This window comes from Marmota flaviventris, chromosome 12 (assembly GCF_047511675.1).
Source record: "Marmota flaviventris isolate mMarFla1 chromosome 12, mMarFla1.hap1, whole genome shotgun sequence".
Taxonomy (NCBI): Eukaryota; Metazoa; Chordata; class Mammalia; order Rodentia; family Sciuridae; genus Marmota; species Marmota flaviventris.
The window spans coordinates 36,188,325-36,302,924 of record NC_092509.1 but is presented as its reverse complement, the minus strand read 5'-3'; the positions used below and the strand labels follow the sequence as shown (position 1 = coordinate 36,302,924).

Sequence of the window (114,600 nt, the reverse complement as noted above, 5' to 3'; positions counted from 1 at the left end):
CAAATTTTTTGTCGTGAAGTTTGTTTCCTTATGAAAGGATGACCTTTACTTAATCTTTAGCTTCCTGGCTGCCTGTATCTCATTTACCCTCTGGGCTTTTTAGTCCAAATGTGCAGTCCAGAGGTGGTAGACACACATATATCTGTGTATAGAGAGAGACAAAGAGAAACATTAAGAACTAAATCAATCTGTTAGAAGTGTTTCAAGACATTAATTCACAAGCTCAAAACCATACTTCTTGATATGGTTTGGATGTGAAGTGTCCCCCAAAATCTCATGTACGAGACAATGCAAGAAGGTTGAGAGGAGAAATGATTGGGCTATGAGAGCCTTAACCCAATCAGTGAATTAATCTCCAGATGGGATTAACCCAGTGGTAACTGAAGTTGGGTAGGATATGGTTGGAGGAGGTGGATCACTGAGGTCATGCCTGTGTATATACATTTTGTATCTGGCAAGTGGAGTCTCTTTCCACTTTCTGATTATTATATGAGCCACTTATCTCTGCCACACTCTTTTGCCATAATGCCACTCTTTTGATGCCTTACCTCAAGCCCCAAGGAATGGAGCTGGTTGTCCTTTAGACTGAGACCTCTGTCTATGGACTGAGCCCCCAAATAAACTTTTCCTTATCTACAATTGTTATTTATTTATTTATTTTTAGAGAGAGAGAGAATATATATATATATATATATATATATATATATATATATATATATATATATATAATATACATATATTAGTTTTCAATGGATACAACATCTTTATTTTTTATTTTTATATGGTGCTGAGGATTGAACTCAGCGCCCCATGCACGCCAGGCAAGTGCGCTACTGCTTGAGCCACATCCCCAGCCCCTACAATTGTTATTGTCAGATCTTTTGGTTGCAGCAATAAAAAAGCTGATTAAAACACTACCCTATGAATTTATCAAGACTGACATCTGTGATTGGACTACCATAGTCCAGGGAAGAGCGCCCCTTCTGGTTGAGCAGTGCATAAACTGTACATCCCTGGGAAATAAAAGCCAGAGTACCTGTGGTTAATAGTTTCAGTAACAGTAAAAAATTGTATACAGTTGACTATTTACAAGATATTTTACACATATTAACCCATTTATTCTGAAGATTGTTTTTTTGAACATTTCATTAACTCATTCATTCAACAAATCTGAGTACCTGTTATTGATGAGGTGTGGTTTTTATGAATCAGTAATCTACAGAAAAGTCCTAATAAAATGGTCAAAGTTACTTTAAAAAGTAGCTTAATCTTAAATGTATAAAATTTATCTTATATGAATTTGAGGACAATATTTACTACAGTGATACTTGTTGTAAAAGTTGACATTCCCACATATACAAATTTTAATTTTCCAGAATGTCTATTAAAATATTCAAAATTTTCCTTACATCGAAATTGGAATATTAATGGATTTTTCAGGAAACTTTCTCTTTCTGTAAAAATTTTTCTCCCCTCCCCCAAAGATTTAGAATAGGGAAATAAACACAAAGTTTGCATTCCAATTGTTGAAAACCATAGATAACATTAAACACTTGGTGTGGTTCTGAAGAGCAATTCTAGTATTCTTGTGTCTTGGTTTCTATCTGTGAAGTATAGGTCACTTTCAGATTATAAGTACATTTTTCATCTTATTTTTCATTTTCTCCCAAATATTAAATGGGAGTAATATTCCAATTAATTACTTTGTAAAATTAAATAAGATAATAAATATGTGCCATGTCAGATAATACAAAATAAAGCATTGGTTATAGAACTGTAAAATTTATGGATTCCTTCAAGTAATCTGGACACAAATGTTGCAGAGTACAGAAACCTAAACGTTCTCTCTGAAGATGATTGAGATTAAAATCAAATTTTAAATAAATAATCCAACATGAAGAAACATGATTAGTATAATTGTTCTCTATTAAACTGTGAATTTATTGTTGGTATTTTGCTTTATTTGGATAAGAATTGAAATATATGGAAGAAGAAGAAGAAGAAAAAAAAGGCAGACCTGGAATTCCAACTACTGAGAAAGTTGAGGCAGAAGGATCACAAGTTCAAGTTCTGCCTGGGCAACTTGCTGAGACCCTTTCAAAATAAAAATTTATAAGAGATATAGCTCAGTGATTGCCTAGCAGGCATGAGTTCCTGGGTTTGAGCCCCAGTACTGGGGAAAAAAATAGTGTCTATCTTCTAAATTTAAAGATTCATACTCAAGTACATTATTATATCTTCTTTTTTCTTTTGCTTGAGTAGAAATTACCTTGATACCATTTAAGCAAATTTGCCCATAAAAGATAAGCTTACTTATCTTTGCCTGGATCACCAGTTTCATCTATGGGAAATAATATACTTTTATTACCCTTCTCTTTATTATGCTTATTATGCTTAAAAGATATTGAGGTTTTTTATTTTTATTTTTTTACAAATTGGAGGTTGAGACAACCTTCCCTGCATTGAGGAAGTCTATTGGCACTATTTTCAAAAGATGTGCTCTTTTATATGCAAGGAGGGATCAATCCAGGAGGGAAAATTCAAAGCTGTGTTACTTTTCAAATTTCTGTGGTCACCCCAGTCTTCAGCAGCCACCCCCCTGACCAATCAGCAGCCATCACATCGAGGCAAAACTTTCCATTTGAATCACTGAAGGTTCATGTGAAGGTCAGCTTTTTTTTTTATAGCCATGAAACTTTTTATTTTTTCCTTTTGTTTTTTGCAGTACTGGGTACTGAACCCAGGGCCACAGGAATGCTAGGAAAGTACTTCATCACTGAACAATATCCCAGTCCTTCTTTTAAAATTTTATGACAGAGTTGCTGAGACTGGCCTTGCAGTTGTGATCCTCCTGTCTCAGCCTCCCACATAGCTGGAATTATAGGCATGCACCACCATGCCTGTCTTGCAGTAAAACTTTTTAAAATTAAGGTATGTACATATTATAGACAGAAAGTTATTACACATGTAATAACAGTAGATTGTCAATATAACTTCTATGGGCACTAGGGAATGAACTATTTTGTGGGACTTGGCTTTCTTATGATATTCACTCTTGCTGTGGTCTGGAACTGAGCCTCATATCTCCAATGTAAGCCTGTGACAGGTTACCACGGAATTTGTTGAGCTAATTTTCTTGGTACTATTTCAGAACAAAGCAGAACCTAAGTTCATCATCTATGGAACTGAAATGGTATGAGGTGACTGACGTTTGAGAAAGAGAAAGTTTGAGAGGAAATGAAATAGTTTAGCAATCGTCTTTCCAAAAAGAAATGAGAATTTCCTTTTATTTTGGCTTGAAGAAATGCCTAGGTAAAAAATCACCATTCACAGCTAACCAAAAACCAGAACCAAAACTTAGTTGAAGGGTATGAGGAGGAGGGCAAAGGTTGGATTTTTAAAAATTGAGGTAAAACATATAGCATAAAATTTACCATTGTAAACTTTTTGTTTTCTTTCTTTTTTTTTTTTGGTACCAGGTGTTGAACCCAGGGGCACTTAACCACAGAGCCACATCCTCAGGCCTCAGGCCTTTTTGATATTTTATTAGAGACAGGGTCTCACTGAGCTGCTTAGGGCCTTGCTAAGTTGCTGAGGCTGGCTTTGAACTCAAGATCCTCTTACCTCAGCTCCTCCTAGCCACTGTGATTACAGGCATGTGCTACTGCATCGACCTTAATTTCCTTTTCTAATTTTTCAATACACAGCTGCTTGAGGAATGAGGAATGAGGGATGGAGGATGTGAAAAGTTAAAGTTCACTGAAATTCACCAGCCTCTTTATTACTTTCTCCCTTGGATGCTCTAAATTTTTGAGATAAGGCTATAGAATTACAAGGTCCTTCAGACAGTTCCTGCCAGTCCTATGGTTATTTAGGTAGAGGGATTGATTCCTGAACTTCCTACTCTATCATCATCTGAAATATGATTCCTTTAAGAGTTGATTTATTCTTTTGCCTTGGTCTGATCATCTCTTGAAGCATGGCAAAAGTTTGTTTCAATAAGGTCAAGGTCATGGGCAAATATTTTTGTGTGACAGTTGGCTTTATTTTGCTTACTGATTGTGATTTTTAATTATACAAATGACACACTTGTTTAATTTTTAAAGACAGATGGTAAGTGTAGAGATGATTTACTTAAATTATCTTTCCTTCTGAAATCAACACGAATCTAAGTTAGGAAAAAATATTTGAAGGGTATATGAGTTATTTATGTTTAAAAGTCACAAATGATTCATTTAAAATATTTTAAATCCAAATCAGTGAAACAGTGTTTGAGAATGAAACATTGTTGTTTCATCTGTTCTATTTTGCAGGCTTTTTTTTTTTTTTTTTTCATCAGTCAAGTCATACATTGTCACCATCTTTTCCTGTCAGAATAATCTTAAATCTAGCATGCTAAAAACAAACAAACAAACAAACAAAAACAAAGAAAGCACTGTATCACAATTTTTATTAGGAAGTAAAGCTTATAATTTTATCACAAAGACAGTGAATCTTGGAGATAAACCATTTAAAAATTCAAAAAATACAATGTTTTCTGTAGCTTCCTTTTGAATTACTAACACACACACTTCAGTTACCAGTGGGCTATCTTGTCATTGCTATGTTTCAAAATGTTCTTAATTCTTGTTTTACTCCTGAAAAGTAACAAAATAGGTGTTTGGAGAGGGGGTTAATATTGTGCTGAATGAAAGATCTTTTGACCTTTGTATTTTAAGAAGAATTCCATTTGTTAAGAAACCAATCACATCTTCAGACCAAAAGACCAGATTTTCTTCCAGCAAGAGGACCCTTCTGAACAAGAAGAGGGCCATGATGTCTGAAACTGGGCAGCAAGGCTGTATGGTAAACCCTTTGCCACTGTTTTCTCTGGCTTTCTAGAAAAAGACTTCTAGAACTTTCTCCCTCTGGGCCTCCCTGGGGTCCCATCTTAGATTGAGCTTCTTTTTCACCTTTCTCCTGATTAGAGGAGGAAAACTCTACCTGAACTGTGTCTTTTGAAGCTTTCCAAGAAGAAGAAGAAATGAGGAGGAGCAGGAGGAAGAGGGAGGAGAAGGAGGAGGGGAAGGAAAGAAAAGAGACAGAGAGAGAAACTCTAAGCACGGGATATAGAGAATAAGGGGGGTCAGTGTCAACCCTTAGGTGCCAGTTTCCACCATGAAACCGTCCCCTTCAGAGCCTGCCATGTCTGTCTCCGGGGTGGAGGCTTGTGCCCAAGGCCCAGGTGATGGCCCGCAGCGTGGCCCAGCCAGCTCTGCCGCAGGAGGCCGAGGTCCGGGAGGTTTCACTTCTCCCCTCCGGCAGGCCAGGCCTGGCTGCTCACTTCTCACTCTGGCCTCCCTCCTCCCCCATGGTCACCCTTCTCCTACACGTGCGCCTTTGTCCCCTTCCCCCTGTGCCTGCTCTTCTCAGAAGTTAGCTTACGAAGCAAAGTTGTAACTTTGAATTCCTGTTTTTCTAGCCACCCTCATGTGACAGGATATCTCCTTATTGGAGGTTTTTCCTAAATTCAGGAGCCCTTTAAAAAGGGACGGCTTCCTCTGTCCTCCTTTTCGGCTGAGCATCTCTGAGAACCTGGACCAAGCAGGGGCCCTGGCTGTTTTATTTCTTTTCTTTCTTCTTCTTCTTTTTTCACGTCCTCTTCTCCATCAGTGGATGAAAGGATCAACTCTGGGCCATGAGTCTGTCCCTATTCCTGGTTTTTGTCTCTGTCATTCCCGTTGCTGTGCAGCTATTGGGTAAGTCTGCGCTGCGGTGGGGACCTTCCAATGTAGGGTTCTGTGACACAGCCTCCATCTGGGGTTAAATGAACACCTGAGTCCTGTCAATACCCGTGAGAGGAGGCACCCACAGCCCCAGGCAGCACCAGGTTCTGCTGCAACTTATGGCCTCCAGCCGGTAGCTGGAGGAAGGGGCTGCTTGGCGGGTGCTGTCTGGCCCGCAGCCCCCCACCCCCATCTAGCAGGTCCCTCTCTTTTGCAGGCATTCCTCTCTGTTTTATCCGTGCAAGGATTTCCTGTTCTGGGTTTGCTCCTTCTCTTTTTCCATGTATGCTCTTGACATCTCACTCCCAACAAATATCTTGGAAGTGTCTCTGGCTGAGAGGAAGAGGCAAAGGCTTCCCCTATCCCAGGCCTTAGGAGAGGACGAGGGAGCACCCCAAAGTAGATTCCATGTCACTTGTACTCATTTTTTTTTTTTCCTGTGAACCATTTGAATCATTCGTAGTTTTGATTGCCTTGAAGCGGGTTCTTGTCTGTATTCTACTTGTTCTAAGTGTCTCATAAGTGGATTTATTGGGGTTTTTACTTATTACTCTTTGTCTGAAGATGAATGACTACATCAGGGATGGATTCAGAGCTTATCAGATTCCCAAAGACATTGTTAAGTCTTTCTACTTCTCTAGACTCAGCCTGTTTAAGAAAATTCTCAGCCTGGGAGAATTTTCATTCCTTTCTGTTTTGAGATGATATACAAGGGATTTCAATTTTGATTTTTTTTTTTTTTGGTTCCTTATTCGCCTTTGTTCCTGTCAATCAACTAACACTGAGTGCAGTTTGTGTAGGTATCCTCTCCCTACCTGCTGGGACTGTGGGCAAGAAGCTCCCCAGGGAGAGAGAATCTGATAAAAGAAAATGCTAAATTCTAAAAAGCCTTAAGTGCAGGGATTATCAAAACACAAGCAAAGACAATATGCTTTGTGCCCTGCCTCTGCCACTTGCTAGCTGTGTGACCTTGGGCAAGTGATTTATGACTTGTGCTTTAGTTTGGACAATGATATTTCCTGCCCCATGAGTTGTGGTGATTCAATGAGTTAAAATATGTTTGTTTAGAAAGGAGTACAGTCCATAGTAAATGCTTCATGAGAGTCTGCTATTAAAAGCAGCAACACCCCCTCCCCCACAATAGTAATCAATTGTCCAATAAGTCCAAAGCAGTATATTAAGCATTTAAAGGAAAAGTTTCTCAAGAAAAAAAAAATTGCTGAAAAGAAATTCCTGGAGCTGAAGGAGCCAGGGCGACAAAACATTTCTCTCAATTAATCCTGGGTGCTGGAGAAGGGGCTGCTTAACCCAGCCATGAAAAGACTGCAGTGTAGGTGAGGACTTATCCCGTCTCTCCATCTCTTCCAAGATATCTGTCTTGGGCAAGGGGATTAAAATAGTCTTCAAGGTTAAAGGTAAAAACTCAAATAGTAAAAATCTTCTAAGGATTGTGCTCTCTCAAGCAGAGGAATTTGCTGAAGAATAGCATGTTCCTTGTCACTGAAGGTCTTTGGACAGATGCTGGATGAACAATTCACAGGCAGTTTATGAGATCTGGTCTCTGTAAGCTGACACAGTTCAATAGAAACATAATTTATTTCACGATGAAGCCACATTCCTAAAAAGAATAAGTGAAATTATTTTATGAATATATTCTATTTAAACCCAATATATCTAAAATATTATCACCTCAATTTAGCTAACACAAAAATCATGGGGATCATTGCACATCCATTTTCAAAATTAACTCTTTAAAATCTGACGTTTATCATCCACTACTTGCTGTATGTCTTGACTGGCACTATTGTCATTCAGAGTGTATGACAGTCACATGGAGCTGCTGCCGTGCATCTTGGGCAGCACAGATACAACCCCTAGTTTTCTTTGAAATGATTCAATGCTTTTGGAGCAAGCAGTGTTTCTCAATTTTCGTAGGAATGCTTCTCTTCTTGAGACAGCAGGATGACTTCCTCTGAGTAATATCTTCCTCTTTGCGGGCACAGATATTGGGAGACAGAGGGAGGTACTGAAATCTGTTTACTTAGAGAATTAAAACCTAATAAGCAATAAAAGGGGGGTACAGAAGCCCTTCCAGATTTTTGTTGTTGTTATTTTACTCAACAGCCTGTGATCCTTATTTTACCTTCCCTTGCTCCAAGTAGCACACAACCACAGGATTCTGATAAAAGCAGAGCACCTGCTTAGTTGGCAGCAGACTGAAGGATATGTGACTTCTCAGGACCCCTTTCCCTGGCTTCCTACCCATGGGAGGGTCTCCCTATTTCTGGTTGGTTTATTTCCTTTCAACCTCCAAGGCAGCTTTCCACTCCATTAGCCCCGTAAGGTCACAGTGGGCTGATGCCAATGGACAGGCCGGTTGTACCCTGAGGAGCCCAGGGAGGTGAGCAGAGGGTGCCCTGGTTACTCTTCTTGCCCTGTTATCTCCCAGACTTCATTGCTACTGTAGGCCTCAGTGGGTTATAACCCTAGGAGAGACGCTCTGAGAGTTGCTCAGACACTGAGGTTGGACCACAGCAGTGTTGAACTTGGAAATGGGAGGGTTTGGCTCCTGGAAGTGCTGTGCTGGTATACTTAACAACTGGTTTTCAGAAGAAAGAAAGCCTCAATTTGACTTGGGGTATTTACTGATTTTCATGGTGTATGCATTCTCATGATGGTTGATGTCAAATTACAACATGGTGACATATAAGGAAGAGTTGGGGAGAAATGACAGCCAGCTTTTGGGGATGGTGTTACAGGGCAACACGGAACCTTTCCAGGCTCTGAGGATGCAGCTGAAACAGGGAACCAAGTGGTATGAAGAAGCTTAGAACCAGGGTTAATCATGAAAATGAAAGGGAGTCTTGGTGTGAGAGAGAAGCCATGGCATTATGTCATTAAAGCAAGAAGCAACTTGGGAATGATGTTTTGAATCATCATTTTACAGACGAGGCAGCAGGTTTAGCAAGGCAAATGTCCAGAAGGTCACCATTTGGCAGGTAGAGGCAAACCTAGGACCTCACCCTCAGCTCCCTTTAGACTTGCTGTAATGTAAGACCAAACGAATGCAGATCAAATTACCCCTGTGGTACAGGCAGGGAGCTTGCAGTGGGTAGGAGTCAATCCAATTGTGATTTTGACATTGATACCTTGCTAATTTGTGTAATCCTCATATTCTTCTTACTTCAGATTCCTCATCTAAATGCTAAGGGAGATGATTACTGTCATAGCACCAATTCTCACAACCGCTCTTGGGAACCTGGGTTTCAGCATAGACATGTCTTGCAATATTAATCTTTAAGTGTATTTTATTTTTCATTATTCTCAATTAAGTAGAAGAAAAATACCTCCTCCTCACCCTGACTTGCACACCTTTTTCAGGGCTAGTATTTGGAAGTCTGTGCTAATATCCAGACCTGGGACAGCTAGCTAGATCTGATTTTGGATGGTTAAGTGTAATTTTGGGTTTAATGTAACTGTAGAATTAACTTAGGCCCCAGGGGCCCCTAAAAATCACATAAAGCAGATGGGAAGGTGGGAAGGTGCCACACTCTACCTTTTACTAGATGACAAAACAGAGGCTCAGAAGAGTAAATGGGTTGCTGAGGTCTACATGCCGGGAAGGACAAGAGAAACTCTTGATCTTGCTTTTTTGACTCAGGCTAAGAGGTAGAAGTAATTTATCAGCGGGAGTGTGTTACTTAGAGAAAATACAAATGTGGCTCAAAACAATAGCACCTTAAAAGAAAGACTTAGATCTCTGTGTTTGTTTCAGTTATTTTTTTAGCTTTTTATTTAAAAAAGGGGATAGGGAGGGAATTAATACTTATCAAGTGCTTACTGTGTACATCAGGAGCTTTATCCACTTTCTCTCATAGAAGTTCACTCATCTAGAAGACACTCTCAGAAGACCTTATTATGCCCATTTCACCGATTAGGAAATTGAGGCTAGAATGGTGAGTTTAACTAAGGCAGCACAGCTAAGAAAAGGTGGGACCAGAATTTGATTCCAAGTCTGCCGACTCTAAAGCTGGAAACCGGGGATCTCTGTTGCCTGCATTCTTCTCTTTCTCTTTCTGGGCTGCTGCATGAGCCCATTTGTTGTCTCAAATTTCATCTTGTTCAGAACCCATTTCACACTGTGTTCAAGACTGATTTCCCCAAAGTTAATGATAGTAATAATAAACAACACAGATGGAGCAATTTCTGTGTCAGGATCTGTCCTAGGCACTTTGTTTAGATTATCTCATTTAATCCTTTCAGCAATGAATAGGACCTGTTATCACCCCTGTATTGTACATATAGGAAAATGAAAGCACAGAGTTGTACTAAAACTTGACCAAGGTCTCACAGCCTGTGAGCAGAGGGATCTGGTTATCTGGTAAACAAACACTGAAGCTCCGATGGATCGTGTCCAGGTAGACAGGATACAGAACATTAGTTCATTAGCATGGCTGTGTGTGGAAGAAGATAGAGAAGAATAGAGCCAACTTCCTAACCTGCAAGGTTTGTCTGTCCTCAAGCTGGGGGTGAGGCTGGATTCTGAAGTTGATACAGGAGGAGAGGAGAGGAGAATGAGCAGGAGGGAGGAGGCGAGGTCAGCAGTGGGAGAGAGGCCTCTTCCAGTGAGATAGATGGAGTGCATGACCCAGGGAAATCCATATTTGGGGGGAAGTGGGAGTGACCTTGGAAAAGTCTCATCACCTCTATTTCCTCCCTGAGATCAGAATCTAGTTCATATTTGATCCTCCCCAAATGGCCAAAGGCAGTGACATGAATGAGTAGGTTCTGTGAATATCTGTGCATGAATGAATGAAAGATCAAGGTGAAAATCTGAGTCAATCTGCAGGTTTGATGTTGCTAACCCTGATACCATGACTATTCCACTTCTCCCCTTCCCCCAGCACCTGGCAAAGCCCTTCATATGGTGTATGAATTGCACTTTTCACTCAAATTGTTTTTTGGGGGGGAGTCATTGTAGATTTTACATTTGTTTAGTGAGGCTAATGGACAATGTAGATTCTTCTAGAAGATGACATCTGACAGCTGAACTGTGAGTTGAAGTCAATTAGTTTTGTAGGGAGGAGGCCCCAGGAAGCATTGTCAGGGAATGGGGAAGTGAGACAGGGAGGGAAAGTGTGTTGACAAGCCAGTGACCACTGTAGACCAGAGGAGCTCAGATGTGCTGGGGCGCTCTGGGTGACAGTGTGCAATATGTGCCTCTGTGTCATCCCATACGAGGTGCAGGGCATGGGGAGAGTTCATCAATTCCCATGAGCCACCAGCAAAGGAGGCTCATAAGGGGCCTTCGTTCTCTGACCCCTCTAGTCTGGTGTGTGTGCAGGCCTAGGGGGACCTAATGGACAAAAGCAGTCCCAGGCCGAAAGATGTGGTGCTGGCATTTTGGGAGAGAGGCCACCATGACTGAAATAGCAAGGCCAAGGAGAAGGAAGGGGGTTCTGATAGTTCCTGCTCCAGAATTCTTGCTTATCTTTTTCTTCTTCAGTTTTTCTTTCTTCCAGAAGTGATTTTCTCATGTTTTAACATCAGCATTTTATTTGTTTACAGTGAAGAAAGTCTAAAAGTACATTAGAAACTATATCAAATATCAGTTATATTCCTAAATACTCACCTCTTATTTTGTTTTATTTGGTACCAGGGATTGAATTCAGGGGCACTTAGCCACTAAGCCACAACTTCATCCCTTTTTCATATTTTATTTAGAGACAGGGTTTCACTGAGTTGCTTAGTGCCTTGCTAAGTTGCTGAGGGTGGCTTTAAACTTGCGATCCTCCTGCCTCAGCCTCCCAAATTGCTGGGATTACAGGTGTGTGCCACCGCGCTCGGCTCTCGCCTTTTATATCCTAAGTTTCTTTACTGGTAGATTTAGAAATGTAATTACTTGTTTTATGTTAATGGATATAATTTTAAATTATGTTAAAACTTGCCTAATAGAAAGTTTGTCTCCAATAATATTGGATATTTTAATCTTCATTTACTTTTTTAAAATTTATATATGACAGAATGCATTACAATTCTTGTTACACATATAGAGCACATCTTTTCATATCTCTGGTTTTATACACAGTATATTCACACCAATTTGTGTCTTCATACCTGTACTTTGGATAATAATGATCATCACATTCCACCATCATTAATAATCCCATGCCCCTCCCTTCCCCTCCTACCCCTCTGCCCTATCTAGAGTTCCTCTATTCCTCCCATGCTCCCGCTCCCTATCCCACTACAAATCAGCCTCCTTATATCAAAGAAAACATTTGGCATTTTTTTGGGGGGGGGGATTGGCTAACTTCATTTAACATTATATTCTCTAACTCCATCCATGGACCTGCAAATGCCATGATTTTATTCTCTTTTATTGCTGAGTAATATTCCATTGTGTATATATGCCACATTTTTTTAATCCATTCATCTGTAGAAGGGCATCTAGGTTGGCTCCACAATCTTCAGTTACTTTTAACCTGAGCTAATTGATTGGAATTTATCACATTGTTCTGGATATAGTTTTGCTCTTCCTGTTTCTGTCCTGGGAATAATCACCGTGGAGTGTGTGCTTGGTGTGGGCAGGGAACTTGTCTTTGGTTTGTCCTTGAATTGTCATTAGCACAGTGCCTGGCACACAGTAGTTGTTTGACAAATACTTGTTGAAAAGTAAATATGAGACTGTAAAGTGTAGTTAAGGCGGAGGGATAATCTAATTCCGTAAATTTTTAATGTGTAAATATTAAAAAAGGAAATTCATATATTAGGTCCCATAAATGAGATTGCTGAGAAATGAGTATAGCTATTCCACTGTCATTTGTTCCACTTTGCAGTATTTCTATTACAGAAGGATAATTAGGATGTTTATAACTGTTACATTGGTGTGGTGAGGAGTGACAAAAATGTGGCAAGTTGCTTTTGGGTCAAGGCCGGAAGTGTACTTTCAGAGGAAGAAGTATGGCATTTTACATCTGATACATTTCACAGAGACAATGATAAAAGTCAAACGACATGCTGATGATTTGGGGAGAATCATAATGCATGAAATGTATCACCGCGGTGTGATAATTTTACATTTCCTTGTATTGTCTGACAAAGGCAATATCGAACTTGCACTGCTTCCTAATGTCAAAAGATAAGCAAAGGAAACGAGTAGATAAGTGTGCACTGAAATAGAAATCTTTCATTTCAAGTACTCTTTTCATAAGTACAAATGTTCGTAAATTGCTCTACGAGAAAGAAATAAACTTTCAGGAAAAACCCTCGTTTTAAATAGACCCACAATCATGTATGCATTATTAAATAAAATAATTCACTAGAGTTACTAGTCAAGGTGCTTCAGATTTAATAAATATTGTTCCATTCATTTAATAAATATTTGTTAAGAGACAATCTGTGCTTTCCAAAGAGAGACTCCAGTACCAAACCAGAAAGATCAAGTTTCTCTTTCTCATGGCATTTACCTGGCAGGGGAGGGATACAGACAAAACATAGGTAAATAAATGAAAGAAAGAGAATATATCATAAGATACTTATGGATATTATAGAGAAAATAGAAGAGAGGAGGGAAAACTAGCTAGTAAGGTAATCTGCAGGAACTTTAAAAAGCATCTCCAAAAAAGGAACTCAAAATATGAAGTTACTAAAGTGGAAATGAGCCTGGAGTGTTTGAGGAAGAGAAAGGCAGTGTGGTTGGAAGGTGGTGAGTGAGAGTACGAGTGGTGAGAGGAGGTGAGGGCAGAGGGACCACAGGGCTGGAGCATGCCTTCTCTAGAAGGCTGTGATGTGGAAGTCAGATGGCTTCTTCCTGGGTGCATTGGTACCACTCTCAAGGAGTTTCTATTGTTGGAAAATGAACTTCAGTTAGGAGCAAAGTCTCCTCCCAGCCCCAAACCCTCTCCATAAAGGTGGAAGAGAAAGAAAACACTTTGATTATTGAGTAAGCATGCAGCCAAAGTGTGATGTGCAGTCACAGGCGATCCAATAAGGAGACTCAACAATTATGTCATTGGGATCTGCTTAACATTATGTTAAGCAAAATAAGCCAAACTCAGAAAGTCAAGGGTGGTGTTTTTTCTCCTACGTGGAAGCTAGAGAGGAAAAAGGAAAAGAAACATGGCAGGTGGCAGGAGGATGGAAATCTCTCGGAAATCAAAGGTAGATAGAGGAAGGAGACCAAGGGGAGGGAGGAGGGAAGGAAAAGGGAAATACTGGGGAATACCACTGGCCAAATCATATTGCATATTGTGCATATATGAATATATAACAGTTAATCTCACCATTATATATATATCTTTTATATGGTTCAGTGGATTCAACCATTTCATGGGGGTAGGTTTTGCAATATGGACTCAGGGACCAAGTCAGGCCCACATCCTTTAAGGAAACAGGGAGTTCAGGTGTTATCTTCCTTGATGATTCCATTCCAAAGAAATGGTAAGAGTGTAGCAAGACCATGGTAGCTTGGTGTAGGTTGGTGACCATGAAGTTGGAGAGAAGAGAATGGATGAAGGCTTATGTATTAGAGTCAGGGTTTGGCAGAGGAATAGCGTGTGTGTGTGTGTGTGTGTGTGTGTGTGTGTGTGTGTGTGTGAGAGAGAGAGAGAGAGAGAGAGAGAAGGGCATGCAGCAGGCTTATTTGAGGAAATGGCACATACAGTTTTGGATGCCAAAAAATCCAAAATCGACAGGCTAGAAACTCAGAAAAGAGCTTATATGTTTTAGTCAGCTTTCCATGACTAAAGCAAAGTACTTGAGATAATCAACTTATAAAGAGAAGGTTTATTTTAGCTCACAGTTTTGGAAGTTCCAACCTACAATTATTCATTGTTTTGGGCCTGTGTTGAGGCAGCACATCATGGTGGGAGTGCCCTGCAAAGCAAAAGCTCTCACTTCATGGCCAGGGAGCATAAAAGAGAGAGGGGAAGGGACCTTTAAGAGAACATTCCCAGTGACCTAAGGAGCACCCATAAGGCCCTACCTCCTAAAGCATTTGCTATCTCCCAGAAGTAACACCCTGCAGATCAAATCTTTAACTCATGGGCCTTTAGAGACCGTTCAAGATCCAAACTGTAGCAGACTCCAAAGGCAATATAGAGGTAGAAATCCCTCTTCCTCAAGGAATTTCTTTGGTTTGTTTTCTCTTAAGGTCTTCATTATCATTGGATGTAGTCCACCCACATTATGGAGGGTGATCTAATTTACTAAAAATCTCTTGATTAAAATGATGATCTTAGAAGAAGATCTCACAGCAAAATTCAGATTGGTGTTTGATCCAATATCTGATTACCATGACCCCACCAAGTTGATATAGACAATTAGCCGTCGAGCCGTATTTTGAGTTACCATTAATAGATTCAGTTATTGTCCTGGAACAAGAGGGAAAAGTGAAAATCTGGGTTGAACCCTAGGGTTTTTGGTTTATGAATCTGGGTGTCTAGTGGTGCTATTAAGAAAAGATATATTGGATTTTTATTCATTAAATACGACCATAGTTAAAATAGAATTAAGTTGAAGCTACAGATAAAAATTAAGCACCCAGCAGCTCAGAAGACTGAGGCAGGAGAATTGCAAGTTCAAAGCCAGTCTCAGCAATTTAGTGAGGCCCTAAGCAATTTAGCTAGACCCTGTGTCAAAATTAAAAAGAAAAAGGGCTGGGGATGTGGCTCAATGATTAAGCACCACTGGGTTCAATCCCTGATACCAAAATAAAATAAAATAAAAGTCAAATAAGTGTAAATCTCTTTCAGAAACACTAGTCATGCATTGACTTGTATGCACCTAACCTTATGTGGCTGTTTACCACTTGGATTGCTGACCAAGTGTGGCCAGTTTATTAGTGTTTGGATTGCTGACCAAATTTGTCCGGTTAATAAATGTTTGCAACAACATAATAAAAATGGCTGAACTATGAAATGGAAGATATATTTATTATTAACAATGAGATATTACTGAGCAAAGCCATCTGAGAAGTCAAAGACAAGTTCAGATAGGAAAATGGCAGAGGGACTAGTCAAAATGAATCAAAGTAAGTTTCAGAATTCATTACTGATTTATTCAGCTTTGCATTGCTGTGGCCCAAAGACCTGACAAGAGCAACTTAGAGGAAAAGTTTACTTTGGCTCTTGTTTCAGAGGTTCAGTCCATGGTCAGCTGACTTCATAACTCTGGGCCTGAGATGAAGGAGAACATCATGGGGAAGGGTGTGGCAGAGGAAAGCAGCTCAGGACATGGCAGCTAGGGAGCAGAGAGAGAGAGAGAGAGAGAGAGAGAGCCCTGTTCACCAAGAACAAAATATAAACATCAAACCCTAGTAACCTACTTCCTCCAGCCACAACCCACCTGCATACAGTTACCACCCAGTTAATCCATATCAGTGGACTAATCCAGTGATCAGGTTACAATTTGCATAATCTAATTATTTCACTTCTGAACAATCTTGCATCGTCTCACACATGAGCTTTGGGGGACACCTCATATCTAAACCATAACAATTACCTTTGTAGACTGGGAGAGACCAAATTTGCATTTGTGTGTGGTAAATGACCATAGTAACTTTTTCAAAAAGGAGGTTTATATTTTCCTATGTCCAATTTTTTTATTTTGAACAAGGCACCATGTTATTCAATTTTTAATTTTATGGCCAAGGCAGGAAGTCACATGAGGGCGTGGGCAGCAAGAAAATGAGATGAAGCATGGGCAGGAGTTCTGCTGGTCTGGAGGTTGTGGGGTGAGATTTGGTCAGATATGGCAGGTTCCGCTGATGCATGTCTCCACAGACACCAACAGAAGCAGGTATTCTAAAAAACCATGAGGAAGAGCTGAGGAACTCAGGCAGCAGTTCTAAGTAGCACAGAATTAGGATCCCAGGTCGTACACAGACAAGAGGTCTCCAGCAAGTGTGGGCAAGAGCAGATGGAGGAATGTGCCTGATCTCTTGAGACTGAGGTTCATCATAAGCTTTAAGTCCAAAGATCCAGATCCTTTGAAAGATTTTGGAGTGCAGGTGGTGCTTACCTCACTGGACAGTTGACCCTAGTCAATGTGGTGTGGCTTGTGAAAACAGAGGACGATCTAGTGGTACTAATCTTTGTTTTATTTCACTGGGATGATTAGATTAAAAACAGTGAGCTCCTTTATCCAGACTCTCAAAAATCTGCCCAAACTACCAGCTCATTTTGAAAGTACCATGCAAAAATCAATAGAAGCCATTTTGGAAGACTTCAAAGAAGTGTTTAATTTGTATTGATTTCTTTTCATTTGTACATTATTTAAAAAGAAAAATCTTGACATGAATTCAATTTTGATTTAAAAGAAAAAAATATGCTTACCAGATATTTTTTTCTTTCCTTTTTTTAACAAGAGGAAGTCCTGTTTTGCTAGCTAGCAGCTATGTGCTATAAGTAAAAGCTTTCTATACACATTTCTTTAAATCATCAGTTTCAAATTATCAGCACAAACTACATTGTTAAACTTACTGATGTAAAATATTGTCTCAAATGAATCTTTTATTGAAAAGGTCACAAATAATAATTAAATATATTTTTGTATCTTTTTGATATAAAAAGGTATAGACATTAAAATGTAAGTTAACAATACAGACGCTCTAGATACTAAATCTTTTAGTGACCTATCATGGGGAGAGAAAAAATAATAATAAAAACAAAATAAAACAAAAAAAAATTGTTGTGTTAGCGTGACCTGGACTACCAAGAAAAACACTTCAAAAATTTGGAGAACAAAATTATATATTTGATTTTATATGATTTGTAAAATAAAATATTTTTTAAAATTAAAAAGCTCCTAATGCTATCACTAGAAAATATATATATATATATATATATATATATATATATATATATATATATATATGCTTCAAAAATAGTTAGGATGTGTCACACTTAAAAATCCTGGTTTAGGTCATATATGTATCAATTTTAAAGCTTATCATATTTGATTATGCACATTTTCTTTTCTCAGATTTGTATTAATTTTTCTGTTGTCTGCCCTTCATGTTCCCTCCACTGCCATTCCTGAGCATTTAAGGAGAGCCTTTTCCTAAGGCCCCTGATAATGATCAGGCCATCTTGAGGACACCAGCTACAGGTGCTAACTCTGGGGGACCCTTCAGGCTCATCCGTCCCTCTGCCTTCCTGGAAGCCCAGGGAGAAAACAAGCTGGCTCAGGGTATGATGACCTTCAGGACTTTTCCTGTCATCATGAATCTTTATTGGGAGCTTTGGACCTAAAATATTGTCTTCTTTCTGTGGATTCACTCACAAATGCTTTCCTTCTTCTTGTTGACAGACACTAGGCAGTTTTTAATCTACAATGAGGATCACAAGCGCTGTGTGGAAGCAATAAATCCCAGTGCAGTCCAAACTGCAGTATGCAACCCGAATGCTGAATCACAGAAGTTCCGATGGGTATCCGAATCCCAGGTTATGAGTGTTGCTTTTAAATTATGCTTGGGGGTGCCATCCAAAACGGATTGGGTTCCTGTCACTCTATTTGCCTGTGACTCGAAAAGCCAACTTCAGAAATGGGAGTGCAAAAATGACACACTTTTTGGGATCAAGGATGAAGATTTGTTTTTCAACTACGGCAATAGACAAGAAAAGAATATTATGCTTTACAAGGGATCTGGTTTATGGAGCAGATGGAAGATCTATGGAACCCCAGATCATCTATGCTCTAGAGGTTATGAAGGTAAGAGACTTGGAATTTTTTAATCTTTGTGTTCAATTTCTTTCATCTTCTTAGTTGGAATCGAAGCAAATGAACCTGTTATTGTATGGTCTGTAGTAGAAATATTAATTGATCACTTTCTTTATGTTTTGAATTATTCTATGTTTTTGAAGAACATGATAGTGATTAAATGTGAAATAAATTCTCAGCTTTCCATTTTCTGTCCAGATAAAGAGGAGAGGAGAGTAATACTTACGCTATTTGTAATTAATCGGAAAGCATTTCTTTTGAATTTCTCTAAATTACATATATTTTAAAACAATGGGGTACGGTTTTTAGAAAACAATTTTCACTATAAGCTTTGATCCCAAACCTCCTATTCAATATTATAAGGCTGTAGTGATGAAAACTTCTAACCAAACTTTCCTTTTCCTTTTATGTAAGTTATTCCCAGAGATTCCTCAGAACAATGTTCTTCACAAATTTAGATTGCCTAAAATGAAATTTTGGTGAATTACTTGACAGTTTGGATTCCTAAATGTTTCCAATTCATTTTGTCATCCTTTGGTTATTTAGATACTATGATATACAGATTGAAAAAACTGAGGACTTACTTATAAATTAACAGGCAACACATTTAGTTAACTCAGAAAGTGGTAGCAGGAGTAAGGTGGGAACATTTTTTGTAGTTGGTTTCTTGAACTTTTGAAGAATAAGTAAGATCGGAGTATTTTGTCTTCCCTTATCTTGGCTAAATTTTATTCTCTGATAGTTGCACAGAAACAAAACAATACAAAGAACTTGAAACCTTTTGCAAAGGCTGGTTTCTTGAGTTAGTTGATGTTATAACCCCATTTCATTTAGATACTTGGTTACTGTGAAGAGTTATCTAGAACAACCTCAAGGTCAGAGAAGGAACATGTCCTTGGGAACAAGAGACAGTTATTTTCAAAATTACTTTGTTACTGGGATGGCTAAGATGAGTTGAATGTAACTTATCACAGCCAAGACAGAGCATAGAATAAATTCTGTTCTTTGTGAGAAGATAATTTCTCAGCTTTCCATTTTCTGTCCAGATAAAAAGGAGAGGAGAGTATAATTGAGGGATGGTGAAAGTAGAGCTCAGAGAAAAAGCTATTCCATAGCACTGATTGGCCATGATGTAGATTTAGAAATTTTAAGAGAGGCAACCTAAGCAACACAGCCCTCCAGGACAAACCCCATAGAAAATTAAAGGGCAGCACAAGGAAGAATCAAATTTAAGAGGGTCAAATTCCACAGAAGAGACTACTGTGTTAATTGAGGATTCAATTTGAAAATCAGTGCTAAGACATCATCAGACATTTTATTGTAAAATACAGTAGCATACTCCCCTCTCATCTTTTCTCCCTTTACTTCAAGAAAAATATCCATAGGGTTTAGGAGAGAGGTCCTCTTACATTAATATGTTTTAAGAAATTATTTGGGAAGTTGGTTAACAATGCAGATCCCAAGCTTCCTTTCCCAGTCAGATTCTGCATTAGTATATAAGGGCAAGGGCCCAGGAAACTTTTGAATTATTTCTATAAAGACCTGGGTGATTCTGATGCAAATGGTCCATTGATCACATACTCTCTAATGATCTATCAAAACAGTCATCCTGCTAGAGGGTCTAGCCCCTCAGAGTGACCTGGAAGTCCATTAACAAGACTATACATTAGAACTGAAGACAATTTATAGTTGGGGGGACTGGCTGAGACTAGGGATTATTTTAGAATAATAGAATCAGAATTGTAGACCCGGATGGACTTAGGTTATCTGGGAGTTTGGAGAATAATAAGAGCAATTTTAGGATTCTTTAATGAGGTGACTGGGGTGGAGCCTGGTTCTTGTGGCCTCATCAATGCCTGGTGTACAGAATGCCTCAGTAATTGTCCAATAAGCCAACTTAGTCTTGAAAGAGACATTTATTGTTGGCATCTATAAATCCAGCAAGGAAATTTTTCAACAAACTTAAAAAATAGTACACCTTGCCTTGAGGTGGTCTTAATGGATTTTCTTTATAGAATGGAACAGTGACTAAGAGTTGGCATGATTCTTTCTGAATCTAGGACATCCCTAGGTAATTTATGATTTGGAAGACTAGTCCTGTAACTTAGGAAAACTAAAGCTAGAATAGTGTTTTGAAATTATTAGCAACTAGCTAATTGATAAACAATTAATTTTGAGTTAATTAAAAATAGAACTTGCTGGAATAAGTATAAGTAAAAGAAAAGAAAAAAAGGGGGCCTGACATTTATTATACCCTTAATATGAGCCATATGCTTTATAAACTTTTTATTATCTAAATGCTCAAATGTCTTTGAAAACTTTTTCAAGTTATGGAATCTGTTAAGGAAAGTATTCTTACCTAAAATAAATTCTGAATGTCAACCAGTGGCAAAAGGTCAAATACTTCAATGTAGATGGTTGTTATCTCTCAAAGTGGGGATTCCTTCAAACACAGAGACCTTGGAGATCCTGATGAATTCAGCATTGAGTTGTTTGGTTGTGGGTGGAGATAGGTGTGAACTTTTCTAATCCGTTGTCTTAAGCCAAGCCATAATCAACCATGATTCTGCATTTGTTTCAATGTTCTTTTCTAGTTAAATCCTGAGCTTCCCACCTAATCTGTTTGAATTCAGAAAGTATCAGGTTCGATTATAGATACTGAATAGGTCTGAGTTTCTTTCTTGATGTGGATTAGAGAACTAGGTCCAGATTCTTATCCTTCCTCATAATCACTGTGGAGAGACTTAGTGGGGACTGGTCGGACAGGAAGTGATTGGAGGAGATTTAAGTGTTGCTTGTGTGTTTTGGGCTACACAGCTTTAAAGTTATTTCCTATCTAAAGATTCAATAATGTTGTGATTCCAACCAAGAGGAAGGATGGCCTCTCTTCTGTTTTGAGGAAATGCAGAAGTTAATGCTGGCATCAAAAGAACTGACCACTACTACCTTGTAAGGGGGAGGAGGAAAATGTGTTTCAAAAGGCAGTGGAAAAGACATGGTACTAAGTACAGACTGCTGTGGGTACCCAGCCAAAAACTGGGGAAGAAGGGAAAGTTGGAACCCTGCACCCACCAAAAAAAAAAAGATTACCCCCTGTGGATACGTCAAGTATGAAGAGAAGAGTAAGACGAATTCCTTCCTGTGCTTCTTACTGAAAAGTCAATATTAAGAAGTATCACTCACATTTTAAGTGCCAATCCATGTTTCCCTAGCTTTGTACACGCTGCTGGGCAATGCAAATGGCGCCACCTGTGCATTTCCATTCAAGTTTGAAAACAAGTGGTACGCAGATTGCACGAGTGCCGGGAGGTCAGATGGATGGCTCTGGTGTGGAACCACCACAGACTATGACACCGATAAGCTCTTTGGATTCTGTCCTTTGAAATGTAAGTAACTGTTTATTATCAAAGAAAGTTTGGCATAGTCAGTATTGCAACATAGGGATAAAACCTTTTGTTTCCCTACAGCATTTCCCCCCAAAGTTATTTCACATTTTTATCTCATTGCATTCTACCCAGACCCTTTCCACGCATCATTGCTCCTGTTTTGTAATGGAGAAAATGGTTCATATGGGCCGAAGACAAAAACAGATCTGACTCTCATCCTTGGGGCTTTTTATGTGTATTTAGATGTTGCTAAGGAAGATTCCACCATTGTCCCAACATACCCTGCATTAGATGACCCCTTAACTTTTACCAACTCTCAATTATTTCTAAGACTGTATACTTAACACTGGAGGTAGGCATACCCTTCCCCCAACCCACATATGCTTTACCTTCACCAAACCTTAGATCAAACACAGAATTTAAATGATGTGTTTTGTTGGAACTGGGAGGCGGGATTTCTGCATTTTGTGTCAGCGTAGTGAAAGGGGCTCCTCACAGAGAAAATGATCGCTTAACTTAAAGAGGGTATCATTTAATTTAACATAGCTATGCATCAATGGGAATGGGTAAATTATATGCTTGAAGATCTTTTTAAAATGAAAGATTAGTTGTCCTTGCGGTAATTGCAAAATAAGTGGCACTGTATTTTATTGGTGGCAAACTGCCAGAACATATGGATTCTTGGTGCTCTTTCCATGCTTGCAAATCTGTAAAGAAGCAGTGTAGCAGGTTTTAAGTAGGTGGAAAAGTGCATCAGCGTTGGGAGGGGAGCTGGGGCTGAGGAAAGGGAAGAGGATGGGTTCTTTGCTCTACTTTTCCCATCACATACATCCTTCCTGCTGCCAACTTCCTAAATTTCTGACCCCTGACCTCTCTTACCTCCTATTTTAGACTAGATCAGAGCAGCTGCAGTTTCCTGGCATGCCCCAGAACTTTCTCCTGCTGCCTTGTAAAGAGGTGGGGGTGAGGAAGAGCATCCAAGGTGGTTCAGGGTGGGAGTGCAGCCCCTGACTTGAAATAGCATCACTTACTACTAAACTTTTGTGACCATAAATCCACATGTAATTACTTTATGCCAAACGTTATTATAAAACATCACAGTTTTCAAAAATATCTTTATTTGTTAAATTAAAAGAGACATCTTAGAGTTTTCCTCACTTATTTGTTTGGATCTATAGCCCCTAATCATCCCATTAAAAGCAAATTTGAGCCAGGCATGCGGGCACACATCTTAGTGGCTTGGACACTCACAAGTTCAAGGCCAACCTCAGCAATTTAGCGAGGCCCTAAGCAATTTAGTGAGACTCTGTCTTTAAAAAAAAAAAAGACCATGAATATAGCTCAGGGCTTAAGTGCCCCTGGGTTTAATTCCTGGTATCAAAGAAAAAAAAAAGTAAATTTGATTTCTTAGCCTCATAGATTGTTATAATTGTCTCTATGTGTAGCTTTTCTGGGTGAATGTCCACAAGGGTAGCAACCTTCCATCTCATAGATAGAATTTGTCTCTTTTCTATCAGTGTTTAGAGATTTAATACCCATTAAAAGTTTATAGATGTCTAATACATGTCTGGAAAAAATTGAACTTTTTTTTTTTTTAAGAAAGCAGTACTCATTTTTCAGTGATTGAGGACTTAGTTGGAATGATATTTTCTAAATCTGTTATTGCACAGGTCTGACTATAGCATCCTTCACTTCTGTGGTGTTCAAAAAGGAGCTATTGTATCAACATGTGATTTAATGACTAGAATGTGGAGATAAATGATAATTCACTAATCACAAAGAAGACTTACAGCCTTAGCTATCCTTGGATATGTATTGGAGGGAGATCCTGAGTAAATTCATTAGAAAAAAAGTTTTAATCTTGTTTCTTCTAACTTATATCTTCAAGGTCAAATGATATATTTTCCCTGTTAAATGTGAAATAATGGTAGAAGATAAAAAATTGGGGACTGGGGTTCTGGCTCAGTGGTAGAGCGCCTGCCTAGCATGTGCGGGGCGCTGGGTTCGATCCTCAGCACTACATAAAAATAAAATAAAGGTATTGTGTGCAACTATAACTAAAAAAACAAAATGTTTTTTAAAAATTGGTTGATTTCAATATGTATTAAAAATTTAAAGCCCAATATATAAATTTCATGTCTTAAGGGGTTTTGTAATGTCAAACTCTATTTCACTTTATATTCCTTTCAGAACAGGACTTTATTTTATATTAGCCTAAAATAAGCAGGTTCAATACAGGAAAATGAGGTACCAGTTATTGACCTAGTGACACTAAATATATGTTTTTCATTGTCTTTTACATTGTTTATTGTAATGTCTCCCTCCATGAGAATAGGAAAAGGAAAAGACTCATTCTCTCAATTCTCTGTAGCTTTCTGTGGGAATTTGAACTCTTTGGGAATATCTGCCCAGCCAGCAAACCTAGACATCAATTGAGAGACAACATTTTAATTCCTTAATTTTAAAATGAAAAAATATACCTTCTTTAAATGAAGAGTCAATTGCGCTTCCTTTATTGGTCATTTATATCCATTTTCTTCAACTCTTACGCAAGAAAAAAATCCTTCTTGATTATCTATTTATTATTAGATTATAAACAACCCTCCCCAAATTTCTAAAAATATTTGTTTAAAACATCTTCATTTTCAAACAAACCCCGAATTGGTTTCATCTGGATGATCTCACTTATGTGGACATTAAACTTATAAGGCCTCAGATCATTGTAATTGAAGTTTAACATTATATAAACACATTACTTATTAACGGATTGTATAAATATATAATGTATCATATAAGCATATAATGTAAATACTAAATATTAATGTAAATACACAAGTATTAAATATTAATGTATTATAAAACACATAATGTATTATGTAAACATATGAACACTACAGTTATTTTATAGGGTGCATAGCTTAGTGGTAGAGTGCCCACTTAGCATGTGTGAGACCCTGGGTTTGGTCTGCAGCACCACATACACACAAAACCATAGAAATTTCTATGTTGTTGTCTGCATTAAATTAGAACATATTTTTCTTCCTCTTTGATGTGCCATGGGACTGCACATCTCACATCACAGGGTGTGGTGTGTGTATGACAGAAACGTCTGCAGTTTTTTTCCTCATCAGACACAAAAGCAAAACAGATTCAGAGTTAAGAATCAAGGTGGAGGCTCAGTGCCTAAGGAAAACAGCCTCGTATCTTAGCAAGCGGAGTACTTCTCAGAAAGTTTGAGAAGTCACATAATCCTTTACCTGTTCCTTACAAATAAATGAGATTATTATTTTACATGGCTTATAGGCAGAATTTTATATTATGGAAGAGAAAAGGGAAGTTTTCATAACATCAAACATACAAAAATATTCCGTTTGTTAACTAACTTCCCAAATATCTTATGTGCAAAAGGCTAAAATAATACTTATCTCATTGGCCTTTCATAGAGTATAGTACTTTGGGAATCATACAATAAGCAAAGAAAAAGATAAGCTAAAATAATATATGTATTTTTTACTCTGAGGGAAGAAAAGCTAATAATCAGTACCTACTACTGCTAAGAGCTTCACCTAGATGGAAAATATTCTAGCACTGAGAAAATGAGGCTCCAATAGCAATTTAACTGAGGTCAATCTACTAGAGACTGGCAGCCCTTGGGACACAGATGAATCGCCTGTGGGAGTCCATGATCTTCCCCTTGGAGGCTATTTATTCTGATAAGGACCAAACTGGAATGTGGCAAAGCACCTACTTGCAGAGAGAAGACATATATTTATTTCCCCTCCCCTACTTCAACCTTTTTGTAGATTGAGAAACTTGGGCTTGTGTCTGATCTTTTTATTTGCCCCACTTCTAGCTCATCTGATGACCCATGACCCAGCAGGAGAATACAGAAGGGATGCCTCCTTTTCTTTCTTTAGGCTCCTGGAAGGGATTGGATGTGATTGTTTCGTGAAATACCCACTCTTCATTTCAGAAGTGAAGAAAATCCAACTGGATTTATCAATAGGGGAAAGAAGATGAAATAAAAAGAAAGAAAAGAAATAAAAAGATAATGCTTCAGGCAATCCGGCGAATAGAACAGGCTAAAAAATATTGTTCGCTGGAAATGTTTCCATGTCCATTGCAGCAAATTCTGTCTGACTTCTTTTGCAGTTGAGGGCAGTGCAAACTTATGGACCAAAGATCCGTTGACCAACGTTCTTTACCAGATAAACTCCAAATCTGCTTTGACTTGGCACCAGGCAAGGAAGAGCTGTCAACAACAGAATGCTGAGCTCCTGAGTGTCACAGAGATTCATGAGCAAACATACCTGACAGGTAATGACATGAAAAGAAAACAAAGTTGTAAGTCAAGTCATAATTATTTTATTTCTACATAAACTGAACTTAAAAGTACTCAGCACATATGATCATAAACATCAGGATATGAGTGGTCCCTGGGCAGATAATTCAGAGGATATGACAAATTTACACTCTGATGACAAAGCCAGGAATGGCAAATAGGTCTTATTTCATAGGCCAACTTTGTTTTATTGGTTGTGACTCTAGAGAGTATGCTAAGAAAGATTCTGAGGATTAATCTGGCTCAGAGTCAAGGATGCCACAATCAATGGGTGATGTCATTCTTGGACACAAAGCCGTGGACCATTCTGGTTAAATAATCATTATTCAGGTCTAACCTGAAGTCAAAATAGAGAGACTAGGGCCACAAATAAGTATGGGAGCAAATCCACCTTCAATTGTCTGCCTCCAGAGTCCCTGCATGCCAGTTTGCTCTAATGCTGCTATTAGATTAATATATCTCCTATCCTGTGACTACCCTGTTTCAAACACCCTTAATAGCTTCTCATTTCCTATCAAATAGTTACTAAAGCAACCTTTGCCTGATTCATAGGCTATCATGTATCCATCTACTGCTCTTCCCCTTCATGCATTTTATCATCTTTTTTGCGGGGGTTACCAGGGATTGAACTCAGGGGCACTCGACCACTGAGCCAAATCTCCAGCCCTATATTGTATTTTATTTAGAGACAGGGTCTCACAGAGTTGTTTAGTGCCTGGCTTTTGCTGAGGCTGACTTTGAACTTGCCATCCTCCTGCCTCAGCCTCCAGAGCAGCTGGGATTGTAGGCTGCATAATCCACTGCACCCAGCCCATTTTGTCATCTTTACAAAAGAAAAGTCTTGTATTGCTTCTGGGTGACATACATGTCCCATACTTCTCACCTGTGCATTTTTTCCTATCCCATTTTTTTAAAACCTGGAATTTGCAAAATCTTATATAGTTGCAATGCAGTTCTGTCCATTTCCCTTTGCATTTCTCTTATCCATGTCCCACCTTATTAACAGTTATGTGCCCTACTTCCCCCAAGAGTATAAATACATTAATCTGTTATTGTTATTATTATTATTTTACTTATTTATTCATTTCATAAGATATCAGGTACCTCTGTGTCAGGCTTTGTGTTAGGTTCTGGGGACACTAAAGCCAACCCTGTCCTGTTGACATTAAGTCTAAGGGGTAAGACAGACATTAAAAAGAAAATGAATGAACAGGTTCAAATGCTAGCACAGGCCTTGGAGGAAGGGATCTGAAATCTGTGTGCAGACTGGATTAGGGGGGCAAATATCTGAAAAGAGGAACATCCTATGAAGATGTACACCCTGCCCCAAGCAAATTCACACAGAAACTTCCAGGGAGAGTTTCCATGAATGTTTGCTGATTCAGCAAAATAAAATAATTTTATTTTGAAATTCTACCTAATGTTTGGACAATGAGACAAGAAGACAGTAAGTGCAGTGATTCTTAAAAGTGAAGTTGGTTATTTATGATCTGGGAATTTTGCTAGAGTGAAGTTGTTAGTCAGACCTAGATCCCTGAGATTCCAGACCAGTATCTGGCCCAGGAATCTGCATTTAATCCACCACCCAGGTGATTCAGGAGCAGCTAGTTGAGGGATCACACCTGGTGAAATATTGTATCAGCACATGCTATATCCAGACAGCAAAGGGGAGGGACCAAGGGCACAGACTCTGCAATCAGACTTTCAGGCTTGCTTCATTTCCTAATGCTTTTCTTTTTCCAACTGTTTTTGGATGACATCTTTCATCAGCTGGAACCCATTTCTCCTCTAAGCTATTATTAAACAGAGTGTAGATAGAAAAGCAATATGACCTCACTGTGTGCATTCATGAACCTAGAGATAGGATTCCGCTTTGGTCTGCTCAATTGTTCTATTTTGTGTTGGTCTTTGGTGCCTTTCCAATATTGGGACAAAGGATCAGAGCAATTAATATTTACAACCATGAGTAAAGAAGGGAGAAAGAGAAGAAGGCATGGACAGAGATCAATGTAAATTCATGTAGATGATGAAGAAATAGAAAAAGGAGATTCAAGAGGATGCTGGAGTTACCTGCACGTTTGCATATGTTGGAGAAATGGGAGTCAGGATTGAAATGGTTTCATTTGGTGTGTATTCTATTTTTGGTATTTGCAGGTTGCGTTTTCTCGTCCTCTACAATTTTTACTTGTTTTCTGGCTTTCTGAAAGTCAAGGGATGGAGCATGGTTCACTTTTTATTCTTTTCACCAATTCCAGAGAAGGAAGGGATGATAGGAGTGGACAGCATCTCTGCCCAGCTAGACTCATATCCTGGTCCCTGGACTCTGCTATCAGACTGGAAAGACAGGAAATGCTTCCCTGGTCAATAAGCACCACCAGTGTGCCCACCAGCGGAGCCAACAAGCTCCAAGAGATCCAGGGCTGGGTTGACTTCAGATGCTTATTTGAATCTTTATCCAAGGGTATGGAATTTTAGTCAGCAGAACCTGAATAAGAGTGACTTTTCTAATGAGATTTGAGTACTTCATGCCTTTCTAAGTAACAAATATCAATCAATCAGAAAATAATGTCTAAGAGGAAATGTAAAAAATAGAGAGAGGTTGGGGTTGTGGCTCAGTGGTAGAGCACTTGCTTAGCATATGTGAGGCACTGGGTTTGATCCTCATTTAAAAAATAAGTAAAATTAAGGTATAAAAAATTTAATAAAATAGAGGGAAGGCATTCCTTTTTTTCTGAAAGAATGATATTCTCAGCAGTCAATATTAATTGGGATATATGAAGAAGAATCTAGGAAATAATGGTGTGCAGAGGTGTTTGTGATACTCTCTATTTGGAGAACTATGCCATAAAAATGAACCCACAAATTATTATACTTTTAAAATGAGGTTTATTTAAGTGAGGATTTTTGAGAAATAAATACTATTTTTAAAAATGAGTAAGCCAACGTGATAATTCTGACATTAAATTCGCTGTCACTTATTGATCAGCTGGTGTGAGCCAGAAATAAAGTCCACACCAACTTTATAAATAAACATTATTATCCCCACAAACAGCGTCACAAACAAGCAGAGAGACATTAGGAAATTTGCTTAATGCCCCTGGTTCAGAAAATAGTTGAACTGGAATTCATCTCAGTCTTCCATTTCACCCTTCCTGTGTATAACAGAATTGACAGGTTTCCGGTATTCCCCAGAGCTCTCCTAGAAACCCTTAATTTACACCTGACCTCTCCTTGCTCCAGCAAAGACATTGCAAACTGGAGATCTGATTTCATAGTCTTCAGGACCCAAAGTTTCTGCCCAGAAGCTCCTTGGCAACATCACCCTCAGCCACTTCACTATCTCACTTCTGTTTTTGCCCTGAAAAATGTTGGGACAACTCTATTAATCTTCAATTCCTGAATCAGATTTATAACTATGTCTGTGCAGGCTTAGGGTTTACAGAACTGAAATGAGATAGAGGAAGCGAAATTTGGTTTGTTGTTCTGAATGTTTTTACCAGTTTCCTTTGGGACTACCTAGAAAACAAAAATGGACCTATATATCGAAATGAAAAAAAAAAGTGTAGTACTGGATGTGAATACATGTTCTATCATAACTGAGTTCAAAAGCAGGGTTATCACCATTTCAGACAATACGTGCAGAAGAATTTATTTTAAAAATAAATTTAGCATGTGAAATTGGTGCTTTGTCTAGCAATACTAAAATATTTGGTCTGCTCCTCTATGAAATAACAAATGCACATTAGAAAAAAAAATGTGGATGATGCTTTCGTGCTTTAAGTGATTTTGTCTGTGTATATCTGCCTGGTGCTGGGGATTAAATTCAGGGCTCTGTGCATCCTTGGCAAGTGCTCTACCACTGGCTGTAATTCCAGGCCTTTAAGTGATCATTTAACCCAAGATTTGAATTTTGTTTCTAAATCACATCTTTTGCTTAGTTTAATTCAAAATGTAGCTATTAGTAGTAATAATAATGTTAATAGGAACCACATTTATTAAACACAATACATCAGGCTCTATTTTTAAAAGTATTAATTAATTATTCAAGACAAACTTAGAAATACCTACAACTAAAAAGGAAGGTCAAAGGATAGATACTTGCTGTAAACAGTTGTAGTCATTTCTCATCACACCAAAGAGGAATTTACATAAGGAATCTCAGACAAAATATACTTTCATGCTTCTTTAATTAATGAATTATTTACTCTTGAGAATTTAATTATGCTTCTTTTCTTAGCTGAAAAATTTGTAAAATCCCAGAGTAGTTGGTTTTGGGAATAGCTATGTAGTATTTCTTTTAGGGTTACCCTTCCGCCAGTATAGAGATGAATATTATTCAAATTAATACAACTTTAAATAATTTGTTAAAAATTATCCAATGTTCAACAGTAATTAGTAGAGTAATTATTAATATGAAGAATATTATCAATATTATACTGATCTCAGAATATTTCTAAGGTACAGTCTGGTAAACAGGTGTCTCTTCTTGGCACTTTATTCGTAATGAGGAGGGACAGTACTCCAGTTGATTTCTTTCTCCTAAAGGAACACAAATACCAATTTAGTACTCAAAATAATTGTCATATTATTAAGATAAAAGGAAGTGGGCTGATGTTGTGGTTAAATGGTAATAGAGCACTTGCCTGGAATGTGTGAGGCACTGGGTTTGATTCTCAGCACCACATATAAGTAAATAAATAAAATAAAGTTCTATCGACAACTAAAAAAATATTTAAAAATGATAAAAGGAAGTAATTGGTGACATGAATGATTATAAAATGATTTTAATATGGACTAATTCATTTTTTAAAAAATGAATATAGTCATTCTTAATAGTGTTTATCCCACAGATTTAAGACTAAACAAATATTTCCTTTTTTGATAATGTCATTTCCTTGGCAAAACTTTATAATACATATCTCCGGATTTCGTGGTACAATTCTAACCTTGAAAATCCAAGGCTGAGTCTTCACAGGTGACAGGAGTGAGTCCTGGCAGTGAGCTATTGTTTTGGAAGCTAAAACGTGTATTAGAAATATCTGCTTAGTTCATTCTTTGCTTAAAGGTGCTCTACAATTTAAAATTATCTCAAAAAGGTATTGTAATAATAACTTACAGGCAAATTTAATTTCAGTAAGGATTAAATCCACTGGGAAAATTAAATTGAACCTTGTGTTCCCATCCTGATCTGCTAATCCTCTGCATTACTCTCAAGTTGCTCAGACTCTCTCTTCTCATGCATAAAGCAAAAGAATTGAACTAGGTAACTTCCACATTAAATAACACTGTGCTAGTTCTTCAACTTTTTTTTCCTAGAATGCTTGATAAAAATAAGTGGATTTTAATTAATTCCCACTGATTTTGCATGTCAGTATTTAATTATATCCCATTTTTCTTTTATTGCTTTATTTAAAGTAATCATAGTAGGGTTTACTTTCCAGGACAAGCATCCAGTATTGAGGTCGGTTCAGTTTATTAAGCCTCAGCTTACTTCATCAGTTTCAACCTATCAGTATCCTCAAGTAGTTCTCTGTTTGCGCACTGCAGTCTTACAGAACTGGGGTGTTAAAGATGTGAGATGACTTTTGACATTGAGATCCAGTGCTCCTCACCCATGTCAACATATGACAGGACTGTGTGTCTCTACAAGCTCATGAAAAATTGGTAAAAATTTAATGACTTAGAATTATGGATTCTGAACTTTGGTGCCATGGTTCAAATTTCCAGTTCCAGTTCCAGGATGTAGTTCAGTGGCAAAGCTCTTGCCTTGCATATGTGAAGTTCTGGCTTTGATTCCCTGTTCCAAAAAACCAAACCAACCAACCAATCAACCAACCAACCAACCAACCAAACAAACAAACAAAAATTTTATGAGGATTAAATGAGCAAATACAGTCATTTAATTACTTTTAAAATTTTTTTATTCTAATTTGTTATATATGACAGCAGAATGCATTGCAGTTCATATTACACATATAAAGCACAATTTTTCATATCTCTGGTTGTATACAAAGTATATTTACACCATTCATGTCTTCATACATGTACTTAGGGTAATGATGTCCATCTCATTCCACCCTCTTTTCTACCCCCGTGCCCTTCCCTTCCCCTCCCACCCCTATGCCCTATCTAGAGTTCATCTAATCTTCCCATGCTCCACTTCCCAAACCCACTATGAATCATCCTCCTTATATCAGAGAAAACACTTGTCATTTGAGTTTTTGGGATTGGCTAACTTCACTTAGCATTATATTCTCCAACTCCATCCATTTACCTGCAAATACCATGATATTATTCTCTTTTATTGCTGAGTAATATTCCATTGTGTATATATATACCACATTTTCTTTATCCATTCATCTTCTGAAGGGCATCTAGTTTGGTTCCACAGTTTAGCTATTGTGAATTGTGCTGCTATAAACATTGATGTGGCGGTGTCACTGTAGTATGCTGTTTTTTTCTTTTAGTTGTAGATGAACACAATGACTTAATTTTATTTATTTATATGTGGTGCTGAGGATCTAACCCAGTGCCTTACAGATGCGAGGCATGCGCTCTATTACTGAGCTACAGTTCCAACTCAGTAGTATGCTGTTTTTAAGTCCTTTGGGTATAGACTGAGGAGTGGGATAGCTGGGTCAAATGGTGGTTCCATTCCCAGTTTTCCAAGGAATCTCCAAACTGCTTTCCAAATTGGCTGCACCATTTTGCAGTCCCACCAGCAATGAGTGTATCTTTTCCCCACATCCTCACCAACACTTATTGTTGTTTGTATTATTGATAGCTGCCATTCTGACTGGAGTGAGATGAAATCTTAGAGTAGTTTTGATTTGCATTTCTCTAATTGCTAGAGATGTTGAACATTTTTTCACATATTTGTTGACTGATTGTATATCACCTTCTGAGAAGTGTCTTTTCAGTTTCTTGGCCCATTTATTGATTGGGTTATTTGTTTTGTTTTTGTTCTTGGTGTTTAGCTTTTTGAGTTCTTTATATACCCTAGAGATTGTGCTCTGTCTGATGTGCAAATGGTAAAAATTTGCTCCTAAGCTGTAGACTTTCTATTCACCTCACCGATTGTTTATTTTGCTGAAAAGAAGCTTTTTAGTTTGAATCCATCCCATTTATTAATTCTTGATTTTAATTCTTGTGCTATAGAAGTCTTATTAAGGAAATTTGGGCCTAATCTGATTTAATTATTATAAGTGCTTCATAATTGGTAACTCTTAGCACTGAAAGACTGGGGAGTATATCCAAAAAACTTGCTCAGTTACATTTATATAAATATATATATATATATATATATATATATATATATATATATATACACACACACACACACACACACACACACACACCACATACATACACACACACATACACACATACACATACATATTTAGATTGGTATTTTTATTACCACAAAGTACAGTGTTTTTAAAAAATTTGTTTTTAATCAACTAAAAGAATTTAAAGAGAACTGGGAATTCGTATCTATGGTTCTTAAAAAGATAAAGGTAATAATGGTTAGTTTTTCACACTGGGAGAACCATGTTGCTTCTGTGTTTTGTCTTGTTTTTTAACTTCCACAGTAGGCTGAGGATTGAACAGAGTTTTAAACATTGTAATTATGATTTATTATCTGCCTAAGTAAAGAGTTTAGAGTAACAAACATTTAGTGCCTTGAATTGAATCCTTCATTTTAATAAAGAAGAAAAATTGACTTATAAAAATATAAAATTCTTAAAGTAAGTTCTGAAATGATAAGAACTTTCTGAGGTTGAGATAATGACTCATGAACATGGTAGCTTAAAATGTTCATTGAAATTTTTGAGTCATAGAGAATTTTGGCTTTTATATGAAACAATCTTACTTTTAATCTCAAATGGAGTAAAATGTCATTATTTGATGACAGTTAAAGACAGTTAAGTTATATCAAAGTAAGAAGCACATTCATAATATCCTTGAGGAAGCATGTAGTAGATAGGAGGATGGGTTTGTCATGGTCAGATCTGGGTTGAAACCTTAGCTAGAGTCTTACTAGCTCGCCTATGCTCCCTTGGCCTCAATTTCTTTCTCTTTCAGTGCAGTAGTAGTTCTACTTGCTTTTGATTACTAGTAGAAACAAAGGAGAAATGTCAGGCTTGATATTTATTATTTCTCTTACATTTTGATTCAAGCACTTACTTCTGAATTGAACTTCAGTGTTTTCTGAGTATCTGTTTTATTTTTGGTTTTGCTTCTTGTTGTACAGGACTAACCAGTTCCTTGACTTCAGGACTCTGGATTGGGCTTAACAGTCTGAGTTTCACCACTGGTTGGCAGTGGAGTGGTGGCAGTCCATTCCGATATTTGAACTGGTTACCAGGTAAGGCTAAGCCTGTCTGTGGTTGAATTAATCCAAGTTGAATTCACCAGGATGCTGTTAAGATCTTTTCATCTCACATGAAGATCTCAAAGAGAAGAACTGGGAGACTTCATTGATCATAGTCCATTTCTCACCCTGGTTGGCTATCTACCAGCTAGATTTGAATATCCTAGAACTGAAAGGTTATAGACTGCCAGCTTCCTGGGATAAGAACTTGTCTTCCAGGATTATTCCCAATTAATACATGTCTCTGTTTACAGTATGAATTCTTGGCATATTCTTGATTTGTTAAGGTATTATACTCAAAAGCAAATTTTATAGCTAGTCTGAACTATAATTTATTAAAGACAGTAACAGATATTATTACTCTACACACACACACACACACACACACATGTTCTTGCATCCACTTCTTCTCATCATCTCTGAAAGTGTTTCTCACCAAATATTTACAAAGTTTGGCAAGGTGGTTTCGATTGTTTGAACGTCTGACTTTTGAATCTTTGTCCTTTTGGAATTTTCTTTAACATTGCAGTTGAAAGTGCTTATCCATAAATTACCTGAAAGTGCTTAAACACAAATTATGTTTATAATATGTAACACATAATGTTACATACAATTGTCAAAGATTTATGGTTTTATTAATTGGGGATTTATTATTTTATTAATTGGGGATAATCCTGGAAGACAAGTTCTTATCCCAGGAAGCTGGCACCCTATAACCCTACAGTTTTTTACATATGCACACTATGAATTTAAATGAACTGAAATTATCCTGATGACAAATTAATTTCTCATTAATTCAGTTGTGCAATATTTACAATATTGCTGTTACTAATACAAAGACCTTAAAGTCTACATTGATATCATTTTCTGCTGTTTTTAGTGTAGTACAATTGGATTAAAGATATAACATCAGTCACAGCTCACAATATTCCATACTAGCATAAACGTTAATTAGCACTTCTCTTGACAATTTGTAGTTTGATTGCAGAAAACTAGAGTCAGGGAAAGACAAAAACTTCAATAGCTTTCTAATTTTCTAGAGGATATAAAATGGTATGAACTAATTATTTCTATATTGTCATAACATACAAGTAACAGATGAGGAGACTAATTCCTGAAGGTAAGTCGTATGTACAAAGCCACTGTTCATAGAAAACAAAAAAAGTAATGCTAAAAAGTTTTTGCATTATTCACTAACACCAACTGATGTTGTAACACAGTGTGGATGGATGGGTTCTTGATCTTATGAATTTGAGGAATAAAATCCACAGACACAAGGGTGAGAACAAAATAACCAGATTTATCATAAATAGAAAGAAAGCAGAGCTCGTGAAGTGGTGGTGGGGGGGGGGATGTCTCAAGAGAGGGTTGCTGACAGGTATCTGTTGTCTTGGGGTTTTTATGGGCTGGATCTGTTCCTATAGGTGATTGATGGGGTATAGGATTCAGAAAGGGGCCAATCAACTCTGTTTTGTCTTCTTCAACAAATCCGGGAAAAGTGATTTCTAAGCCTTTATTAGCACAAGGGTGGGGGTGAGCATTGGTTAGCACAAAAGGAAGTGCTTGAGGTAGGGGTAGATTTTGTGGTTGGCGGTTGTTTGAGCTAGGGGTAGGGGAAACTAAGGAAGAGCTATTGCGGTTGAAGCTTTCAGGGGCAGTGACAGGAGGTTCTCCAGGCCCGAAGTCTCCTTTCAGGTTGGCATGGTCTCATTCCCTCTGTCCCTTCTCTAAAGCCCTTATCCTATCTCCCTATCCTGGTCCACCTTTGTGTTTCAATGTTAGTAGCTGCTAGAGAACCTCTATGGAGTGTGATTTCAATCCCTTCAACCCCATTACAGTACCAATCCTGGCTCCTCAGGAAAGAGTGCAACTAACAATCAGTAATGTCTACCATAGGTGTGGAAAAGGAAAACAGTAGCATATTGGTCACATCTTTCTTTATCACTTCTACTATGAACAATATCAAGGCAGTGTGTTCTTCGATATGTTCAGACTTCATCTTTTAAAGCCACTGAAAAAAACTTTTTTTTCGTTTAGCTTAAAAAAACTAAACTTTTATTTTCTATATTGATTAGTATTTTTAAAAAGAGAGAAAAAAAGAAGAAATTTGGTAAAATAGTATTCCATTATATAGATGTTAAAACATGCTAGAAGTTTTAGAGTTTATGTTTTGGTTTAGATTGATTAGATTTTACTTTGAAATTCTATTTTGGATATATTCCTTCAGTGCATGATGGCTGCAGGGCTGTTGCTTTAATGTGTGTGTGTGTGTGTGTGTGTGTGTCTGTGTGTGTGTGCTGGGTATCAAATCTGGGGCCTGATGCATGCTAAGTGCATGCTCTATTGCTAAGCTATACGTCAGTCCTGTTGCTTTAAGCTTGACGTGGAAAATCACTTTTATTTTCTTCTGGAATACAGAAAGTAAATATTACTATAAGGGATGTATTTTTTATGAGTGAGGATTTCATTCATCTGCCTATTCATTCTGTCAAATTATGCTGGAGAATACTAGTTGGGCTCCAATAGATCATTAGACAATAATAATCATATGTTAGGGACTAGAATTTATTCTCCTCTTGGTGGCTAAATTATTGTACAATGTAAAAACAGGTCATTTTCTTTATTCAGTTTGGAAGTAAGGATTAAAATTTTTAAGCACTTGTATTCTAAGAGTTCAATTGAGAGAATTTGGGGGTTAACTTTGGTGAAGGTGAGGGTGTGAAAGGAGAATATTAATGGAAAACATTAGTCCCAATTCCTGAAAAGTAGGTACAGAACTACATCGCCTTCTGAAATAGCACAAGAGATTTCTCAAAGTAAAATTAGAAACTTCGTGGAATTCTATAAATTGCTTTTGTATAAATCATTCAGTCAAACATTTCAATTGAGCACTTAGCAAGTGGTCATTTGTTAAAATACATCTACTTTTTAAAAATTGTTTTACACAAAGGATGAATTAGTATGAATTCAAATATGTAATGACTATTAAAGCATTAAAGACCACTGTTTGATATCTTAAAGTTGGCAGTGGCATTGTTTTGGCAAATCAACGTATAATGTGATTTACTACTGAATACACAAATTACTAACCAAATAAGTGTATTATTGTTTCTTGAAAGTTTCTCTCTAGTACTGGCAACTTGCTTGTTAGTTTAGTTACCCTGGTATTTTAGTCAGAGTTTCAACAGACTTTTAAAAACATCTTTATATTTATAACTCACAGTTGTTTTTTCTTTGTGTAGTATTTGAAAATTTTCTGCTGAAACTTTATGGAGCAGGTAACATGATTTCCATCTTGCAGGAAGGGAAGGGAAATTCAGGAATACATAGGTTATATGTACATCCAAGGTCACAGAGTAAAATCACTAGCAGAGCGTCACTCCTTGGCCCTGACTTCAGGCGTGAAACGTAGCTAGTGTTTGAAGTCCTGGTTTAAAATTCAAACGGCAGAGGAACTCAGAGCAGAGAAATGCAGGTAGCAATACATGGAACCACTGCTCAGCAGTGTCGTCTCTCTGGATCTTTAATCAGTTCACAGTAAGAAGTGCATGAGGAGTTAACTCCTCAACTTATTCTTCAGGGGGCTGAGTGGAAGGAACTGAGACCTAATTCTGGGAGCTTAGTGTGTTGTCATTCCAGATCTCCCTCCCATTGCCTTTGTCCTTTCCACTATCTTTCTTTCCGGTCTCCTCCCTCTCATTGAGGAAAGTTTCCCTATGTGCACATTCTCTAGCCTGGTTCTCACAGTTACCCTGGTAACGTGACTTGGTTTTTCAGTAGGTATTGACAGTGTTTAATATACAGGTACCGCTTTGTGATACATGATGTGATCTAGTGTGATGACTATTTAAATTTAAGTCTGGCTTTATTAGTGGACGATAGAGAAAAAGTTATTTCAAGGAAGTATACTTTTATAATCAACATTTTTCGGGATTGGAATGATCCAACAACAAGGCAATGAATAGATACCCATCATGTCTTTTGCTTTGCAGTCAGTAAATATTTATTTGTGAATGTGTAGCAAAAGACAGAATGGGGATCCATTAAATCTCGAGGATGAAGATGTGGGACTGGGGAACTATCTACTTATAATATGTGTAACAGTGCCATTTAAACTTTCTCGTTTTTCTCAAAGGAAGCCCATCAACTGAACCTGGAAAAAGCTGTGTGTCACTAAATCCTGGAAAAAACGCTAAATGGGAAAACCTGGAATGTGTTCAGAAACTAGGCTACATATGTAAAAGGGGCAACAATACTTTGGATACTTTCATTATTCCTTCAGGTGAGTGATCAACTTGATCTGAAGTGTACAAAATATTAGAAGTTAAAGAGAAATAAAATTACAGCCTCATTATAATTGCATAGAATGACTCCAGAGGCCTTGTTCATAGTTGATGGGTATACAGTTTTGATGTTGGTTACAACCAGTGGTTGTAATGTTTCCTGAGTGTGCAAAATCTTTGATATAAATAAGAATATTCCCAAGCCTTTGGGTTGTTATTATTTTTCACATGTTAAAGAATTGGAACAAGATCCACATAGCACATGTACCACTTGCACTTAGGACAACATTGGAATCCGAGCTAGGAAATAAATACTAGAAGGGATGTTTTTATTATGTCCTCAGGGATCAATCTGGGCTCCAGTATTGTTAAATGCAGCATCTAAAATTGAAGTTTTCATAGAATGGAATAAAACATTCAAAAAGTAGTCACAGAATGTTTCATATATAGGCGAGGCCCCAGGAAAAACTTCAATGACTGTCTCCATTATAATCTTATCTAAGAGTTAAACTGCTAAGGTGAGGGATGAATTCTTTCTTCAAAGTGATGAAAAACAAACTCCATTTTTTACCATCAGCTGTTTGTGGAGGAATAACTAATGCTCCTCAGGGTTTTATTTAACTTTTTTTTTTTTTCCTGCTTGGGAACTGACATTGCTTCATTCTTGAGTTCTTTCTCCTTGACTTTTAGAAGCAATTTCATTTATTTTAAAACATGTTGACATACCTAAAAATTTAAAATATGCCAAAAGACAAATGATAATATCCTCCCTTATCTCTACCACATAGTTCCTTCTCTCTGGACAGTCAGTGTTTCTGCATATGTCTATCCTTATCTACGTATAAGCGAACATATTTATAATTATTTTTGTCTATTTTATTGACATGGCAGCATACTAGCCGTATAGTTCTTACCCTAAGTTTTTTTAATTTAATTATAATTTTGTTCACCATCCCATATATTACATAAATAGCCTCTGCACTCATTTTTATGGCTGAATGATAGCCCTTGCACAAACTATAGTTTTTGACTAGTCCTCTGTTAATGGATTTGTAGTTTACTTCCAAGCTTGCATTATTGTAAACAATCCTGAAGCATTTACATTTCCTTTCATGCTAATGATAATTCCTAGCAGTGCAGTTGCTGGATCGGAGAGTAGGTGTGCTTGTAACGTCAATAGCTGTAGAGATGGTCAAGACCTCTAACGGCTGTAAATGAGGGTACCAGTTCATGGGCTTGATTGTGCTTTATAGACACTTCAGAATGTCTGTGGACATGCCTCAGGGAGACTACAATCGCTTTTGCATTTCATATCCTCTTCCATAGAATAGTGTAATTCTTCTTTCTTGGAAGAACTCATATAATTCCCTTTCAAAGACTTGCAATTGCCATTTTGGGGAAGAGGAGAAAGGTTATTATATAATTTCTTTCACGTGGGAGGCAGAATTCTGTAACTTGACCTTGTTGCTTAACCCACCAGTTTCAGGTTCCTCGTCTCTAAAATATAAATATTAATAAATCTTCTTCCTGAAAAGTGTTGTGTGTATTGTCAAGCACTCACTCCATTCTTATTTCTCCACTGTTTCTCCCTTGCCTTACTTCCAACCATATAGCTATACTATCTGGATTATTCTGTTATCTACAAACCCTACTAAACCGATGCTTGATAAAGCATTCCAGAGATCAAATTTTTCAGTATTCATGATTGGTGAACCCTTTGGCAAGAACTCAACCCCATACCCTGTTGGTTCTTGCAACCGTACCTTGTTTGCCCCAAATTCCCAGGACAGTCTAGAACTGTACTGTCTAGTTCAGCAACCGCTAGCCACATGTGGCTTTTGTGAAAATAAAATGTGTTTAGTTCAAACTGCGATGTACTACAAATGTAAGAATACACTTGATTTCCAAAACTCAGCATGAAAAAAAGGCAAAAAAAAACCCCAATTTTATTGATTACATATTGAGATGATAAAGTTTTGGGTGTATTGAGTTAAATAAAATGTATTATTAAAGTGAAGTTGACCTATTTTATTTTACTTTTATTTCCTATGGATACTAGCAAATTAAAATGACATGTGTGGCTTACATTTGTGGTCTACATCATAGGCAATGCTGCTGTTGAGGAACAGAGATGTTTTATGGGATCCTGCCCCAGAGAACTCCTCTTCATTTTACTTGAGTTGGTTGTTTTCATGTTTGTTTATTTAGTGGTACTGGGGGTTTAACTCAAGGATGCTCTACCACTGAGATATCTCCCCAGTTCTTTTTATTTTATTTTTGAGACAGGGTCTTGCTATGTTGCTGAGGCTGACTTTGCACTTGCGATCCTCCTGCCTTAGCCTCCAGAGTTACAGACATGTACCACTGCCTAGCCCAGCTGTTTTCATGTTTTAAAATATATTTAAAGGTCATTTGTTTTGGTTTTAAAGTCCTCAGCATTGGCTGACATTATCTTCTGTTTCTTAGACAGCAAAATTAAAATATCCCACCAGAGGGCTCCAGAGCCATGCTAACAACAAAAACAAAAAAAATAAAAATAAAAATTTTTTTTTCTTTCCTTCTTTAAATTTTTTCCCCTGTTACTACTGGAAGTATACAGAATCTAAACTGCATTGAGGGAATAGATTTTTTAACATATGCATCTTCTATTACAATAATTCAGCATTAGGGCTTTGTATTATCTATTTTCTTAAATTGAGACTGCACAGAATCCTGGGCTTAACCAAAGATGTTTCCAAGACTATCTGCTTTTAGAGAAAATGGGATTGACTCTTTAAAAGAATGACCTACATACGTCTCCCGAATTGAACATTTGCTAAAGGTGCACGTTTGAGAACATTTAATATCAACCTTAAATATATAAATTGACCTTTATTTGATCATATAGTCCATTTCTAGCCAAGGTACATTGCAGTTTTAAAGAGTGTCTATAGAATGGTGAAAATATATCAAATACAACTTCAATTTTTCTCCTGTCCAACACTCGTGATAGCTACCATGCTCCAGGCCCTATGTCAGGTTCAAGGGCATACAAGGATGCGTGAAGTGAGTCTGCCATCAAGCTTCTTTACTTGCCCTGGCTCATTTCTATAAGAGTAAACATTTAAAATTATAAATTTGACCATAGCTATCCATAGCAATAATACAGTGCTGATTACTGATTTCTTAACTAGTAAGTGTATGTCATTTGTAAGAACATCATCTCTATTTCAAAAGAATCAGTAATTTAACATTAGTATGAGTAATACTGTTTAAAAATATTTACACGTGATTACTTTGGTTCATGTGTGTGTACTTGCTTAAGATCATGCAGCTATGGCAAATTCAGGTTCTGCCTGAAAGACTTCTGAATTTCTATTGTTCTCCTATCCCAACAACATACCATCTTTTGTGAGTGAGTAAATGGGGGGATGGGTTCAGAGGTGCAGGTGGCTGGCTCATGCTACTGTAGTTGCAGAGGCTCTTTGATGGGTCTGCCTCAATGCAAATCTTTTTCATGCCCACCTTATGAGCATTGCCCTCCTTGAAGAATCATTGGCTCCCTAAGGTCCATGAAGAAAAAGGTACATTGAAATATTCCAGAGGATGTATTATGTCAACACTTTCAGGCTTCCAGCATTTAAACTGTGCATAATAGATGCTTAGTACAGGTTTGCTGATGTTTTAAGATGTTGGTAAAATTAGTCTACTATATCTTACTGTGGTCCTGTGACAGGTACACATTTTAAAAGAGACTTCCCCTTTGACATTAAAGATGGATTCACTTTTTTTGTCTGAAAGTAAGGCAAATGGAACATGTCTAGCCTATCATTTATGAATCTATATGCCAAAGGTGAAAAATAAATATTACCTTTATTTGCCTACAACTATGAACTGTTACATATTTAGAATGCTGGAAAATATTATTATAATTTTAGACAAAATTTCTTTTAAGTGCCTTCCAAACCATCTTTTTTTTTTTTTTCTAGAAAGTGATGTGCCTACTAAGTGTCCTAGTCAGTGGTGGCCATATGCAGGCAACTGTTACAAGATTCACAGAGAACAGAAGAAAATCCAGAGGGATGCTTTGACTGCATGTCGGAAGGAAGGTGGTGACCTTGCAAGTATCCACAGCATTGAGGAGTTTGATTTCATTTTCTCCCAGCTGGGATATGGTGAGAAACCTTATACTGATAATAAGCTGAGCTACAACCCTTTCTCCTCTCCATCAGTGTCTGAAAAATTAATCAGAAATGTTACTTTTAAATTTAAATTTTAAATTTAAATTAATAACTAAATTAAAGGTATAGATTGAATAGTAAAGGCTAATCATGCCCACAGTGCAAAAACTATATAGTAATTTAAAGGATTTTTATCACTAAGTGGTAATTCAATTATTTTTCTCATAATATGTCATCAAATTATGGATAGTTTTTAAGTATTATTTTCCCACATAGAGGGTGGATTCAGAGATGTCTCCCTTAAAATTCTCAATGATGTCTAACTTTTGGAATTACTTGCATGTATGTATGTATTTTCTTTTTTAAGGCCCGTATTTTATCTCACAAGAGACATCTTTAAGTGCACCGTCTCTTACTTTGGATTTTCTTTTCTTTATTAATGCAGCTAAGGCTGCTAGGGTGTTGAATAGCAGGAGAAACGAACATTTTTTTTTTTTTTTTTTTGAGTGGTTAGGTGTTGGCCTGAGCCTTTTAAAGAAATTGATGTCTCAATCTAGGTGAATACTTTTAAAAGTGCTTAGAAAATGTATTAAGCAGAAATAAAAGATGGGTAAAATGAGTTGGGAATCCTGGTCTTGGAGAAGAGCCTGCTAAGAAACAACATACATACCAATCATGGGCCTTCTGCAGTTCTTGTTGATTAAGTGATTATCATTTTCATCTTCCACTGATGAGGCTGCTGAATAGCTGCAGCTGTTCTTCATTTCCACCCAGCAAAACAAGAGGAAGTGGATGGTGGTGACAGAGTTGCTGCTGCTGATGTATACAGCCTGGAAATGGATGGCAGTAGTAGGGGAGAAAAAGCAATTAACAAGTAGATAAGAAAAAACTCGAGTAGTTACAGGAAAAGATTTAAAACGTCCCCAAACCTTGTTATTTCTTCCAACTGTGTCCACTGGAAACCATTCTCCTTGCACGCCTCCTTGAGGGTGGTACTGAGAAAATTGCCTGCTGCTGCCAATAAACAATTTCTTAACTCTTCTATGTTTACCTCCCCTGGGAAATTTAGACTAAGTGATAATGAAATCACAAGGGATATATCTGAAAAACAGTTACTTATCATCATCAAGTCTGCAGACGAATCAGTGGGGGACAGGTAGGTTAGAATGCTCAGGGGCTGCAGTGTAGATCTTGTCTACTTTCTATAACGTGACTGAGCAATAAGAGAATCATGTTTTTATTGCCATAATTATTGTGGGAAGCTGGATGACCAGGGTTGCTTTTAAATTCAGCTTGAGAATTAGTAAGTGATTTAGAAATGTTTTTATTTTTAAAAAAGAATTATTAAAACCAGAAAATATATAATATTTATAATATTACAACATTGTAATACAATATATACTTATTTAAAACAAATGCCAAATGTCTTCTTTGATATAAGGAGAGTAACTAAGAACAGAGTAGGGACGAAGAGCATGAGAAGAAGATTAACATTAAACTGGGATGAGAGGTGGGAGGGAAAGGGAGAGAGAAGGGAAATTGCATGGAAATGGAAGGAGACCCTCAGGGTTATACAAAATTTCATACAAGAGGAAGTGAGAGGAAAGGGGAAAATAATACAAGGGGGAGAAATGAATGACAGTAGAGGGGGTAGAGAGAGAAGAGGGGAGGGGAGGGGAGGGGAGGGGGGATAGTAGAGGATAGGAAAGGCAGCAGAACACAACAGACACTAGTATGGCAATATGTAAATCAATGGATGTGTAACTGATGTGATTCTGCAATTTGTATACGGGGTAAAAATGGGAGTTCATAACCCACTTGAATCAAAGTGTGAAATATGATATATCAAGAACTATGTAATGTTTTGAACAACCAACAATAAAAAAATTAAAAAAAATAAAACAAAATCATCTTGATAAAGGTAAAGGAAAGTTACAAAATGAAGATTGCCACTTTTAAATCAAAAGTCTTCAGAATTCTTTTAATTTTATTTTAATTATGGAAGAATATTGCCTGTGGATACATTGGGACCTGCACCCATAAGCTATGCCTTTCCCAACTAACACAACTCCCTTAACTGATTTATAAAAATTAGCCTAATGACTTTCCACTCACGTGTTGTATATTTTTGTAGGATGACTGTGCTTAGGAATTACAAAAGCTGTAGGGGGAGAACAGTTTCATGACAAAATATGTTTGTAGGAGTCTCTTGATACTTACTTTATTATAATTGTGGGACTTGGGAGTTGAAACTTACATTGGTCTTCAACTAAAATCCTTAGGGGACGCATGAGGTCTCTTTGAAACCTATATTTGTTGCTCAAAAGAGCATGATCTGCCACTCCAAGTGAGAGGAAAAGGGGGCCATCCGGGCACTGTCATTCATGCTTTGTGGCTCTGGAAACATCTGCCGGCGCTGGCATGAGGCCAGTCAAGGACTTTTCCAAAAGCAAAGCTGAATGACAACTTTTAGGAGGAAGAAACTTAACCACTTAGGGAATTTCTTATATCATATGGCAATTTTCTCATTTTCCATCAAACATCATCTTTATAATCCTTTGAAATATTTTTAACCATGGAAAGACCATTTATCAAATATTCATGATGAGACTTTCAGTTATGCAAATTAGATAGCTATTGAATTATAGATTCTTTAATTTGTTTTGTTTGGAAATGTTTATTTTTTTACAGGCATGGAAACTTATATCTTCAATTACTGCAACTTTTTCCCCCATTTTTGTTGTGCTGAATACCATATTTCCAACGATGTGAGTGCTGTTGGCAGGAAAATTATTTGTAGCAAACAAGCATCTTCACAAGATAGAGTGTAATAATAGACTTACATTAATTTCATTTTCACAACTCCCAGGAGACATAGTTTGTAATAGTGACAACTAAAAAACTCAAGTCATATTTACAATGCAAAGAAAACATTACACAACCTACAACCGACAACATGAAATGTGGTTTACATCTGAGTCTTCAGCATGTAGGTCAGATTAACACTCCAAAGGATTACATTTTATGACAGTGACAATATCAAGGGAGTCTAGATGTATTGACAAAGCAGACTGCCTTCCTTTCCCCATACCCTGTTGACCTTTGGAAAGCAACCTTTGTATATACTACTTTTGTATTTTTCTTCCTGTTTAGAGCCAAATGATGAGTTGTGGATTGGCTTAAATGACCTCAAGATTCAAATGTACTTTGAGTGGAGTGACGGGACCCCTGTAACATTTACCAAATGGCTTCGTGGAGAACCAAGCCATGAGAACAACAGGCAGGAGGACTGCGTTGTGATGAAGGGGAAGGTAAGGCAACTTTACCGACATCTGGGAGAAGTCAGCAGAGTCTTCCTTCTGTCCCTCTTATTGCCTATGTTTGGTGAGAGTGTTTCCATTTGAGATCATTTGATATAGATCAAAATTGAGCCAAGATTCAGATTTAGTTTCTTGAGTTTCTATCAGTTGTATTGCCAAGTGACATTTTCAAGAAGACCAGAAAGATTTTTTTTTTTTTGCTCCCAAAGATAAACTTAACTAACCATTAGCTAATATTCATAAGTTCCTATTGCTGGGTCACAAATGGTACCCCCATCCACACAGTCTCTTTACATCTGTGTAGCTGGAGTTCAATTTGCTGTTTATATGTAAAGCATGAAATTTCCTTTCCCTTTTATAGCTGCCGTAGTCCCTTAATATCATTGGATCTTAGTTTTCCTTTATGGAATCACAATTACAAGAAAATAGCATCAAAGAACAGATAATCATTTGTTTTTCTCTGTGCTCCCTTAAGGATGGGTACTGGGCAGATAGGGCCTGTGAGAAGCCACTTGACTACATCTGTAAGATGAAATCACAAACCCAAGCTCCAGAAACAGAGGAAGCAGAAACAGGCTGCCGGAAAGTAAGTATGGAACATACACAGTGATCAGTCAATATTATTTGATATAGTTGGCTTTACCTTGTAGGAGAAATTCTTCGTTCTCTGCAGAACCAAAATGTTTCAATGTTGAAAGTTTTCTTTGGAAATTCTCTGCAGGTAATATAGGGCTACCCATGGTCAGTGGTTCCATTCAGAATGTCATGAGAACTGAACGAGAGAACAGGGAATAAAACTCCTCATGGAGCCTGATGAGGGCAATGATATGAAGGCAGGTCATAGGAATTAGTGACATCCAGATGTCAAGAGTCTATGAACCGAGGGGCTGGGGTTGTGGCTCAGTGGTAGAGGGCTTGTCTCGCGTGTGTGAGTCACTGGGTTCAAGTCTCAGTACCTCATATAAATAAATGAATAAAATAAAGGTCCATCAACAACTAAAAAAAAATTTAAAAAAGTTTGGCAAAAAGAAAAAAAAAAACATACAAAAGAGTCTATGATCCTGTGAACTGTCCAGAACATTTCCAGTAGATAACCTCAAGTGCACATAGCAAACTATCCATAGTCACTTTTTCCATATATGTATATGGGACTGGCCTTGAACTTGGGATCCTCCTATCTCAGTCTCCCAAGTGGCTGGGATTACAGGCCTGTGCCACACTGCACTGATTGGTTTGTAATTTTTTAATTGTGAGTTGGGGTTCACTGTTCCCACCCCTACCCCCAAGTGTCATCATCTCAGATGACCTAGTATGTGGAAATTTTTCTGCTGCATGTTATTTTGCACTCTACTTCCTTCAGTGCCTAAGAAAACCCCCCTTGGTAGACCAAGTATTACTTTAATACTTTGGCCATGGATCTCATACAATGTGAATAGTGTAGAGTTGGAACTGGCATCCATCTTGGTGCAGACCTGGCATTTATTTTCAAACTGAAGAATATTTTTTCTAATACCCAGAACCCCAAGCAGATGACAAGGCTCTAGTCATGTTTTGTTTCTGTGGCTAGAGTTTTTAGTTCTCCATTCACAGAAGGAGACTCCTCTTCATAGAGGGGCCTCAATTCCAACACCCTGCCTCAGGTGGGTGAAAAAACAAATGTTGTATTCTGTATGGACAGGAATATCCAACCCCCTTGGATCTGAATCTGGATTTGATACACCAATAGACTATTTTCCATTTATCTTTTAATATTCTATTTATATTTGGTTCTTGGAGAGTTCCTCTTCTTCCTGTCAAACTCTAGTATGGATTTTTTTATTTATTGTTATGTATTTACCCCATTTGATGTATGGGAGAGGAGCCACATCAAGTTGTGTTGCCTCAGGTTGAATGAGTGCTCTCCTATGATCAGATGATATAGATTTTATTTCACCATTGGTAATTGCCTCTATAGACAGCCAGACTTGCTGTTTCCCGAATTATTTTCTGTGGTTAACTTTTTTTGAACTGAAATCTTAGCCGGTCTGTTCAGTTTCTTCAGTGACTATTTCACAAATAGTTGAAGGACACATAAGAACTGAAGAGAATTACCACCCTTTACAATTTCTTATGTGACAGACAATGTAATACTGGGTTGTTTTTAATATATGATTAAATATATGTATATATATATACAAATATTTCAATCCCACTTGAAATGCAACAAAAATCATATATATGTTTAAATATATGCAACAAAAATCATATACATGATTAAATATATGTATATACATATGTTTAATCATGTATATGATTTTTGTTGCATTTCAAGACCTTCAGGTTTATGTTCTTTAGACATTTATATTATTTATTAATTTGTGTTTCATGATAGAATGATTACTAAAATAATATAGTTTCTAACATATATGCATGATAATCTGCTTTTTTCTCCATTGCTTGATGACATTAATAGGGCTGGAAAAGGCATGGCTTTTACTGCTATTTGATTGGACATACACTTTCAACATTTACAGAAGCCAACCAAACATGCCAAAATGAGAAAGCTTATTTGACAACTGTTGAAGACAGGTATGTCACTATTTTAATTTTATTTTAAAATATAGTCAAATAATGAAAAGTTTTCAAAAAGGCCTGAAAACTGAAATATCAGTATGCTCTAAATTTTTGAGTGAATCATGTGTGACCCTGTGGTATGGCTTATAAACAGAAAACCATTAAAAACAATACTCTTATTTGAATATTAGTTGCAAACATTATAAAATATTTTGCTACTTTTAGTACTATAAAGCAATATTTAGAACAGTTTACTAATAATCTAATGAATGTAGTTTTAGAATTAACTCTTCTCTGATCTACTAAATGTCAAAATTTTAAAACAGGAAAGGTAAGTAAAATTGGTCAGCTCAAAATTCCACTTTCTATTTCTGCCACTTTCTCCACCAAAAAAGAGCACAGAGTGTCTGAATCTGAGGATACAGAAGGAAAGACCAAATCAAACTCAGTTTCTCCTGATAGACACTCACAATACAGAGTGCTTCTGTGACACTATATACCTGGAGATGGAGTCAGCCCACAGCTTGAGGACTCAGGTCCTAAGACTGTCCCCCAGCCTCCTTCAAATGCCACTCACAAGTCCCAGGTTGTTTTACGTGTGCTTCTGAAAGACTGGCTGTGTAGGAGTTCCTTCTTTAAGTTCAATTAATTTGCTTGAATAGCTCAGGGAACTCAGGGAAACACATTTACTGGTTTATTGAAAAGGCTATTATAAAGGATATTCATGAAGCAGTGCACAGGGTATGGTGTGGGAGAAGGTGCATGGAACTCCTAAGCCCTTCTTGCTCTGCTGCCCTCTGGGAGCCTCAATGTGTCCAGCTGTCTGGAAGCTCTCTGAACCCTGTCCTTTTGTGCTTTTAACAGAGACTTCCTTGGCTAGGCATGATTGCTAAAGGACTGGGTGGGAAAACTCAGCAAGGTCTGCTGTTCACAGTCCTCTTGGCTACTCTGTGCCCCTCTCTCCAGGGCATGGGGGCAGGACCCTTCTGGAATGAGGGAGTTATTATGACCTACTATAAGGCAAGCATTATGAGCTTGGAATTGAGGACAAAATCCTCTCTCTCTCTCTCTCTCTTTCTCTCTCATAGTATCATAGAGAATAATTTATTCAGTCTTTCCATCCTTCCATTATTTTCCTTTACTTCATTAATGGTCTTGCAGGTCAAGAAAATAAAATATATATAGAAGATTTTATATAACGTTTAACCTTTAACGAAAAATCTGTCTTTCAGATTTTACTTATTCATTCTTCACTTAATTCTTTGTAGAGCCTTGCATTGGGGCGCCCAGGAAAATTAAAAGAAACTTAAGAATATCTATTTTATTTGTAGCAAGAGGCAAAAATTATTGAGTATTAATAAACATAAAAAAAGAAATTATACTTATTGGTCTTTCAAAGCAGACCCGATAAAAAGTCTAAGGAATAGTGCTGATATTAAATATCCTTTCATAGGCTGGATGCAATGGTACATGCCTGTAATTCAGTGACTTAGGCTGAGGCAGGAAGATTGCAAGTTTGAAGTCAGCCTCAGCAATTTAGCAAGTCCTGAAGTAACTTAGTGAGACCCTGTTTAAAAAAAAGAAAAAAAAAAAGACTGTGGATGTAATTCAATGGTAAAAATGACTGTTATAATATTTTCAGTATTTATAGAACAACTGTATTTCAACTTATATCTTCATCTCATGGATAGTTAAATGCTAATACATCATGGCACACTCATGATGCAACATCTGAAAATCAGAACAAAGATACTTTGCATCTTCTGACAGGGAAGATAAACTGCCTGTCTTTAAGTACTATAGGGATGGTTCGTATCTGCACTATCACTGATTTATTAGTCTACTGAAGAACAATGTACAAGATTTCACTGTATTTTATGTTAGTTTTTCTGTGTTTTTGGTGACATTTATATTTAGGAACCCACTAACTCTTGTTGATTTGAATTTTAACTTCTTTATTGCAGTTTTTCCAATTAACAAATACTCTTTTCGTATCAGTAAGCTCGAAAAAGGTCAAAAACTCTATCTACATCATGCTCAGAACCAATCATAAGGTGTAGGTACTTTATCTGCAGGTCTTCTGCAATATATTTTCCCATAATTCTTGAGTTCTGTTCACACAAATTCTATCTGGATATTCTGTATATTCATTTATTCTAGAAATAGTTTTCAGAAGCTGAAATGTTGTAATTCCATTTGGTCTTGTCTTTGGGTCTTGTACATTTTATGTTAACAGTCACAGAATTTTCAAGGAAATGCGTATTTATGTTATTTATTTTTATGTAATTTTATTTAAAAATAAATGCAATCTCTGTGTATGAAACTCAGGCAACATCTCAATGGCAATAAATTCCTTAGTACATAATAAAAGTATTTTTTAAACTACAAAAAAATTTGGATATTTAAGAAAAATAAACTGCATTTGGAATTTGTGTTTGTCCTATTTGATGCACGAAATCATTAAGATGATGGTCAAATAAATGTTCTGTTGTTGCTACATCTCTCCACATCCGTTCTCTGGTCTTTTTCAAGTCAACTCCTTCTCTCTTTCTTCCTGAAAACTCTCTCTTGTTCCAAGGAGAGATTTCTGTCTGTGTTGCCATCTGTCAATTAAGACAAACTTCAGTTGCTTTGCCAAACAAATTGCATTGTTGCCCAGTGATGCCAATACCAGGGATGAGAACGCAAAGGCAAAGTGTTAGAATTCGTGTTCTGCCTCCAGCTCCTGGTAGAGACTGAATTTTTGCTTCTATTTCTTAACAATTTTGTCTTTCAGAGTTGAGACATGAGAAATAAAATTGAGGGAGAAATCCTCACAGATTATTCCATTTGCAACATCTTCAATAATGTTACTATCCCTCTACTTGCTTAATCAAGAATTGAGTGGAGTGTCTGGCCTATTTAAAAAGTGAAATAATTGTTTTTCATTTTAAAAAGATTTTTTTAATGACTTTATTTTGTTTATTTATTTATTCATTTATTTATTTTATATGGTACTGGGGAACCAACCCAGTCCCTCACACGTGCTAAGCAACCACTCTACCACTGAGCCATAAATCCAGCCCCCCAAAATTGAAATAATTGTTTAAACAAACCTTTAAAAAATGAATATAGCACCTTCCTTTGTATTTTGAGGAGGGGTAATGATGTTAGTTATATATGAATGATTTTATCCACTCAGCTCTGTAAACTTACCTATCTGAAGAGGCGATTTTTATAATTTTTATAATTTAAGTGACCTAAATATAACACAATATGGTTGCATTACCAACTACAGCATAGCTCAAACATAACTGAGATACTTTTCGTGTTGATAACTTTAAACATTCATATAAATGTTTCTAAAGATTAGTTGAATATTAATTTTTATTTTAAAGATATGAACAAGCATTCCTGACTAGTTTGGTTGGATTGAGGCCTGAAAAATATTTTTGGACAGGACTTTCGGATATACAAAACAAAGGGACCTTTCAGTGGACAGTGGAGGAGGAGGTGCGGTTCACCCACTGGAATTCAGATATGCCAGGTACGTGCCCTGCCTTTTTTCAGGGATTCATTCATTCTATGAATCCATCAGACAAAACCTGTTACTTCTCCCTTTCCAAGTAGACAATGGAAATTAATTGTGTTTTCAGGAAGTATTTATATTTTACTTTTTTTCCTTTTTGTTTTTTTAAATCTCAATGAGTTTGCAGTGTTCTAAGGAAAAGAAGGAAGAGAGAAATTGCTGGTTTATTTGGTACTGGTCTATTTGAAAAACACTTATGAAATCCTAAGGAGTCACAAATGTTCTGAATAGTGAACTTTTCTGAAAACGTGAACCTTTATTCAATGGATATACAACTTCTCAGTGCAACTGTAAAGAGAAATATTGTTCTTGAGCCGTGGGGTAAAAACAATGCTTATGTGGAATTCATTATTCTACTATCTTGAATGTGTGATTATGTTTAACCCTTTGTATGGCTGAGCATAAAAGAGTAGAATTTATTCAAGGGAGGAAAAAGGAAGACAGAGCTCCCTCAAGGTGAAAGGGGACCCGTTCAGGGTTGCTACTTAACTGCACTAGTCTAGGGGTTTTTATGTAACTATTGGCATTGTATATAACTAAGGGCATTGATCAATGTCTGTGCTAATCAGGCATGGAAGAAGTACCAAATGGTCAAAATCTATGTCAATCAGGTATTGGAAAAGTGCCAAGGCTATTAGTTAGCCTTTGAGTTTGTAACCTTTACTTAGGTCTAAGAACATATTTAGCTGGAATGTTTGTCATGCTTTTACAAGTTAATCTCATGAAGTGGCCTTTACATTTAGAGAAGTCTTTATGTGGCCCGTTTCCTTAACTGCCTGTTTTATTATCCATCCTATCTTATTCCACAAAACACAAAAAATTCAACATCCTTTATAAAAAGTATTTCATGTTCCTGGGTCAGAAGCTAAGAAAGAAAACAATAGCCCAAGGGTGTGTATTTACTACAAAGTAGTTAAGTAACTTATCGATCTAATAATGATCTAATAATACACCCTAATCTCCTGGAGTTATTTTAACTTGCATTCTCCCTCAGCTTCTAATAAGAAAAACAATAATCTGAATGGTGCAATTCTTGTATAATTATTAAATTATTGAACTTTATGAAAAATAATAAGATTGTGGCTCAGTCTTACAGTTACTGGATAGGATATTAAGAACTGAATGTGTATTTAAAAAAAAAATCTTGGTAGGAATGGTCCTTCTTACTCTTTACATTTACTTTGCCTCTTTTGCTCATTCAGCTGTAAGATTATGCAAGATTAATCCTAGAATGTCTTTGAGGGGAATGAAAACAGGTCAAACTATAGTTGGGCACAATGGTGCATGCCTGTAATCCCAGTAATTCAAGAGGCTAAGGCAGAAGGATCTCAAGTTTGAGGCCAGCCTCAGTAACTTAGCCAGGCTCTAAGCAAATTAGTAATACTCTGAGAATGTGGCTCAGTAGTAAAGTGCCCCTGCGTTCAAACTCTAGTGCTCCCCTCCTCCAAATCAGATCAAACTGGAGGTACAATTCATTTGCAACCATTGTTATAGGGAATCCTTGATGGAAGGTTGGTGGTTCCCCTTTAGGAAATGTTGACCTCTTTGACTTGAATGTACAGTTTTGAGAAGAGCAGGCAAGAACGGACGGGCAGGTTCCCCTCATGCTAGGATGAACTGATTCTGGGAGTTGGTGGGCTGCTACAGCCCTAGCTCTCCTGTATTCCAAAGTAATCAGGTTCCAACTCAGGACTGTAAAGGGGATGGGATTATTGTAGGACTCAGAGAAATCTCTTGGGGTGTCAGGACATCAGGTATTTAAGAGAAAACATTCTGGATAATATTTATCTTTTTAGAGTTATGAGAATTATATCTAAGCCCTTAAATATCTTTAAAATACCATTAATAAAAAATATCAGCTCATTGGTGCAGCAAGAAATTATGATGTTTTCAGAGCTCTTAGTTAATTACTGTTTGGAAATAACCATCACTAGGAAATAGAATGGTAGACTATTAAGCTTAGTATATTTGTTGCAGAGGGGACCTGCCTCCCGGGAGCCAAAGCAGCCACAGGGGTCTGTAGCCACCAGTTTTTCAAATCCTAAAGGAAGAATTTCACTCGAGTTGCACAGAAGTTTATTAGAAAAGTGGAATGAATGTTACATAGAGTATAGTGTTCTTGCCTTAGTTTTACATTCTCCCCTTACGAGGTTTAGTACCCCTTGTATAACTCAGCAAATACCCTTTGTGAGGGTCCTGACGACCTGGTCACAAGGGGTAGGTGTGACATGGTCTTGAAACCATCATTCTCTTAAAAGGTTATAATTAACTATGGCTGGGGAAGGTTGGTGCATCAGTTCCCATTTTTCCAGATCTTTGTGTTGATAAGGTCCTCTGTGATTGGTGATTCTGTGATCTATGGACTCTCTTTGATGATATGTCTGATCCCCTCTCTATAAGTGACCACCCTTCATCCTCCTTCCCCCTGCTGAACACAGTCATCATTTTACTTTATGTACTTCTTTAATTATTAAAGCTGGCATTCATCACAGCCCCGTCAGCTAGGCCCTGTGAAGCGCATTTTAAGATGAAGAATCAAGTTCACAGTGGTTGAGTAACTTATCGAAAATCTCCATCCTCAGGAGTATCTCGTTTTGAAGTCTGTAAACAACTTCGGCCTTGGAGACCTACAAGGACCTAAGGGGAGAAAAAGTTCTTAAAGAACTAAAAAGGAAATGTAGGCAGGCAGCCGGCAGGAAGGAAGGAAGGAACATTAACTCAGTTCTTTTGTCATTGTGGCACATTTGATCATACTAAAAATATTGTATCTTTACATGCCTATGTGTGGGATGTTAGAAATTCAAAATGTTCTAAAACTTTCTACAATTAAGATCATAATTCCGTTGGAGATAGAGACCACATAAATAAAAGACCAGAGATGGTTCAAATAGAACAAATAACGGCTAAATGCTCCAGTAGTGCTCTCCTACCTTGTGTTACCCTGTGAAGGTTTGAGCAAGCACCCTCACTCTCAGCTTGGAACGGGCTGCTGTGGGTGGCAGGACTGCAGCCGGCTCCTGTAGACTGAATTCTGCTTCATCTGTTTAATGCAGGGCGAAAGGCAGGATGTGTTGCCATGAGAACTGGGCTTGCAGGGGGTTTATGGGATGTTTTGAAATGTGATGAAAAAGCAAAATTTGTGTGCAAGCACTGGGCAGAAGGAGTAACTCGGCCACCAGAGCCCACGACAACCCCTGAGCCCAAATGTCCAGAGGAGTGGGGTTCCACCAGTAAAACAAGCTTGTGTTTCAAGGTAAGCATCACTTACTAAGCTAATCAAGAATCTGGAAAAAAAAAATCTGAAATATCCATCAGCCCAAAGACTCACCTAAGAAATTAGAGAAAAAGAAAGCATACACCCTAGAAATTTTATTCTGATTTTATTGATCTAGAAAGGGCCTGGGTGTCCTTTGGGTGGATGCTAGTGGCCTATGTAGACCAATAAACGCAGCCAACAATGCAAATGCAACTTGTAGAAGTCTTTCCTAACCCGCCTTGTCATTATCACCCCCTCTCTGCCTTTCTCTATTTATCTAGTTTTCTGATCCTATTGTGAGCTCCTAATTTTTTTCATCTTGGTAAGAAGCTTTGTTCCCCCTCATGCTATCCTGTTGCACCTCATTTTTGTCCTGCTGTTGACGCCTAAGCTAACTGAATTGGCAAACTAATCTACAATAGTGCCATGTAGGTATTCAAGAGAAAGTACTTAGGTTTTTCTGATTTCATACCTGATGGATCTACTGATGGAAGATGAAGTCATTGAGAAGTAGGGGCACATGGTCTTTCAGTGCCCTTTAAATGACAGTTCAGTATTCTACTATTATTTTACACATTCCTAGGTTGGACCATCTATTTCTTCCTGATAGAGTCAAGTTCAAAATAAACCATTGGCCAAACAGAAATAGAAACAAAAGCACAGACAAATTAAACCCCAATGAATTAAGAATTTGGGGGTTCTCTCTCTCTCTCTGTCTCTCTGGTCATATCCTTTCTAGGGAAAGTCGCACTTAGGCAAATATAGCAATGTATCTACTACTTAACATATTGTCCTGCTGTCATGACCTCTTTTATGGCAATTGGTCATGACATGCCTTGTAAGTCAGTTTGGCAAGACTAATGAAGAATGTCTGTCAGGCCTAGAGATGTGGCTCAGTGATGGAGCACTTGCATAGCATGTGTGAGGCCCATCCCCAGCATTAAAGAAAAACAAAAACTTGTTTCAGAATGAAGTTTAGTATCCTCTAATTCAAGAAAGGATATGGCGAGTTAAGCTGGTCACTCCCACTAGTAGGGATGGAAAGTGGATGGGTAGATTGTCTCATGAAGTAAAGGAATGAAATCCGTGGACACGGGGGTGAGAGCAAAGTGATAGGATTTATTACAGTAATAGAAAGCAAGCAGGGCTCCCAAAGAGGGAGAAGTTCCAAGAAAGGGTTGCCAACAGGTTTGTCACCTAGGGGTTTTGATGGGCTCACTCTGTCCCTATAGGTGATTGGTAGGGTATAGGATTCAGAAAAGGACCATTCAGTTCCATTTTGTCTTTTTCAATAAATCCTGAGCGAGTAGTTTTCAAGCCTTTATTACCATGAGGGTGGGGTGAGAGTTTGTCGGCACAAGAGGGGGCTTTAGAAATTTCGTAGTTAGCTGTTGCTAAGGAGTAGGGGTAGGGGTAGTAGTAGTTGAGGAAGAGCCACTGTGGTTGAAGCTGTCAAGGGCAGTGACAAGATGTTCTCCAGGCCTGAGGTCTCCTAGGATGACAAGCTCTCATTCCCTCCTTCTCACCTCTGAGGCCCTTATCCTACCTGTCTGGGCATGGTCTATCTTCCTGCCTCCGTAGCAATAGAGACCAGTGAGTTGGTCAATCTAGGTAGATCTGTTAGGGTTTAAAGCATAATTTACATAGGAGAGAATATATTGAGCCAAGACAGAAGGGGATTTTGGATTATTTGAGGGCTAACACAAACTGATCAAGTATTTTATTGTTACTGCTGGGGAGATTTTTCATCACTACATAAAGGTCAGATTCTTTCCTATTTATTTCCTTTTGTCCAAGTGTGGTTGGTAGGTTATGGAGATTTGTTGCAGATTTTTTTTTTTTTTTTTTTGAGAGAAGCAGTGGAATTATCCAGATCTGGGAAGTGAACTAGAAATTCCAGTAGACAATATTCAAATAGCTGTTCAACGGATCAGTATATGTGTTTTACTAGAAATGTTGAGGTTTTAGACATGGCTGGAGTAGGCATTATTTGGACATACATAGACCATCTTTGTAAATATTAAGATGTGAGAACTGACAGAATTCAGCTGGTAGTAATTTTTTTTAAGAAAATAAAATCTTTATTTTTTTTATTGGTTGTTCAAAACATTACAAAGCTCATGACATATCATCTTTCATACATTTGATTGTGAATGTGTAACCGATGTGATTCTGCAATTTGTATTTGGGGTGAAAATAAAATCTGATATCAGAGTCTACCAAGGTGAAATGCTCACTGGAGACTTGAAAGTCATAGGAGCTACTGATGTGGAAACCTGCTCTAGTCAAATTCAGGTCAAGGTGAAGGTTTTCTCACATTACTTGATGACAATCTGGGCAGCCATAGTCCATTCAAAGCAAATCCCTTTTCCCATAGCCTGTTAGGGTGATGTGCTTGAAGAACAATGAATGAAAATTATAAGTCAGTGGCTATGATAAATTCCTGTACTATTACCATACTGGTAGGTTGATCCAGATTGTCTCTGTGGATCCCATTTCATAGCTCTATTTGCAGTTCTCTGGGAAAAAAGGACATAGTCTCCAAATTATGACATCCATTAAATGTAGTTTACCTTGTAACTAATTTCTGCCAGATGACTGTCTGTCCTTGCATGTGCTCCAATAGTTGTTAAAATGTGCAAGTATGAGGAAATAAGAAAGGTAGTTTTGAAGGAGACGGTCAATAAAGTTTTGGGAGATTGTGAGGTTATTCATTATTTAAGCTAAACAGGATAACAAACTATGGCACAATTTTAGGGAGGTCATTTCCTTAAGGCTTTCCTTATTCATGTTTGTTTTTTCTGTACCAAAAAAATTATATTTTTGCATCTCTATGCCTCTTTTCTCATTTAACCAAATTAACTCTTTCTTCTACAATGAGCTATGTACCTAATCCGTAGGCTTCCAAGATTTTAATCTAATGAAATATTTTAATCTAATAAAATGCTTTTATTTTGTAAGGTTTTCTCAAAAAAAAAATCACCTCCAAGTTTTCTTATCCAAACATTCACTCATAAGTTGTTTTTACATGAAGAAAATTATATGGTTTGGGGATATTACAATGTTTAGCTTTTCTATAAATGAAATCCCATCAAAGGAAGATGATTGTTTCTCTTGATTTAATAAGCCATGAAGTGTAAAATGGTTTCTGAAATCATATCTTTAGCTGTTTGCAAAAGGAAAACATGAGAAGAAAACGTGGTTTGAATCTCGAGATTTTTGTAGAGCTCTGGGTGGAGAGCTAGCCAGCATCAATAACAAAGAGGAGCAGCAAACAATATGGCGATTAATCACGTGAGTGGCTTTTCTTTTACCAATTCCTATCTGGTGCTCAGTCAAATTCAGGTCAAGGTGAATGTTTTCTCACATTGTTGAGAAAATGCTTACTTTTCTGAAATCGTTGGTACAGGAAGCTACTTTAAACACCTGCTTGAGGTCCCCAATCCATGGGCCCTTTTTGATCTGCTTTTAGTTCGAATTCCTTTAATTTTAGAAATTGAAAGCCAGTGAAAAATTGCCCTACAAATTAGAAAACACTCAATACACATTTATTGAATGAATGAATAAATCACCATTTTTCATGGCTTTGCAAGGATGTCTTCTCAATGAGTTGGCCATTTTCAGTATATTTATGGGTTGTACCAAAATGTGTATCTATTCTACAGAACTTAAATTTAGTTGTTAAATCTTTTTACGTGACTATTGTTAGCTTATTTATATTTTGGGAGTAACTTTCAAATCTGGTAAGTCCTTATAGATGATTGAACTTGTTTCTTGAAATCCCATTTTTTATTTATGCTTTGTTAGGACTAGTGGAAACTACCATGAACTGTTTTGGCTTGGATTGACGTATGGAAGTCCTTCAGAGGGGTTCACCTGGAGTGATGGTTCTCCTGTGAGTAATTTAATATATCATTTTTTACCTATTCACATACTTATTTTGATGCTATCCTTTGGTTTAATTAAAATTTTTCAGCAAGACATCCTGTTGTGATAGTTAGAGTCAATTTTCTATGCAAAATAAACATAATTTGAGGACCAGTAGCCTGTTCTTGGGTAAATAGTTCTCCTGTTAACCCAAAGCAATCCTGTCATTTACTGGATGAAAAAAAGAATAAAAACTCACTGCATCAGTGTAATACAAAATGTCTTCATTCTATACAAAATTTCCAAGTGTTATATAGTCCCTTCTGGATCAGCAGAACTGGGCACAAGTTTTTACATTCCCATTAATAATAGTTAGGGTTTATCAGATTTCTCTATTCTCAGAATTGGAGAAATGAAAGGTTGTGGCACTTGCTGGAAACATTTATCCCTTCTAATTGTCACAGGAAATTATTTTGTATAACCTCAGTTCTGTCTCTTCTTGTAACCTACCAGCAACTTTCCAAGGTACATAGGATGGTTTATTTGATGGCTCCATGGATATCTGGATTTTATATTTATATCTCTGGAAAAGAGTTCATAATCCTTAGTCTAAAACCCTGTGGGCACTGATTACATAATGAAAACTCTGAAGAGAACCTAAATGCAGGGCTTTCATTGATTTCTGCTGTTCATTTTGGCAAAGTTTGGTTGGTCTGTTAGCAACATTTTATAGGTATTTTTCTTTGTAAGAAGAATTAATTGCATTTCTTTATCCTACCCATCTAATAAAAAGAAAGCTTCCACCAACTCACTGAAATATTATCCTTTAAGAGTGGTTTTTAGTAGCTTTCCATATAGAGAAGTGGAATTTTTTTGCTAAGTTTTTCCTATATATAAATCCCACTTTTTGTGTCCCTTGGATTCATTTTATTTAATGAGAGCAAAGGAAATGTCATAAAAATCATTTGCCTACTTTAGTCAACTTCAAAAGTTTCCATGTAATAAAAGCTATTTTTTTTCTCATTCATGTTCATAAACTGCTTTCAAATCAAACCTCTGGTGAAAAAATAAACAAGTGGATGAAAAATGCAAGTATTTCTTTCTTTTTCTGTTTGGATAGATGATTGACACTGGCCTGACACAAGTCATTAATCGTTGCAATCATGTTCCTAATATAGCATTGCGTTTTGGCCAAGATCAAATCTAATATTTCTAATACAGGTTTCATATGAAAACTGGGCTTATGGAGAACCTAATAATTATCAAAATGTTGAGTATTGTGGTGAGCTGAAGGGTGAGCCTGGTATGTCCTGGAATGATATTAACTGTGAACATCTTAACAACTGGATTTGCCAAATACAAAAAGGTATGATCAACTGTCCTCCCCTTTCTCCGAGATTGGAGAACGAATCTGGCACCCCTGTATTTTCCCTTTATTAGTAGAACCAAACAAACTAACAGAATAAAGGAACTGTCAGGGACTGTCACTTCACAGGAAAAGAATGCAAAGATAAGTGTTCCAAAGGAACACAAGATCAAAAAGCCACCCTGGAATCCAGGACAAGAGTCACATCCTCCAAAATTATTCCCACAAGCAGCTCTGATTCTACCCCAGGTTCTACAGTAGCAGAAGTGGGTGGGTGTCCTGCACTAGGAAGCAGAGTCATGAAAAGGCAGTGAAATTCCTTTTTGGTTTTCACCTCTGACCTTCTGCACTAGTCATCAAATAGCCTGAGTAGTTTATTGATTTCTCAGCCAAATAGTCAACATTAAGAACAAGCACCATTAGACCACCCACGTTATGATGATAACTCAGGAAGTTCCACACATCCAAGTCAAACACTGAGGTCAGAGGATCCAGGTTCTGATGTTAAGGTAAACATACAACAAACAAGCAAGCAAACCTACCCTTGAAACAAAAATCTACACCAGCTTCCTTTGTTAAATAGATAAATGGAACTACATCGCCCTCTGCTGTTGGGGAATGGTGGCAACCGCACCACTCTGCTGCTAGGGCACCACAGTGCCCCTGCTCACTGTTTATTTTCCTTACTTCTTCTGTTTAGAGAGTGCTTTTAAAGTTATGAAACAGAGGAGACAAGGGACCACATTTCTAAAAAGGTCTCCTGGATGCCAATGGCTAGTATCCTTTCAGATATATTATTAACTACTCAGAAAATTAACTTATTTAAATTTTAGTAAAACATACATTTAATAAGATTCTTTGAAGAAAATGTATTCATATTTTATATATAAATAGTTCACATTTGAGTAGTTTCAAATAATGAAATTGTAAGTGATTTCACAGCTAACTATAAGATATCTGACTGGAAAACTAATGTCTATTGAGTGTCTACTGCATGCCAATAACTCACATATTTTACCCCACCTATTTATACATATTACTGATCCCTTTTAGAAACTGACAAAATAAACACTTTAAATGCAGGCTTAGCATTTGAAGCTAGTCTTCCTGACTTTAAAACTTGTGCTCTTTTCTTTCCTTTATAACCTACCACATGTGCCTAGAAACTATCTTCCAATTTCTGGTGTCCATCATTGTACCTAAATTTATTTAAGTTTTAATTAATCATTCTCTTTTCCTTCATTTTCATTCTCTCAACAAAAGTGAATTGGGCAGTGGAAGGGGTCGGGGGTGTGAATGGTTAAGATTTTAACAATATTGACCCATGAAAATAGAAGGATTTGTGATCTCAGAGGTTCAAGTACATTTTATATCTATTTTTCTCTTGTTTTACAGGAAAAACCTTACAACCAGAGCCAACACCGGCTCCTCAAGACAGTAGGTGTTTCTATATTTTCTGATTACTGTATTGATAGTTTTTCCCCCACCCCCAACTTTTCGCTTTAATAATGAGAATAATTCTCCTAGGAGGGGTGGAAAGCAGAAGTTCTTTGAGAATCTCATGTAATCTTCTGGCACCCCTGTATTCTCCCTTTATTAATAGAACCAAACAAAATAGAACCTAACAGAATAAAGGAACCGTCAGGGACTGTCACTTCACAAGATAAGAAGGAAGTCACCAAGCACAGATAAGTGTTCCAAAGGAACACAAGATCAAAAAGCCACCCTGGAATCCAGGACAAGAGTCACATCCTCCAAAAATATTCCCATTAGATTATTAGATTTTAGATTATTAGATTTTCCTTTCTAGAGAGAAGCTCATATGCACAAGCATAATATCTGTTAGAATAGCTTCCCATGGGCTTATGAACCAAAGAACCTGATTTCTTTTTCTTAAGCACCTGGCCAATGGCTGCTGCTGCAACAGATCACCTCAAACTTGGTGGCTCAAAACAACACATGCTTATTTTCTTACAGTTCTGGAAGAAATTGACCTCAATGGGCCCAAATCCAGATGACTGCATTTCTCATGCTCCCTCCAGAAGCGCTAAGGGAGAGCCTGATTCCGTGCTTTCACCAGCTTTTAGAGCTGCTCCCCTTGCATCCAGACATTCGCGGTCCCTTGCTCCATGAAATCAGCAATGTAGCCTGTTGCTTCAGTTATCATATCACCCTTACATAGTCAAGTCTCCCTCTGTGTCCCTCTATAAGGTTGCTTGTGTTACATTGAGGGTCAGTCTAGAAGATCTCTCCTTCCCCAGATACTTAATTTAATCACGCTTACAAATTCTTTTTTCTTGTAAGGAAGCATCTACAGATTTCAGGAATTAGAACCTAGGTATCTTTGTGGGCCAGTGTTCAACCTCCTATTGCATAGGACTACAAAATTCCATTGTTTGGAAGAAGCCTCAGAAGTCTTCTTGGTATATGAATTCCTTAGTTTTCCAATTCTATCCTGATGTACCCAAGATCATCCGTAAAAAGTTATTTTTAGAATAGGATAAAATCTGACCCCAAAGCTCACATTGATTGGACCTAGAACACCGTGGGTGCACATACGTAAATGCTTCCAGCTGTGCTATCCCATTGATGAAAGTAACACTGGGACTTCTTTTACCCATTAATGACACATGGAACTCTGGTGGGAGAGAAACCGTCTAGTTTTTATAGGGTTGGTGAAAGGTGGATATTTGGCTGACAATTTATTCTATATTTGATATAGAAATTCTGCTTATTCTGGGCTCTCAATGATAGATTCTTTATCTAAGTAAAATTCATTACCTTTTCTCACTATTTTTTTTTTTTTTCAGATCCACCAGTCACTGAGGATGGGTGGGTTATTTACAAAGACTACCAGTATTATTTTAGCAAAGAGAAGGAAACCATGGACAATGCCCGAGCATTTTGCAAGAGGAATTTCGGTGATCTCGTTTCTATTAAAAGTGAAAGTGAAAAGAAGTTTCTATGGAAATATGTAAGAACATGATTAATTTAAGAAACGGTGACATGTTGTAAACAAAAATAATGTGTACCCTTGGTGTTCCATGATAGAATTTCAAACTCTGCTGAATTTGAAGGTCCTAAATTCAGGGGGCCATAATGGAAGTGCTCTCTTTTAGAGATATTGATGGAAGTTATACCTTATAGTTTGAATATTCAATGTAGAATTGCGGAATCCAGAAACATTTTTTAGTTTAGACTTTATGAAGATCCATACTTGATGGCTTTGAATTCATTAATTTGATTTATAAAGATCTTAAATCTTAACTAATTATTCTATATCACTCCTGGATTCTTTTTATGTCATCATATATTTTGGTTATTAATTTTTCAAAAATCTTATTTGAACCAAATTGCTGGCTAACAGATAGTATAGTATGATTATTCACGCAAAAAGCTTTCTTGGACTCCCCAAATTGTCAGGTATTGCTGAAGATATAGTTTATTTTTTTCGAAGAGTGCTTAGCTCAGGGTCTTTCTTATTAAAAATATTCATGGCACTCCTAATTGTTTACAAGAAAGGAGGTAAGAGGGATAACAAAAAACAAGTTGATCTGTACTGAAAGGAAAAAAAAAATTCATTTGAAAACATTGGCATGAGTATGTAATCTGACTATAATATTACATATATTTATATCATGTATTATATATATTAAACCCACATATTAAATGCATGTAGTATGTATTAAATATAAATATAATATATAAATATATAATTTGTAAACCTATAGACATATATATTACAAATATAAATATATATATTTGCTTTGGTAGCCAATCTCCACTAGCTACTTTGTTTTAAAAGGTGTTTTCAACACCTAACTATTATGGACATTTGATATTAAGAAATTTTCTTTATAAATGTGGGTTGCTAAATTGTATGTATATCTTCTTTTTATTTCTATGAAAAGTATACCTAAACATACACAACATTTCCTCATGAACCTTAGAAAATATTCCAAATAGACTTGTTAACATGTAGGTTTTATTTAAGAACCTGATTATTATGTGGTCGTGAATTGAATTTTATGTAAAATTTTATGTTCCAGATAAACAGGAATGGTGCACAGACACCATATTTTATTGGTTTATTGATCAGCTTGGATAAGAAGTTTACGTAAGTAAATCAAGCTAAAACAACTTTTTTTAGGATAAGTTGTTTTGGGTTTTGCTTGCTGAATGCTTTTTAAAAAAAATATACAATACTTTTGGTCTGAAAAGCATCCTTAGAAAAGTAAAAAGTAATTATAAATGATCCTATTAAATATTTTCATTGTTACAAATTCTCAACTAAAATTGGATTTAATCTTGCAAAATGTAAACTTTCTATCTTTCAGCCACCAGTTAATCATTGACTAGGAGATTATATTAGATAGATATTAATACTAAATTTATTTAAAAAATTATGATCCCATTAGATTAATGGCACCTAGAAACAAAGGATCCTTTTCTGACTGCTGATCCACACCAACTGCTCAGCTGCAGGATTTTGAATACTCTTTCAACTGCACAAAGTACTTTCCTTTCAAAACAATGATTGTTCTGCTTTTTGTTGGATAGAGAAGCCAAGAAAAACTGTGCAGGAGGGAAGATATTAGTACAGTTTTGGGGTTTCTTTTCTTATTTATTAATACGTATCTGAATTTGAAGAGGAGATATGGCCTCCCGGCTTATGCATGAACATCTTAGCCACATATGTTCCATGGGATGTTTATTAACTTATTTGAGCAAGGGACGTAACTTCAAGCTCATTATTTTTAAAGGACCTACTTTATCATCTCTAAAATGAGAAGGCAGGGTCTGGTGATTTCTTTTCCTCCCAGCTCTCAGTCTTTGCGTTTCTATAACTTAGGCAAATAGGCATTGGCTCATCTACCTTACAAAGAACCAGAGTGGCCATAATACTCAAAGAATGGGCCTAATGAGATATTCTATATTCTCTGCCTCTCTATGGGTGGTTATGTGGGAATTGTGCCTGAAAGGTACTGTGGAGGGGTTTCTGCTTCTGGCCAACTTCCAGAGCAATTGGGATCTTCATTTCTTTTCCTACTTCAGGCCTAAAGGTAATTTCTTTCCAGGGAAGCGAAAGAAGAGGGGGGAAAAGTATTCATCATTCATATCTCTCTAACACATTTTAGTGGACAATTTACTAATGACTGATGATATACTAAAACAAAGATAGATGATGTTTTATAAGATTAAATCCAATTTGATATTGTTTGTGAATTTGACCCAGAGGCATGAGGATTGCTATAGAGGGGCATGGTGCCAAGGGACAACCAAGTGCCTGGGCCCTGAGATTTTCCTGCTAGTGTCTCTGGGTTCTTTCTTCTATTTGCTTCTTTCCCTTTGATTGACTTGCCATTTCCCATCTCCAGGTTGTAGCCTATTATGTTACTGAATGAATTGTTGCAAAATGTTTGAATTTTCTTTTCCAGTTGGATGGATGGAAGTAAAGTGGATTATGTGGCTTGGGCCACAGGTGAACCCAATTTTGCAAATGAGGATGAAAACTGTGTAACCATGTATACAACTTCAGGTAGACAACACACAAATCTTCTGGAGTTTGTTTTGTGCTGTTATGTGTCATTTCCTACATCCTTAGGGAGAAAGTAGCAAGTGTGCACTTAAGTCAAGCAAGAAAACAGGACTGTTCTAATCTTAGTGGCATAGCTATTCAATTTATAAAGAGAAATGTGTAAGGATGCTTACCATTTAACTAATAAATGATAGTCAATCTTCTCATTTCTTCCCCATTTTAAAAACATTTTTTTTTCATGATCTTACTTGTGACAAATATCCAGAATATGTTTATCTATCACCTTTATCTCTTTTTCTAGCTCCTTTATTTATTGCTCTAAAATGGGAATAATGACCTACCCTGATTTTTGTGAGATAATGCATCTAAAATTGTACAGATGCTTAGATATTATTAGTTTGTTATTATTAGTAGTGATTGTTAATTAGATAATGTATCTGCAATACCAAGCACATGCTTGGTTCATAGAAATCTCTACAAAGTTGAACTATTATTGGTCTAAGGCATATTACATGGATTCTTCTAGTCACTTGTGAAAAAAAACCCCATTTGATTATATTCATAGAAATCTCTATAAAGTTGAACTATTATTGGTCTAAGGGATATTACATGGATTCTTCTAGTCACTTGTGAAATAAAAACCCATTTGATTATAAACATGTAAGTCTAATTTAACTATTTTGCTCTTTGCCAGGGTTTTGGAATGACATTAACTGTGGCTATCCAAATGCCTTCATTTGCCAACGACACAACAGCAGCATTAATGCCACTGTTATGCCTACTTCGCCCCCGAGTCCAGGTGGCTGTAAAGAAGGTTGGAGTTGGTACAATAATAAGGTATTAGGAGAATTCTTTGTAGTCTTGACATCAATCAACATGGACAGTGACAATGTAAATCTCTCAGATCAAGGTTAATTTTTGCTTGCTCAGCACTTTAGGAAATTTTTGGCAAGTATAACTGAAGGTTCCTATGACAGATTCTCAATAGAGCTGGAGTTGTGGCTCAGCAGTAGCACACTTGCCTGGCCTGTGTGAGGCACTGGTTCGATTTTCAGCACCACATATAAATAAATAAATAAATAGAGGTCTATCAACAACTAAAAAAATATTTTTAAAAAATTCTCAATAGAAATTGAGGACATACTTGAGATATCTAAATCATTGTATGCTTTATCTCAAGGGAGAATAAAATTTTTGCAAAAAGCTGCATAACCATAATTTTTAATCCCTATTTGGTTGTTAATAAAATTTGTATTTAGCTCTAATCTTTTACATATATGGTGTCCATCTACAACTATATATATATATATATATATATATATATATATATATATATATATATATATGAATACTTTCACTTTTATATGTTTGTTTTTATGTGGTGCTGAGGATGGAACCCAGTGCCTTACATGTGCAACCAAGTGCTCTGCCATTGAGCTACAACCCCAGCCCTTTAGTTCTAAGCTAGATGAATAATTTTGATTTCCATAGAGCAAACTTTTTTATCTTTAATTAACCCCTGTTTTTCTCCTTCCATCTCAGTGTTTCAAAATCTTTGGATTTGCTGAAGAAGAAAGAAAAAATTGGCAAGAGGCACGAAAAACTTGCATAGGATTTAAAGGAAATTTAGTATCCATACGCAATGAAAAAGAGCAAGGTATGCAGGCCATTTCCCAGTCATGGATAAGAATTTAAGTATGTAAGTTTGCTCATGGAATGGTAAGATCACCGATTGTATCTTTTTGGTTTTTCAGAGTAAAAACCAGTAAGGGGAAAAGGAAAAAAACCCACCACAACAAAACTTATTTAAAATGATTTTATTCAGTTGTAGGCATCATGCTGGGTCTTTTACATAAATCCTTTTCCATTTTCATAGCCACTTCATGAAGCAGGAATTATTATTCCAGTCGGAGAGTGAGGAGATGGTGTTCAGAAAGCCTTGAGTCAGGGAACTTGCCTGGTAAAAGTGAAGTTTGACATCAAACCCAGCTTCAGTCACATGCCGATTTCACTAAATCAGTTTGTTTCCCAAAGAGCCAAGGATAAGTGGTTCCAAGAATAAAAGAAAAAAATTGCCGATTTCCCATTTACTTCTCCTCTAGTCACATGATCCTATAACTTATAATATAATAAAATGGAGAAATGTGAACTATGAACAATTTAGAAATTTTTTTTTTGATAAAATGTGAGGATAAACAAGAGCAATGAAGTGCATCAAAGGAGAGACCTTATCATGTCCATATAGCAGATGGTAAAATTCATTCTACTGTCATCAAAGATAGGTACTGAATCACTTTGTGTGGTCTTTGGCGGGGCTGCTTTGCTAAGATAGGTATTAGGTTAAATTTGTGATTTATACTTTTGCTTATTTAGTTTTTTTATGTGGTGCCAGGGCTCGAACACAGTGCCTCATGCATGGTAGGCAAGCACTCTACCACTGAGCCACAACCCTAACCCAGTGATTTGTACTTTTTAAGGAGGATGTTGACCAACTGCAGGAGATTCAGACTAATGATAAAGGGTTTGGAAACCACTGCAAGTGACTCATGAATAAAAGACCCTGATGTTAGACAGTTTGGAGGATTATCCTGAGCAGCTCTGGAAGGAAAACCTAGGACCAAGGAGTGGCAGTTACAGGGAAACAGATTTGGGCTCAAAATGAAGAGGCCATCCCAATAGCAAGAACTGATCAGATAGGAGGCTTCATGAGGAAGCTGAGGTTTCCCAAGGACACAAATGCTTAAACTGGAGGACATTCAGGTGCATATGACAGAGCCAGATGTATTGGCTGCTACACAGTATAGGAAAGAGGTTCATTAAATGTTTGTTGTATATATACATTTCTGAGGATGTTATAGGAAAAAAAATATAGACTGGATATTCTCTCTATTTTTTTTTTTTTTAAAGAGAGAGTGAGAGAGAGGTAGAGAGAGAGAGAATTTCAACATTTATTTTTTAGTATTTGGCGGACACAACATCTTTGTTTGTATGTGGTGCTGAGAATCGAACCCGGGCCGCACGCATGCCAGGCGAGCGCACTACCGCTTGAGCCACATCCCCAGCCCTCTCTATATTTTCTTTGTTCTGAGATTCTTTGACTTCCCAAATCACTTACTACCAAAAACTGATGTTTTCAAAAGTATAAGAAAGAAGGAACTAGAAACCTGCCTGGTGCTCTCCCCGTGTTTATTGTATAAATGCTGTCATGCGCTCTTCTAGAACAAATTGTACCACAAACCAACCAAGCATTCAATGAGAATCTTTGACAAGTTCAACAACTTGCCAGACACCCAAAGAAAAGGGTCAAACCACAGGACACGTTACAAGAATATTACATTCACATTTCTCTAACTGGCCTCCACATTTGGGGCTCAGCTACCCAGCAGAGGAACACAATAATGGATTTCCTCTCTTAACCACAAAGTGCTGATTCCTGGCATAACAAAATTAGAACGTGGGTAATAGAGATGTACAGAAGGAAACAATTTTCAGATAAAATAACATTATTCCTGGCAAAACAGGCACACATTGTTGAATTCTTATAGTGGCTGTTGGCAATGAAAAAAGTCGGATTGAATATTGGCAGGTGGAACTTTTCCACATTTCATGTCAAGTTGGGAAGAAGGCAAAAGTTAGGATCTTATTCATGAAGCAAAATAAAACCAAAGTAAATATCTGCCCATGCTCTTGTTTCTCTGAAACATGTCGGAAGAAGTATTTTTTTTGTTATTGCTTTTTTACCTTTAGTTAATTGAGAAAAAAATTAAGTCTCTGGGTAAGGTGGTTGTTGCCTCTACCTCTCTGCAAAGAGTCAGCATATGACAATGGCGGTTCCTTGGGACTGTTGGTTCATCAGTAAACAGGCCAATGTATCTCTGTAGACTTCGAGTGCATTTTCTATTAGTAACCCCAAGCCCTTAGTCATTTCATTTCCAATTTACATTCAGGAGCCATGTTCAAGCATAAATGTTTGCAGACTGCTTTTGAGCAAGTCTCATCGCCTTAGAAACCAATGGTTCGGGAACAGTTGCTGGCAGCAGAAGGCAGCTGATGCAATCAGTGGGCATGGGCTAATGGAAAGGAATGGGGCACATGTGCATTAAACCTTTTTATAGCTCATGGGTATTTACTGCTGTCCTCTCTGCCACAGAACTGATAAAGGAACAAGAACCATATTGTACTACATGATCTGAATTTATCTAGATCTCTTTACCCAATGATGGAAACATTGCAGCCTCCTATGTGATCTGTTCCAAGCACACTCAGCAAATGACCACCAATCCCTAGGAGTTGCCCATCCAGAAGGAAGCCCACTTGGGTTGCTCTTTGCCTTCAGCAATCCGAGATACAGCTAGTTTGAGAACCTAATGCTTCTTATTTCGATTTTTGGAAGTTTTCTGGATTAAGAGCCTTCTCTTCCATAGTGGTTATAATTGGAGTGTTTTATTTTCGTGATTAGGAGAGCTACTAATTCATAGGATGACATTTTATGAATTTTTAAAAATATGTACCTCTTTCTGCAGGATGGTAGGGAACCACAACCCAAATCAAGGTGTACAACAGGGGAGTGGGGCATGGGATGAACTTCAGCCTCCTTTGAGTCCCTCACCCTGGTGCCTTGCCAGTAGCCTTGATAAAACCTAGTCTTTTATTGTAGGAAACTTTTCAAAGTCCAAAGTTCAGTGGCTAACATGATACTAAGGTTAGAATGTGTTTATTTTCATGGTAAGTGCTTTTAAATAATAATAAAGTCTTGAACACATGTTCTGTATTTTAAAATGAACATATTTAAAAATATTTTCTATATTTTGAGTGTTAACCCCTGAGGTTTAAAATCAGTTTTTGAAACTTTCTTTTAGCATTTCTTACCCATCTCATGAAGGACTCCACTTTTAATGCCTGGACTGGGCTGAATGATGTGAATTCAGAGCACACGTTCCTTTGGACAGATGGGCGAGGAGTTCATTATACAAACTGGGGGAAAGGTTACCCTGGTGGAAGAAGAAGCAGTCTTTCTTATGAAGATGTAAATATGACTTTCAGATCACCTCTCTATGCACTATCGGGCTTCAGTAGAGTCATCTTATTATTGATTAACCTCCCATGGTAAAAAGTCTACAAGAGTACTCTTTAATTTGGTCCATTCTTAGAGCTTTTAATTATTTCAGACCTTGAGGAAGGGGTTTCTGTTTGGTTGGGAGCTCTTTGCCTTGAGGGATGGGTGACAGTGAGCAGTAGAAAAATTGGCTTTCTAATAAGAAGGGATTGCTGGTAGTAACACTTGAACCCAAGTTTTATCAACTTTCTTTCCATTAGCTGTCCGTTGCCCCTTGCAGCTGTTGTAGTATTTGGGGTGCAGGTCTGGAAGCTACTATTGCTTCTAAAGATATCATCAGCATCATCGTTATCATTATTGAGCTCCTATTTACAGGAAGTTTTATGTGCTAAACACTGTGCTAAGTGTTTTTGTACATGAACCAAAGACTATCACTTCTTTATTACTTTTATTCTTATGTAATAGAACTGTCACCATGCTGGTGTCAAACAACTGCTAGGAATTGTAAAAAGCATGAAGAAATGTATGATTTTGTTTTTACCTTTAAAAGGCTTGCACTTAAAACCACAAGATTTTTGGAGTAGAGCAGAGACTGTGAGTCGGGCTAATGGAAGAAAAGAAGAACTAAGATTGTGGATGTGGATGGGTGGAGAATCTTTGGAATGTAGGACTTAAGGGTATGGGATAGTTAAGGCTCATGGGACAAGGATGCTGTCAGAAGGGAGGTTGACAACATAGCTGCATGATAGTGGGATCTGCCATCAGCTGTGACTCAGGAAATGGGTTAAAGCTATGTTTACTTCACAGGGACACTTTCATCATTTGCATTGTTTATGAACTGCAATCACATTTAAAAAAACTAAATTGGTATATCATCGTTGACTTAGTATCTTTGATAGAATTTTCTTTAATTTCTAAGAATTTGGAGATTTTCTAGCTAATAATGATTTATGGCTAATTCCCATTATAGTTTAGTGTGTCCGATTTCTTCTCTTTTTTAAAAAATATTTATTTTTTAGTTGTAGTTGGACATAATACCTCTGTTTTATTTATTTATTTTTGTGTGGTGCTGAGGATCGAACCCAGGGCCTCACATGTGTGAGGCAATTGTTCTACTGCTGAGCCACAACCCCAGCCCTAGTTTCTATTCTTTTAAATTTGTGAAGGTATGTTTTCTGGAGTGAAAGACAGAGAAAGAAACAGAAAGAAAGAAAATGCACACTCTGCATTTTTCCTATATTTGAGGTTAAAAAGGAAAAGGAAATGGAAGGAAGACAGAGGTGGAAGTTAAATGATCCAAAACTCACTTTCTGAAGAGTTGGGCTGGGTGGAGCCAATGGGGTAGTCCATGACCTTGTACTTAGGTGAAATTTCAGAAGCTGGCCACTGCATTCATGTCCTCAAATACCTTTATGTGGTTAGGAGGCTGCAGCACCAGTAACTCAGTTCTATGGAAGGGTGAGTTTATCTAGACGGATGTTGTAATCCATAAACACAACACACACACACACAAGCACACACAAACACACCCATACATACACCAACCAGTTTCAACACTAAGAAATATGGATTTTTTTTCCTTGACTGAAAGTCCAGAGTCTGAAAGACTAATTACAGTATTTCATTATATCTAAAGTATAATACCTAAGGTAACATTGATTGAAAAATTCACTGTTATTGTATGTGCCACTCAAAAAGAATAACTGCCAGTTAATCTCTGATGTGCTGCCGACTATGATATGCATCTTTTGTTTAGAAATGTTAATATGTGAAAAATATGCATCTTGAAATTTGTAAAGTATGATACATGGTTCACTATCTCCTTGGCATGCTGGTAGATTAGGAAAGTTCCTGGCATTACATCCAATCTTCCATTCCTTTGTGGCTCTTTATCAGCAAGAAGCCCTTTCCCTGGCAGCTCTCCTGCCTCCAGGGCACTTTACATATCTCACTCTTTGGAAACCAGTGAAACTTGGCATTAATGTGTAGGTTTAAAGCCTAAGTGCCTGAGTTTGAATGCTAACTTTTTTATTTATTAGCAGTGTGACCTTGGGACCAAAATGTGACCCTGTGCCTCAATTTTCTCATCTTAAAAATGGGCACAATAATAGTACTTACCTCACAAGATGGGCGGGAGTTTACATGAATTAATACGTGTCTAGCACTTAGACCAGTGTCAAACATTATGAATGTAAACTGTAGTCATTACAATGTATAGGTTAAGAAAAGCCAATGGCAGGTACAGATTTCATGAGACTTTTTTGGTTTACTTTTGATTGTTAAACTATTCTATGGAATCTTGGAATTAAAAACACATTCACAACTAAACAAATGGAATATATTTACAGCCCTGTCATACTCCCTAGTAAAATTACAAATAAGATGTGAAACTTTCTGGCTGTACTAACAATTTGTTCTGAAACTGAAATAATACTTTTATAAATTAAGTTAGTGATGAACAATAGGAATTGTACTCATTTCCCTTTAATCATAGGATACCTCCTTCTGGGTTTGTATAATGAGAATTCATATGGGGAAGATACTGTGTTCTCATAGTAACTTTGATTCCTAAGTTTTCGTAGCAATTAATAACATTTCTGATAACAAAGTTTCAGGCCTGTCTCTAAAATTTATCCCAATCTGTTTGGTTTTCAAATCAGAGAGCAAGGGTTTAAATGTGAGGGATCTACATAGAACATGGGTACAATTGGTTGGAAGTAATGATGGACTGAATATACTATAATGAGGACAACCTTAAAACTCCACAAAGTTAAGAATACCAAGGGACTTTTTTTTTTTTTTTTGCTTATTAATGAGCTGTTTTAATAGTTATTAATTCATACTTCTTTTTTTGCCTCTTAATAATTTTTTATTTTGTAATTTAGTATTTTATAACTAATAAAGGTAATTCATATTAATTACTCTATTTTACCCATACAACCATTCTATATGAATAATAATATTCTCATAGAAATTGGTAATATATTTTAATTAGTTAATTAATTAATTATAATTAGGTATATATGGCAGCAGAATGCATTTTGATTCATTGTACACAATTGCAGCACAACTTCTCATTTCTATGGTGTTACACAATGTAGTGTCTCACCACATGTGCAGTCATACATGTACCTAGGGAAATGATGTCCATCTCATTCCACCATCTTTCCCCCATGCCCCCTCCCCACCTCTCCCTCCCTTTTGGCTCATCAAAGTTCCTCCATTTTTCCCATGGCCCTCCCTATTATGGATCAGCATCCACTTATCAGCGAGAACATTCACCCTTTGGTTTTTTGGGATTGTCTTACTTTGCTTAGCATGATATTCTCCAACTCCATCCATTTACCTGCAAATGCCATAATTTTATTCTCTTTTAATGCTGAGTAATATTCTCTCTCTTTTTTCTTTATCCATAAATATACAGGCCGACTGTGTTGTTATCATTGGAGGCAAATCAAGAGATGCAGGAATGTGGATGGATGATACCTGTGACAGTAAGCGAGGCTACATATGCCAGACTGAGCCTGGTAAGTCCTGCCAAGCCTCACCTGCCTGTGGAAGAAAGGGTTTAGAATGTGTTTTGAAATACTGGACCATTTTTGCACATCAATAGGTTTGTTTGTTTCTCGCTTTAATCCATCTGAGGCTGTGATAGAAGATAGAGTTTCCACTCTTCATTCATGAGTCTGCTTTTCCTCATTACAGAAAGCTCTGTGCAGATAAAACTTGACATGGAAACCTAACTTTGTTAGAAACCTGGAATATTGTCCTACTTGTACCTTGTTTTTAAATGTCAGCACAGGAATACTACAGTTCAACTCACAGAATGTGAGAACAGAATGAACAAAGCATCACATCTGACTCATTATTTGTTTTCTATCCTGTATCATAAAAAATGTAGATATCTGCCTTAAGTTTCTCTTTTCCTAGGAAAGCTGAACATGATTCAATAAAAATATAAGAGAACATGTGGATATTTACTGTGAATCAATATAATGGTGCCAACACATTGCAATGTTTAGTGAAACTAGAATAATGATGTCTAGCTACACAAAAGAATCAGAAATTTAAAAATCGATTAGAGGTGAGGGTTGAGGGTAGGAAGGGGCTTATCCTGAGAACAGCCCTCAGAGGATGAGACTGAATTAGGAGGGACTTGTTCTCCCAGACCTGACAGATTGTTCAACACTTTCTGGGGAATCAGGAAACTAATGTCAACTCATGAGAAGACTGAAAGTTAGCTGAGGCCATATCCCTCCCTCTTTATACAGATTCAATACCTGTGGATCAAATCAGATGCAGATCTTTGATATTCGTATATTTGGAAAAATAATTGCATTTGAACTGAACACATACAGATGTTTTCTCTTGTCATTATGCCTTAAGCAATACAGCATAACAACATTCACATAGCATTTGCATTGTGTTAGATATTATAAGTAATCTAGAGATGATTAAAATATATAGGAGAATGTGCATTGGTTTTATGTCATTTTTATTTTGTTGTTTATTCAATTAATTTTAACTACTATTTAAAAACATACAATATTGTACCTGTTAAGGGAGTACCATGCAATGTTTCAGTACATGTATATATTGTGTAATGTTTAAATCAGATTAGATGTCATTTTATACAGGGAACTGGAGCATCTGCAGATTTTGAATCCAAGCGAGGAAGGGATGTCCAGGGACCAATTCCCTTGCTGATCCTAGAGATGCCTGTACTGTGGCCCACTGTACCTGGACTTGGGCTGCCAGTAGTATCAGAGCTGCTGTTTGTGCCTGTGTTCTTTGGGCAAAGAGGGAAGCTCTTTTCAGAACTGAATAGTGATTCACAAGCTTGTTCAAAATCTTCTTTTTCCTATTTCTCATAAACATAAATGTAGAATATTTTGCCATGCATAATATATTTTCAAAATTTTGTGACTTAAGGAAAAGTTCACAGTGTTACAGTGAAAAAAGATAGCATATCAAATTGCATAAGCTATGAACTATCAAAATTGCTATCCCTCTCTTAAAAGTCAAGAATTAAAAAGTCTACGATAATATGAGAAAATAGGAATAAATCATTATCTTCAGATAGTGAGATAAAAGGCAGCTTAAGTTCCTTCTTTCTGGTATTCTGTATTTTTCAAACCCTCTACAACTATATTATCTAGATATGAAAATCTTTTAACATAAAGAAACATTGTTTTAAGGAATACATAAGACATCTTCTTTGCTATGCTCTAACCACCAAAAACAATCTCTTGATATTTTAATTTTTTTCCTTCTACTTTTTTTTAATATGCGTGTTTTTATGAATAAGTAAAATGGATATTATATCAACACAAGATGGCAGTAATAGCAGAAGAAAGGGAGGCTGCTCCCTTGCTGGAATGAAGTCACCTCATACCAGGCACAACCCAGAGAAAGTTTTGGGTCCTTCTATAGTAACAGAACAGGGCAGGTGGTGGATTGGCTGGTATAAAGTAGAAGAGGTCAGAAAATGGGCCAGGACAAAACCAGGTAGGCAAGGATATCTAGAAACCTCGGCCAGGGGGCACCTTTTCTGTGAAGAGCCTGGTTGTAAATATTTTACTTTGTGCCAGATGCTAATGTCTGTTGGGACTGTTCAACTCTGTTGTGGTCATCGACAATCATAAACACCATGTAAACAAAGAAATGTGTCTGTGTTATTTATGGATGCAAATCTGAACTTCATATCATGATTACATTGTAAGCAATATTCTTTGCCCCCCCCCCCAACCCCCGCGCCATTTAAAAGCCTTTAGTTCATGGGCTACAAAACCAAATAGGCAAGATTTAAAGCTCTGGCTGCTTTTTGCTGACCTCTGCCCTAGGGCATCAGCTAAGGCAAACAAAGACAGTCTTTGCCTTGTGTCTTGTTTATGTGGCCTGGAATACAGGCAGGAACATAAAGCATTAGGAACCCACGCTAGGATATTAAGGAGGAAAGATCCAGAGCTGATGTGACCCTGGCTTAGTTTGGATAAGAGGTGAAGTCCTAAGGAAGGACCTAGAAAATCACTGGTAAGAGTAAAGCTTGATCCTAGACCAAGGGTTAAATGAACCCCTAACTTGAGTTTGTAGAGCTTCACTTTAGAACCTATAACAATCTTGTGAAAAGTGAATTACTCACAGGTCGAGTCAAACAGGTATGAATAGATGCAAACTCGTGCGTGGATGGCATTTCTTTCATCCAGATATTAGATCACATTGAATTTGAAATATATATATATTTTAGATACTTGATCAAATATCTGCATTAGTATTCTAAATGAAGTTCAGAAATTATTTAATTTAATTAGGCTAATGGAATAAAAAATAAAGTTTCTGCTTTCTAATGCAAAATGGCTCATGAAACTATTTTAAGACTAGACAGTTTGGATTTGTGATGTGCAATGAATAATTATTGATAATGCTAATAAAAATAATCATTTTTTTTGTAGACCCTTCTTTGCCTTATTCTCCATCACCAACCCCAAAGGGTGGCTTTATTAAATATGGTGAAAGCAGCTATGCACTCATGAAATTGAAGTTAACATGGTATGATGCCGAGAAATATTGCAAGAATTCCGATTCTCTCATTTCTAGTATTCTGGATCCCTACAGCAATGCATTTGCATGGATGCAGATGCATGCGTTTAATGTACCTGTGTGGATTGCTCTGAACAGTAATTTGGTAAGATGTAACAACGTGTACAATCTGACATGATTGATAAAATTGTGGTTGTGGTTGGATGATTGTCTTTCTGTTCATTCTGTTGAACACTTATGTGAAAGAAACTATGGTGGGCAATGTGAATGGTACCAACATAAATAAGACCCAATCTTCTAAGGATCCCCTGCCTTTAAGGATCCAGTAGGCTAGTGATACAGCCTACTGTATCAGAAATCAAACTCAGAATGATCTGACCAATATTCAGTCTCTTCTTGCTTTTTAAAATTAAATTATATTCTGCACCTGAATAGTTTGCCCTACTTGCTTATTTCTTTCCAGTGTCATGATTACAACTCTGTCATGGAGATTAAAAAATCAGGTCAGGGCATAGTTACTAGGCGATGGGGACACTTTTGATTTTTTTTTTTTTTATTGTTGTTGTTAAAAAACTATTCTGGAATTGTTTTGGGTCCCATGGTTGTAGAACTTTCATCCATGTTGTGAGAAGTATTTCACTACAGTCAATTTTCTATAATCTTTCATAGAAAAGGGAGATTGTCAATGAATAGGGCAGAGTGAGGGAAGGGGCCAGGAACTGAGTGGTGATAAGTTACCAAAATATTACTAAATGAGTCTTCTCTGATTCCTTGTGGTCCATCTGTCCTTCCATGTTGACCCAGCTAGTCAACCAGAAAACCTCTAAAATAGAGGAAATAGAGGTGTTAGTAGGTCATTAAGGGATAAGGTAAGTGCTAAAGAGAGCACCTACGAAGTGTTATTGGAGGAGTTGGGCCAGGGGAGAGGACCAAGAGGGCTTCTTAGGGAAAGTCAACCTTTTTAGATGTAGCGTAGGATGGTAGAACAGAAGAAATGTCAAGAAGAGGGAAAAGGATAAGAGGGAGGTGAAACTGGAAAGGAGATTGCTGTCAGATGTTATTAGCTTCTAGGGACTTGATGCGGAGATGGACATTTACACGTTATACAGTGACTGTTTCCTAAGCAGGGAAGTGAATGTTTAAAATCATCCATATGATTTTTGTGATTAAACTTAGGTGAGACATTTTTACATCTCTGTTGACTGTGTTTTTAATAATTAATCTGCTTGATAGATCGTTCATTTTCTTCTCATAGACATGGTCCTAGTTCTCTTGAGTTTAAACTAGGCTTTTCTTTGCTTTTAGAATGATTAGTTCTCCAAAATGCTAATATTTATGACTAAAGCAATACTGTTATTTCCCTTATGTCTGTGGAATCAATGATTTTCAGGGATTATTTGATTAAACATGGGAAAATACTAAAAAATTCTAATGAGATGACACATACTTTTAATTTTTTAATCATTGGATCTTTGACAATTGACTTGGTAAATTAAATAATGCAGTTAAAAGGGGGAAATGTTTGAAGTATTTTAAAAATTCAGTTATCTTTAGTTAATGTTATATGTTAGCTATAAAATACCTTAGACTGTTAAAAAGACATAAATAATATTTTTGATGCTATCATTTGTGACCATAAATTTGTCTGGGTAAATGTGATAAGAAATTGGGGCTAGGGTTGTGGCTCAGCAGTAGAGCCTATTGTGTGTGAGGCGCTGGGTTCAATTCTCAGCCCCGCATATAAATAAATAAAATAAAGGTCCATTGACAACTAAAAAAATTAAAAAATGTGATAAGAAATTAGTGTGCAAGTGAAATAAAACAGCCAGCTTTTTTTAAAAAATGGCACGATTCACATCATTAAAAGGACACCTAACTGGGAGTCAAGAGACCATGATGCCTCTATTATTTACCCACTTAAATTACCTTACCTGTCATTTATCACTGGTGCCGTTTCTAAAGCAGAACAATGAAAAGATCAGAAGAGATTAGTGCTTCTCTCAGGGGTCTATGAATCAATGAAAATTACTTAAAGTTTATTATAATAAATTCCAATAATGTAAGAAATATTTTATTTGTTATAATGATCAAACTTACACCCTAAAGACTTAAACAAAGAAAGTTTCATGGAAGAAGACAGATTTCTTTTTCAGTCAGTGTTTTTCAAAATAGCTTCAAAAGATGTATTCCTAGGAATCTCCAAGAAATAACCATTTTATAAGAAAGGATGCCTTTCCTGAATTTGAGTTGGTAGAAATGATTTATAATTTTCCCCCCATATGTTCAAGACTCTTGGTCCAATAACAGCCTTGAATATACTTTTTCTTCATCTGATTCTTTTGGCATTTTCTAAATGAAGCAAGATGTCCGTGTTCATAGTTGTTTTTATTCTTGCAGACCAATAATGAATATGTTTGGACTGATAAATGGAGGATGAGGTACACTAATTGGGCAGCTGATGAGCCAAAGATGAAATCAGCATGTGTTTACCTGGATGTTGATGGTTACTGGAAGACATCATACTGCAACGAAAGTTTTTACTTTCTCTGCAAAAGATCAGATGGTAATTGAATATACAAAAACAGTTGGAAAATTTGGAATTTTCTGAATAACCTCGTACATACCACTGTTGATGTTATTAAATGATAGTGTGTCATGCATAACTAAAAATAAACTAAAACCTTTTTCTTCACCTAACAAAAGACTGACTTGGTTGTCAACCTATACATACAGGTCAAAATAATGAAAAGAGGAAAAAATTTTCATTTCTAGAGTTTAATTGTTCTTTTTAAATCCCTGAATGTCTGCTATTGAGGTTGTCCTCTGAATCTATAATGACAGATCCCCCCCACAGTTGTATCATCATATCATAATGCATGCAGATTCACCAGAACTAATGATATCATGGACACAGCCCTAGAATTCTAACTACAGCATAAATTATATTACAAGGACCATTATTACAATTAAGAAGTTAGGGTTCCAGAAAAAAAAGAGTGACTTGAAAAAGGGAATTCCTTTATAAAAATTATTTTCTAAACTTTTAATATTACTATAGATATTTATAGACTTATACTCTTTAATTGTAAGTATGATTGATTCTCTGTCTCATAATGCATTCTGTTAAAATGTATTTAAAATGATAAGTGAAAAATGAAGAATAGAAATGGTGGAGCCATATGATGAGCACTAGAAGTTCCTTTTTTATTATGTTAGATGATAATAATTTTCCTTAGTTGTGAAAATATTATTCTCTATACTGTAGAAACTTCAGGTTTTGCTTTACATGTTTTTTTTTATTAATAGAAATACCTGCCACTGAACCCCCACAACTGCCTGGAAGATGTCCAGAGTCAGAGCACTCTGCATGGATTCCTTTCCATGGTCACTGCTACTATATTGAGTCTTCATTTACAAGGAACTGGGGTCAAGCTTCTCTGGAGTGTCTTCGAATGGGTAAGAGCCACATTTCCTAAAAGAAAGTCCCATAATTGTATAGAGTACAATGACATTAATAACATTATAAATTACAAATAAAAGGAATGTAAAATTAACTATTTATTTCTTAGTTGTTGGTAGATCTTTATTTTATTTATTTATATATGGTGCTGAGAATCAAACCCATTGCCTCACACAGGCAAGGCAAGTGAACTACCACTGAGCCACACTCCCAGCCCACCGATTTATTTTTTTTTAATGAATTTTTGGATAACATAATGGTCCACATCATGTCCCTTAAATGTAATTTCTAATTTTGTAACTTTGAAATTTTAGGAAATGCAGATAAAAATCAATTATTTGTGGAACAAATCTTTCTGCCTCAGAGTTCTAAATTGTTTGGATGCGCATCCTCAGTTTTCCAGAATATGCTCAAACTCTTATCAGTAATTGACTGTTAATAGACAAGTTTTTACATTTGGCTATAATATTAATGAAGAAAAAAAAAGCAAAACAAAACTCAAATAGAAATGACATAGATGAATGATTTTCCTTCTGGGGAAAAAAAAGTCCAAGAAAAATAAAAGTTTTCAGGGTGCATTTAAAAGTCACTTAGTTAAATTTCCCTGAATATTTACTGATTTAACTTTGCTCCACTTTTATTGCCCCAACTGGGGGTTCTTCATCCAACAGAGGTATGTAAGAGTTAGGGTTATATTCTCATTTCCTTTTGTTTCATTCAAAAGTCAACCTTGACCTTTAATTTTAAATTCTGAGTGAGATGAAGTCTGATTTCTCAAATGTTGAGGCTCTGAAATAAGGTCATTTGTCTACAATTATCATCTTTTCCTGATTAAACTTTATCATTACAGAATGTCTTCATTGCTTCTAGTAATAATTTTTTTTTTCTAAATGTCTAGGATTAGTATAGCTACTCTAGCTCTTTTTAAGTTATTGTTTGTATAGCCTATGCAAACTATTTGTGTCTTTGTATCTCCTTTTATTATTTATTTGCATCTTTCTAATTAATTAGCATTAATTTACTACCAGTCTCCAATTTTTCCATTAGTGTTTACTCCATTTAAAATCAGTGTAGTTATTGATAAGATTGGATTTGGTCTGCTATTTTGCCATTTTTTTGTATGTCTTATGCATTTTGATTTCCCTATTTCTCTATTACTGCCATTTTATGCTAAATAGATAATTTTTAATTTTTCATTTTAATTCCCTTGTTTCTTTTATTATATAGATAATTTCTAATTTATTATGGATCAACTTAAAAATTTTCAACTTTACATTGGGTTCATTAGGCTATAATTTCATTACATCAGGGAACATCTGTATATATTTTAGTTATTAGTGGTTGCCCAGGGAAGTGCAATTAACATCTTTATTAGCAACAGTCTAGATCAGATTCATATAAATTTCATTTAAATTGTATATAAGTTTTTATCTTACAAGTCTCCAGTCCCTCTGCCCTCCTTGTGCTGTTATTATCATATAAAAACACCTTTATACTTTGTAGCAACAACACAGATTGACAATTATTGCTGTATGTAGCTATATTTAAATTAGATGAAATACAAAGGAGTTATAAACAAAATATACATTTGTACCATCTTTTACATTTACCTATGTACTTAATTTTTCCTAGTGCTCTTTATTTCTTCTTGTGGATTTGAATTTCACAAAGCTTTTATATTTCAGACCAAAGGATCCCTTTTTTTTAAAAATAGCATTATAGTTATGCATAGCAGTTGGGTTCATTCTGACAAAGTCATACATGCAAGGAATTTGTTTTTAATCCCCATTCCTCTGCCTTTCCCTCTTCTCCTTCCTCTATTGATCTTCTTTTCAATCCTTTATTTATTTTTTGATTGGTGAAATTCCCTTTGGTACATTTATATATGAACATAACCATGTTAAATTCATCCTATATTTCCTGTCCTTCTGCCTCCCTCATGTTCTCCACCTTCTACTCCACTGATCTTCCCTTTATCTTTATATCTAAATCCACCCCCACCTCTTTCTTTCCCTTATTTTGCTCTAACTTCCACATATGAGAGAAAACATTTGCCCCTTGATTTTCTGAGTCTGGTTTAGTTCACTTAGCATGATGCTTTCCATTCAGAAGGATCCTCTTTAGTATCTCATAGTGAAAAGTTCTATTTATTTATTTATTGGTTTGTTTATTTATTTATTGGTACTGGGGGTTGAACCCAGGAGTGCTTTGCCACTGAGCTATATTTCCAGTCATTTTTATTTTTTATATTGAGATAAGGTCTCACTAAGTTGCTGAAGGTCTTGCTAAGTTGCTGAAGATGGCCTTGAATTTGTGATCCTCCTGCATCAGCCTCCAGAGTCACTGGGATTACAGGCATATGCCACCATGCCTGGTTCTTCATTAAAACAAAACAAGACAAAGCAAGCCAGGAATGTTTTAATATTTCCTTGTTTTATTTTTCAGTACTATGGACTAAGAATTGAACCCAGGGCACTTACCACTGAGTTACATTGCCAGCCTCCTTTTTATGTTTTATTTTGGGACAGAACCTTACCAATTTGCTGAGACTGGCCTTGGACTTTTGATCCTTCTGCCTCAGCTTCCTGAGTCCTTGAGATTTTTGAAATATAGTTTTGCTGGATAGAAAATTTCTCATTTTCTCAATTAGCCTTTTGACTATTTCCTCTGACAGCTTTCTAGCTTCCATGGTTTCTGATGAGAAATCAGTGTTAAGATATCTGGTGGGCTAGGGACATGGTTGAGTACTTGCCTATCATGTGTGAGGCCCAGGGGTCAATCTTCTGTATAGAAAAGAAAAAAAAAATCTCTGTATGTGTTGAATCATGTCCTTCTTGCTAGTTTCACGATGCTCAGTCTTTTGACAATTTGATTATGATGTACATAGAAGTGGATTTCCTAGACATGGTACACACAGATGTTTCATAGTGCCTAGAACTAATTAAGCCTCGCAGGTTTTGCTGAGGGGATCTGTGTGTGCTGGGATGTGCTTTCAACATCCATCCAAGCTATTTAAAACTCTGCATTAGCCTTCACTTCCTGCTTTTGTAAAGCCTCAAGATTAGATGGAAGTGAAAACTTAAGACCTTTTCTTATCTTTCTCAGGCATGCACACAGCCCTGAGAACATGCACACCCAATGCGTGTCTGTGACCTTTTAGTTCCCTACAAATGTGTCAATACTTTTAAAATCCCCTGTGGATATTTTATTCTCTAGCTCTTGCTTTTAATTTTTTGTTAGCTTATTGTTTGCCCCTACTCTTATCAATGTCTTAGGCAATTGCCACTGATAGTTTATTTTTTTTTTTTAAAAAAAAAACCTCATGTTCCCAGGAAACAAGTGACAATAAGTGATCTCTGAATAAGGTCAAATAAGGATACAATTTTCAAGTAGAGTTTTCTAGGAAATTATCAGACAGGATAAATAAGGGACATTCTTTGAGAATGCAGCTTGGAAAGGGCTCCAATCCCATTCTCATTCTTTTAGTGCTTGTAAGCTGCTGATTTTTACTGTGGTTGTAGGGTTGTTGGTGTTTAAGGTCACTACAGACCTTAATGGCAATGGTATTAGGACAAGTGAAAACACCACAAAGCTTACTGTCATTACCAAGATCTAATAATTTTCTTACATAAAATGCAAGCCTCTGTCTAATTTTCAGCATTCTGAAAAAGTTGCTTTTGACAAAAGTTGCTTTTGACAAATTTGTTGTCATTCCCAGTGTTTTTGTAAAGGAAATGATTTTTAGAGGTCCTTACCCTGCTCTGCTTTGGAGTTTTAAAATTAAAAAAAGTTTTCTTTCATGTTGTTAAACATTTTAAAATTTTTGTAATGAATGTATAGGAACTTTATTTTCATTTTCAGGTAACTGTATTATCTGGTCAAAAAGATGAATGATCTTCATTCATCAAAGTATGTCACAAGTATTTTTAATGGCTAATGTCAATAAAATATATTTAAGATGAATTATAAAATAATGCAAAAAATTAAAAAAAAATAAAATAAAAACCAAGAGAACAACTCAGGACCCAGTAGAATGAGGTGTAGGTGTATGATTTATTCAGGGTGCCTTAGTTGTACCATAACTTAATGCCCTACTAGTGTGAGGATCTTAGCAAATTACTTATCCTCTGTACTTTATTTTCCTTATCTACAAAATGGGGTATTAATAGTACCTACTTAATGAGGCCTTGTGAAATTTCATGAGATAATGCTTCTAAAGTCCAAAACAAAATGTCTGTCATTAAATACTTGAAGTATACTAGTTATTATTATAAATCTATAGATTACTACTGTAAAATCTAATGTTGACCATTCATCGTGAGTTATTAATTTCAGCTTGTCTGGTGTTCCACTTTGCTCTCTGTTCTTCCTTTGAACTGTCCTATGGGTGACATTCATGAATGAAACTGGAATAATACTCCTATAATACATTGCATCATTCTGAGCCTCAAAAAATGTTCTTTATTACCACATTACTCTAAATACCAATCTTCTGCCATCTGCAGACAGTCCTAACCCATATCTCTGATCCTAAAGAAGTTCTGTGCTTCCCTCCTTCTTTGCCTTTCCTCTTATTATTTCTTCCTGGAATCATTTTTTGTCCCTTGTACGTAAAATGCTGCACTCCTATCTTCTTAAATTCTATTTTTTTTTCCATACTGCTTTTTAGTTGCTCCACCACCTGGAGTGGGTATTTGATGAGGCTGAAGCATATTGCACTGATTTTTTTTCTCCTATTACATTCCTTTGTACTCTGAATTTGTAACTGGTCCCTGACCCATAACTTTATTGACTTATTCTATGTCTTCCTCATGTTTGCAGGTACTAGTCCAATGCTTTTACACAAATGATGTTTTAAAAGCCACATTTTCCAGAATGGAAATTGAAGAAAACAAAATGCTCACTCTTTGAAATTCTTCCTCTTTAGTGGATGAAGATTTTTTTTATTGGGTTGATTTTTTATTGCCCCCATTAATACTGTTTATAAAATTATTTTCAGCTACTTAAAGTTTCATATATTTCCTTTTATCCCTTGCAGGTTCCACTCTGGTTTCCATTGAAAATGCTGCTGAATCCAGTTTTCTGTCATATCGGGTTGAACCTCTTAAAAGTAAAACCAATTTTTGGATAGGACTGTTCAGAAATGTTGAAGGTAACTTTTGCAGAACTCTTATTTACTTGCAAATAGTTCAGAATGTTGTATGTATAAAAACAAGCTTCAGTTTTGGAAAGTCTTGCCTTAAATAATGCTTAATTTGTGATGAGTTTGAAAATTCAAACTCTCATAATTATTTGAGATAAGAACCTAAAGTTCTTATCATATTATACCATCTTCATAGTTGCTAATTAAAAAATATATTCTCTAGCTAAGTTTAAGAAGGTTTAAAGAACATTTTTTTTCCAAAATAAAAAAGCCAGGAAGGATAGGCATAAATAGTTGTGCTAATTAGAAGAATGTTCTCAACTCAAGCTATATAATAAACATATTCTCCGTGCATGGTTTATTTCATTATAATAATCATAGTTTGCCTGTTTAGTTGTGAACAGTTATTGATTCTAGTATAAAATAATATGCTTAGAAATTCTGCATAGTAAACTGAACTTGTTTTGAGATGGGTTATTTTTAGCTTCTGTTTTTATTGGTTTTATTTGGTGATCAGGGATGTGGCTCTGGATAAACAACAATCCAGTTTCCTTTGTCAACTGGAATACTGGAGATCCCTCTGGTGAACGGAATGATTGTGTAGCTGTAGACGCATCTTCTGGGTTTTGGAATAATATTCACTGTTCTTCCTACAAAGGATATATTTGTAAAAGACCAAAAAGTAAGTAAGAATCTTATCACGTGGCAAATATGTTCATGGGCCAGTTTTTTTCATATAGTAAGATGGGATTATAACTGATTACAGATCCATTGCAAGCTTTCTCCCATTATCAGTGAAAAATCCATTCTGCTGTGGTGATCATTTGCTGCCCAGCTGTGAGTGAGTGAACAGTATTCTGTCTGCTAGCCGACAGAGTAATTTTGGTTTCTCAATATGTTTATAATGGATATTCATGCATATGGATTTGCAAAATTGCAATCGATTTGGACAGCCCATTTAAAAAGCCCTTACTGCACAGGGGGAAAGGGGTGAAGTAGTGACCAGTCCAAAACAGAAGAGGCCGGGACTCTAAAGAGAAAACAGAATTGATCATGGAGGAAGTCATCTAAGACCAGCTCAATCTTCCTCTGAGATAGAGTGGAAGACTGTGGAAGGAATGGAATTGAAGAAATTAATAGTTAATTGTTCACCACGTGTCACTGTCTGGACTTCAATAATATTTTGATGCCATTCCACCTAGCATAATATCCTTCTGAGAGAGAAAATGATTAGTTAGATAGAGGTTTAAGTACACGAATTAGATACACTAATTCTGTCTCCTTGGTAGGTTTTTCCTCTGGGAATGTTGGGTTTGCATCCTGGGGTCCAAGTTTGCCTTATTTTACTTTTCATTCAAATGCCTTATGATGCCTTAGGCTTCAGTAGGCTGACTTAAAAATTCTTAGCTTAGGATATTTTATTTATGGGTAGATTTGGTAGGTTTTTTAAAAAAGTATTAGTGCTCAAATACAAGTTGGAGGATCACATTTTCAGATCTTCTAATCTGTGTTCAGAATTACCATTTATCTATAGGATGCTGCTATAGCATAAATAGACAAAAGAATAAATGGAGATAGTTTTTTATATCTGTATCTCTCTCTCTCTATCCTATCCTATCTATCCCATCCATCCATCCATCCATGTCATACCATTTCACCAAATAATGGAGGATTCCATGTATCACGAGCCAAATGAAAATTGTTATCTACATGCAGTTACTATGGATTTTTATAAATAGTCTTTAATTTTTTTTACAGTTGTTGATGCTGAACCTACTCATACATTAACGACAACAAAAGGTAAGAAAACTATGATACAGGTTAATTTAAAAGCCATAATAATTACTTCCTACTCTTCTTGCATTTTAAGTAAAATTGTTTTAATTAACTAGCCTTTCTCATTATGTCATCAACCTACTTTGATTGATATTTTAGTAAAATAGGATTGGGAGTCATGTTGGTATTTTTACACTAAGAAGTTATTGAAGACATCATTGACTCTATTACAAAGAATTTATGAGAACCACTGGAGGAAATTTGAAATTTCTCAATGCTTGTATTTTTTTTTGGTGATGGTGGTACTGGGGATCAAACCCAGGGCCTTGGATATACTAGGCAAGTACTACATCACCAGGCCTTTAAATTTTTTTTATTTTTTTTATTTTGAGACAGAGTCTTGTTAAGTTGCCCAGACTAGGTGGGATTACAGATGTACACTACCACACCTGGCTAATCTTTTCTTTTTATAGCAAATTTCTTTTGTGTTTTTGTCTTAACTTTTATAGACCACTTGAACCTAGGTAATTAATCCTATTTTACTCATTTTATTGACTGCTAAAAAAAGCTCAAGATGAAATTTATTGCCCTCCTCTAATGTCCTTATTATCCTCATGAGTGCTATTTGTGTACTAATTATATTCATGAATTTAAATCTCCACTATTCTTAGATTTTTCCTAAATTTTTAATTTATTTTAAATAACCATTATTATTGTATTATTTTATGTTCTTATAATGTGTTTGTCTTAAATTACTTGGAAATAAAATGTGTGTGTGTTTATAATTTTTAAAATATTGGTTAGTTAGCTCAGTGTTATGACATACAACATTCCTGCAACTGAATCATAACATTTTAAATTATCCTCTATATCTTGCTGATTTTGTTTTTATGCCTTGCATTTCTGCTTGATAAATATCACTTGAAAGAATATTCATGTATTTTAGTTTTTCAACAAGGAAAGTTGTATTGTGTGCTATCGCTGCTCTCTCTCTTCACTTGTTTCCTAATGATTTTAGTTATACCTGACTCAAGGAAGATGGAACCTTCCAAACCGTCTTCCAACGTGGCAGGAGCTGTGGTCTTTGTGATCCTCCTGATTCTAGTGGGTGCTGGCATTGCTGCCTATTTCTTGTATAAGAAAAGACGTGTGCACCTACCTCAACAGGGCACCTTTGAGAACACTCTGTATTTTAACAGTCAATCGAGCCCAGGAACCAGTGATATGAAAGATCTCATGAGCAACATTGAACAGAATGAACACGTGGTCATCTAGTATTATAATGTGATTTTGTTATGTTTGAATTTAAAAAAATTTGTTACTAAAGTTTTAAATTCTTTAATTCAATGTGATTGATCCTTTTTAAAATGTGTACTGTATTATAATAAATAGTCTGTTCTTTTTCTTTGCCTAATTGAAGAAATAATTGCTCGTTTTCTAGCCTGGCACTATGTTTTCACCAAAGAGGGATAATAATGTTGATTACCACTGTTTGAAATATTTTAGGCGAATATACAGCACTATGATGCTTATGAATCATCAATGGGTAGCTAGGATCAACTCATGCAGATTACAAGAGCTCTAGAAATAACCAACTAAGCCTCTTGAAATATTTCAAGGAGCTCCCCAAAATATGCTCCCACTGAATTGTAATCCAACAACTAGAAGACCATTTCAAAAACAGTTCAAATGACCTCAGGTGGAATAAAAATTTAGTCAGTTTTCACTTTTACGAGTCTTGATTTCACTCCAATAATTTAGAAGTTATTTGTCCACATGCAGAAGAATAAAGTGGTCAAGAATCTTGTTTCCCCAGCCAAGATTTTACAAAAGTTGTTCTTTGTACTGTTATATGTATATCAGGAGGGCAAAGATGTGAAAAATGTAAATTTGCATAACTGGATGTACTTGGATTATGTGAAATAAACATTAAAGATAAGGTCTATTTTTAATAGATTTGCATTTTGGTGCTCTTGTTAAGTGTAAATTTGCTTTAAAATGAGGTTTATTTACTTTAAATTTTACTCTTAAAATAAATGATGTTATCAGCAGAAGAATTCTTTAAATTGAATTCTTTATCTGTTTGGAAAAGGTATGTTGCTAAAACACTGTGGAATATGAGGTTTTCACCATACTCACCAGCACATTTTTCCCCCCCTTGATATTCCCTGTATCATTGATTCCACTCAGAATTCAACAAAGGTGCTGTTATTGAGAATTAAAATACTAAAGAATCATTTTCTCCCTTTAGATTTTTTTTTTTTTTGCTCAAGAGTTTGGACATAAATATGTACATTGTGAAATATATCATAGATTTCACATCCACACATGGTACTCTCCTGCCCACTCATCCTTTTACTTTCTCAAGGTTTCACTCGTGGGCAGGAGTTCTTTACCCAGGACCTCTGGACAGGACTCCTTAGATGGCATTAAGGAGGCAGTGGGGGGGATGCAAACACGTTTATTCACATTTGTGCCCTTTTTTTTGAGGGGGTGATGTGGATAGCTATATTCTCAAGAAAGTCCAAAATTCAAAAATAGATTCAGAAGCAACCAATTGAGTAGGGGGCTATGACGGAGTTTCTAATACCCCAACTTATAGGTGAGAAGTAAGCAAGTATGGAAAAGGTGCTTGGGCTCAAACAACTCCCTTTTATACAACTAATAGAAAACATCTTGCTTTTCATTTTCTTGGTAAAAACAAGGCATGTTCTGCTTGAAGAATTCCAACAGAAATAATGGCTACAGAGTCAAAGCAGTACTTGGTGAATTATACTAAGGAAATCACTTTCTGTGTGTGTGTATGTGTGTGTGTGTTCTGCCCTCAAGCTGCATGAGTGAATTAGAAATATGGAATGGGAGACATACACAAGTGAGGCTGGTTTGCAAATTCTGTAGGCAAGTCTTTTCATTGTAATTCACAGAAAATACTTTGGACTTCACACAATATATATCTCAGAGTCAAATATCTTATCATTTGGAGAAACAGTTTGACAGGTTTGCTGAGTATTGTATTTCACAATCTCACATTACCCATTCTGACGTATGTATCCAAGTCACATGTATCTACAGACCTATCCAAACGTAATGCTAAAGCGCCAACAATATATTTTGGGAGAAGGTATTGGGTGGACAAGACCAGTCTTTGCTTTTGGTCATTTTAGTTTTTTTGTGTTTGTTTTTGTTGTTGTTAACTGGAAGTTCTCTCTGGGGATTGGATATTATTTGTGTGCTGTTGCTGTCCTCACTGGCTTTAAAACTTGGATAAGGTTTTTATCAGAAATCAATAGCTCGAAGATTTTTGAGAATATTTTTTCCTGGTTGAACTCAATGTGAAAAGTCTGTTATTTGAACTCTAAAAATAAAGGTGGTATCCACAGAGGCTGGAAGACTCTTGACTCATCCATTTTTCAGTATTCACTCACATATCTGTTTACATTTTTATCCATTATTTTATCAAATATTTCTTGAGTGTCTGATATATATGTGGCAGGCATCAAGCTAGCCTCTATAGATTCAAATATGGGTAAGAAGCATAAGAAGAGCAGTCTAGTGGTGGTCCAGACACGAGCAGATCATTTTGAAACAATATGGCAGAGATGCTAGAACATGCCAAAGGTATAAATGGAGCAGTGAGATAGATAGATGTGGTTGCCATCAGGGCAAAGCCATGTTTTGTGGGCCAGAATCACAGGACCCAATATCTGCCAGGCTGGGTTTCAGTCTTGCTTTGGTCCCATCCTTTCGATGTCCTTGTTCCTCCCTTTTGGAATGGAGTGTTTGTGCTGTGCCATTGTATATCAGATATATGTAACTGGCTTTTGATTTTTCAGAAGCTTATTAGCCAAGAGTTTGTCCTGAGTCTTTTTCTTCAGTTTTTAAAAATTTACTAATTATCATTCCTTTAAGGATTTTTCTTTGCCTTGAGTCTTGAAAGAGTCTTTAGACTTAGATTTTTGAGCATTGCTTAAACTTCTAAGTCTATGGGAATTCTTGGAGATGGACTAAATACATTTTGTACTGTGAATGGAAATAAGCTTTGGGGAGCCAAAGGCAGTTTGTTATGGTTTGGATCCGTGAAGCTTATATATTAGGCAATGCAGGAATGTTCAGAGGTGAAATGATTAGATTTTGAAAAGTGTAACCACATTGGTGGGTCAATCCATTTGATGGGTTAATAATTTAAATGGACTACCAGGTGGTAACTGAATGTAAGTGAAGTATGACTGGAGGAAATAAGTCACCGGGACATAGTCTGCACTCTCTTTGCCCTTGGCCTTTTCCTCCTCTGCCTCCCAGACGCCACATGCTGAGCAGCTTTCTTCCGCCACGCCCTCACACCATGATGTTCTACCTCACATGAGACCTAGAACAACGGATTTGGCTGGCCATGGACTGAACTTTTGAAACCATGAGTCCAAATAAATTTATCTTCCCCTATTTGCTCTTATCAGGTATTTTAGTTGCAGTGAAGAAAAGCTAACATACCTGGTCTTTCCAGAAAGACAGGAATTCATTCAGAAGGGTGGTACCTCCATTACCTAACCACCTCCTCATAGTCCCCACCTTTTAATAGTCTTACAATTTTTAATACCATTACATTAGAGACCAAGATTCTAGCTCATGAATTTTTGGGAGATGTACCATATCCAAACCATAGCAATATGAGTTTTTTTGTGAGGTTGTATTCTGTGTCGAAATAAGCTTGAAAATTAGTTCTTTTTCCCCCCAATATTATTTATACAATTTACTTATTTTCATTAACTAAATTATTGTATAATCTAAGAGTCTCTTCATTCATTTGAAATTTATCTCTCCTTTAAATTACTTTTTTGGGAGGGTAAAAAAATCCTCTTGTTAATATTTCTTTCTTGATCTCAGAATAATCTCTATTGGTTTCATGACTATTTGCTTTGTTTCATGATCCCATTAAAGTTATTTGTATTTTCTCCTAATTCTTTAATAAATTTTAAAATGATCAATCAAGGTTATACTTTTCACACATCTAAACCTTCAGTCTGCCAGTATCTATTGAAGAATTTCTCAATTTTTTTAATTGAAATTTTCCAAGTGAAAGTTAAAAATTGTATATTTGCCAGAACTCTAGTAACACACAAAAATAGAGAAATTGAAATTATAAACGCAATTATAGTGGTTGTACAATTGTTTATGCTATTACTTAGACCTTATGCTTTAAGTAGGCAGTGCTGATAATTGAAATTTCAACTTATAGTTTTTCAGACTCTGGTGGTAGAAAAAAGTTTGTATAGACTAGATCAGGTTTCATATATTTCTAACCTTGTTTCTCCTCCAATTCCTATCTGCTTTGGTCCTGAGTATATCAGGATACACTAATACTCCATAAAATCTGGCTCTCAACCTTCCTGTCAGCCTGGGTAGTTTTGCACATGGGGTGACAGGTATATTCCAAATAGAAACTATTTGGGAGGTGGCATTTTTTTTTTGCCTTTTATTTTATTTCTTTTTTTCTCTTTTATTTATTTTTTATTTTTTTAGTCATACATGACAGCAGAATGTATTTTGACATATAATACGTACATGGAATGTACATACATCAATCATAATGTCTATTCTATTCTGCTGCCCTTTGGGAGGTGGCATTTTGATGTGTCCCTTTCACTCGGCTGAGATCTGGTACTGTTATCCAAACGTAAATCTAAGTGCTCATTGAAGAGATGTCACAGAAGTAGTTAAAGTCCCTAATCCATAGACTTTCCATTCAAAATATTATCCTGAGTGGGCCTGAGTTAATCAGTTGGAAGGGAAACTCTCCTGCATGGGTCTGACTTAATCTGTCGAATTACCTTAAAATCAGGCTTTGGCTTTTCTTGGGGAAAAGCAAGGGAAGGAGAGACTCTTGACTGTAGAGTCCAACTTTGGCCTGTGAGACTCTGGCCGCCTCATCTTCCCTTTCTGATGGCCCATGTTATGGACTTCAGACTTGCTTAGCCAGTGTTATGGTTTGGATTTGGAATGTTTCCCCCAAAGTTCATGTCTTGGGCAATACAGCAATGTTCAGAGCTGAAAAGATTATATGGCAAGAGCTACAACCTCTTCCATGGATTAATCCATTTGATGGATTAATCATTTGAATGGACTACTGGGTGGTAACTGTAGGTAGGTGAGGCATGGCTAGAGGAAGTAGGTCACTGCCGCAGTCTGGCTGCAGCAAAATAACCGGCAATAACTGTAATATAAATAATGTACAGCAATAACTGTACATTGATACAGCAGGAGTGGGAGCCATTTATTGTAGGACAGGAGCAGTATTTATACATTCCACACAGCTTATCTTAATTAACATAAACTAGATACAGCAGTCAACCAATAAGGAATCTCCACACTTAATGGCTCGCTGGCGTTACTTCACAAATCACTCCCTCTGGCAAAATGCCAGGCGCCATCCTGACTTGTTTACAGACTCTTAACAGATCACTGGGGGTATAACTTCGGGGACTATATCTTGTCCCTGGCTTCTTTCTCTCTGCTTCATAGCTTCCATGTGCTGAGAGGTCTTCCTCTTGCCACGCCCTTCTGCCATGATGTTTCTGCAAAAATGGAAATGTCCAAACAGGAACTGAGACCTGTGAGCCCCAAATAAACTTTTTCTCCTCTCAAGTTATTCTTGTCAGGTATTTTGATCACAGTGACAAGAAGCTAACATAGCCAGTCTGACACAACTGTATAAGCCAATTCCTTGTAATATCTGTATATATACGAGTATCCTACTGCCCATGTCCCCACGCAGGTGGTGGTGGGAATGGGGTTCTCCCCTGGTGGAATGGGCTGAGAAATAAAAGCTAAGAGAAATAAAACAGCAAAATAACCACAGAACACAGAAAGTAGTTTCAAACTGGAGGCAGGATGAGCAAGCTGACCAGACGGGTCCAGCTTCTAACACACAAAGGAGCCTGCATCTGCTTTATTTATACCTGAAAACATCAAAGACTTTCCATAGAAAGTTCTTCCCCAAAATAGGATAAAGGTGGGGGCAGGTAGGCTGCTAAATTCCTAATGGGTTACGCCCATCTCCAATGCTTTCTAACAGAGGGACCTTTCTAACAGAGCAGAGGGGAGGGTCATGTGCGTTGGGCAGTCTGTCTCCAAGGGACAGCCACAGGAAGTTCCCAATGCCAGACCCAGACCTTCCCTGGCTGCAATGCTCAGTAAAGGTCCTCATGTATTTCATGGAATGCTTCCTGCAGTATACATCAGTATACACGATCACCAGTCTCTTAATATTTCCTACTGGATCTGTGTTCTTGGTTGAATCCTGACTGATACACCATTTCTATATTGACAACCATATCAAAATATTATTCCATTAAACCCCAAACCCAATGTATTCCAAACTCAACATCTATTTACCCTGATTCCACAGAATGCTCGTGACCAACTCAACACCAAGCAACTCAAGAGGATTGTGTGGAGATGTAGTTAAAATGAAGAGTCTAAGTCAACGATGTATTTTAAGTGAAATATACACATTTTACTTAAAAAAATATGGCCATGTGAAAAGAGAGCTAGGACCTTGGAAGAGATCCATGCAAGGGAGTGGCCCTGAAAATCAAACTTCTTTAGCTTTAGTATAGATTGATTGAGTCTGAATGTCAGTAACTGTTTCTGAGAGAAGTGCCACTCAGGGGAGACCTGAACAGAACCTTAAACATAGTAGAAGGCATCTTGGAGGAAAGAGGAAGGCATAGATGGACACTGGACAGAGGAATAGCTTCTGTGGGGTCCTCTCTCTATTTGTTCTACGTTCAGAGCACGCTGGTGAGATATCAGGCTCTGCCCAGGTAACCCAACCCAAGAGACTCCATGTCTCTCTACATAATCAAAGCCGCATGATGTGCTATCTGGTCTCATTTAAAAGATGCCCGAAATAACACTTCTTTAAACTCAGACATTCAAATCTCAGGCCATGAAGTTATCCTAGTAGATTCATGAAGAATTAGGCTCAGACCCCCGCCCCACCCACCCCCAGAAATTTAGGTCCTATAACTAGGGGATGCATAGAACAGTTTTCTTTATAACAAAATAGGAAGTGGAAAATTCTATCTTAATTTAGAAATATTTGTATTACTAAGAATATAAAGACCCTCACCTATATTAGTGAGGATTTCTTCTCTGCTGACATGTTACGGAAAAACAATTTTGTTAGTGTTCTTATGCACACTGTAATCACCTGGGCCTTCATCCAGGCACCTTGGATCAGAAAGGTGGAAGTGGGATTTAGACATCACCTTAAGACCATAGAAGTGAGCAAACAGAAACTTCGGGTGATTCTACTGGGCAATGGAGGTCTATGATTTGACTGTGTCCCCTATAAAACTCAGGGGTTGAAAGTCAGTGGAATCGTACTGACGGCTGAGGCCTTTGAGAGGTGATTGTGTCACCTGTGTCTGGAAAGACTGGGTATGTTAGCTTTTCTTCAAAGAGGATTCCTTTGTGAATGTATTTAAGGTTCAATAAGAGGCAACGGGAGGACTTCAGTTCTATTGCCTTTCTGCCTCTTGCCACTTGAGGACACAGCTTTCCTTCCCCCTGGGGCACGCAGCAAGAGGTTCCTCTCAAGATGTCAGAGAATTGAACTTGAACTTAGCCTTCGAAATTGTGAGAAAGTAAGTGTTGCTGTTCTTTATAAATAGCCCAATCCGTGGTATTCTCTTATAGCAGCACAAAGCAACTAAGACATGAAGAGAAAAAATGTGAAATAGTACTAGCTTGAAGGTATTAATTATTCCTCAGGATTCCCCATTAGGTCAAATTCTAGAGAACATGAGTATAATAATCTCCCCCACGGTTAGGGGAGAGCAGTTTTGGTGAACTTCCTGCTGTAGAATAGCTACTTGTCATATAATCATTTTTTAGCAGAGAGGTTCTGACCAAAAAAATCGTCACATTATAATTTCCCTTTTCATGCTTCTGGTTTTTCTTAGGGAATTGATATTGTGTCCAAATATCAAATAAGAAAAATTTCCTTAGGACATTGTTTTTGGTTAAACCTCAATAGATGTTATCATAAAAAAATGTATCAAGAGACTGTTTCAACAGGAAATTTCACCCAAACCACTGAACCCGTGTACCAGGAAGATGTCTTTTGGCGTTAGCATTTCTTTAGAATTTTGTAGACAGTGTTTTTCATTTGGACTGGAGCCTTCTTTAAAGGAAAGTGACACTGACATTAGAAAGATTCCCTGAACTGGCAGGAGATCCTGACTGTACTGTGGTGGCTTTAAACTATTAGTATTATTCATCAGAGCTCTACACGATTAGGCTTTGTCAACCATTATTGATCACATTCAGCTAGTTGTGAGGGATGAGTGGCAATCTTATCTCAGTTTTCCCTTTAGGGGTCTGATTATAGCTCCTGTGCACATAGTTCCCTGGGAGTTTTAAAGAACCCTATAAAGTACACACCTTATTTTTTCCTGTTGATTCCTTTTTTCTTTCAAGGCAAGAAAGTTCAAACTCTCTGGGTCTGACTTTAATTCATGATCTTAGCAGGAAATTTTGCTGGGTGTAAGAGCCCACATGGGTTTGTTCAAAACCCAGTCCTCTCTAGATTTATGCTTGTAATTCTGATTAAATAGACCTGAATGACAGTCTTGAAACCTGCAACTTGGTAGACAACCCAGGAGGCTGAGGTGTGCAGCCTTAGACGATGACTTTGATGAGCACTCTATTTTGGAGTCATGATGTGTTAAAACAGAATTTCCCCAAGCGTATTAAAAGTCTCACATAATCCATGTCCAAAAACATAGGCATTAACTAAGGTGATAGCTTCTCTATTCTTTCTGTTTATTAAACACAAACCATAGATGCTAAAATCCACTTTTGTACTTGCTATAGTTTGGATCTTGAATGTCTCCCAAAGGCCCATATGCTAAAAACTCAGTCTCAGGCTGATGATATTGAACAGTGATGGAACCTTTGGTAGGTGGAAGCCTTGTAGGAAGTCTTTAGGTCATTGGATATGTGCCCTCAAAGGGGATTGTGGAACTTCAGCCCCTTTCTCTTCCTCTTTGCTCATGGCTCATGATATAAGTGGTCTTACTCTGCTGTGCACCCCTCACCACCAAAACAATGGGTCCTCTTAATTATGGACCAGAACCTCTAAAATCATGAGTCAGAATAACCTTTTCTCTTTAGAAGTTTATTGACTCGGGTATTTTGTTATAGTGATAGAGAGCTAACACAGTACTTCCCTGCTGCACTCCCTTCTAGGTGTTGAACTGTCCCTACATCCCCTTCTCCAGCACCATTGATGAGTATGTACATGAACATATTTTCCTTATTTGTCTAATCTTGGGATATGAATTCCAGGAAGGGAAAAGCCAAACATTCTCTAGTCCTGAGCAGAACCTAGATCTTTGTGAAAAGAACATTTTTCTGGGCTGTGGGCAATACGAAGAGAGTGTTTTCAACATAGAGATGTCCAACCCATGAAAATGCCAGTCTTCTTGGGTCAGAGTTTGCTCACGTTCTAAAAGGAAGTAAAGTGGAAACTTCTGATGCTTGTGATTGTCATAACTTGGTGATCCAGCTTTATTCTCTTTTGGAAAGAAGAAGGCAGATGAAACAAATGACATCAGCTTCTTTGAGAAAAATCACAAAGGCCATTTTGATGGGGATTTCATCTCTTCTTAATTCTTTTGAAAATCAGAGTACCATTTGGATATAATTGTAATGGAGGAAATGATTAAGTCCTCATCATATGCGGGGCACACTTGCACGTAACCAAATGGGGTTCTACATAGTCCTGAAGTGTTCTCTTGATTGGCATGTGCCACCCCAGTGGTTGATGCTGAATTTCAAAGGCTCTGGCTCTTGATCTGGTGGGGACAGAGGAAGAGGGGAATTTGAAGTTTCCAGCAGACAAGAAGGGAGGGTATGTGGTGATAATCTGTAGGAATCTTCTTCTCTGAATATGATGATTTGTCACAATAGCAAGGTTTGATTCCATCAGAAAAGTTCTGAGATAAGAGACGGGCCACACTTTTGTTTTTGTGGGGTTTTTTTTGTTGTTGTTAGTTTCTGTGCCTTTTTTGTTTGTCTTATAAGAAATTCTGATTTGATGGGGCCATGCCAGGATTCTCTAGGGTCTCTTGCTGCCTGTGCCTGTAGGCTGTAATGAGAGAGGGATCATTCAACAAATGCTTCTGTGGGAAGAGTCTGTTCCCATATTGTATGTACCCGGCTACCTCTGCTGTGAGCCCCATGGATGGCAGCCTGGCTGGATGCACCTGTTACCAGTCTCAGGAACCTGTAATAATACATCTATTACAAAGTAGGTACTGGGTCTCTGATCTTCACTCCATGCAGGGCCATGCCCCATCCAGGGTAGACACACAGCCAAACGTGCAGAACATGAAGAAAACAGTCCCGGTTGGGACTCGAGCCTGAGCAGCTGACTTGAATCCCACTGCCAAGCAGAAAAGAATCTGGCATGATTTCTGAGGGGTCTCAGCCAACGGGTGCTTCTGAAACCATGGCTTTCCTCTGAGCTTCCCCTAAGGATGTGTATAGTTCTTGTGCTTATTTTTGCTTCTCTATTGTTCTTGCTCAAAAGCCAGATTCCTTCTCTAAAAGGCAGCAAAATCTCCGGATTTTCCACGTGGGCAGAACAAGCGTGGAGAGGCAGGCAGTATCAGGTAACCCTTCCTGACGTTGATCCTTGCAGTGTCCAAGCCACTGTGTTCTTTTGGACGGTCTTCAACCAGGCATAGTCCATAGTGCCAAGCCTCAGGATATCACAGAACTGCTTACAAAACACTTGTTCCCTCACAAGAAACAGGATGAGTTAGCCAAGAGGGTATACCTGCCAACATAGGCTAAGACAAAAACCATAAATATAGCCCAGGGACCATGAAAGTGCTCTTAGTGGAAAGAGCCACAGTCCATCTTTCTCCAACAATTTTTATTCTCTGCCTAACAAAAGTACTTTGGTACTGCCACCCATTGTAAGGAACACACACACACACACACACACACACACGACTAAAGAAAAATGTGGTATTTCAAGAATTATAATAGGCAAAACACCTGGGCCGCTAACAACATCTGTAACTCATGCACTTCTTTTTAGCTCTGACTTTGTTCTTTTCAACCAATGAAATTTCAATTTCCCCTGTATCTGATATTGAAGCATCAAGCTGTAAAATGGAAACAGCCCAAACCGAATACGGACAAGAATGTAAGTTTTGAGCTTCAAAGCTGTTGCCAGGGCCCAGCCAAGGGCATGTGGTCAAATATACTCTGTCCTCCTAAATGTACATGATGATAACATCAAACTCCAGAAACATTTGACACATTTGCAAAGAGTATCACCCTAATGACTCTAGCAGGCCATTCTGTAGTTAGCACAGAAAATGATACCATGTCCACTTGGTTGTGATTTGAAACCCAAATCACAGTCCCAGGGATGGTCATTGCTATCACCCCAAGGCTTAGAGATGCATCTCTAAGACATCAGGGATCAATGCCAAGACTATGAGTCAATACTATACATGGCACCTGCCCTGAACATGGAGCAGAAGGACCAATGTCACATGGATACCTTACAACTTTCAAGATATTATGCTAACTATCAATAATAGAAATAGTGTTGAAATTACACCCACCACTGTGTTGGCAGAGTACAAGAAGATGCTTGAGATCCCAGAGAGCACAGATATATGGAGCAATACCTGCCCTATGTCGTAGAGTTTCTGAATGGAACTCGAGAGGCAGCTTTTCCCTTGGTGGTCCGTTTCATTCCTATTTGCACATTCAGCTCTAAAAGCTCCAAGTAGGACTACACTTAACAGAACACTGTATTAACAGATCACATCTCGAAAGATGATGGAGTCATTGGAACAACATTTACACATAGGGCTGGATTTGGTGTGCTTGAAAGCCTTAGAAACCCTTCTTTTTCAATCTGTAGGTCTAATCCAAGTGGTGTTTTACAAGTTATTCTGATGAAGTGTAAAAAGAGATGAAGATAATAAAAAAGACTTGTGAAATTAATTTCATTATTCCTAAAGAATCCTTTCTCTTTTCAAGAAGAAAAAGTCATGATGTTGACTAGAAAGAGGCAGCAAAAATTTCATCAGTGTAGGTAACTCATTATGCACTTGTTTTTATTGTGTCATTTTTCAACATCAGATTTTTTAGGTGCCTTATAATTATATATAAAGTGGTATACATTATGATATATTTATACAAGCATATAACATAATTTGGTCAATTTCACTTTCTGGTACCTCTCTTTCCCTCTTCCCCTTCCTCTACTCTGCTGGTCTCCCTTCTAATTTCAACATCATCGGATTTAAAAAGAATCCTCGTGGATCTTAATTAAAAAGGAAATCCCCGGATGGAATTATTTTTCTCATTGGATCCAGTCCATTAGCATGAAGTACTAAGCTCTCTAGTTAGTCAGACTTAAGCAATTAGTCCCCCACACTGTATCCACAGCTCTTTCATATTAGGGTTATTTGGGGATGGTTTGTGATCTCCCACAAGACCCAGAACAGCCTTGATAGTATGGACCTTTGTTTTTCACACAAACTGTAGTAATAATTTCCACATACCAGGCTCAAAATATGTGCTCACTTAACCAAATTATTACTTATTAAATTAAAGATTTCTTAGGAATAATTTCTCAAAAAATAAATAAATAAAGGAGCCCATTTCTCCAGCAAATGGTGAGGACAACTTTCATTCCCTAACATTAACCATTGTGGGATTTTTAAAAAATTTAACAATCTATATTTTCTTCCATATTCTAAGCCAGTAGCTAGAATCTTCGTGTTCTTTTGCCTCCGGAGCTTTTTCCCAAAGAAGGCAGAACTGATTGGTATCAGAGGCTCCTTCTATCTTTTATAAGAGCCAATTTTCATCAAAAAGATGCCAGGGGTCCTTGGAGAGGAGAGGAGAGAAGAAAGCACTTTTGATAGAAAGGAGAGGAATAAGTGATATGTCACTGACAAGGGCATGGGGTCCTCTGGGGACCAGAAAGTAACCCACACTACTGAAGCAGTGTCCTGGATAACCAAGCCTCAGAGGTGGGCAGGGGACCCGAAATCAGACAAAGAGGTTTCTAGCCTCAGTAAAGATTCTGAGCCCCCACATGCAGAGTGGAAATAACAGGTCAGTGAACTAAAGCAGACACAGGAATGAGAATGAGAGGCTTCTTGGCAATCACCAGAGTGCAGCCTGTATTCAGGGCTTCCCTAGTGTCTGACCTGGGACTCTGGTTCTACCTTAGGATGGAATTTCTCTCCAACCAGCCTCCATGGAGGCTCACAGTTAGACTGAAGTTGATAAGAGGAAATAAAGAGAGGCCATATTTTTCACACACACATTTACTACTGATTTCCTGTCAATATCTCTGTACTTATTAACAGGCATAGCCATTTGGAAAAGTAATGGTTTTCTCAATACTGGAGAGATGGGTTGAGCTAAGTGATGGTAATGCAAGTTCTACTTCCTCAGTGACATACCACTGAAGTGGGAAAGTTGGTGAACTGACCTGAGGTTCCCTAGTGCAATTTTTTTTTTACCTCTGCCAGAACTCAAGGGCACTGTCATCCTTTCATCGTCACTAAACTGGCACCTTCTGCTGCCAATTCCTGCTCTTCCTCCAATAATAGATATTCCATTCATTCATAACCATCCTCTGATTCTCCCTTTCTTGTAGATTCCCAAAAGGTTGATTTGTATCCATTTATTTTTTTCAAATGGAGTAATGTAACTACAGCTAAGTGGCTATGTTACAGTGGACTGCTCACCAAAGGTTGTCAAAACAGTACTAGATGCTCAGGATACAAAGATGATCAAGACCCATGTCCCATTAATGGGCAAGAACAGGTGTAAATATATTAATTACCATAAAAACAACGTATTAGGGGACATATATGATGGAACCACCAGGGGGAATCATGGGAGGCTTTCAAAAGGAAGTTGTATTTAAGCTGGGTCTTAAAACATAGAGTGGAAAAAGGACCATTGTGGTCTGGGATAATAGCATGAAGGCCAGAATTGGAGAAGTGCAGTATCCTGGAAGCCAAAGGAAAGTGGCTTTGGAGAAGCAGCCAAGGGACAGGAACCAGAGAGGGATATTCTTCTAGAATGACACTATAGAGCTTGGACAATAATTGGGTGTGCTTCACTGAGCACATAGATGTGCAAAACACTAAAATATCACAAGGACAGATGCACTTCTATTTTAAAAATGAAAAGAGGAAGAATGAGAGGTCCCTTCCTGAGTACGACTTGCAGCAGGTACTCTTTTCTGTCGGATTCCATTGTAGCCATAGCCCAATTTAAGGCTCGTGATTTTAAAATTCTATTTCAAAGGAGGACCCTCAGCTCCACAAACGATATAAAATAAATTCCAAAACACAATGACCACTCTTTTCAGGTTTATAGATTAGAGTGCTTTCTAAGAACTTTTTTGAAGAGTTTTAATGCTAGAATAATCTAGAACAAAGAAAACTCATAGGTTTAGTCCAATCAGTGTTTAAAAATATATTTTTCTTTGGCTATGAGAAATTGTACATTTTTGTATAGAAAACCTGGGAAGAATAAAACATAGAAGGAAAACCCTATATATTTCATTTATTAGAGGACAAGTACATGAATAGTTTATGAGGTACAATATTTTTGCCTTGAATATATTTTAGTCCTTATATAACACTAATTATAAAAGCTTAAAAGTTATATAGACTGCACAAATATTGGAAATATTTCTTTTTATACTGAGAGTAAAATATTCACTGACTAATAAACATTGAACAGTTATTTGGTAGAATGCTTATCAATGCCAATAGTTTAAGCAGTACAAATAATGTTAAACTGTTAAACCATTCTTTCTTGGCAATATTTGAGTTCAAAGTTTTTTTTTTTTTAATTGTCATTAGTGTAAAGGTTATTCAAAAGAGAAATTTTAGCAAGAGATATATTTTTTATATGTTTATCAATCAGGTACTAAAACAATCTTAAAAAGAAGAATAAAGCATTAAATAGAGTCCTTCTGTTTTTCTAGAAACTTTCTGAAGATGGTTATAATTTTGGTTTGTGGAATAAAAAACATGTTTGGCTATATCAGTCTGTTTTCATTACTATAACAAAATATATGAGGCAGGCTAACTTTATATAGATAAAAAGGTTTATTTAGCTCATAGTTCTGGCGGTTCAAAGCCCAAGATCAGAGAGGTTTCACTGTTTCAATCTTCTGTGAGGGCCTACCAGTGGCTGGCATCACAATGGTAAGATCACATGTAAGAGGAAGCAATCACATCTCAAATTGGAAAGCCCAAAGGTGATTTAGTAGTTAGGCTCACTCTTAAAAACTCTCGGGTCCTAAGAAGGCTCCCTCAATCTCTTCCAAAGCAGCTCTCTCTGTCCTAAGGACCTCTGAGGGGGCCCCACTTCTTAAAGGTTTCACAACATGTCCCTTCACCACCACCCTCAGGACCAAGCTTCTAACAATGAACTCTTGGGGGACAAAACACATCCAAACCATAGCAATGGTTATATTCTTTAATATCCTTAAATCTCAAACTATAAAGCAGTCTTAATTTTAGGATCCAGCAAATTAAAAAATACTAAAGAAAATTCCCAATATTTTACATTAGTATTCAAGATTCTGAATAAATATTAAATGTTGGTTATATATACTGCATTTATTTATTATTTATAGTTAATCCATGGGGCCTTTAACACAAGTAAATTTGGAGTGGTTAAGTGATGAAGAAAATGTGAGCAGCTACATGTTCCCCTGAAAAGAGTACGGATGACAGTCTTTTAGGATGTTGTAATATGACAACTCATAATTCCCTGCCCTTCTACCTTTGGTACCATATGGCTCTCAGTGATGTCTTACTCCCTGATATTCATGCCCTGGTGGCATCCCATCTCCTTGAGTATTGGTGGGGTTCATGTCTAACAAGTAAAATCAGGGACGTCACTGTGTCATGTTAGATTCCATCAGCTTGCCAACAACCCCAGGAACTCAAAAGGGGATCCTTGCCCAGTCGGACTACTGTGGTTTGGATATGAGGTATCCCCTGGAAGCTCATCTGTGAGACAATGCAGGGTGTTCAGAAGTAAATGCTTAGATGATGAGACCTGGGACCTGATCCGGGGATTAATCCATTTGATGGATGAATAATTTGAATGGAGTCCTGTGCTGGGTGGTAACTGTAGGCAGGTCAGGTGTAGCTGAGAGGAAGTAGGTCACTGGGTGTGTGACTTTGGGGTTTGTTTTGTCCTTTGAGTCTTGTGTGCTTACTTGTTCTTTCTGTCTCTGTCTTGCTCTCTCTCTCTGCTTCCCGGCTGCGATGATCTGAGAAGATTCCTCTGCCACATGTTCCATCCTGAGATTCTGTCTCACCTCAGGCTCAGAGCCATGGAGTCCACTGACCATGGACGGAGAACTCTGAAACTGTGAAACCAGGACTCGGAAGATGGCGGCGAATGGAGTGCATCACCCCCGTGTACCACGTCACTGTGCGGGTGAATGACGAATTAGAAGCTATCTTGTTAGGAATTTCCAGCAAAATTGGGGTGCACCAAAACCTAGAGGAAGGATTTCCATCGCCCGAGGATCAGTTACTGGGGCTCAACCGCGAGCGATTTGTCTACCCGGAGATTCAAGCTGCTTACTCAACAGCTCGCCCCACTGCTAGAGACTGCGGTGCGGCCAGGAAACGGCGAGCTAGCAACGCAGAGATACCGTGCTGCTGACTCTGCGGGCTCCTGCCGGCTGTGCCCTCACTGTGCTCAGTGCTGAATTCTGGGTTTGAGACAGGGGAAGGAAGCGGTCCAGTTCTGTCCTCCACACCGGGTCAGACCACCGAGGAAGCCAGCAGCCACCATCTTGGGGAGCTGACGTCACCATCGCCAGTTTTCGACTGATCGCAGCTCATTCAGTGATAGAACAGGTCTGTGACATTAAGACCATCTTCCATACAGTGGGGAAATCACATAAAATCTCTCCCCGGCTTTCTGGGGGCGTGATTAACAGAGTGAGCGTGAATAGAGGCGTGAGGGAAAGGCAAAGGCACCTGACCCCCAACTCCTCCCTCCTACCATCGGCAAAAACAAAACCTGTTTTGCCAGCTCTAGGAGGAGGGGCTAGCGGAGGGAATCAAAACAATAAGGTGCCAGTTCCCAAAAGCCGGGCTCCACGTCCAGGAAACTGCAGGCACAGAGTGTAGTTTGAACTGCCGAGAGGTATCACACGGGGATAGACCTGGCTGACAGGAGAAGCCAGGGGACTAGAAACCAGGAATTAACCTAAGCTAACAGGTTTTGAGAGACACCGGTGGGGGGAGGAGGGAGCGGCCTCACACGGATTGTTTCCTACAGCCGGAGGGCAAAATCTTGGCCCGGAAGGCACAGCACCACCTACTGGAAGCGAAGAAAATAGAAGCCTAACAGTGTCCCTATTTTCTTTTAATTATTTTTTTAATTTTAATTTTTTTTAAATTTTTCTTTTCTACAATTATACTATTATTTTTTTAAATGTAATTTCTATTTTACCACATTTTATTATTACTTTTTTATTATCATTTCCTTTTCTTTTCTATTCTTTTCTCTTTCTTTCCTCTCTCCCTCTCTCTTTCTTGGTTTGCTTCCTTACCTTTTCCCCATCTTTCCTCTTAGGCATGTCCACCCAGATTACGTACAAAATACTAAATGCAAATAGATGAATACTACCTTAACTACCCCCTAAGCCCTTAACTACCCCCAAGTACTCCTGTCTATTCTCTTGTTAATATCCGCCTGCATTTGAGCAACCCCCCAAAGAAGCTAACATACCATCAAAGCGCCCGACCTCAACATAAAATCCTAAGTTCAAACCTCAATTCTATACATTGCCATCAAATTCTGTAGGCCTCTAATGAAGCTAATGAATTTACCTTAAATCACAATTAAATCCAACATCTCTAAACATTGTCTCCCAACACAAAGGAGAGATATTGGAACTATAAAAACCAAAACAAATTTAAAGAAGAAAACAGAAACACAGCAGTCAAACAGAGTTGGAAAGCAACGTGAGCACCATGAAAAAACAAGGGAAAAAATGATTACAAACAATGCAGGACAACTTAAATTCACAGGAGAACCTAGAGGCTTCAGAAAAATGGACAGAGAAAGAACTCAAGGCATACCTAACTTAGATGGAACGGAATCTTAGAGAAGACTTTAGACAGCAAGTCCAAACAATGAACGTATACTTTGAAAACGAATTAAATAGGCAAATTCAAATGGCAAAGAACGAGGTATACCAGGAGATAGAGATTTAAAAAGAAAAACAAACAGTAATCCTAGAAATGCAGGAAACTATAAACCAAATTAAAAACTCAAACGAGAATATTACAAATAGACTAGATCAAATAGAAGTCAGAACATCAGATAATGAAGACAAAGTGTATGAACTTGAAAAGAATATAGTCAACCCAGAAAGGATGCTAAAAAATCACCAGCAATCTATCCAAGAGATATGGGATGTTATAAAAAAAACCAAACTTGAGAGTCATCGGGATAGAAGAAGGTATAGAGGTTCAAACCAAAGGAATGAACAATTTATTGAATGAAATAATCCTAGAAAACTTCCCAGATATGAAAGATGGAATGGATTGCCAAATCTTGGAAGCCTACAGGACCCCAAACATACAAAACCATAATAGACCAACTCCACGACACATAATTATGAAGATATCCAACATACAGAACAAGGAGAGAATATTAAAAGCTACGAGAGAAAGAAGGCAGATTACATTCAGGGGTAAACCAATTAGGTTAACGGCTGATTTTTCATCACAGACGTTGAAAGCAAGAAGATCCTGGAACAACGTATTTCAAACACTGAAAAATAACGGATTCCAACCAAGAATACTGTATCCAGCAAAATTAAGCTTCAGATTTGACAATGAAATTAAAATATTTCACGATAAACAAAAGCTAAAAGAATTCGCAGCCAGAAAACCAGCACTGCAAGGCATTTTGAGCAAAACACTACAAGAAGAGGAATTGAAAAACAGCACCCAAAACTAACAGTGGGAGGTAACTCAGTAAAGGGAAGAACAGAAAATATAACCAAAAAGGAAAAACGAGCCATATTAAAATAAATAAATAAATAAGCATGACTGGAAGTACAAACAATATATCAATAGTAACCTTTAACGTTAATGGCTTAAATTCACCAATCAAGAGACAAAGGCTAGTAACCTGGATTAAAAAAACAAATCCAACAATATGCTGCCTTCAAGAGACTCATATGATAGGAAAAGACATACACAGGTTGAAAGTGAAAGGCTGGGAAAAATCATACCACTCACATGGTCCTCAGAAGCAAGCAGGAGTGGCCATACTCATATCGAATAAAATCAACTTCAAACCTAAGTTAATCAAAAGGGATAAAGAAGGCCACTATATACTGTTAAAAGGAACCATCCACCAACAAGACATAACAATTATCAATACGTATGCACCAAACAATGATGCTGCAACGTTCATAAAACAAACTCTCCTCAAGTTCAAGAGTCAAATAGACCACACCACAATAATTATCGGTGACTTCAACACACCGCTCTTTCCATTGGACAGATCCACCAGACAAAAGCTGAATAAAGAAACTATAGAACTCAATAACACAATTAATAACCTAGACTTAACCGACATATATAGAATATATCAACCATCATCAAGTGGATACACGTTCTTCTCAGCAGCACATGGATCCTTCTCAAAGATAGACCATATATTATGCCATAGGGCAACTCTTAGTAAATATAAAGGTGTGGAGATAATACCATGCATATTATCTGATCATAATGGAATGAAACTGGAAATCAATGATAAAAGAAGGAAGGAAAAATCCTGCATCACCTGGAAAATGAACAATATGTTACTGAATGATCAATGGGTTACAGAAGACATAAAGGAGGAAATCAAAAAATTCTCAGAGATAAATGAAAATACAGACACAACATATCAGAATCTATGGGACACAATGAAAGCAGTTTTAAGAGGGAAATTCATTGCCTGGAGTTCATTCCTCAATAAAAGAAAAAACCAACAAATAAATGAACTCACACTTCATCTCAAAACTCTAGAAAAGGAAGAGCAAAACAACAGCAAATGTATTGGAAGGCAAGAAATAATTAAAATCAGAGCGGAAATCAATGAAATTGAAACAAAAAAAAACCATTGAAAAAACTGATAAAACTAAAAGTTGGTTCTTCGAAAAAATATATAAGATTGACAGACCCTTAGCCATGCTAACGAAGAGAAGAAGAGAGAGAACTCAAATTACCAACATACGGGATGAAAAAGGCAATATCACAACGGACACTACAGAAATACAGAAGATAATTAGAAATTATTTTGAAACCCTATATTCAAATAAAACAGAAGATGGTGACGATATTGATAAATTTCTTAAGTCATATGATTTGCCCAGATTGAGTCAGGAAGATACACACAATTTAAACAGACCAATAACAAAGGAGGAAATAGAAGAAGCCATCAAAAGAGTACCAATCAAGAAAAGCCCTGGACCGGATGGATATACAGTGGAGTTTTACAAAACCTTCAAAGAAGAATTAATACCAATACTTTTCAAGTTATTTCAAGAAATAGAAAAATAAGGAGATCTTCCAAATTCATTCTATGAGGCCAACATCACCCTGATCCCGAAACCAGACAAAGACACTTCAAAGAAAGAAAACTACAGACCAATATCTCTAATGAACATAGATGCAAAAATCCTCAATAAAATCCTGGCGAATTGAATACAAAAGCATATCAAAAAAATAGTGCACCATGATCAACTAGGATTCATCCCTGGGATGCAAGGCTGGTTCAATATACGGAAATCAATAAATGTTATTCACCACATCAATAGACTTAAAGACAAGAACCACATGATCATCTCGATAGATGCAGAAAAAACATTCGACAAAGTACAACATCCCTTTATGTTCAAAATACTAGAAAAACTAGGGATAACAGGATCTTACCTCAACATCATAAAAGCTATATATGCTAAGCCTCAGGCTAGCATTATTCTGAATGGAGAAAAACTGAAGCCATTCCCTCTAAAATCTGGAACAAGACAGGGATGCCCTCTATCACCACTTCTATTCAATATAGTTCTCGAAACACTGGCCAGAGCAATTAGACAGACGAAAGAAATTAAAGGCAGAAAAATAGGAAAAGAAGAACTTAAATTATCACTATTTGCAGATGACATGATTCTATACCTAGCAGACCCAAAAGGGTCTACAAAGAAACTATTAGAGCTAATAAATGAATTCAGCAAAGTGGCAGGATATAAAATCAACAGGCATAAATCAAAGGCATTCCTGTATATCAGTGACAAATCTTCTGAAATGGAAATGAGGACAACCACCCCATTCACAATATCCTCAAAAAAAATAAAATACTTGGGAATCAACCTAACAAAAGAGGTGAAAGATTTATACAATGAAAACTACAGAACCCTAAAGAGAGAGATAGAAGAAGATCTTAGAAGATGGAAAAATGTACCCTGTTCATGGATAGGCAGAACTAACATCATCAAAATGGCGATATTACCAAAAGTTCTCTATAGGTTTAATGCAATGCCAATCAAAATCCCAACGGCATTTCTTGTAGAAATAGATAAAGCAATTATGAAATTCATATGGAAAAACAAAAGACCCAGAATAGCAAAAACAATGCTAAGCAGGAAGTGTGAGTCAGGCGTTATAGCAATATCAGATTTCGAACTATACTACAGAGCAATAGTAACAAAAACAGCATGGTACTGGTACCAAAACAGGAGGGTGGACCAATGGTACAGAATAGAGGACACACAGACCAATCCACAAAATTACAACTATCTTATATTTGATAAAGGGGCTAAAAGCATGCAATGGAGAAAGGATAGCATCTTCAACAAATGGTGCTGGGAAAACTGGAAATCCATATGCAACAAAATGAAACTGAATCCCTTTCTCTCGCCATGCACAAAAGTTAACTCAAAATGGATCAAAGAGCTTGATATCAAATCAGAGACTCTGCGCCTGATAGAAGAAAAAGTTGGCTCCGATCTACATATTGTTGGGTCGGGCTCCAAATTCCTTAATAGGACACCCATAGCACAAGAGTTAATAACTAGAATCAACAAATGGGACTTACTCAAACTAAAAAGTTTTTTTCTCAGCAAGAGAAACAATAAGGGAGGTAAATAGGGAGCCTACATCCTGGGAACAAATTTTTACTCCTCACACTTCAGATAGAGCCCTAATATCCAGAGTATACAAAGAACTCAAAAAATTAAACAATAAGAAAACAAATAACCCAATCAACAAATGGGCCAAAGACCTGAACAGACACCTCTCAGAGGAGGACATACAATCAATCAACAAGTACATGAAAAAATGCTCACCATCTCTAGCAGTCAGAGAAATGCAAATCAAAACCACCCTAAGATACCATCTCACTCCAGTAAGATTGGCAGCCATTTTGAAGTCAAACAACAACAAGTGCTGGTGAGGATGTGGGGAAAAGGGTACTCTTATACATTGCTGGTGGGACTGCAAATTGGTGCAGCCAATTTGGAAAGCTGTATGGAGATTCCTGGGAAAGCTGGGAATGGAACCACCATTTGACCCAGCTATTGCCCTTCTCGGACTATTCCCTGAAGACCTTAAAAGAGCGTACTACAGGGATACTGCCACATTGATGTTCATAGCAGCACAATTCACAATAGCTAGTCTGTGGAAGCAACCCAGATGCCCTTCAATAGATGAATGGATAAAAAAATGTGGCATTTATACACCATGGAGTATTACACAGCACTAAAAAATGACAAAATCATGGAATTTGCAGAGAAATGGATGGCACTAGAGCAGATTATGCTAAGTGAAGTTAGCCAATCCCTAAAAAACAAATGCCAAATGTCTTCTTTGATATAAAGAGAGCAACTAAGAACAGAGCAGGGAGGAAGAGCAGGAGGAAAAGATTAACATTAAACAGAGACATGAGGTGGGAGGGAAAGGGAGAGAAAAGGGAAATTGCATGGAAATGGAAGGAGACCCTCATTGTTATACAAAATTACATATAAGAGGTTGTGAGGGGAATGGGGAAAAAAACAAGGAGAGAAATGAATTGTAGTAGATGGGGTAGAGAGAGAAGATGGGAGGGGAGGGGGGATAATAGAGGATAGGAAAGGTAGCAGAATACAACAGTCACTAATATGGCATCATGTAAAAATGTGGATGTGTAACTGATGTGATTCTGCAATCTGTAATTGGGGTAAAAATGGGAGTTCATAACCCACTTGAATCTAATGTATGAAATATGATATGTCAAGAGCTTTGTAATATTTTGAACAACGAATAAAAAAAAAAAAGAAACTGTGAAACCAAAATATACTCTGCCTCTTCCAAATTGTTCTTGTCGGGTATTTTTATCGCAGCAATATAAGGCTGACCAACACACAGAGACCTTCTAAAGGGACTCCAACCCTTGCTGACACCTGCATTGTGACCTTGTGACAGACCCTAAAGCAGAGGAGCCTGGGGAGTTTTCCTGGCCTCTGGATGCACAGAAAATGAAATGAGCTGCCCGTCCTGTTTTGAGTGAGCCAATCTGTGTCGACTCATGATGCACAAAAACAGTACAGACCTTGTTCACACAGACAAGGGCTCAGAATGCCAGAACAGGAAACTAAGCACCCACCATGCATGATCACAGCAACTCTCTTCTTTGCCTGAAAATGTCACTTCAAGAAACAGCAAAAAAAAGAGATGACAAGATTTATTGTTGCCTCAAACTGTGCCACTGATTGCATTTGGCTCAAACCAACAGAAAACTTGATGGAATGATCTCATGGAGACAAGGGTTTATTGGTCTCATTCAGAGCGTCAAGGTTAGGCCACCAGGGGCTCACAGAGCAACTTGGATCATATCTTATTCCATCCTCCTCCTCTGAAAGGTGAACTTTTGAAATGATTATTGTCATACCCAACCAGACTGACACAATATAGTAAATTGTAACAATGAACCACAAGATTAAACACGTGATCCAAATCACTATAAAACAATAGGGAAAGACCGAGAGATCACACCTCATCTCTTATCTTTAATGAACAGATTGTCTTCCCTCCTACCCTATACTCTTGGGTATTTCTTTTTCTTTACAGTTTTTATTTGTGATCATATGTGACTTTTATTAATCAGAAGAAAAAATACTGTTTGAGAGTTGTACATCAAATTGATAGTTCTTGTTTCTTGTATCATGTTTACAGTCAGCTTCTAAATAAAGACAACCCAAAGGGTTGAATTTAAAACAATTGACATTTTCTAAATGGTGGAAATAATGGTAATTGTGGCAGGGTCACAGAGACAGATGTATAGTCCCAACCCTGTAGGAGCTGCCTTTTCAGTTGAAAACTCTGTTTATAATCAGAGAAAACAGTTTAGAGGAGGAATAATGTTTGATTCAAGTGCCTGGTGATAAGTACTGTTGGCAGGTGTTCTAGCAGGGGGAGCCTAAGGTTCTGTTTGTTTGGAAGTTCTACTTCTTTATTTGGGCTGAAAAAATTAGGGGAGGGGGAATGCAAGGAGCAAAATGTAAATTATTTCCTTTATTATGGGCACACATCTGGGTCACCTGTATGTTCCCCACATTGATTTGTTAAAAGAAGCTGAGACTAGAAATAAAAACACAGGATCACATTGCATCTGTTGCTTGGCAGTACAAGCACCAACCTGGATGTAAATGGGACTGGATTTCTTGTGGCACCTGTTGGTGTATGACCCAGGGCATTTCTGGATTGTACAGTGAGGATTTCACTGTGTTTAATTGATATTACACTATAAAATGTAAAGTTACATAGCACAATGCCAAAGCATGCAAGATAATAAATGCTAATAAACATCAGTATTATTTAGAGTGAGCAAATCAATGTCATAGCATAAAGACAGCATAAAGGTAATGGGGGAGGGGGGAGCTGGGCAGAGGTCGCTCATAGATGGTAGATCTGATCTTAACTGCCAGAGTTGACCCCCAGGGGGTAGGCTGAAGCTTTCCTTCCCCTTCAGGAAGTATTTAC

At 37.1% G+C, this 114,600-nt stretch overlaps 1 protein-coding gene across 1 annotated transcript; it reads left to right on the top strand.

Annotated features, from left to right (window-relative positions):
* The first annotated feature begins 5,566 nt into the window (after positions 1-5,566).
* On the top strand, positions 5,567-90,433 carry Mrc1 (mannose receptor C-type 1). Its single transcript, XM_027928606.2, has 30 exons — positions 5,567-5,738; positions 18,078-18,479; positions 21,701-21,874; positions 26,027-26,191; positions 34,471-34,584; positions 38,726-38,872; positions 42,842-43,027; positions 46,187-46,344; positions 46,829-46,939; positions 48,806-48,921; positions 52,284-52,432; positions 55,528-55,727; positions 58,897-59,024; positions 59,538-59,625; positions 60,819-60,963; positions 62,359-62,400; positions 63,774-63,937; positions 65,013-65,080; positions 66,402-66,502; positions 67,197-67,339; positions 68,045-68,159; positions 71,362-71,528; positions 74,983-75,085; positions 78,011-78,243; positions 80,496-80,661; positions 81,405-81,554; positions 86,597-86,710; positions 87,219-87,383; positions 88,460-88,501; positions 89,496-90,433. The coding sequence occupies exons 1-30, from the start codon at positions 5,678-5,680 to the stop codon at positions 89,750-89,752; spliced, it is 4,374 nt and encodes a 1,457-aa protein (XP_027784407.2). The 5' UTR covers positions 5,567-5,677; the 3' UTR covers positions 89,753-90,433.
* The last annotated feature ends 24,167 nt before the right edge of the window (positions 90,434-114,600 follow it).

What these genes read in the sequence shown, in the direction of transcription:
- Mrc1 (XM_027928606.2), top strand. Translation starts at nt 5,678, where the DNA reads ATGAGTCTGTCCCTATTCCTGGTTTTTGTCTCTGTCATTCCCGTTGCT. An exon ending in TACTTTCATTATTCCTTCAG is followed by an intron (nt 38,873 to 42,841) that starts GTGAGTGATCAA and finishes TTTTTTTTCTAG; the next exon opens with AAAGTGATGTGCCTACTAAG. An exon ending in ACTGTTCAGAAATGTTGAAG is followed by an intron (nt 86,711 to 87,218) that starts GTAACTTTTGCA and finishes TTTGGTGATCAG; the next exon opens with GGATGTGGCTCTGGATAAAC.